The sequence below is a fragment of the Alnus glutinosa genome, chromosome 11 (genome assembly GCF_958979055.1).
Source record: "Alnus glutinosa chromosome 11, dhAlnGlut1.1, whole genome shotgun sequence".
Taxonomy (NCBI): domain Eukaryota; kingdom Viridiplantae; phylum Streptophyta; class Magnoliopsida; order Fagales; family Betulaceae; genus Alnus; species Alnus glutinosa.
The window spans coordinates 15,709,931-15,813,729 of NC_084896.1; the positions used below are offsets into that span (position 1 = coordinate 15,709,931).

Here is a 103,799-nt window from a genome sequence, read left to right on the forward strand (position 1 = left end):
ATTGTAAATATCACTTTATGATCAATAGTTATGTGGAGAGTATGTCCACGTTACTATAAATTGCAATTATTATTTAAAAAATGGCAAAGTACATATATCCCCCTCAAACTACCACTCAATTGTCAATGTATCTCCCAAATTACCAATTGTGTTAATGTCCCCCCCCCCCCCCTCAAACTATCAAAAAATGTCAATGTCCCTCCTAAGACCAACAAAAAGACAAAAATGATCCTAAATTTTTTAAATAAGACAAAAATGTACTTATAAATTCGAAAAAAAAAAAAACTTAAAATACTATTTTTTTTTAAAAAAAACAAATAAATTAAATTAAATAAAAAACAAAAAAAAAATTAAAAAAGAAAAGAACGATTTCTTTTTCTTTTCTTTTTTTTTTTTATAAAAAAGAAATGAAAAAAAAAACTGAAAATTATAAAAAAAAAAAAAAAAAAAAAAAAAATTAAAAAAAAAACTGAAAATTATAAAAACAATTTTTTTAAAAAAGAAAAAAAAAACAGTTTTTAATTTTTTTTTAATTTTATTTTTAAATAAATTTTTGTCATTATGGTGACATTGACATTTTTTAATAGTTTAGGGGAGATATTGACACAATTAGTAGTTTGGGAGGAACATTGTCAATGTAGTGGTAGTTTAAGGGGGTTATGTGTATTTTTCCCTTTAAAAAAAGTGATTACTAGGATCGAGAGTATCATCTGATTGATCGATAGGATCAATAGATCGTCCTCACGATCATGATTGATCAATAGATCATCTGATCGATCGTGATGGATCACGAGGATCATCTTATCGATCATGATGGATCAATATGATCAATAGATTATCATCACGATCATGATGGATCAATAGATCATCCGATCGATCGTGATGAATCATGAGGATCATCCAATCGATTATGATTGATCAATAGGATCATGAGGATCATCCGATCGACCATGATGGATCAATAGATCAACCGATCGATCATGATGGATTAATAGATCATCCGATCGATCATGATTGATCAATAGGATCATGAGGATCATCCGATCGATCATGATGGATCAATGGGATCAATAGATCATCCAATCGATCGTGATGGATCATAAGGATCATCCGATCGATCATGATTGATCAATAGGATTATGAGGATCATCTGATAGATCGTGATGGATCAATAAGATCAATAGATCATCCGATCGATTTCTATTGATCGATCATGATGGATCAATAGGATCGTGAAGATCATCTGATCGATCATGATGGATCAATAGGATCATGAGGACCATCTGATCGATCAATAGGATCAATAGATCATCCAATCGATCGTGATGGATCATGAAGATCATTCAATCGATCATGATTGATCAATAGGATCATGAGGATCATCCGATCGATCATGATTGATCAATAGGATCATGATGGATCAATAGGATCCATCCGATCGATTAAATATTAATTCAGTTAAATATTGTATTAAATAGTAACGTTATATTATTTTATGCGTTACTATGGAGTAAACCTGCATATGAGTGCACATTACTTTTACAAATGACAGTAACGGCCATCTGCACGTTACTATTTTATAAATGTAATAACGCGGTATTGTATTCCGCGTTACTGTTTCAATAACGTGCAATTTGCACGTTATTGAAACATTTTGAGACATGTGCCGCGCAGGCTATCTCCGCGTGGAATTCGGGAACAAATTTCATCTCCCCCTCTCTATGGTCTCCCTCTCTCTGGTCTCCCTCATCTCCCCCTCTCCCTGGTCTCTCTCTCTCTCTTAGTAACGGTCGTCTCCCACACTTCCTCTTAGTCTCTCTGCTCAGTCTCCCCCTCTGCAGGTAACACGTATTGAATATTGTTCATATTGTTGATTTTGTAAATAGTGAATATTTGACAATGGATATTAGATATTGGATATTGTTAATATTGTTGATATTGAATATATTGGATATTGGATATTAGATATTGTTGATATTGTTAATATTGTTGACATTGGATATTTGATAATGGATATTGGATATTGTTAATATTGTTGATATTGGATAATATTGATATTGTTAATATTGGATATTGAATATTCTGAAAAAAGAGTTATATTCATATAATCTATTGAGGCAAATTATTGTGGATATTGAGATAATATAATGTGGATATTGGAATAATATTAAAATTTATATGTCAAACTTTAAACCCTAATCAGATTTTTAACTTAATTTTTTAGAAGCTAATATTGATATATTGATATATTGATATTGAGATAATATTACAATTTATTTGACAATATACCCTAATCAGATTTTTTAACCTAATTAATTAGAGACCAATATTTATATTGATATTATGGTTAATTACAACATGATGAAACCTCCACAGAATGTCTTGATCCACAAGAACCCCTCATGGAGAAAGGAGAACATGAAGAAACCGAATGTCTTGATCCACACATGTTAAGGTCCCTTGGAATCTTCAAGACCTAGTCATGCTGGAAGCTGCGTCAAGGAATCCCATTATGAAGAAAGCATTCCTAATTTCCCGTCAAACATCTCTTGCTGGAGTGCATCACTGGCAGACACGGTTCTGGAGGCAGACTACTGCTTCTGGAGACACATCTACAGGAGGTAATTTCTCGTGTTTATCCACATTTAAGTAGTATGTTTCTCTTGCTCTCTTTTTTTCTTTACAGCAAAAGAAAGGCTTAGGTAGTGGAATTGATAAACATCGAGAAGAAGGGAAAGTGAGCCGGCCCCACCAACCTAGTATAAGAACACCAGCAATTTGACTGGTACAATCTGTCCAAAAACAAAAGGAGACAATGGTGGGCAAGTAAGCAAAAAAGAAAAAACAGCAAGAGAAACATATTATTTGAACGTGGATAAACACGAGAAATTACCTCATGTAGATGTATCTCTAGAAGCAGTAGTCTACCTTCGGAATCGTGTCTGCCAGTGATGCACTCTAACAAGAGATGTTTGACAGGAAATTAGGAATGTTTTCTTCATAATGAGATTCCTTGACTCAACTTCCAGCATGACTAGGTATTGAAGATTCCAAGAGACCTTAACATGTGATGGATCAAGACATTCGATTTCTTCATGTTCTCCTCTCTCCATGAGGGATGCGTTGTGTATTTTGCAGGTTACCCTAACACTTGACAGATATTCCACACTTCGTTTGAATGTTAGATCGTCTGCAGCGGTTCAGGTAATAATTAATTACTTTTCTGTTATATCCTTATTTTTTTAGTATTGATGACGTTTCTTTATATTCCACGTGTTACTTCTTAAGTGTTAGTTTTAATATGATATTATTGTATTTTTGTTTGCTAAGTTTGTTTGTTTTATCATTTATAGGTAATATGGAGCATGTTGTGCATTCGTTAGTAGCTGTTCATGTATTGGCGGTGAGAAATTCTTCTAATGCGCATCCATTAGTAGCTGTTTTATCATTGTGTATTGCGTGTATTCTTTATGTATAATTGTTCATATATGTATGAAAAAAACAAACATTGGTTATATTATTTTCAACGGTTGTAATTTTTGATGATTCATTCTCAATGTATATTGTTGTGCTTGTTATTTAAAATTAAATGTAAAATGTGTGATTGTTGACGAATGGATGGATGGAAACGTACAATTTGTTGTGATTTTAGGAGGATGGATGTAAATGGTCAACTGCTAAAAAAATATTTGGGAGAGCAAAAATCTGTAATTTTTTTTTTCTATTTAAAATACAGTAACGTGATAAATATCACGTTAGGAAAATACTAGTTGTGGGTTACAACATTCACTAACCTAACAATATTTATGTTATAAAACCACAGTAATGTGAGGATGAGTTTTGCATTACAACATTCACTAACGTAACAATATTCACGTTAGAAAATATAGTAACGAGAGGATTAGTTGTGCGTTACAACATTCACTAACCTAATAATATTCACGTTACAAACCACAGTAACGTGGTGATGAGTTATGTGTTACAACATACACTAACCTAACAATCTTCACGTTATAAATTACAGTAACGTGATAATTAATTCTGCGCTACAACATTCACTAACCTAAAAATATTCACATTGCAATAATTCAGTAACCTGAAAGTTAATTCTACGTTACAACACTTCAGTAACCTGCTTTTTGCATGTTACAACAAGTCAGTGACGTGTAGTTTCACATAACTCGATCTCAGTAACCTGAGACATTTGTCGTGTTACTAGACAGTAACGTGATGTCATATTTTCACGTTACAATACACATTTTAGCAACCTAAGGGATACTAACATCGGCTTTGCGTTACTGAGTTCCACTAACGTGAAAAATGCATTTTCACGTTACTGACCTTAGGTTAGTATTCAAGGAGGAGGTTTATACTGCTATTTCTCAAATGTCCCCGTATAAGTCTCCAGGACCAGATGGATTTCCCCCTGCTTCTATCAGCACTATTGGCCATTGATTGGTGGTGAGGTATGTCAATTGTCAAGCTGTACTCTGTTATTTAAATTTAGGCACATCTCTTGGAACCATCAATGATACCAATATTGTGCTCATCCCAAAGAAAAAATTAGGGGCTCAATTATGGATTTTAGACCGATTAGCCTATGTAATGTGATTTATAAAATTGTGTCTAAAATTCTAGCCAACAGATTGAAAAGAATTCTCCCACATATCATCTCCCCTAATCAAAGTGGTTTTGTTGTGGGGCGCCACATTACAAATAATATTATAGCTGCATATGAGACCCTCCATACTATGCATACTCATCTGTCAGGGAAAAAGAGTTTTATGGCTCTCAAATTGGATATGAGCAAAGCGTACGACATAGTGGAATGGAGTTTTCTTGAAGTGGTTATGAGTCGTCTGGGATTCGAGAGCAGGTGGATTCGCATAATTATGAAATGTATTAATTCCTTGTCATACTCAGTCTTGGTAAATGGGGAACCTCATGGTCATATTCTCCCTACATGTGGTATTCAACAAGGTGATCCCTTATCCCCGTATCTGTTTATTATGTGAGGCTCTCAGTGCCATGTTACTGAATGCTGAAAGAGCTGGAGTTCTCACAAGTGTCCCTATTGTGAGGTGACTCTCAAGGAATGGTTCAACTTATAAAAAGGTGCTCACCAATTATGAAAATGCTTTAGGGCAACGACTGAATAAAGAAAAAAAAAACTTCTATATTTTTCAGTAGGAATACGAGGCAGCAATTAAAATTCAGATACTGCTAGATTCTGGAATTCAAGCAACTGACTGTTTTGAAAAATATTTGGGTATGCCTACAATTAGAGTGTAAACGAGTCGATCCTGAGTGGGTATTCGTTGTTTGGGATCGTCTCGTTTATGTTGGTGTGAAGCTCGAGCTCGAGCTTCACACGAGCCTAAATTTGGTATGCAAGCTCGGCTCACTATGGATAAACTACTGATTAAGCTCGAGCTCGAGCTCGATCATTTTGGTCAATCCCGAGCTCGAGTACTCGGCTCGAGCTCGGCCCGAATAAAAAAATTTAAACAAATACAAACACAAAATAAGCAACGAGTAGATCAAACCAAAACCCTCGAAGCAACCAACAAATCCCATACACAAAATCCATAAAAGCAAAGGACATAAAATAGAACCCAGAGTTGTTGAAGAGGCGTGCAATGACCTCCTGGGCGTGCTGCTTGGCGAGCGTCAAGCCGTCTATGGGCGGCAGAATGTTCTTGTAGGATGGAAGCAACACGTGGATTGAGTCAGGCGACTGAGTCACGATCGGCGCAAAGAAGCCGATGGGCTTGCGAGAACTAGTGGATGGGTAGGGTTTGAAGTTGAAGAATGCGTAGGAGAAGATTGACGCAGAAGCAGAACATAACACGCTCGAGTCTTTGTGCTTGGGAGAAGAAACAAAAATTTGCGAAGGGAAAGAATTTTGCAATGCATACTTTGGGAAGGGAAACGAATACTTTGGGATTTGGGAAAGGAAGAGAACGAGTTGTGTCTGGAAAGTCAGTCCCTCGAGCCAAGTGATTTTGAAATGCAATATTGTCATTTCATAAAGCCGTCATGGATAAGGACAACCGACCATCATCTCATAAATGCAATATTTTACCCACTTTTTTTTTGTGTTATTATAATTAAATGTAAGATTTATTATTGATGTTGTATTAACAAATGCATGGAAGCAGCTCAATGGACTCCAATCTCTGTATTAGATTTAGACCATCCTTATCATTTTTGTTTTGTTGTGTTTATGTCGTAGGATTGAAATCTTGTCATTTTTTTTCCCTCTCTCTAGATATGCGCTTTCTAAACAGTCATACGTGGCGAAAGCTAGTAAATTAATACAATTTTAATTGTTAAGATAATCCATTGTCTCAAAAATTTAAACATATAAAAAATATGAATTTAATATATCAACCGTTTATCTTCAAGTTTGAACTTAAAACTTTTACTTTTATATTATTATTATTTTTTTACATGTCCATACAAGAGGATAGATGGAGATTTGAACTAGTTACCTCTGCTTGATGATGCGTGCTTTCATATTATGTTAAACCTTCAATGGTCTCAAAATGTTGAGTAGACAATAAATGATTAAATTAATTATTTAATTAAGATTTTTAACTAAAAAAAAATGTTTTTCAATGTATGAAAATCAATTAGAAAGATTCAACGCAGGGTTACTTTCAATTGACTGAAAAGCATAACCTAAAATCAGAAAATATAAAGTTTAAAAACAAGCAAAATTGATGTTTTGAGTGGTTAAACAAACAAATTTATGAATCATATCATATCACTTGACTTATGAGAATATAATTTATCTATAATAACATTGATAAGTGTAATCATTGTAAGTCATAACTATCATAATTCCTAACTATCTTATAATAATACTAATATCATATGAATCATATGATCGTATGATCTAAGTCTTATTGTACGATCATATGATTCATAGGATCTAACAATTCATATGATTTGAGATCTTGGATTTAATGCATTTTTACCTCAAATTAGCTACCAAAAAAGCACTAGAGATCTTACACTATTTTCTCAACAAAGCAAATAGTCCAGATTTATAATTTAATGCATTTTTAAATCATTACCGTATAGCTGTCGATTGCCAATTTTTAGATACTTATGTAATGATTCATAAGTATCTAATAATAATACTTATAAGTTATAACATTGGATATAGTGAATCAGTGATTACATGTCATATGCCACAATGTTATATTATTATACGATCATATAGTCCTATTATATACATGAATAATATAATATGAATCATATGATTAAGTATCTGAGTTGTTATTATATCATATGATTAAGTAATTAATAATTAAGTATTGATATTATTTACTTTAACTATTTTATATACATATTGATATAAACAAACAATTATAACCAATTAATATTTATTGACAATTTTTATTTGTTACTTAATTTATACTTACATATAGTACTATAGTATATTGTTTATTAATATACTATATTATAAAAATAAGTTATATATATATAAACGAGTCGATCCTTATACGAGCGGGTTCAAGAGCTTTAATCGAGTCGAGCCAAGTTTATACGAGTTTGCATCGTTTAATAATCGAGTTCAATTTCGTGTTCACGAGTAGCTCATTTAATAATCGATTCGAGCACGAATCGAGTTTATTCGAGTCAATCTCGAGTAAGTTCACGAGTAGCTCAGCTCATTTACACCCCTACCTACAATGGTGGGAAGATCTAGGCGATTGGCATTTATTTCTGTCAAAGACCAAATATGGAGCCGGATAACCAATTCAAAAAACGGATTCTTATCTCAATTTGGGAAGGAAATTATATTGAAAGCTGTGGCCCAATCCATTCCTACATACACTATGAGTGTCTTTTTGCTTCCAAAGATGCCATTACATGAGATAAAAGCTATGATGTAGCGTTACTGGTGGGGCCAACAGGAGTAGACATCCAAGATCCACCGGATGCAGTGGGAGAAGACGGGTAAGTCTAAGAGTACAGGGGGTATGGGCTTCTGTGATCTGGAATGTTTCAACAAAGCTTTATTAGCAAAATAAGTATCGCACATCCTTCCAAATCCCGAATCACTACCTGCAAAAATCTTAAAAGCCAAGTACTTTTAGCATGGTTCAATCCTCGAAGCACAATTGGGTCGTCGCCCATCTTATGTATGGAGAAGCATTTGGTCTGCCTGTGAGCTACTCAAGGAGGGGTTACAGTGGCAAGTGGGTAATAAAAGACAAATTCGTATCTGGAAGGACAAGTGGCTACCTCAAGTTATCACAAATCCCGCTAGAATCCTTCGAGGAGGGCTTAGTGAAGAAGCTAAGGTAACAAAGCTTATTAATGGGGATACTAAAAGGTAGAAGATTAATGTAGTATGCAAACTGTTTGGAATGGAAACTGCAAATCATATATACCAAATTCTTATTGGTTCTATTCATAATAGTGATAGACAAATTTGGAGGGCCACAATTAATGGAGAATTTACATTTAGAAGCACCTACCATCTACACAAGGAACTCCTAGCAACTGATCAAGGGAAAAGTTCACATACAAGTTAACATAAAATCCTGTGAAAAACAATATGGAAGATGAATGTTCCGCAAGTTGTGTAAGTGTTTATGTGGAGGGCATGTCATAATGCTTTGGCTACTAAAGCAAATCTTTTTCGACGCAAAACTACGGATGATCCCTTATGCCCTCTATGTAGAGCAGAGGCAGAGACTACGGGGCACGTTTTGTGGGGATGTCCAGCTGCAAAGGCTATATGGAGTATGTGTGGAAGTAAGATCAAAAAACGATGTATTGCAAATGCAGAGTTTGTGTTTATTGTTGAGGAGTTTCAACGATATGTGGATATGGAAGACATGGAGCTCATAGGAGTTGTGGCAAGGAATTTGTGGCTAAGACGGAATGCAGTGGTCTATGGGAAAACAGTTAGTCCTTCATCTTTAGTGGTAAGTAATGCACATGAATCATTGGTGGCTTTTCATGATGCAAATTCTATAAAATCCTCGGACCAAGTGATAGAAACTCCGGAGATTCATTGGAAAGCTCCCTTGCATGGTTTTATCAAGGTCAATTGGGATGCTACGATGGATAGACATAAAATGAAGATGTGTATTGGTGTTATTATTAGAGACAACATGGGTGAGGTACTGGCTACGCTATATGAGCCAAGAGATTACATAATTGCCTCTGATGTTGTTGAAGCCACGACGGCGCTGAGGGCAGCCAAATTTAGCTGTGAATTGGGTTTCTATAAGGTTGTTCTAGAAGGTGATGCTCTCTAAATAGTGTAGGCGCTTAAAAAGGATGGGCGAAATTTGAATACATATGGACATCTCATTGAGGACAATCAAGGGATATTGAATAGCCTACAAAGGTGGCAAGTTAATCACGTTAGTCATAATTTAAATGGTGCGGCTCATCAGCTCACTAGGGAAGCATTATATCTCAGCGATGAGCAATGTTTTCTTGAGGAAACCCCCAATGTATTTTGGATATTATTTATGTTGAGCGCTACACTTAATTGGTTTTATTTATAAAATGTGCTTGATTCCAATAAAAAAAAAATAACAACTTAATTTATTGAGTTATACTATAAGGAGGATTCATGTTTCTAACATTGATGTGCATGGAAGAGCTGAGGAAGAGCTGAGGAACGATGCTTATGATTGTGCTAGGATGTACAAAGCACGGATGAAGAAGGTTCACAACCAGAACATATTGTGGCGATTCTTTGAGCCCGGTCAGAAAGTCCTTCTTTACAATTTACGTCTGCATCTGTTTCCAGGGAAGCTCTGATCTCGATGGACAGGCCCTTTCATAGTTCGATCAGTGTTTTCTTATGGGGCTATTGAGATTGAGGATCCAAAAAATGGCAGCACGTTCAAGGTGAACGGGCAACGACTGAAGCCATTTTTGGAGTTACAGAGCTCGGAGATTGAGACGACCCTTTTAGAGGATCCGAGTTACTCGGAGTAATTGTCGTCAGGATGGAAAGTCTGGCTAAAGACTGAAAACTTAGCGCTTGTGGGAGGCAATCCTCATCATTTTTTCTTATCATTTGATTTTATTTTTTGTGTTTTAGTTGTGATTTTCAGGACAGTATCTGCCATTCAAGTTTGGGGGAGCGCTTCTCTTACAGTGTGCCTAGCTTGCATCACCATTTCGGTATTGTATCTCTAGCCACATTGGGGACAATGTGTCATTCTAGTTTGAGGGTGGGGTAGACATTTCTGTCTGTTTTCATTTACTGTTTGCTTTGTTAATACTTGTTAATATATACACCTTATTGTTAGTTGAGCATGGTTACATCTTACTATGGTTTGCATCTCATTGGTTTGTTTAACATGTTGAATTTTGCATATCATTAAAATCTGAGATCTTTTGACTCATCTTTGGATTAGAGAGACTTGACATATTTAAATTGTTTATCACAAGCACATTAACATTGTTTCTGTGGGGTATGAGATTTGAATTAAAAATTATGTGTCTGGATATTTGTAGGATGACTTGTTGATGAAACCTTGGCTTATTGTTACATTCAAAAAAAAAAAAAATTAGAATAATATCACCAATTTGACTTCTCATTGAGTAACCGGGCCCCTTGCCTCATTAAGCATTGGGTGTTCGCATAAAAAAATGAGAATTTCAGCTTGGATGTTTGTTTGGCTAGTTTGATTTCGTAGCCTTTTTGACTTGAGTAATTAAGCCCTTAGGGATGTTTTTACATCTAGTGCCCTAAAACCATCTGGTTTGGGAGTCACTGGCCCAACACTCGTTACATGGGTCAATTAGAAAGCTTCATGGAGTCAAGCATTGCACAGCCGACACAAAAATAATAAATAAATAATAATAAATGTAAGATAAGCCTTGGTTATTTAATGGAAGTCCTGCGAATTTTTGGATATATGTGCTTCGAGGAAAATCGAAACCCCATGACTCTATGTTATTCACACCTTACACTTTTGAACATGTGTTATCTCAATTTTCCATCTATGAGTTGATCGATCTTTGATAACATGATAATATGATATTCATTTTGTTAAATATACTCATGATGTCTGTACCATGTGTTTGAATGATGATTTTTGCTCAATTGATAATTCAGTACTTCAATGTTTGTGGGTATCATTTCTGACAAACCCTCACGAGACTTCACTCGTCCACTAGGGAGTCCTAGGGGTTTAAAAGGCTTGTTGCATATGCTAAATGCAATCGTTTCTCCCACGAAAGAGGACTTATGTTTCATGCTTTGATTTTGTTTTCCATTTTGTTTTTGTTAAGGGACTAGCAAAATGTAGTCTGGGGGTATTTGATGAGTGCCAAATATTGTGTATTTGGACCCCTTGATTTACATTAGTTAGACCTTTAGCCTTGTTATTTTCTGATGCTTTGGTTAGTTTTTGTATTTTTATGTTTTGTAGGTCAATAAGTGAGGAATGGCAAAATTCATGAGGAATTGCTTGGAAAATTCGGAAGTTCTGAAGAAATCGATCGATCGAACTTAAATTCGATCGATCAAATTTTGCCCGAAGTCGATCAATCGAATATTAATCGATCGATCGAAATTTCCCAGAACTTACTTTTGCAGAAGCGCGCCAGAACACCCAATCAGGAGCTTCTCCATGACAAAAAGCAGTTCTCCCTCTGATTTTCGCAGCAGAACACGCTGGTTTCGTGTTCTTGGTTGTCTCTAGCAAGAAAGGAACCCTAGAGGGGGCTAGAGGAGTCATTTTACATGGGTTTCTAGCCCTAATTTCCTTCTATAAAAGCCATAGCCATGCCTCCTTGTTGGAAAGTTCAGAGAACAGTAGCTAGGTTTAATTTCGTTCATTTCATAGTGTATTTCAATAGCTTTTGTTCTTAGACACTTTCTCTTTGTAAAGCTTTTCTTTTATTTCCATGTTTGTTCTTCATTTTTTTGTGGTGTTCTTAGTCATGGAAGGCTAGTAACCTCAACTAAGGTTGATGATGAAACCTTTCCATTGATGACACTCACACTCTTGTTATAATACTTGCACATTTGATGATATATCATATTTGTTATTAAAGTTCCATTCATTTAAATGCTTTATCTTTTGCAATGAATATGGTTGTTGGTAGATATAGGACATTTAATGTGTTTCAACCGATGGATACATTGTTTTATCGATTTGAATGATGATATCCATTGTGATTTGTTCATTGAATGGATACATTGGATGATTTGATTTCAAATGGGTACTCTTTGTGATTTATCTTTAAGTTAGATTCATTTAATGATTCTAGAGTATGTGGTTGAGAAACTTGAATGACACCCTAAGCTTAATGTTCTTTGGGTGTTCAAGTGGAAACCAAGAGTGTGAGTTGTTGGATTTGGTTTGGTAGATTCATTAGCCTTAGTTCCTTTTAATTTGCATATTTCATTTCATCTCTTTTATTTAGTCTTTTGTTCTTGAATCAATTCTCAAACCTTTGGAACTAGGTTAAAATGAGGTTGATTAAACAAGACACCAATATTTGACCATTTCCCTGTGGATTCAACCTCGCACTTGCACACACTATATTGCAAACGATTCGTGCGCTTGAGAGTACTCATTAAAACACACATCAGTTGCCTCCCACAAGCGCTAAGTTTTCAGTCTTCAGCCAGACTTTCCATCCTGACGACAATCACTCCGAGTAACTCGGATCCTCTAAAAGGGTCGTCTCAACCTCCAAGTTCTGTAACTCCAAAAATGGCTTCAGTCGTTGCCCGTTCACCTTGAACGTGCTGCCATTTTTTGGATCCTCAATCTCAATAGCCCCATAAGAAAACACTGATCGAACTATGAAAGGGCCTGTCCATCGAGATCGGAGCTTCCCTGGAAACAGATGCAGACGTGAATTGTAAAGAATGACTTTTTGACAGGGCTCAAAGAATCGTCTCAATATGTTCTGGTCGTGAACCTTCTTCATCCGTGCTTTGTACATCCTAGCACAATCATAAGCATCATTCCTCAGCTCTTCCAATTCATTGAGTTGGAGCTTCCTCTGTGAGCCAGCCTTTGTGAGATCGAAATTCAGCTGCTTAATGGCCCAGTTGGCTCTGTGCTCCAACTCCACAGGCAGATGGCATGCTTTCCCGTACACTATACGGTAAGGTGACATGCCAATCGGTGTCTTGAAAGTTGTCCGGTACGCCCATAATGCATCGTTCAACCGGAGAGACCAATCTTTCCTTGATGGGTTCACCGTATTCTCTAAAATCCTCTTGATCTTTGATGAGTGCCAAAAAGTGTATATTTGGACCCCTTAATTTACATTAGTTAAACCTTTAGCTTTGTTATTTTCTAATGCTTTGGTTAGTTTTAGTGTTTTTATATTTTGTAGGACAATAAGAGAGAAATGATATAATTCAAGCAAAATACAAGGAAATTCGGATGCAGCAGACCACTACATTTAGACTGATCATAACAGGACCAAACGATATCTGTTTTGGGAGTTTCTTAGGTCTAAATTGAAGTTCAAGATGTCAGCTTTCCAACGCAACAAGTTTCAGCCAATTTGGAGATGCGTGGAAAAAGATATGGCTGTTTGAATTTCAGTCGTCGAATCATCCCGAAAATCCGGAACCATCTCTCTTATTATTTTTCTTTTGCTTCATCCCTTGTCTCCCCAAAGCTAGAGCCAATACACGTTTTTCTCCACATTCTCAGCCACTTAATCACTTTTTTTTCCACTCAACATCATTCCATAAAACACTCACCACTCATTCCATAAAACACTCACCACTCATTCCATAAAACACTCATCACTCATCTCTCCACTCATACACCCACTCACCCATTCCACACAAACCACTTGGCTATAAAAGGAGACCAAGGCTGAAAATCAAAGGGGGGAGGAGAGGCATGAGCCTCTTTGTACATAACTTCTTGCTTCTCTTCTTCTTGTAGCTTATTTCTTTCCTTTTGCAACTCTTTGATTTTTTTATGCTTTTAATTTAATGTTTTAAGTTGTAGTTATTTTATCATGTGTAGCTAATATTTTCGTTTGGGGTTGAGGATGAAACCTCACCATTGAAGAGAAACCGAGTTTCTTGCTTGTTCATGCTATTTGAGTTTATGGGTTTGATTTCTCATTGTTCTACTTCGATTTTTATGAGATGATGTTTTGATATCTCTTGTGGTTTCCGGATACAAGTGATGATGTGGAATAAGTCTCATTAAAATTGATTGCTTGGTGTTTGATCTATCAAAACATTGGATATTCATTGTGCGTCGTTCGACTAATACATTGTTTTATCGGTTTGAATGATGATATCCATTGTGATTGAATGATACATTGGATGTTTTGATTTCAATTGGTACTCTTTGTGATTTGTGCTATGAACGGAATCATTGAATGTTTCAAATGATTTTTGAAGCAATGTAGAGCATACCTAAGATTTATATGTGACAACCTCAAAATATGTGTGATGAGCATGAGATTAGGTTATTGTGATTTGGTGAGTGTGGATTCCGAAACCCTAGACCCCTTTATCTTCATTATTTTTGTTTATGTTTTCCTTTAGAACAAAACCCTAAATTTGGAACTAGGTTAAAATAGGATTAGTTTGAATAGAGATTAATTTTCGCAACACAATTCCCTGTGGGATCGACCTCGCACTTGCATAACACAATATTGCAAAATGATTCGTGCACTTGCGAGTAACTTATTTTAAAACACATCAATCTCTCTGTTTGAAACCTCCACTTGTCCACTCGTCTGAGGGTGATAGGGAGTGGCAACCTTGTACGTGATGCAATATTTCTTCATCAGCTGCTCGAAGACCCGGTTGCAGAAATGCTTTCCACCATCACTAATAATTGCTCGAGGAGTACCAAAACGAGCAAATATAGTGTCTTTTAAAAACTGAACCACAACTCTGTGGTCATTGGTCTTGCAGGCAACCGCCTCCACCCATTTGGACACGTAGTCAACTGCAACCAGAATGTACAAATAGCCGAAAGAGAGTGGGAAATGTCCCATGAAATTGATGCCCCATACATCAAAGATCTCGACAATAAGAATGGGGTTGAAGGGCATCATATTTCGGTGTGAAATACTCCCTAGCTTCTGACAGCGCTCGCATGAAACACAATAAGTGTGAGCGTCTTGAAAGATGGTAGGCCAGTAAAAACCGCACTGCAAAATCTTTGCAGCGGTCTTCTTTGCACTGAAGTGGCCTCCACAAGCATGATCATGACAGAAGGAGATGACACTGGATTGGTCAGGCTCGGGAATGCATCTCCTAATGATCTGATCGGGATAATACTTGAACAAGTAAGGATTGTCCCAGAAAAAATTCTTCACCACGGACATGAATTTGGACTTATCTTGCCGCCCCCAATGCAAAGGCATTTGACCGGTGACAAGATAGTTCACTATGTCGACAAACCATGGTGAGTGAGCATAAGCAATATGCATCAACTGCTCATCGGGGAAGGTCTCAGAAATGGGGACGGCTTCTTCTGTGAAGTCCACGGTAATCCTCGAGAGATAATCAGCCACCACGTTTTCAGAACCCTTCTTGTCCCGAATCTCAATGTCGAACTCTTGTAAGAGTAAAATCCACCGGATGAGGCGAGATTTAGCATCCTTTTTGGAGAAAAGATACTTTAATGCCGCGTGATCCGAGTAGATGATGACTTTCAATCCTAGTAGGTAGGATCGAAACTTATCCAGAGCAAATACGACAGCCAGCAACTCCTTCTCAGTGGTCGAATAATTCAGCTGGGCGTCGTTCAAAGTTCGACTTGCATAATAAATTATGTGGGGAAGTTTGTCAATGCGCTGCCCCAACACAGCTTTAACGGCATAATCGGATGCGTCACACATGATCTCGAAAGGTGTACCCCAGCTCGGGGGCCAAATGATGGGTGTGGATGTCAGAATTGCCTTCAAGGCCCCAAATGCCTTCTTGCAGTCCTCATAAAAAATGAAAGGGGCCTCCTTCACCAACAGTTTGCATAAGGGCCGTGCGATCTTGCTGAAGTCTTGGATGAATCGCCAATAAAATCCTTCATGGCCCAGAAAAGAGCGACCCTCTTTCACCGTCCGTGGGGGCGGAAGGTTGGATATCAGGTCTACCTTTGCCTTGTCTACCTCTATCCCCCGACTAGAGATGACGTGCCCAAGCACAATTCTTTACTGTACCATAAAGTGGCACTTCTCCCAATTGAGTACCAGGTTCTTCTCTTTACACCTCACCAAGACTAACGTGAGGTGGTGCAAACACTCTTCAAAAGATGACCCAAAAACCGAGAAGTCGTCCACAAATACCTCTAGGAAACGCTCCACCATGTCAGAAAAGATGCTGATCATGCACCGCTGAAAAGTAGCGGGTGCATTGCATAAGCCAAAGGGCATGCGTTGGTAGGCGAACGTCCCGAACGGACAAGTGAAGGTCATCTTCTCTTGGTCTTCAGGGTCCACAGGGACCTGGTTATATCCAGAATAACCATCCAAAAAACAGTAATACTCGTGCCCGGCCAACCGCTCCACTATTTGATCAATGAACGGAAGAGGAAAGTGATCTTTCCTGGTGGCGGTGTTCAGCTTGCGGTAGTCGATGCAGACTCTCCATCCAGACTATACTCGAGTTGGGACCAACTCGCCTTCCTTGTTCTGCACGACCATTACTCTAGCTCGCTTGGGCACGACATGAATGGGGCTCACCCATATGCTGTCAGAGATTGGGTAGATGATGCCAGCATCCAACAACTTGATTACTTCTCCTCTGACGACTTCCTGCATGGTCGGGTTGAGCCTTCTCTATGGCTCCCTTGATGGTTTGGTGTCTTCCTCCAGATGTATCTTGTGCATAACCACCGAGGGGCTGATTCCCTTAATATCTTCTATGGTCCAGCCTATAGCTTCCTTATGTTCTCTCAACACATCCAACAATTTCTCCTCCTGAGAAGCATGTAGATCCGAAGCTATGATTACAGGCAAAGTTTCGGCTGGACCTAGGAACTTATTGTAACACCCCAGTCTCATATTGGGAAGAGATGAATAGTTCACAGAATGAGTAGTTTATAAAGATACTCATGGGTGCTAAGTCCCATAATGCCTAGTTACTAGGTGAAACTGGGCTTTATAATGGATTCTAAGGAAGCTTCAAATTGACTAGTCCTTTTGGAGTGATAGCGTAGATGTGGCTAGCGCTTTTCCTTGGGTCGTTACAAATGGTATCAGAGCCACCTAGTAACGCCAGGTCATGTGGTACTGGAGCACTGCATAACATGGCCTTGACGAGGCGTCAGGGGTTTAAGGGGGGAGTTTGTAATACCCCAGTCCCATATTGGGAAGAGATGAATAGTTCACAAAATGAGTAGTTTATAAAGATACTCATGGGTGCTAAGTCCCACAATGCCTAGTTACTAGGTGAAACTGGGCTTTATAATGAATTCTAATGAAGCTTCAAATTGACTAGTCCTTTTGGAGTGATAGCGCAGATGTGGCTAGCGTTTTTCCTTGGGTCGTTACATATCTTCTTTTGAATAGTACTCGAGAAGGGGGTCCTCCTCTGGATCAGCTTCCTCTTCTTCTAGTACCCATACCGGGCCTTCTTCAAAGCTAAAGTTAGAGCAACGTGTACTCCCTTCGTCAATGTCATCATCGCCTAGGATTTTTATTTGCTCTTCCCAACGCAAAGTCTTCATCTCGTCCTTGTCGGTAGGCGGATCATACTGAATGGCCTCAAAGGTAGGGTGCTCCCTACTTAGTATGTTCTTCAACTCCTTAATCAACCGTTCCCATGCCTGACGTGGTCGGGGACTAGGACCGTGCGCTTTGGTTCGTCTGGTGTACGCACTGAGGTCATTATTGCACATGTTAATCGAATAGTTAACAAATAGCCATATTCCATTCCACTAACTACAAAAAGAAGGGGGAGAGAAAAATATCGATAACTCTACGGAATTTATTACATTCAAAATTAGTCTTATCTACCTCAACTTCCTTATTCGGTTACTAGGCAAACAAATGCGGATATTTGTCACGCATAGTCTCTTCCAATTCCCATGAAGCTTCCTCTGTCAATTGGTGGTTACTCCACAATACTTTGACCTTTGGAATTCGTCCCCGGCATAATTCGTTCTCCTTTCTATCAACAATTCATATAGGTATCTCTTCGTATGACAAATTTTGCGCAATGGAATAGAACCAACCTCAAACACTTGTGATAGGTCTGCGACATACTTTCGTAATGCTAACACGTGGAAGACATTGTGCACTCCAGACAAATATGGCGGCAATGCTAAGCGACATGCTAAAGGGCCAACTCGATCCAAGATCTCATAGGGTCCGATGTATCGAGGGTTCAGCTTACCTCTCTTCCCAAAACGGGTCACTCCTTTCATTGGTGCTACCTTCAGAAATACTTTATCTCCATTTGCGAACTCTAAATCTCTTCGTTGGTGATTCGCGTAGCTCTTTTGCCAGTTCTGAGCCTCGGTCAGTCTCTGTTTGATTAGGGTAATCTTCCTTGCAGTTTCTTGGATTAATTTTGGTCCCGTCAATTGTCGTTCTCCAACCTTGTCCCAATAGAGTGGTGATCGGCACCTTCTCCCGTAGAGGGCTTCGTATGGTGCCATCTTGATGCTTGCTTGGTAGCTATTATTGTTGTAGGCAAATTCTATCAAGGAATATATTGAATCCAACTACCCTTAAAGTCCAGGGAACATGCTCTCTTCATGTCTTCAAATGTTTGGATTGTTCTTTCCGATTGTCCGTCAATCTGAGGGGGAACTGCCGTACTAAATTTTAACTTCGTTCCAAATGCGTCCTGCAAACAATGCCAAAATCGAGAGGTAACGCGTGGGTCACGATCTGAGATGATCGACACTGGTACACTGTGCAACCGTACAATCTCCTCCACGTACTCCTTTGCCAAACGACTCATATCATAAGTTGTTTTTAATGGGTAAGAAGCGTGTCGACTTCGAACTCCAATTCTCGTCGGCTCGCATTGATGTAGTTTTTTTTTTTTTTTGGTCATCTCACATTGGTATAGCTCCTCTGACGACTCTGAGTCATTGTCGATTCTTGTTCGTTTATTGACATCTTCTCGTATGTTTCTAGTTCTAGTAGTTTTCGTCCACTTTGCCCCAATATTGTGGCGGCATACACTTCCTTCCGTATGAGGTTCCATATAGCAACATATCGCCGTTGACTGGTACTTCGATCTCCACGAATCTTGGACTTCGCTTCAATGATAGTTTAATTGCATTTTCTATCGGGTAATACTGCCTAATTATATCTAATTATACGGACTCCAAACACAAAAAGGTAACCATGTTGAACTACAACAAAAGACAAAGAATGGGATACCACAATCGCCTAACCGAGTTGTGTGAAGAAATATCAAGAAGAGACAATGTAAGGAAAAAGTATACATAATGAAGAGAAAAGATGAGGAGAATTGAAATATTGCAAGGGAGAGAGGAAGATGGTACTAGGGAAATACATGCCGATGATTACTCTCCCAAGAGCAAGGTTTGTATCCTTGGTGGGCGGTGAAAGAGACGAGAGAAAAAGAGAATGGTGCTAAAGGAAGGCTATCCAAAGCTTTAGGGCTTTGTCTCTTTCGTAGAATTTTGCCATGTAAAGAAGGAAGAAAATGAATGAGAAGTACTCACTAACCAATGAATGTGAGACTGGAAATTAAACTACTATATAGATAGGGTTTTTTTTTGCAATTCGAATGAGCCAAGTTTCATATAAGTTGTTGGAAATAAATCTTTGGATAATGCACAAAACTCTTGTAGAAATAAAATTAAAATCAGTATGGAAATTAACAATTATTTTATTTTTTGGCCTAAAACGAATTCACTTTGAAACATATAAAACACATGCTAAAAATAGGTTGGAAGTCAAAGATGAAGTTATCAAAATGCTTATTGGGAACTTAGTTTATACTGAAAATAACATCATCATTTTATATATATATATATATATTTTTTGGATGGTGCACAAAATTCTTGTAGAACTGAAATAAAGTAAATCTAAAAATTAACGATTAAATAAATAAAATGTAAACAAATAATTGGTTGAAAAATATTATTGTTGATACTGGGCAATATTAATCCAATATCACCAATTGTAAAAACAAAACGTAAAGCAATTGCTTTTATTTACTTATTTATTTAATATCTTTACAAAATGGAAAAACAAGGGTGGACATCAAACCATGCTTTATAAAGCTTACTAAAATACCAACAGTCAAATAAAATCAATGATCAAACGTTTTCCATTCTTTACGGCTCAATCAAAACGTAAGATATATATATGTGTGTGTGTGTGTGTGTGTGTGTGTGTGTGTGTGTGTGTGTGTTTATAAAACTCATGGATTTGACTTAATGTCAAACAGTAATAAAACAATAGGGAATAATAAATATTCTTTGTAATATTACAACAATAATAGTGTGAGCTTTGGAGTTTTGAAACCAAAAGATTTTTGTCAACACCATTTGAAGATAAGAATTTATGGAAAAGGTGTTTAGAAGGAAACTTTTATTGTCTCAAGGTAGGAAATGTCTTGGAATTTGAAGGACACAAAAATCTTACACCACTAACGACTCTTGGTACTTCAGTCTAGTAAGGTAAATGTTGAACATGGTATTTGTGAGTTATAGGCTTACCACGCTTCCGTTACGCCACTCTGATACGATGTCTGCAAGGTATGCACCACTCCTAATAAAGGGGTCAATGATGAGTTTGACTTCTTTACTTGAAGGAAACATAATGAGCTCTTCAAAGGAAAATTCTTGAAAGTCCAACCACTTGGTATCTACGGCATGGCGTTTTCTTTACTCGAGTAGACATCTTCCTCCAAATGACTTGCTCCAAATCATTCTCCTCCTGAGGCTGCTATAAAATTCTAACTCTAGAAATTCTAACCCTAGATCACAGTCTTTTAGTAGAAGATGATGACAACCACAGTAGCACTTCCATCTACTCAAACGAAACTCCTCAGATAAGTCGGAAGCCTACTAGTGTCCCTCTTGCTGGAGGTGTTAGCGTTCGTCAAATTTAAAGTGCCAACTTGAGCTGGTGCGATGTTCCCTCGTCCGTTGTATTGACTTTGACCCGATTGGTGATCAGCAGGTGCTCTGCAAACTCTGACAATGTGGCCCGATCTTTTGCATCTATAGCAATTGCTTGTTCGTGAGAACATTTCCCCAAGGTGTATCCTTCCGCATCCTTTCAATCGACAATACTTTGCTGATGAGGTCCTCCTGCATGTATACCGTTTGTGTTGCTAATAAAACCTCCAGGTTTGGAGCTTGATTCTTTGCAGTCTCAGCTTCATTGTTGACAACATTCCCAATAACTACATCATTGTCGGCCTTGTTGCGTGCAATAGGTGCCATCTAAATTGGAACCACCTGTTTAAAACCAAGCAAGGGAATACTTCCCCAACAATCTAACTTAAGTAAAAGACTGACTCTACTAGGCCGGAATGTGATTTCCCATTACCCCACTAAATCTATCTTGATGATCTGGCTCCTACGAGTCTACAGAACCTTATAACCTTTGCTCTGATACCAAAACTGTAACGCCCCCAAACCGCTAAGGGTTAGGTTCGTCCATTTTCAAAAAAACAAACCGCAAAGATTCATAAGGTCTACTAGGTAACCTAGCTAATATGTTGAATTAAGTAAATTACTAGAAATAAATTTTAAAACTCAGAGCTTCAATAAATGCGGAAACGATTATTTTAAAAAAATTAATAATGTTTAATACAATAATTGAAATGCAAAGGAACTGGATTTATTGTGCAAGTGCACTTATTAAGGTAACAGAAAAATAATATCCTACTGCTAGCCTAGATCCCATCCCGGCCGCCTAGGTCTCTCTGATCATATCCTGAAAACAAAACAAAATAAGGGGTGAGCGAGAAATGCTCAGTAAGGTAACCCTCAACCATAAAACGGTTGAGTTAACTTCATTTTCTTTAAAACAATTATTAAAATACACTTGAAATCTAAATTTCTAGAATACAAATAAAAATTTGGCATTTTACTTAACATATAAAATTATTGGTTGATAAATAAATTTCTCATATGTAGGGCCCATGTACACTATTACGCCCAGTGTACTAGGGTTGCGCGGTCTACTGCGACCTCAGGCAGGTAAACTGTGGCCACAGGCCCTACCCCGTCAGCTAATTAATTGAAGTGCACTTAGCATGACATAGGGATGGATCCGCTTTCTCTAAGTCCTTGAGCGGTTGCGCTTCCATCCAAGCAACGGTACCGAGCTTAAACTCTGTAAATCTCTGTGAATATCTCTGGGGCCAAAATAATAGTCTACTCCACACACGTGCCTCATTTAAAAAAATCTCATTCTCACAAATTATTCGTATTCCTTTGATAACTTTTGAGGCAACGTGTGGGAGGGTTTTTACTCTCCTTTTCTCATTAATTTCAAAAAAACTATAACTTCCCGTCTCGGGAACCAACTACATAATTTACGAATAACTAGAAAATCCTTTATAACCAAAGCTTCTTTTAAAACAGTGATTTCAAGATTAACATTTATACCGACAATTTTCATCTCAAAACTATTTTAAAAACAATCCTTCATGCATCAATATAATTTGAAATATAGAACAAGAACAATTAACTTCAAATATGTTTTAAAAAAAAAGATAAAGTAATATGACATAAAACAATTTGAAAAGGGGTAGAGGATCCCTTACTTCTCTGATTGCAATAAGCCGTTGAACTATCTCGACTGCTAACTAGTCACCTGGTACAGGTTTAAATAAATTAATACCTTAAGCTAGTCGCTAGACTGTACACTGACACTACTAGACTTCGTCTTGCTAACCTACTGAGAATGGATTCTCAAGAGATAATTAAATAGATTTAACTTATCAATATCAACCCCTTTGTGTCTTGTGTACACGTGTCAACATATATTTAATAAAGTATTAAAATGTGGTAGCAACTGTAATTTTTGTAAAAACATAGGTGTTTTAGAGCTATACATATATAAAATGTTCAAAATAAATTATTAAAAGCTCCATGATTTTTTATCAATTTATAAGAGTGTTAAAAAAAAAAAACAATTGACTTAAAAACTGTTTTGTTTCACTGTAAAACAAACTTAAGATAACTAAATAATAGAAGCAGGCCATGGAAAGACTTGTCACGACTACCGTTAAGGTAGAAGAGGAAAAATAGAACAACTTGTAGGCCTTAGTAGAGAGAAAGAAAAGAAGATAAAAACAAAACAAACAAATGGCAATTCTTTTCGGTGGCATTCGGTTGTATTGGCAAAAAGGGAAAAATAATTCTTATGGATACAGACTCAAGACTTGCTATGGATTAGCCAAGAAAAGGACATAACAAACATTAACTCTTATGTGTCTAGTACAGGAAAAGAAAAAAATTCAAACAAAGGACCCTTTGGGATTGACACTCGGCTGTAGCCAAAAAAAGAAAAGGAAAAATGATACAAAATGATAATATCAAGGCAAAAAGCAATTTATGCCTAGAAACCTACTATGGTTGAAAAAAGGCAAAGGAAAAAAAAGAATAGAAAAGAACAACACTAGTCAGGGCTACACAACAAAGTAAATTCTCGGCTGTAGCAAAACTACTACAAGCCGACTGCAATACGAGAGAAAAAGAGAAGCAGAACAACTTCCAAGAACAGGGACTTGCTACCATCAAAGAAAGGATGAGACAAAAGAGACACAAAAATAAATAATGTTTAAATCAATAGAAGTTGAAAGGGTGGTAAAGACTATTCTACCCTCGAAAGGGGGTGGGGTTATTACAATCTCCCCTCCTTATAAGAATTTCGTCCTCGAAATTCGATAGTCAACTACAACGGTGGCTACGAAAAAAGTACCTGAGGTATCCAAGTCGTACTCAGGTCCGCCCACAGCGTCCACTTTGCCCTGTGTTACGTAGACGTACATATCTTGTAATAACCCCGACCCCCTTTCGAGGGTAGAATAGTCTTTACCACCTACGAGAATGGATAACTAGACGGGAATAATAAACACCTGATTTTACATATGAATTTTTATTCCTTGATATTAAATAATCACTCCTATATTTTATTAAAACGTCTGCTTTTAAATTTAATAAATTTATATCAATTTAAGTTCCACTTTTATATTTTATATTTATATTAAAACATGAGGACCAGATTTTTTATTTTTAAATATGAAATGTTCAATTTTATTATTATTAAAAATAACTGTTTGTAATACGTAAAAACCCTAGTAGCCAAAGAGTGAAACCCTAACCCTATAAATAATTGTTTTAGCCGTGACTCCCTCCTCTCGTCTCAGAATTGTATTGCAAGCCGTCGCTTTACTAGGCGTGCAAAGGTATGTACAATTCTTTTCTTTTTCGGCTGCCTCTCTAACGTGTGGGAAATAAGAGTGGTCATACTGTGTGATTTCGACTTCTATTGATTTAAACATTATTTATTTTTGTGTCTCTTTTGTCTCATCCTTTCTTTGATGGTAGCAAGTCCCTGTTCTTGGAAGTTGTTCTCCTTCTCTTTTTCTCTCGTACTGCAGTCGGCTTGTAGTAGTTTTGCTACAGCCAAGAATTTACTTTGTTGTGTAGCCCTGACTAGTGTTGTTCTTTTCTATTCTTTTTTTTCCTTTGCCTTTTTTCAACCATAGCAAGTTTCTAGGCATAAATTGCTTTTTGCCTTGATATTATCATTTTGTATCATTTTTCCTTTTCTATTTTTGGCTACAGCTGAGTGTCATTCCCAAAGGGTCCTTTGTTTGAATTTTTTTCTTTTCCTATACTAGACACATAAGAGTTAATATTTGTTATGTCCTTTTCTTGGCTAATCCATAGCAAGTCTTGAGTCTGTATCCATAAGAATTATTTTTCCCTTTTTGCCAATACAACCGAATGCCACCGAAAAGAATTGCCATTTGTTTGTTTTGTTTTTATCTTCTTTTCTTTCTCTCTACTAAGGCCTACAAGTTGTTCTATTTTTCCTCTTCTACCTTAACGGTAGCCGTGACAAGTCTTTCCATGGCCTGCTTCTATTATTTAGTTATCTTAAGTTTGTTTTACAGTGAAACAAAACAGTTTTTAAGTCAATTGTTTTTTTTTTTAACACTCTTATAAATTGATAAAAATCATGGAGCTTTTAATAATTTATTTTGAACATTTTATATATGTATAGCTCTAAAACACCTATGTTTTTACAAAAATTACAGTTGCTATCACATTTTAATACTTTATTAAATATATGTTGACACGTGTACAAAAGACGCAAAGGGGTTGATATTGATAAGTTAAATCTATTTAATTATCTCTTGAGAATCCATTCTCAGTAGGTTAGCAAGACGAAGTCTAGTAGTGTTAGTGTACAGTCTAGCGACTAGCTTAAGGTATTAATTTATTTAAACCTGTACCAGGTGACTAGTTAGCAGTCGAGATAGTTCAACGACTTATTGCAATCAGAGAGGTAATGGATCCTCTACCCCTTTTCAAATTGTTTTATGTCATATTACTTTATCTTTTTTTTTAAAACATATTTGAAGTTAATTGTTCTTGTTCTATATTTCAAATTATATTGATGCATGAAGGACTGTTTTAAAAATAGTTTTGAGATGAAAATTGTCGGTATAAATGTTAATCTTGAAATCACTGTTTTAAAAGAAGCTTTGGTTATAAAGGATTTTCTAGTTATTCGTAAATTATGTAGTTGGTTCCCGAGACGGGAAGTTATAGTTTTTTTGAAATTAATGAGAAAATGAGAGTAAAAACCCTCCCACACGTTGCCTCAAAAGTTATCAAAGGAATACGAATAATTTGTGAGAATGAGATTTTTATAAATGAGGCACGTGTGTGGAGGAGACTATTATTTTGGCCCCAGAGATATTCACAGAGATTTACAGAGTTTAAGCTCGGTACCGTTGCTTGGATGGAAGCGCAACCGCTCAAGGACTTAGAGAAAGAGGATCCATCCCTATGTCATGCTAAGTGCACTTCAATTAATTAGCTAACGGGGCAGGGCTTGTGGCCACAGTTTACCTGCCTGAGGTCGCAGTAGAACGCGCAACCCTAGTACACAGGGCGTAATAGTGTACATGGGCCTTACATATGAGAAATTTATTTATCAACCAATAATTTTATATGTTAAGTAAAATGCCGAATTTTTATTTGTATTCTAGAAATTTAGATTTTAAGTGTATTTTAATAATTGTTTTAAAGAAAATGAAGTTAACTCAACCGTTTTATGGTTGAGGGTTACCTTATTGAGCATTTCTTGCTCACCCCTTATTTTGTTTTGTTTTCAGGATATGATCAAAGAGACCTAGGCAGCCGGGATGGGATCTAGGCTAGCAGTAGGATATTATTTTTCTGTTACCTTAATAAGTGCACTTGCACAATAAATCCAGTTCCTTTGCATTTCAATTATTGTATTAAACATTATTACTTTTTTTAAAATAATCGTTTCCGCATTTATTGAAGCTCTGAGTTTTAAAATTTATTTCTAGTAATTTACTTAATTCAACATATTAGCTAGGTTACCTAGTAGACCTTATGAATCTTTGCGGTTTGTTTTTTTGAAAATGGACGAACCTAACCCTTAGCGGTTTGGGGGCGTTACACTTATATTTAAGATTGTCCATCAAGGGCTTAAGTTCCTTTTTAGGGGGCTCAGGTGCTGTTGCCTCCTCTACTTCCTTGCTCACCAGAGGAGCAAATTCTAAAATGGCATTTGCTTGCTCAAGTAACTCATCCAAGTCCAGATCCTCTCCGAACTGAGCAAAGCATGCCTCCAGGGGGTCTTTGGTGCTTGATTCTTCCTCTATGATCTCCTCAATCAAGCAGGCACTTCCGATCTCCTCACATTCCCCCGGCCTCTTGCCGATGTCAAAGATGTTCAGCTCCACTGTCATATTGCCGAAGGAGATCTTCATTACCCCCGTCCTACAGTTGATCAAGGCGTTAGCCGTAGCTAAGAATGGTCTCCCGAGGATCACCGGTATTTGAACTCCAACATTCTGTACCGGCTCAGTATCTAGCACTATAAAATCCACTGGGAAATAAAACTTGTCCACCTTAATCAAAACATCTTCCACTATTCCCCGTGGTATCTTAACTGACAGGTCAGCCAGCTGCAGTGTCATGGAGGTGGGCTTCAATTCTCCTAACCCCAATTGCAAGTAAACTGAATAGGGTAGGAGATTGACACTGGCTCCAAGGTCAAGCAGCGCCTTCTCAATGTGGTTGATGCCTATTGTGCAGGAAATAGTAGGACATCCGGGGTCCTTATACTTGATAGGTAGCCTACACTGGAGGATTGAGCTGACTTGCTCGGTCAAACAAACTTTTTTCAGGACATTGGTTTTCCGCTTTACAGTTACCAAATCCTTCAAGAACTTAGCGTAAGACGGCACTTGCTGGATGGCATCCAAGAACGGGATGTTGATCTGCACTTGTTTGAACACCTCCAGAATGTCCTCGAATTTTCCTCCCTTCTTTGCTGCGAGAAGTCTATCAGGGAATGACGCCTTAGGTATGAACGACCTAGGAGGAGTCTCTATGGTCGGAGCTAATGTAGATGGCTCAGCATCTCTCTTCTCTACGCTCCTACTTCCTTGTCCTAGTGCAGTAGGGTTCTCCTCTAGGTGAACCACTTGGTTGGCTACTTGTTTCCCTGACCTCAGTGTGACAACGGCTTGCACATGCTCCAGCCCATGCACTGCATTGGATGAACTTCCCTCATGGAACTGCAACTTTGGATTTGGCACAGGCTGACTAGGGAGCTTTCCCTTCTCTCTCTCCCCCAGGTGACTAGCAATTTGCCCGATCTGGGTCTCCATCTTGGCAATAGCTTGAGTGTTCACCATGGTAGCATTCTTCACGTCATTGATGGATTGGCCTGTAAGCTGGATGAAAGCCTTAAGAGTGTCTTCCAAAGAAGACTGTGAAGAGGCAGGGGCTTGAGTAGGGGCCTAATATGATGGTGCTGGCTGGGATGGACGACTTTGATGGTGAACCGACTGATGAAATTCTGGGGGGTATTGAGTATGAGATTGGTGAGGAACTCCCCCTTGAGTCATAGGCTGGTTCTGCTTCCAAGAAAAGTTAGGGTGGTTCCGCCACCCTGGATTGTATGATTCGGAGAAAGGTCCACTGGATTGTTTCCGATAATCGTTGAAAGCGTTCACTTGCTCCATTGGTGACTCGACAAAAGCCGGTAAAGATGGGCAAGTCTGTGCTAAGTGCATGGGACTAGCACAGATGGAACAGCAGTCAACATGGAATGGATTGGCAGCATTCATGGATTTGCTAACAACTAGGGCTTCGACCTTTTTGGTGAGGGCATCTATCTTTATTTTTAATTCTATATCCTCCTTAACCTTGTAGATGCCTCCCTTCTTCTGAATGCGAGCAGCCTTATCTCGACAGCTTGAAAAATCCCACTATTGGGAATTGTCGGATAACTGATCTAAGGTCCTATACGCCTCCTCTCCCGTCAAACTCAGAAATGTGCCTCCGTTCATCGACTCGATTATGCTACGGTTGGATTGAGTTAATCCTTGATAGAAAAATTGCACGAGTCTCCACTTCTCGTATCCATGTGGAGGGCACTTAATCAGCATATCTTGAAATCTCTCCCAACTCTCAGAAAATTTCTCATCTTCTTCTTGAGTAAATGAGCTTATCTCCTTCCTACACTCATTGACTTTGGACATGGGAAATAATTTGTTGTAAAACTTGTTTAGCAAGTTCTCCTAAGAAGTGATGGAACCAGGCATGTTTGAGTTCAACCACGCCTTGGCTCTATCATGGAGTGAGAAAGGAAATAGTCTAAGATGCACAGATTCTTCAGAAAAATTTTGAAATTTGAAGGTGGCACAGATGTCTTTGAATTTCTTCACATGGCTATAAGGATTTTCAAGGTCCAAGCCATGGAATGGGGGTAGAAGTTGGATGACATGAGGCTTGAGGTCAAAGTGAGTGGCATTGGTTGGGGGTAACACTATACATGAAGGATAATTTGTTGCAACGGGTGCAAACAAATCCCTAAGTGTCCTAGTATGATCAACGTTTTCTCCCCGATTCCTCTCATTCTCATTTGCATGCATGTTATCTCCCATCTCAACAGAATTTGTAAGACTTCTCCTAAGAGTTCTTTCAATTTCGGGATCTAAAGATGTCAAGTCTAGGTTCAATGATCTTCTACCAAGTATACACCAAGCATACACAAATGTTTAACCAAAAGACAAACAAAAATAAAGAAAAGAATTTGCTAATGGGGAACAAAGTTCTCCAAAGTACAATCTAGGCTAGTTCCCAGGTAGGTGAGGGGGTCACATTGGACACACTTAAATCCCAAGACCTTTCCTTGCCAGAATTCACCTTGTCATTGTCCTTAGATAGCTAAGTAGACCCACACTAGCAAAAAAAATGTTTTTTTTTTTTTTTTTTTTTTTTTTTTTTTTTTTTTTTATCAAAAGAAAAATAACACAACTAAGATAAAAAGGTAAAGACTAACAAAAATGCATACAATTTACACAAAGATAGCAGCAAAGGTAAAAATAAGAATACTTACAAATTGGGACCAAAAAGTATTTTTGGTAAAAATTTCTGCTACTGATCTTATCCAGGAGCTGCCTTCTAAGTTGAGGTCGATCAATCGAATATAAAATCGATCGATCGAATCTTTGAAATTGTGCAGGAACAGAAACAGGAATAAAAACAGAACAGAAACTCTCTCTCTTTTTTTTTTTTTTTTTGTTAGAACAAAATAAAACAAATTTAGGGTAATATGAAACACAAACTACACAAAATTTGAACTAAATTATAATGAACTAAAAGAAAATTAAACAAACAGCAAAATACTATTAAACAGAAACAAATTATGAACAAAATGAACAAAATGGACTAAAAGAAGTACTGGAACAGAGATACTCACCTTGTTCCGAGCTGCTGTTTGTGCAGAAAGTTCGTTCGATCGAAGTCTATTTCGATCGATCGCATATATTTTCGATCGATCGATTTTATATTAGGTAGATGCTAACTTGATCGATCGAAACTCGATCGATCGAATTTATTTTCGATCGATCGATTCTTCAGGGCACCCAATGAGTTGTAGAAGCTGCAGAACAGATCCGGGAGAAACAAAGAAAGAACTTAGAATGCAAAACAAAAGCTAAACAGCAGAAAAATGAAACAAAAATTTATCTAACTAGTAGAAAAACAAAATCAATCAAACAAAAACCAATTTTTGAACCGATTTCCCCGGCAACGACGCCAAAAACTTGATGTGTGTTTTAATGAGTACTCGCAAGCATACGAATCGTTTGCAATATAGTGTGTGCAAGTGTGAGGTCGAATCCACAGGGAAATGATCAAATGTTGGTGTCTTGTTTAATCAACCTCATTTTAACCTAGTTCCAAAAGTTTGAGGATTGATTCAAGAGTAAAAGACTAAATTAAAGAGATGAAATGAAATATGTAAATTAAAAGGAACTAAGGCTAAGGAATCTACCAAACCAAATCCAACAACTCACACTCTTGGTTTCCACTTGAACACCCAAAGAACATTAAGCTTAGGGTGTCATTCAAGTTTCTCAACCACATACTCTAGAACCGTTAAATGAATCCAACTCAAAGATAAATCACAAAGAGTACCCATTTGAAATCAAATCATCCAGTGTATCCATTCAATGAACAAATCACAATGGATATCATCATTCAAACCGATAAAACAATGTATCCATCGGTTGAAACACATTAAATGTCCTATATCTACCAACAACCACATTCATTGCAAAAGATAAAGCATTTAAATGAATGAAACTTGAATAACAAATATGATATATCATCAAATGTGCAAGTATTATAACAAGAGTGTGAGTGTCATCAATGGAAAGGTTTCATCCTCAACCTTAGTTGAGGTTACTAGCCTTCCATGACTAAGAACACCACAAGAAAATGAAGAACAACCATAGAAATAAAAGGAAAGCTTTACAAAAAGAAAGTGTCTAAGAACAAAAGCTACTGGAATACACTACAAAATGTACGAAATTAAAACCTATCTACTGTTCTCTGAACTCCCCAACAATGAGGCATGGTTATGGCTTTTATAGAAGGAAATTAGGGCTAAAAACCCATGTAAAATGACTCCTCTAGCCCCCTCTAGGGTTCCTCTCTTGCTAGAGACAACCAAGAACACGAAACCGGTGTGTTCTGTTGCGAAAATCAGAGGGAGAACTGCTTTTTGTCATGGAGAGCTCCTGATTGGGTGTTCTGGCGCGCTTCTATAAAAATAAGTTCTGGAAAATTTCGATCGATCAACTTCGGGCAAAATTTGATCGATCGAATTTAAATTCGATCGATCGAGTTCTTCAGAACTTCTGAATTTTCCAAGCAATTCCACATGAATTTTGCCATTTCTCACTTATTAACCTACAAAACATAAAAAACACAAAAATTAACCAAAGCATCAGAAAATAACAAGGTTAAAGGTCTAACTAATGTAAATCAAGGGGTCCAAATACACAATATTTGGCATTCATCATCAGGCATGATCTCCTCCATGTTGGTGAGGGAGTTATGATCAAGCAGTTTAGGCTTCAGTTCCTGAACGTTTTGTTGGCATTCTGTAACTCCCATTGTATGGGCAGTTGTGGGCTCCGTGATCAGTGGAACCAGAGTATTGCCCCTCGGAGTAGAACCACCACCATCGCTAGACTTAGGACCCTCGTCTACTGAAACCAACCTGGATGGCTGTTTAGCAGGTTCCCTAGGGGGTGGATGCAGAGTCTCCATCACACTTGTGGTCATCCGACCACCAGCCTTCCAGGCCTTTAGCATATCTAGAGAAACTAGTATCCACTAGGTGTGGTACAATATAACTAGGGGTGGGCAAAAACCCGCCCACCCGCCCCGCCTTGCCCCCCAAAGCACGGTTTTTAGGTGTTTTTTGGCCGGTGCGAGTTGGATTTTGCCCAACCCGTGTGGGGCGCGGCGGGAATTGGGGTTTTAAAAAACCTCGGGGACCCACCCCGCCCCGCAAGAAAAAAAAAAGAACGGAAAAAAAGTTAAAAAAAAACCCTATAAGGCGTCGCACACCTCATTTTCATCTTTTCTAGAGTCTTCTTCATCTTTTCTAACCCTAGCGCTGCACAACACCAAAGCTTACCACTATTCTTTGTAATCCAGTTGCACCTCTTGGTCAAATCCCCAGTACCAGTATCATGACATTTGCCAAAGAAATCTTCAGATCTAGTGGGATGGTAGAGTCCGTAGCAGAAGAGTTGATTGAGTTTTGTGACAAAGACAAAGACAAGGTCGGATGATTGGGATAACGATGAACTGCTTCTCTGAAGCCCAATTGGGTAAATTCTCTTGAGGTGTTTAGATAAAATATTGTTGTGCGTTGGCTTCTCTTTTTCTTTCAAGATTTGTTTCTTCTCCATAACATGTCTTCTTACATTTGCTCTAGATCAAAACCCGCACAAACTGCCCCACACCACCCCGCCCCGCATAGATACATCACATTTTGTGCGAGTCACGGATATGATTTCTTGCACCCGTAGGGGTGTGGGGCAGGGGCAAAAAGGGCGGAAATCTACCCTGCCCCGGCTAGTGCAGACCCCTAAGTATAACCGATAGCCTCACCGGAGGGGCTTCCAACTGCACCCCCCGAACAACAATACGATCTGCAACGAGAAAAAAACCTCCAAAGGAGAAAAAACCACAAACAAAGACATAAAACTACATCTCAATCTCAAAAAAAGGACGAGACAAAACTACCTTCTCCTCTAAGGTGACAATGTCGCCCTAAGAGAGAAAATACCCTACCAATTTCTAAAAACAAATACCCAAAACACAATGGGAGAAGGGAAGCTCTCCACCTCAACACAAGAAGCTTTTGTCTCTTCGCTCTCTCTCTTTTTGGAAATTTGGAAATCACTTCGGTAAAAATAGACAAAACCTATCTGAGCTAAGAGTAAGATAACATTACAAGGTTTTGAACTTAAACTTTTGATAGGGTTACTTAAATAGCATAAACAAAATGAGAAGAAATATTATTAAAAAAATATGTACATTTTACCTGTTATTAAAAAAATGTGTAATTTTATATTCCAACATTTTATTTACTTTTTATTCTCTTAAAATTGATTTGACATGGTCTTTAGAAGAAAAAAACAGAAAAGAATTCATCATGATACACCAAATGCCGTGGGGAAAAAATTCATTATTTCTCAGATATTAAAAGATAGATGACATTTTTAAATATGTCCACAAAATCTGTCTTTCTTTATTTTATTTTATTTTATGAAATAGATAATAAATTTGTGCGAGAAATTATATAAGAAAAGGGAAAGGAAGACAAAATGGCAGCCATCGTAATTAAAGTGCCGAATCTCCAACAAATCTCAAATACACAAGCCAGACCACCCAAGGCTCTTCAAGAAAGTTCCTTCCTCAGCCATATTCCCCACCACAAACCCTAACCCAAATCCAAATCCAAATACAAATCCAAGCTTTTCTCGTCTCTCTCTCCCGCTCGCTCTCTCTCTGAGCCAAAAATGTCGCACTTCGGAAGGACAGGCCCTCCGGACATCGCAGACACCTATTCTCTCCTTGTCCTCAACATCACCTTTCGTAAGCCCTCTCTCTCTCTCTCTAGAAGATTCTTCTTATTGGAGGTTGTAGAAAAATCTGTGTTTATTGAGCGTTGTGTTGGATCTTGTCGTTGTTGTTAATGTTTGCCTGTTTGGGTGTGGATTTAGGTACGACTGCAGATGATCTATTCCCGTATTTTGATAAGTACGGCAAGGTCGTGGATATCTTTATCCCCAGGAATCGGAGGTACAGCTGCGCCTTTTCTTTTCTAATGTTCTGTTTGGCTGCGGGGAAAAATGGAGGAAAATAATTTTATTCATTTTTGTAGGTGTATTTTTATTTTTAAATTCGAAGGAAGTAATATTCCTATTGCGAGTAATGAATGTCTCTTATTCTACGTTCAAAAAAAAAAAAAAAAATTATTTTGTTAAATTTGTTTTTTGAAATTTTGTTTAGATGTTGCTAGACTATGGAGAGTTTAGCTTGTTTTTGACCTTTTGGCTTTTTTTTTTTTTTTTTTTTTTTGTGATTTTCTTCCATTTCTTTCGTGGTTTAGGACTGGTGACTCAAGGGGCTTTGCATTTGTGCGGTACAAATACGCTGATGAGGCACAGAAAGCAGTGGAAAGGCTAGATGGTATTCCCCTCTCTCTCAATGTTTATTCTTATGGAAAGCTGTGTTTTTTATATCATATCTCTTCAATATGGTAATTAATTGCTGGCTGCTTTGAACAATTTTGATTTTCACTTTTTCTTTATTAGGAAAAGTTGTTGATGGTCGAGAGATAACAGTTCAGTTTGCCAAATATGGGCCAAATGCAGAGCGGATGTAAGTTATAAAATTCTGCTTGAACCTGGTCTGCATTGTGTTATAATGGTGCAATTTTTGCGGGTGGTGTTTGTCATGGGGTTGATTTTCTAGTTACAAATTACATCATACCAGATATGTCAATGATATCAATATTATCTACCAAACCAACCTTTTGTTTATAGGACTATTATAGTTGCATTTCTAATAATGTTATCTGCTACTACTGATGCTATTTCTATAGAATTCTTAAATGAAGTTATTTTTCTTCAGTTTTGACCAAGTTCCTTAAAATCTTCTGGGGCAATGCCATTCCTTGGCCAAATGGGTGCATATAGGTTGAAGTATCAAGTTTGCATTGGTCATGGATGTTCTCCCTTCCTCCCCTCTGAATGTAGTAGTATTGTGATTAAGCTTATAACTTGTTTTCCTTAATTGAATTGCACACTTTGATTCAATATAACAATCGTTTGATTATTTTCTTGTAGATTATACTTGAATGTTGTTGTTGTTTTTTTTTTTTTTTTTTTTTTTTTTTAAATATTGCTTGTAGTTGTTGCACGTATATATCAGAATCCAGGATTTCTTTGATGTTGGGTCTTCTAATTGTTTGTGTTACAGTCAGAAAGGGAGGATTATTGAATCGTTCCCAAAGTCAAGAAGTCGCAGTCCTCGGAGAAGGTAACTTTTTGTTTCTTGTCTTTTTAGAGTACTTTTTGGTGCATACAGCATAGTTATTTTGGCTTCTGTATTTTTAAATCTCAATCTTCTGATAGCTGTAATGTTTGTAGCGAAGCTTAGTAGTGGTCAAATGACATGTTGGGGAGAAAAAGACAGCGTTTTGTATCTGTATTCTGGACTTATTAGTGTTTTGAGATGCATAGTAAAATGAATATTAATGTGTAAAGAGCATGGACTGTTACATTGTCGTATATTAGAGGCCGCCAATTGGGTGGAATGATCTCTTGAATAGATGATACTAAATGATCTTTTTACTATTTTTTTTTGGTGTGTCTAGCTTATCCAAGACATAAAATTCTGTTAGCGTATAGTAAGTCAGGCTGTATAGAATAACTGGGATTTGATGACCTTTTGTTTCCTTCTGCCAGGGAAAAGGCTGGGGGCTTAGATGCCATTCTGTTAGCGTATAGTAAGTCGGGATTTGTAGAATAACTGGGATTTGATGACATTTTGTTTCCTTCTGCCAGGGAAAAGGCTGGGCTTAGATGCCATTGGTGTTTGCCTGATAGATGTGTCTTTTCCTGGAAATTACCCCTTATAGCCTGACATGAATGTTGAAGATATGGGCTGTTTGAAAATCTATATTGTCTTATTGAGCATGTGAAATATGGATTTTACAGAGCTTAAAAACTCCCAATCATTTTTCTGTTTTTAAATCTGCCTCTCCATCCTTGTCATCACTCTGCTGTTCATTAAAAATCAATTTGTCATACTTATTGTGTACTTGGGTTGCGCTTTTTAATAAATTGCGTATACTTATAAAAAAAACAGTTTTTCTTAGATTTTCTATACTCTCAAGCCATAAATAGCTCCTCAAACCTACTAGATTCAATATTGTTAACCTCAACCAATTACAAGTGCTAATGCTGTGTTTGTTGTGATGTAAAATGATTTCTGAGAGAATATTTAGGGAAAATAACAAAATTTTCTTTGTTTGGTTGAGACCTTTAAGATAATATCAAACAAAATTTCAGTTTGGTTACTACAAAAAATATTTTTGTACTGCAATTGGAAATCAAACGCAAACCATAAAACTTACAAGAACCCATAAATTTGGGGGGGGGGGGGGGGGGGGGGGGGGCGCAAGGCGATGAGGCCAATCATGAAGGTTGGAGGGGATGGTAGGCAATGAGCAGAGGATCTGCCAAGGGAAGGAGGCGGCTGGGTTCTGCTGTTGGGGTTAGGGTTGGGACGGGTAGGAAAATGACAGCCAAGAAAGGGTGGGGGTGGGGGGGGGGGGGGGGGTTTGGCGCCGGGGGGCAGATAGGTTCCTATACAAAGGTGAGTGGTATTGTGGTTTGGGGAGAGGGGGCGGGGAGGAGACAAAGCTTTGAAAAATGTCTTACGCCTCTCAAGAGGCATAAACCATTTTTTTCCTTGTAGACAAATTTGCTGTTGACCTGGAAATCATGTGTTGACCAATGTTTTCCAGCCGCACCATAGATAAATGGAAAAAATGTTTTCCAGAAAACATTTTATTCCGAAACAGACACAGCCTAAGCCTCTTTCTCTACTAATCCAAACCCTAGATTCACTAGTTTGCTGACTGTAAAGCCTGCCATATAATATAATGTAGGCTGGTTTTCCAGATTTGTCCTCTGTCAACCATGGTTGGGAGTATGTGATCTTGTTTGAAATCCATACTGTGTTCATTTTCTTAATTAAATACAGCATATCTAGGTTCACAAAGACTTTGGTTGGCTTTTGATTGGCAGTAATTGATGGTCAACAATGTTTTTTGAAGTCATACTTTGAGACAGTTCCTACAAAATTAATGAGATGCCCAGCATGTTGCTGGAGCTTGGTTGATGAATAAGGCCATGTCTGAATATCGGTTAGCTGTATGACTTTTTCGCTGTTTATCTGCGTTTAAAGCCAATTTAGCACTCATGTTAATCTGTTGTGGTTGACTAGTTTTACATCTCCATTTGTTACTGCTTGCTTTTTAACCCCAAAGATGCTTCTATGGGGACTGGGAGTAGGAGTTGGACATTGGGAGTGGGTTTGGTAGCATTGCCATATATTTTGTTAGAACCCTTTGTTTTGTGGAATCTGTTTTTGCCAATCCGTCGGAATTCAGCTTAATTAGTTACGCTGATTTGTTTTCATCAATGAAATTTGTTTCCATCTTCATTGTGAAATCATCTCCAGCTGTTAGCATTGTGGTGCGTTTTTACCAGACTCTTCTTTTCTGGATGCAAGAAGGTTGATGTTGATTTTTTTAAGCTTATGTGACCTTGTGCTTCACAAGCAATTCTGTAAAAACTGGTTATTAATGTTTCCAGGTCCCGGGATGACTACAGAGATCGTGATTACAGGAGAAGAAGCCGCAGTCGAAGTTTTGATAGGTATGATCGTGACAGGTATGGGAGGGACAGGGATATTCGTCACCGGAGCAGGAGCCGTAGTGTGAGTCCTGATTACCATAAGGCCCGAGGAAGAGGCCGTTATGATGATGAGCGCCAAAGCCGAAGCCGAAGTCGAAGTCGAAGTCGGAGTCGATCAATCAATAGGTATAAACTATTTTTATTAATTCCTTAGTTTTAATTAATTATTGTTATTATTGTGGCGTGTTTTGCTTTCCTATACTATGCTAATATCATCTGTTTATGTCTCAGTGCATCACCTGCTCGGCATAGCCCTAGTCCTCGCAGAAGTCCTTCCCCACGTAGGTCTCGGTCTCTTAGGGATGAAAGTCCTGATAGGCGTAGCCGCGATAGACGGTCCCCAATTCCTCGTAGTGTTTCGCCTAGGGGTCGTCCTGCTGATTCTCGAAGCCAATCCCCTCGGAAGTCGGATGATGTGAGTCATCATTCTAACAGTTTGAAATAAATTATTGAACTTTTTTCAGTTAATGAATTTGGTGATCTAACTCTCTCCTGATTCCTTTTTCATAGGAATGATTGTTGCGGGTTTCATGGAAATTCATGGAGACATCTTGAGTGGTGTACTTGTGGCTGTTAAGCTAATATGAAGACTCTTGACCCCGTGCATGTTCTTATCAGAATGTTAAGTGCTAGTTTTGGTAGGACTGGACTTCTTTGGTGTTTAACTTTTTATCTTGGACCTAATCGTTGGGTGTGTGTAACTTACTATTCAAAAAAAAAAAAATGGACCCTTGTTGTTTGTAGGTTGTAGGTTGGTCATTTTCGTATTTGTGGACTTCATATTCTGTGGGTGGGTATTTCAGTTTCTATAGCGTTGTTTCTTAATATGGTTTGCTCTTTATATCTTTATACTGTTATACATTTGATTTTGTTGTTGCCTTTTTTGTCTGTCAATCCCTCCCATTTTAAGCATGTTTGGTTTGGTTTGTTTGTTTGGTTTTTTTTTTTTTTTTTTTTTTTTTTTTTTTTTTTTTTTTTTTTTTTTTTTTTTTTTTTTTTTTTTTTCTCTAGTTTCTCCTGATTCATCATGAGCTATTTATTGGGTTTTATAGTTATGTTCGGGAACAATGACTGGGGCTTGATAGGCAGATGTTGAATTATGGCCGTTGATGCTGTTCCTAAGTTGTAGATGGATGATCGTGATATTGATGCTGGTTGCAGCAGTATGCTGGTTATAGAAGTATGATTGTTTTAGCAGTATGCGGGTTGCTGGGGGCTATAATGTGTTAACTAATTTTCTCTGGATGATACATCTTTGGTAAGATTTATATAGCTCAGCTCTTTGTTTCTGAAAAGCCATGTATATCCTTCAGGATTTTGATTCTGAACTGATAATATAATCCTCTTTGGTCTTCGTCGCTGATGTTGAAAAAAATTGGTCCTAAAAGAGGTTCTAGTTGCTGTGATGGTTTAAAGACACAAGTTGAAGGTGTATTTACCTGTAGCTGATGCTGCAGATATGAGATGGACCCGTGATTCATTAACCGTGATGGGGATACTGAACATGAACTGCAAATTCTATATGTGAGCCCTTTAGTGCTGGTGTGAATTTTGCAGCCTGAATAATGAGACATGGTAGTAAGTTTATGATTAATAATTTGTTTAGGGTTATTAGAGTTCAACACTGTTTAACCCCAATCCTTTACGATTATAACTTCTGCTGCTTAATGTAGTGAGATGTTTTTAGCACATGGGTCCATGACTGTAGCTGTGAAGTGGTCGCTGATGCCTCTTCTGTTCTATTCTTGGTTCGTGATTTACTTTGAAGTATTAGAATAACCACTGCTACCTGGCTTGGTTTGGGTTGGCAATGATACCAGCCGTTGTGGCACTGCTTATGACTGCCTAGCCGTGTAGCTGGCTTGCGTCAATTCTTAAAGATCTGGTCTAATACAACATGCCTGACATTTCTGCTTTGTGCTGATGGATTTATATTATAGTTTTATGCTATGAAAATTGCCTCTATATTTGGTTTATTGTCTCGATTATTTTTGTTGTTGTTGGAGACTAGATAATTTTAACACAGGTGTTATGATAATGAAAACGATGACCTGTTACTTTCTTTCTCTTCAGGATCTTGATTGTGGTCCTTGTGGTTTTTCTTCATATGGGCCCTGATAATATCAAATGTCCTCTATTTAGGGGGAGCATGGCATTCTCCTCCATCGTTCATGCTAGATGTGTTGGTTCTGCTTGTATTTATCCAACTTTGCTACTTTGGTTGCCCTGCTTGTGCAATGCCGACATCTGATTATTGTTTGTGATTAATTTGAATTTAATTGACATGTGTGATTTGTTTGGCCTGAATATTTGTCATTTTGGAACATTTTATTTTCTTCCTTTTTCTTCACCCGGAAGGTACTTATGAATTAAGATGTTAGAAATATATCTCCCATTCTGTAGGGCACCTTATCTGCCAAGTACAATCGAGCATGCCAGGGATAAGTGGATTATCTTGGTGCAACGAGAATATTCATGCATTCACTGCAATAAACATACATCTACTTCCCAAGTGTTATTTGGTGTCTGGATCGCTATGATTTGAGAAGTGAAAAAGCCAGCTTTAATTTAATGTGTTTTATGTTGCAAGGAAAAGATTGGATATTGGCTAGTGTCCTTTTGTGAGGTGTAAAAGGGATGAGCAACAGATCCAAAACCCTCAACCCCCTTTCCCAAAACACAAGTACAGATTAAGAAATTTAAATATCTTTTGAATATTCATTGAAAAAAATGAAATCCTAATAACTTAAAAGAGGGGACAGGATTTGTGCAAAATGATCTGATTGCAAGTTGCACCTTAGTTATTGTTTAGTAGGGGTATACATGTAGGGTGGTAATTAACTGGAAATAATCACAACCGGATAATCGGGTACTTCGGTTGAGGTTAGGGTTTTAGAAGATTGATAATAGTAATAATCAAGGTTTATATATATTCCTGCAGTTTGAGCCAAATGACCAGACATATTTGTCCCTAATTGACGGGTATGTGAGTGCAGAAAAATAATTTAGTGTTTCGATGCTCTGGATCTGGAATGAGGTTAAACGAAAAGTTCCAACTGATGGATGAAGGGAATCAGATTTGATAACAACTTTGGTTGATGCATTCCTTTATGCTTTGGTTAAGGGAGGCTTCTTTGGTCTAGTGATGCAAGTAGTGGAGAAAACTTAGGAGATGAAGATCTTTGTGGTTAAGTGGAGGTACAAGCAAGCATTTATGGCGACCCATAAAAAGCTCAAAGTGACAAAATTGAGGAGGGACTTTAGAGAAATGGAAGCACTTACTGCTTTTAAGAATTGGGCTGGTCTGAATACATGAACTCTAACGGTGCCAATTGTTTATGTTGTCATTTTGAGCCTTGCTTAGCAACCAATTTTTGTGGAAGTTTAGGCGAGGAACTTGAAAAGTGGGTTGCATCCAAAAACTGGATTTGTTTGCCAAGCAACAGATATTCCTAATAGTATCGGACTAGGATCCTCTATAATTATTTGTTCAAATTTAAGAAGATTCAGGTAGGTAATTGTGAGAGATCACTTATGGGAGTCACCTGACTAAATAAAAATTGGAATCTCCATCCACTTATTCAGTCAGGTGGGTCCTCATAAATAGTCTCTCATAATCACATGCCCGAATTCTCTCAAATTTGGGCGAATAATTGTAGAGGATCCTGATCCTGATCCAATAGTATCAGACCATCTAGTATCTATTATAATGAGCTAAATTATGATTTTTTACTGGTAATTGGTGGTGTAAAGTCCGAAAAAGTTTCAATTTTATTTTCCTCATTTATGTGGATGGTTGCTTTGGGTAAATTTTCCCTTATGTTGACGATTTAGAGAAAGATGAATAATCAGCCCCTTTAATGGTCTTGAAAAGTCTTCATTGAGATCTAAGCTGTTTTCTTGCATTCTTTGATTGAATCGAGACTTATTGGTTGGGTTTTTTAGGGAAGCAGAAAAAACCGTCTAATATATCTTAAGGGATTTAGAAAATGCTGAGATCTATAAACTTTGAAAACTCTATCATGATATTTGGTGTTTTTAATTATTCATATATGGAACATTTTAATTCATTTTCAGCAAGCTTTTCAAGCTCTTCTTGTTGTCACTTTTAGTTTCTCCAGCGGAGGAAGTGACTGACCGTTTTAGGTCTTTAAATTTATCAACGTTGTTGCTGTAGCCGCGCTAAGAATTATCGGCAACATTGACCGAATCAACGGAGCTCCTTTTGGCTATCAAGAAGGGATTTACTTTATGATTTGCTCTAACCCTTTTTCCAATAAATTTGCTTAATGCCCACTTGAATTTGGAGTTGCAACTCATGTATTATTTTGTTGTTGTAGAATACCGTTATTCAACGGTTTCTCAACAGTCAACACTGCCACCGAGTAAGTTTTCATGTGAGTTGTTTATGGCTACAGGAGAAGTACCCGCCTTTTTGCCAGCTTTCACTACTTTTCGGTTGTTTGATTTACGCCTAATTACTATTAAATAAAACAACAGTCACCAATATCAGTTAATCTAATACGTACATATGGTAATTAAGTAGGTTGATGTGTGGTAAATGTTTGCCACCACAAAGCTTTAGGTGTTATTCAATACATTAGGGCATGGAAATTTGTATTATTATTATTATTATTATTATTATTATTATATATAAAGAACTTATAAAAAGCGATACGGAGTGATTTGTTAGTTAATTCTTGAATACCATATATAATCTCCTATGGCCTCTGCCACTTGGTCTGTTATAAATTAATGTTAGATTGTAATATTATAAGTATGGTTAAATGGCTTAATTAGTAGTTACACGAGGGCCGGCGTTCGAAACATGTCTTTTGTATTTAAAAGATTTTAAGAGCAAAATGCGATTACGAGCGTAAAGTGATGAAGAGAAACACCATATCCACTAGGCTAACTGCCCCTTTTGGATAGTTTGGAACCGATAAAATATTAATTAATATTGTAAATGTTGTCAGTTACATAAATTGAAAAGTTTTAACTTTTCACATGTGCCTCTTCAATATTTATAAATATAACATTCTTCTACCGATTTTATATTCAATTTTTCATTTCTCAATTTTAGTAGTTCACAAGTGAAATAGTATGAATTTGCCAAAATTGCTATATGTAGACTTTATAAGCTTTGTTGAATCCTGGAAGCGATTTGCTAGCAACCTATTAACGTCGTGTTTCAATCCTAGCCTTTTGTTTCAGGTTTTTTTGTTCTTTCTTATATAATATGTTTTGAGTAATGATTCAATGCCACCTAAAAATACAACTTTTCATCACCTTTCCTATGCGGTAAGGTGATCCTCCACTACTTTTTGAGTTTTTTTATTTGTTAAAAATAAATTAAGGTGGTGAAAAATTGTATATTTAGGTGGTAGTGAATCATTACTCATATGTTTGAAAAGAAAAATCCCTCTTAATCTTCACAAGCATCGAGGACGTATATCTCATTTTTTATTTTTGAGAGAAAGAGATAAGTGATTGATCGGTGCATAGGGTTTGTATAGATTATGTGTTGTTTGAATAAAAGAGGGTTTTTTTTTTTAAATTTTTTTAATAGATGAATGCAAGTGGGTTTGGTATTCTTGTGAAAGTCGGCTTGAAAAAAAAATGAATAGAATGGGAGAGAGAGAGAGAGTTGTAAGTCAATCCTTGGAAACCATAAATATCATGTTCTATGATGGTTGGCTTTAATAATTATATCATGGTTTTTAACTAATCAAGCAAAAGCTTCATGCTTTGAAGAGCCTATTTAATATTGACTAAGATCTAATCTCCTCAGAAAAACCGATTATGGGTCGGATTAGGATCATTCATTAATGCATAACGGTTAAATATTTGAAAAGAATGATAAATACGCATCAACAGAGGAAAAGGCCAATGGAAGAATAAAACAAATATAAATGCTATTTAGTATTCTCACATTCTTTTCCTATTCTTATTTTTTTAAAATTAACAGTCAGATTTGTAGGATCCACATAGGTGAATATGTTGGTCCAACAAATTCAATAATTAATTTTCAAAAGATATGAGAATGAAAAAAAAGGGGAGGAGATAACACTAAATAGCATTACCTTATACCCGTTAAGAGGCCTAAGCCAATTTTCTTTTTATTTTTCAGCCACACCAAACATTGGAAAAAAAAAAAAAAAACAACATTTTATACTAAAACAAACATGACTCATATTGCAACACATGCTTCACAAATTCATAATAAGAAACAATAATAATATAAGCTAAAACAAGCAACAAAATGCTACCCATCCTTGTACTCTTTCAATCGATATTATCAATTAATGGGTCACCAATCACCATAATCATTGTCAAACATCCAAGAGTATTCTCACCTTAGTGGGCCATGTGTTCAGCGGCCCAATGAGGAAGTGGATCAAGGATCCAACATCCCCTATTATAACCTTAGAACACTATTACTTATAAAAAAATAAAATTAAAAATTAAAAATTATATACTTTTCACATGCAGAGTCACATGTCACTATTAAAAGTTGGTTAGTTTGTAAGAATTTTCGATATATAACCTTAGAACACTATTACTTATAAAAAAAAGTATTAAAAAATATATATTTTTCAAATGCAAGAGACACATGTCACTATTAAAAGTTGGTTAGTTTATAAGAATTTTCGATACATAACGTTAGAACACTATTACTTATAAAAAAATACAAAAAAATATGTACTTTTCACATGCAAGAAACACATGTCACTATTAAAAATTAGTTAGTTTCTAAGAATTTTCGATATTTCTATTAAAAAAAAAAAAAAAAAAACCTTGCACTAGTAGTAAATATCCTATAAGTGGTTCCCTTTCCTAAATATTTGAAAAATGTAAGAAAAATTATAAAAAAAAATTACATACAATAGTTTCCTTACAGGTTTCCTAACCATTGGGAAGCACTATAGCATTCCATTATTATAATCATAAACTCGATTTTCTTTCCTCTCACCTCTTTTAAAATGAAAGAAAAAAAAAAGTAAATGTATATAAAAAAAAAAAATTTAATGGTTCAGGAAAAAATTAAGGGAAGTTGTTATAGAGTATTTTTAAATAAGGGAGAAAAAGTAGTTTTGTTTCTTATTTTATTTTTTTTTTAAAAAAAATAATTAATTGAATCTCTCGTGCTAGTGCTTTAGAACACTATTGACTATCTAATAAAACTCAATTGCCCTCCAGGAATTTTTGCAACTATTTGACATCATAGTCAAGTCTAAAGAAAAAGGAGGCGTATATCAGAAAATTAACATGCAAACCATCATTACTAAGAGAGACAAAGGGTCATTAGGGTTTGATTTAAAAAATCAAGATTAAAAAATAAGAATTTTAATACGTGTTAATTAAAAATGTAATTTACTAAAAGTACGCGTTTTTAAAAATGCACCCACTTACATGTGATTTGAAACTACAAATTTAAATTATAATTTTTAAAAATTCATTTTCAAACTATACATTTTACTTTTGAAAATCACCATTAGATCTATGAGGCTCATATGAAAAATCTATTTGAACCCCACAAATTCAATAGTAATTTTTAAAAATAAAAAATAAATAAAATTAAACAAAAAAAAAAAAAAAAAAAAGAGACAGAACGAGAAAATGAATGATTTCTCTAATTATTGTGGGCTGCGGAGCTGTGGTCAAAAGGCAAGCTTCAAAATCAAGAGAAGCTTCTAAGAAACTGCTAATTAAACTTAGTCTTCCCCGTGGTCTCCAAGCATTTGGACTAACTCTCATCTCTAATACACCATTATTAATATAATTAAAATAATAATATGCTCTACTTGGTCTTCTCCTTCCTCTACAAGCCAATCCAACCCTTATATATATATATATATATATATATATATATATATATATATATATATATATCACTATCTTCCTTCATTTTCAATACCTCAACCTCGTTTATCAGCTAATTAAGGGTCTTTGATCACCAAGTCAAAAGGTTTAATTCGTTTCAACAGAAGGATCGAAGAGACATCATGGCTTGTTTCTCAACCATCTTCAGCCGTTTCAAGACGTGCTTCTCGTCGCCTCCGGTCTCCGGTGATATTGTGGGAGGGTCGGATTCCCGCATGAAAGAATGTTCTTCAGAGAAATCTAAATGCAAATCAAAATCTTCAAAAGCTCCGATTGTAGTATCCTACTTCCCAGTTAATTCAAATGTCTCCCGCTTATAGTAATTTGTATATCATGATTCATGACAGAGCTAGCGAGCTCGCCCATGCACTTCTCTCTCATTACATTCTTGTCCCAAATTTTCAGAATTAGGACAAAAAAATTCAGGAGGTTCGGCTAATTTGATGTGGCCACGTTTGCCTAGAAATGTTTGGTAATTTCAGCGATGACGTTGCAATATATATTTATTTGATTTTTGTCAAAAAAGTAATTATGTATTTTGAAGTGGATTAGCGCGCATTCAATAGATATCTTCTTAGGGTGCGTTTGAGATTGCGATGTCATAGACAAAATGTGCGATTTTAAATCAAATCGTAGAAAATGAATCGTTTGGGAATTGTGATTTGAAAATGCAAAATTTTAAATGATAACCTACGATTTTAAAAGTCAAACTGCGATTTTGCCAAACGCTTAACTGCGTTTTTAAAATTCACCTTTTCAAATCAAACATTTTAAAATCGCTCTTTTCAAATCACACTTTTGAAATCGCAAACCTAAACGGATCCTAAGGCTTGCCTATATTTACAATTTTGAGCGTCAAATTAAAAGTGGAGAGAATAGCGTGCACAAAAAAAAAAAAAAAAAAAAAAAAAAAAAAAAAAATTGGAATCCATTTGGAAATAGAGAGCATTCTCTTAAGAGCACTTCCAATGGATTATCTATTTGCAACTTTAAGTTAGAATAGATAACAAAAGTGTTAAAAAGAGACTCCATCGGCTTATGTATTTCAACTCTATAATAGATTTTTCTTAATTCCATAAATAGTGCAACTCTACAAGTAGAATTCACTTATCTTTTTTTTTTCTTTTTTTTTTCTTTTTTTTTTCTTTTTCTTTTTCTTTTTCTTTTTCTTCACCTTTTCCGCTTTTTCTTTTTCCTTTTTCTTTCATGACCCCACGTCCTTCATTTTTTTCTTCTTCCTTTATTGTGTATAAAGTAGTGGAGTAATCAAGCGGGACCCACATAGAAAAAATATACTATAATGAAAAAAATTAATAAAAAATAATATAGAGTTAAGAATAAATAATCGGATGTATAGTACATTTTAAAACTCATTAGCTAAACTAGATAAAATAGATTTTGATTAGTTATTCTAAATTGAGATATACATAAGCTATTGAGAATGCACTTAAAAAACCTGGGCTGAAATATTTTTGATAAATGAATAATAAGAAGTCCAAAGGCTACAATTCCTAATTATAAGGACTCCTATTACAAATAAAACTCCTAAACATTCCTAATGAATTTGTTAGGACAAAAATACTCTTTAAAAATCAAAATCATATTGTTATAATTGCCTATCTAAATGAGTAATGCAACTCTCCGTACCTATTTTATATTGATTGACGTAACATATTTTTAAGTAGTTTCTCATGTCAGTCACTCAATAAAAAAATTAAAAAAATAAAATGTCACTAGAAATTTATCACATCAACCGATGTAAAATGAATGTAAAGAATAATTTTAATCTATTCAAATCGAAAGCAATTCAAACACCACATACAATTAGGAGACTAATTAAGATCCCATGTAATTGAAATGTTCTAATTGCAATGCAATTTAAGCATTCCACATAAAAAGGACTGTGAGTCCACCTACTCCGCACAACATAGGCTGTGAGACCCATTTAATCCAAAAATTACTCTTAGCAGCCTCACTACTATAACAAAAAAATTTGGTGAGTGAACAGTATTAACCAACAATAGTGAGTACTGTTTGTTTACTCATTAAATCATTAAAAAACTATAAAAATTTTGTCATTTCTCTCTATTTGTTTGTTTGTTTGTTTGTTTGTTTTTTTTTTTTTTTTTTTTTTCTCACATAGAGCTATGTTTCGTTCTGCAATATTTTAGGTTAAAAGTGTATTTTTTTTTTTTTTTTTTTTTCTCTTAAACTACAATATTTTCACACTTTAGACATCAATCTAGTGCTGTACAAATTTATTGTTCACATATTCCAACATATTTTGTGGAATTGAAGAGGCATGTTTGGGTAGCATTTTATTTTTGATTACTTTTTAAAAACATGTTTGGATAGATTTTTTAAATTCAAATTGTACCTGAGTTTTATCAAACTTTTTTCAATTTTGTCTTGATTTCTCTAAATCATCTAAACATAATTTTAAAAAACAAATTTTCTTAATATTCACAATTTTAAATATAGTAAAAAATAATATAATAGAATTAAAAAAAAAAAAAAAAAAATTCACACTCCCAAGCCCATGTCTTGCATTCAGTCATCCGCTCTTCCTTCCTGAGTGTACGAAAAGAGTGATTATTTTTTCCCGGCAATAAAAATCTCTAAAGAAAATACCCTCTCGACTTTCTCTCAGCGTTGAGGCCTCCATCTTCGTCCCCCCTCTCCAACGGTTCATCATCCATCATTTTCTGTCTTGAGGGTTTTCATTGATCTGTCCGCGCCATCATTTAACCTCAATATAATTTCTTTAGTTTCTAACAAGTGACAGTAACTTCGGAGAGAGAGAGAGGAGGGAGGAGGGGTAGGAAATGAATAAAGGCGGAGCAGGAGGAGTCGGTGGAGGCGGCGGCTTGGGAAGTGGGGGCGGTGGTGGCGGAAGTGGGCCCACCGCAGCGGCATCCGCAGCTCAGAAGCAGAGAAGATGTTGCTGCAGAGAGTCGAAAACGACATTGGCAGCATCGTGGACAACTTCAGCCACCTCGTCAATGTCTCCCGGGTAATCTTTCCCTGTTTTTTTTTTTATTTTTATTTTTAATTTATATTCGTTCTTGTGGATGCATTTTCCAAAAATTACCTACTTTTTAAAAAAAAAATTAAAAAATTAAAAAATTATTTACCATGATTGTTTGTTGCTAATTCATGTCCGAATGCTTCAATAATTTGATTATTGTCTGACATGAGTGGAGAGATGAATCTTCAAGATCCAAAAAAACTAATGGGCCATCTCATAAACATATTAAACATATCACATGGAGCTGAAATTAGAAACCACAAGCATGTAGGACGACTCTCATATTGAGTTAATTGGAAAGAAAAATACTTTAGGTACAACAACTTTTTGCTACAATCCCTTGTAACAAAATTTGACATGTAAATTTAATTGTTTAGTGATTGACAAGACAGTTTGGATGAGTGCCAATTAGACTACCACGTTAGTTTGTAAGAGATTTGTAGTAAAAGGCTGGGAACAAAGCGAAGGTAATGGAACTTTTGTTTTGGGTGATTTTCACCTACTGCGGTCCCATACTACTCACTATAAACATGTTTTGGATGTCACTACTTGATTGGATTTGTGTTCTTGCCATTCCATTTGTACATGTTGGTTTATGTGAAATTGGCATCCACATGTGTGAAACATTCGAGAGCTGATCACTGGAGATGTTATGCCTTGAGGCATTGGGCTTTATCATCTAGTGCATTGTGCCATTACTATCTTGAGTGAACTTTACAGAAAGGTGAGTGCTCAATGCAAGGCATCTTGTCAAGGTGACACACAACACAAGCATACCCAAAACTGAGATTGTGATTCATCACACATGCTGTGTCGATGAGCGCTTACATATAGGGGCTGCCTAAAGAAACAGATGGGTTTGATCATTCAGGAAAAAATATTTTTTTAATAGCATACTCATTCGCTCATTTTTTAGTTTAATTGAATGATCACAACTAGCTTTATGACCAGCAAAGAATAGAAAAGAAACCTTATCTGGCCAAGCCTAAACATATTCAGCTTTGAATTTTTGTGCCAATGAGTTCATTGCCTTGATTTAATGAAACTGGAATTTTATTGTTGACTATTGATAATGTTTTGCAGTTATTTTGAAACTTGAGTTTTTTTTATATGTTTTGGTTTGCTGCTTATGTTTGGTGACACCTTGTCCTAGGGGGCCAGCAAGGATCTTTTCTATTCTTTTATTTATGAACGAGAAATTTAGATATGTAGAAGGGGAGGGAGCCTTATTCCTAATATTTGCAAAGCGTAAAAGTAGGAAAGGGAGGTCTAGGGCCTCGACACCTTTCCAAATTGTGGGAAATAGCAAACCAGGATCTTAACAGAATGTGGAGATTAAATATATAACAACACGTTCAAAAGCATTGGTCAGGGAGCATTATTCCTAATATTGTCTGAGGTGTAATATTAGGAAAGCAAGGCTGGGATCTGATTGCCTTTCTAAATTGTGGGAAATAGCAGACCTGGCTCTTAATAGAATGTGGAGAGTAAATATATAATAACACGTTCGCTAGTATTGGCCAGTTTAGGTTTGAAACTACCATGTTAGTACTGGTGTATACTGCAAAAAAGAGGTTAGTGATCTTCCAAGGGATTATTTGGATTTTCTTAAGAATATCAGCTATAATTTTGAAATATGTTTTTATAATTTCTGAAAAGTTGTACTCTATATGCTTGGAAGTTCTATGAAATAAGACATGTTTTGATACAACCTTGTATACTGTAGGTGAATGATCCACCAGTCAGAAATTCACAAGAATCTCTCATGATGGAGATGCGTGCAGCTAGAATGGTAAGAGCAGTTGCTGAAATCGCGTTCGTCTATATTTAGATTTGGAACTTGGGAAAGTTGTTATGGAGAAAAGAGAAGGTTTTAATTGCCAAGGAATTTGGAGAGATTTCACTCACCACAAATTTAACCTATATACTGGGCCTAGAGTAAATATGAGCTTGGCAAATTCAGGGGTGTCCATCCTTTGACAATTTATGGATGAGTCATTTTTTGGGTAGGATTCTGAGTTTGTTGCCAAAGTAATGCTGTCAATTGTGGATTGAAAAGATAGAAATGTTAATGGTGCTTAGTTGAAGTCTCTCTGGCCTCATCAATTTGACCCTGAATAAATTTGCAAGCTTTCTAAACCTTTTGTTATTTTAGTTACTAAATGCTTACACGTTCTACTGTAGGTTCAAGCATCTGACTCTCTACTTAAGTTAGTGTCGGAGCTTAAGCAAACAGCAATCTTTTCTGGATTTGCATCCCTTAATGACCATGTGGATCAAAGAACATTTGAGTTTAACCAGCAGGCAGAGAAGACAGACCGCATGTTGGCTAGAATTGGAGAGGAGGCAGCTGCCAGTCTTAAGGAGCTTGAATCGCATTATTACTCTTCCGCGGACAGGACAAGTCAAACCCTGCAGCTGTGAACCTGGGGATTTAAATGAGCAGAAAAAGAGCTGCCGCTGTTCGTTTCTTTGAAGACTACCCACTCCCTTTTACTTATCCCTCTTTTTGGTGCCATTTTGACACTAACTGGGACTTATAGTTTCTTTTATTTATGAAGGACAATGCACTGAAGATTAGATGCTTGTGCCTTTTCTTACAAACTTTTGTGGCCAAATTCTTGAGCCAAAGAAATAAGGTAATAATTCGGTAGTTTATATTTAGCGGCCCCAAGTCATCACGTCGCAATGAGCCTCTTTCATAAATTTTGAGGATAATTACACTATTGGTCTCTGAGATTAGCCTAAAATTACAAATCACTATATGGTTCAAAAAGTTCATAAAGGGTCTTTATGGTAAACTATAATTACAAATTAGTCCCTGAATAGGTTTTCCATTCACCAAGTTAACAGATTTTGTTAGTCAGTCACGTCACACTCAATAGAAAGCGACATGTGTCTATTACAATAAAAAAAATATAAAATCTAATAAAAATATAAATAAATAAAACAAATATATATATATATATATATATATATATATATATATATATATATATATATATATATTTTGAAGGGGTGGCTGCTGGATCGGCAGCCACCCCTTTGGGGTTGGCCTGGTTGCCCCCAGCCAATGGGGTTGGCGTGTGACCACCCCTAGACGTGGTCAAGGGTGGCCAGAATGCCTTTGGTGGTGGCCGTGCGCCACTCCCAGAGGTGATCGGGGGTGGCACGTGGCCACCCCCCGGTAGCTACCCCTTCAATATTTTATTTTTTATTTTTAAAAATATTTTTGGTTTATTTATTTATATTTTTATTAGATTTTATATATTTTTTAGGGTTAAATACTCCTATGGTCCATGAGTTTTAGAAACTTTATTTTTTAGTCCCTGAATTTCAACTTGCATCACAGATGATACATCAGTTTTGGAAAATGACCAAATTAGTACATCGGTTAACTTCTCCGTCCAAAAATTAACGGTCTGCCATTTGTCAACCTCAGAAGTTGACACGTGGCACTATATATAAAAAAAAATCTTTAAAAATTAATTAAAAAACTTTTTAAAAAATTGAAAAAATTAAAAAAAAAAAAGGGGTGGCTTGGTCACCATGGGGGTGGCCGGCCACCCCCATTTTGGCCAAGGAGGTGGCCGGCCGGTTTGGAGTGGCCGAACCACCACCATGGGGGTGGTTCGGCCCTTGGGGGTGGTTCAGCCACCCCCAGATCGGCCGATCTGGGGGTGGCCGAACCACCCCCAAAGGCCAAGGGCCAAACCCTCCAAATTTTAGGGTTTATTTTTCCCGTTTTGCCCTTGGGGTGGCCGAACCACCCCCATGGCCCTTGGGGGTGGTTCGGCCACCCCCAAGGGCAAAACCGATCTTCTTGAATTTTTTTTTTCCCTGTCCAGGGAGTGGCCAAACCACCCCATGGGGTTGGTTCAGCCACCCCAGACCAGCCGGCCACCTCCTTGGCCAAAATGGGGGTGGTCGGCCACCCCCATGGTGGCCAAGGGGGTGGCTTAGCCACCTTTTTTTAAAAAAAAAATTTTTTAAAATTTTTAAAATTAATTTTTAAAGATTTTGTAATTTTAATTTTTTTATATAGTACCACGTGTCAACTTCTGAGGTTGACACGTGGCAGACCGTTAGTTTTTGGACGGAGAAGTTAACCGAGGTACTAATTTGGTCATTTTACAAAACTGATGTATCATCTGTGATGCAAATTGAAACTCAAGGACTAAAAAAATAAAGTTTCTAAAACTCAGGGACCATATGAGTATTTAACCTTATTTTTTATTATAATGAACATGTGTCAGCTTCTTATTAGGTGTGATGTAACTGACTAACGAAATTTGTTAACTTGGTGGATGAAAAACGTGTTCAATGACTGATTTGTAATTATAGTACCACAAGGAATCTTCACGAACTTTTTGAATCACAAGGATTGATTTATAATTTAGGCCAACCCAAGAACCATTGGTGCAACTATCCCTAAATTTTGGACCTCTCAATTACGCGGTAGAAAGGTTATATTGTAGTTTTGACTTTAAATTCTCACTTTCAATATATAGAATAATAAATAAATAAATAAAATCTCCAAATTGGTTGATTTTTATTTATTTATCTATTTTTTTAAATAGTCTATTAAAATTACTATTATCCTTACAGCAAGTGTTTCCCAGGTTAACTTTTAATAGGATTAACATAGATGTCCGCCAATAAGATTAATAATGCAATTCTCAAATGTATTTTTTTAAAAAAATAAAAAAATATAGTATTTTAAGAGTAAAAGTTAATTTAATAGATGGAGCTTGGAAGGGAATACTCTTATTTTTGGAGAGAAGGGATCACTTTTATTTCCATTGCCCCACACCTATGGCCTAAGGGACCTGATGGTTAAGGCCCGTTTAGTAATCCTCCTCCCCTCCCCTTCTCTTTCCTTGTGGAATAATTTATTTTTTTGAGTGAAAGTAAAAGGCGATTGTTGTGATATAAAGTAGAAATAATTTATATGGAAAAGTAGAAAAATTTTGTATTGTAGTGGATTTTTTATTTAAATAATAATAAAAAATTGTTGATGTGATATAAAAAGTAAAAAAGGTTAAGAATGTTTTGAGTTGATGTTTTTTTGAAAAAGGTAAAAATAAAGAGAAGGAGGAGGGGAGGGAGTTATTAAACGGGGCCTAATCTTATTCCCATTGGCCTACACGTGGCCTAGGAAAATGAAGTACTGCTGGAATAGAGAGACTCAACCCCTAAGGGCCTAGGCCTAGACCTGATGATTTCCCGCCTCCCCCTAACTCAGCGACCCTTGAACTTGTAGCAACTTGGCCAAACATAGCACCCCCAAAGCCCCAAAACCCAAAGTAGCCCAAGAACTAGATGTGCTGGCTACGACCAAATCAAATCCCGCCAAAGGTTGCACCACGTTGTAATATCGGGCTTGTTTGGCAAAGACATGTACAGAACAGAAAAGAGTAGTGGGTTGTTAGTTTTGGAATTAGTAAAAAGTGATGATGTGATATAATATAAAAAGAATTTGTATAAAAAAGTGAAAAAAATTTGTATTGTAGTGAATTTTTTTATTTGAATAGTAATAAAAAATTATTGATGTGATATAAAAAGTGAAAAAAGTGGGAATATTTTGATGTTGATTGGTGGTAGAAAATATAAAAAAATAATAAAAAAAATGTACGTGAACAATAACAGCATTATGCTGCTCTATTCTGAAGCTTGTCAAACAAGCCCATCGTCCCAGAAAAAGGAATAATCTCAGAATGAAAATCAAGAAGATTATAATGTCAGAAAATTAAATTACTTAGTCCCAACGCAGGGTCGGATTAATAGATTTTGAGGCTCAAGGCAACAAATTTAAGTGAGACATTTTTTATATTTAAATAATAATTAAATTTATTTTAAATGTTTATATTATATTTTTTATTTAATATGTAAATTAGAGCACTTTCTTCTATTCGTAAAATGTATTTTATTTATTTATTTATTTTTATTTTTTTATAGGGAAAACTTCAATTTACCTCCATGAAGTTGTTACCAATTTGCAATTCTATCACCAATATTTCAATTTTGTTAATTGCACCCCATTAAGTTTCAGAAATTTTCAATTTAGAGAATTCGTCCAAATCAATCGTCTAACTTAATGAATTTCGCCTCACATGTCGCGCACGTGCCCTTTTTGACAAAATTGTCCTATTTAAAATGGCACCTTTTTGGACATATGGAAACCAAAATTATGTTATGCAAAACGGTGCCGTTTTGTAAGTCTTTTCCAAGCTTCAAAACGACATTGTTTTGAAGACAAGTCCTAAAACATCGTTCGGCCTCGTCAGGGAAGACGGCCTCGATCGTCTTCTAGACCCACTTTGATTTCGGCCGAGAGGAACTACTGGTATTTGGTTCGTCGATTTCGGACAATAGGAATTGGTGGTATTTTTTTCGTTGATTTCGGCCAACAGGAACTGCCAGTATTTGTTTCGTCGGCCTCCAGTGACAAGGCCGTGTAGTTGAACGACTCGGTTGAAATTGACGAAACAAAGTACTGTCGATTTCGGCTTATGCTAGGAGGCCTTCGCGCTGGCATCCGCTGCGCAATCCATTTCCTTCAAGGACGACCCACTCACTGCCTCCCGACGAGGCCTTCTTCCCCGATTGTTGTTTTAGGGCGACGACGTTTTGTATCAAAATGATGTCATTTTGTAGAGGGAAATTTTGGTTTTAGTGTTTCACAAAACGGCACCGTTTTGTAGAGGGTATTCTTGTCCATTTTCATCACTAACAGGCATGTGAGGCGAAATTTGTAAGTCAGATGGATGATTTGGACGGAATCTCTAAATTGAAATTTTTTGAAACTTAATGAGGTGCAATTAACAAAATCGAAACATTTGTAGTAGAATCGCAAATCGGTGACAACTTCATGAGGGTAAATTGAAGTTTTCCCTTTTTTATAACTTATTAGATATAGAATGACTTATCACTTGATTCAAATACCTGAAATAATAAGATTAAAAGAAAAAATAAAGAGAAAAATGAAAATAAGTTATATAAAGAGTAATTTGTAATGAAATTTAATGTGACAAAAATGTTGGACATTGTAGACTCTCCGATGGTATAATTTTATCTATTATGCATAACGCAATCGGTGATAATTTATGCACTTTCAAGACTTTTCATATTCTTCTAAACACTTGATTCAAATAAATGTTGGAAAAAAAATTATGCTCTTTATATTTTCATGAATATAAAAATGGGGTTTTTAGAAAGAGTAAATAAGTGAAATTTATTAAAAATTGATAGACGTTGAGATTTTCTGTGAAGATGAATAATGAAACTTTTAATTTGAAATTACTTTTTTCATAATTTAGGGTCTTAATTATAAATTGTTTATTAAATTTTTACCTCATTAGAGTTTTAGTATATATATAAATTTTTATTGTATAATTATTAATTAGGGGCTGAGAATATTTATTGTGTTTAAAACTTAAAAAATATGATAAATAATAATATAATGGGATCGATTAAGGTTTGACAGAAAAGAAGTTTGGGCTACAAAAGGGAGTGCCCACAAAAAGCTGTTAAGGTACCAAGGCACACGTCCCTATGACAAGATGACATCATCTCTTCCTTGTGGTGGTCTACGTTGTAGTCCCAATGAGCCTCTACTTCTTCTTCTTCTTCTTCTTTTTTTTTTTTTTTTTTTTTTTTTGGTTGAACGACCAATGAGCCTATCCTAACTTTGTTGAATTGGGTGTGTGATCGATGATTTTGATAAAATTGTGATTTTAAAAATTATTTTATTTTTTGATGAACATTTAATATACATATAGCATTACTCGTAATATCCATCCATTCAAACTAGCCACAACTTTTTAATCGATCATTATCTCTTACAATAAAATAAATGACATTGTGGACCACCTCTCTAATAAACGAGATCTTCTTGAAAAAAAGAAAAAAAAAGAAAAAACATATTAAATAATTTTTGTAAAATGACATGTTTCAAATTTCTAAATTTAAGTAAATTTTGAACAATATTAATGGTTTGCTGAAGGGTCACATTCAAATCTTAAAGGGCAACTAAAGAATTTTGGAAACGAGATGGAATCAATAGATGAAGGGTGAAGGAAAATTTATTACTCAAAAAAAAAAAAAAAAAAATTGTATCTCTTAGATAGCATAGATGTTAAATGCAATATACAGAAATTTCGGGAGATTATATCATTATAAAAAGAAAGAAAAAAAGTCATAATTAATGACTTTGAGAGTTTTGTTCCTTGGAAGGGGGAGGTTCCACGCCTCCCTCCCCCGGTGGTGTTTTTTACCCCTCCCCCTTGCCCTTTTCGGCTGGGGATGGTCTTTTGTACCTACTTGGCTCGTGCTAATGGAGTGTTTGTTTTCTTCCAGCCATTAGGTTTTTAGAGTTTTTGTTCTCCTGGGTTAGATCCGGTTGTAGTTGTTGTTCCCCGACAGAAGACTAAATGGGATTTGGGTTGTGAAGCGATTATCTAGTGTGTTTTTCTGGTGGAGTGTTTGATCGAGATTTCTTTGTTTGGGTTTCATTCTTTAGTGTAAGATCTACTCTCTTCGGCGGCTTCTTCCAAGACATGCGCCTCACCACAGTGGTCGTCGGCTTCTTCCGGTCCAGCAGCCTCCAGCCACGGTCGTGTCGGTCCTTCACGCTCCGCACGTGGCCTACACGCACTAGGGAAGTCTCTCCCTGGACCGGCGCTTGTGGGTCACAGCTTGTCTTCCAAGGCGAGATTGAGGGTTTTACGGTGGATCCGAGGTCTTCCGGCGGATTTCTGCTGTTAAGGAGGTCTTTAGTGGCGGCTCGTGTGATACACGCGCCGTCGCTGGCGATGGTGCCACCCGACGCCGATCCCGATTTGTGCTTCTGGTTTAGGGTGTTTTATTTTTTAAGTGTTTTTTTTTCACAGTTTGCCTTTATGATGCTGAAAAGTTTCTGGACTATTTTTTAGCCTAGGTGCTAGATCTGCCCTCTTCTATTGGTGAGTTGTGCTGTAAATGTAAAGAGTGGCTCATTGTTGTCCCTGTAACGATTTTGTATTGTTCAGGTTGTTGTATCAAGTCAGATTTATTTGGCTTAGGGTATTAGGGGTCTTGAACCTTTTGTTTTGTCCTTGCCCTGTGACTTTATTTCGTAATATATGATGGCATGTGCCATTTGTTCAAAAAAAAAAAAAAAAAAAAAACAAAAACAAAAGAAAGATAGACCAAGTAAGAAATTTCTCCTGAAATTTCTGTATATTTTAAAATATATTATCTCTTTTCTCAAAACAGAAATGATTCTTCTACATCTTTTGTACACTTTTCCTACATCTCATCAATTCTATGTGCGTCACTTTTTCATTTTATATCTATATTACTAAAAGTTGATTGTTAAAAAAAAATGGTTAAATATCATCCCTCAAGCTAGAAAGGCTTGAATATGTTCTCATTTCCTTTATTTCATTAATAAGAGAGCCAGATAACAAAATATAGAATCATTTGATAACTAGACAACAAGGCTCCCTAACCCCTCTTCTAGTTTCTAGCTCCAGCCAGAGACGATAGTGCTTAAACAAATCCCTTTAAGAAATGAATGAAAAATAACTTGTTGACTAGTCAGCAAAAAACATCTCCCTCTCCTAATTATAAATAGAGACCATAACACTAACTCAGAAATACAAACTCAAAGTCAATTCTATCCCTAGCTAGCCTTGTTCTTGATTGCCAACTCAGTACAATCCACCCATGGCACAAAACTTTCTACCAAAAAGAGTCACCAGTTTATTCTTAGTATTGGTTGTAGCCACCGCCATATATTTAGCAAAAGCTGCCGACCTTTGTTAGGGATAAAATCAACCCTAGAGACACGTGGATCCAATGACATCTCGGAGTTATGTCTCGGCTACTTGTTCCGCATGGTTCTATCCAGCAAAGGGAAGGACGTTTAGGTCCGAAGACATCTCGGAGATATGACGATGTCTCGGTCTTAAAATTCCAGGTTACGGTGTGTAAAATATCCCGAGATCTCCCAGCCAAGATGGAGTGAACGTATCTCGGATATTTGTGCCTCGGAGTAATAACACCTCGGTACGATATCGAGTCGGTGCGGTATCTTCTCGGGGTGATATCCATTGGATGAGTCAACATCTCAGAGTATAAACATCTCGGACTTACACAACCCTGTTATGGTGCGGATATATCCCGAGATCTCCAGGTAAAAGCAGAAACGTCTCGGATATCATCACCTCGGAGGTCAGCTGAAATGTGCTACAGTCTCTTAGGAAGGTGCCATGCGCCACACCCGTCTCAGAATTCGATAAGGATAGAATCCCAGGAGATCAGGGATAAACTACAGATCCATGATTTATGGGATAAGATGATTATTGACATGGAATCGAATTTAAAGAAGTACAAACGCAATCAACTGCGGATTCAACACTCCTATTCAAATTCCCAGAAGATATGATGAAAATTCAAACCGGGCTAGGACTCCTCAAACTCCTAATCCAACTCAATGTCAAGAAGGTCCGGCCTATAAATAAAGATCGTCACACCAGGTATAAGATACGAATTCTCTAAGCTCTTGAGATTAAGATTAAGGATTCTATACAGAAAACCTTTTAGACTGACTTAGGCATCGGAGTGGGCGTGGTCGGCACCCCCGACGAGTTGTTTGTTCCTTTTTGCAGGGTTGAAGTGTTCGGTAAAAAGTCAGGCAGCGAATCCTTAGGCGACACGTCACCATACCGAAAACTGTACCAACAGTTTGGCGCCGTCTGTGGGAACGATCAATTGTTCTTACGAAAAACAAATCCGCAATGGTGACGACGAGACGTTCCAAATCGATCTTAAACGAAGTGCCGCCAACCAGCCGAGACGATGCTCGTGGAGAAGCAGAATCTGCGGATCCAGAGGCTCGAATAACCCAACTGAGTCAACAGTTAGCCCAGGCGCAGAAGAATGTGGAGGATTTGTTGGCTCAGAACGCTGTGCTCCTAGCCGCACGAACTCCGCCGCCCAATCATGATGTAGCCGATGGGACAAACCACGAAGGTTCAGGAGAGAGAAACGGGCGGAACGAGAATCATGACGGGCAGAACGAGAACCATGAAGAGAGAGCCGGGCGGAACGAAAATTGTGGAGAGCCCATCAATCCGGTTCCACCCACGGAGGCAGAAAGGAGGTTGCAGAAGATGGTCCAGGATCTGGGCGCGAAATATGATATGCTGTCAAAGACGATTGACCAGAGGCGTGATGGGAAGGAGTCCCTTGTTGACAACCTCTTCCAGCACAAGGAATCCATATTCACCGAAGAAGTGTCCAACTGCGACTTACCCGGAAGATTCAAGGTACCTAACATTCCTGTCTTCTCTGGCAGCGAAGATCCAGTGGAGCATCTGGACAATTTCAGGTCCCATGTCTCCCTGCACAAGACACCAGATGCTGTGGCATGCCGAGCTTTTCCTCTCACCCTGTCAGGAAAAGCCCGAGATTGGCTCAGGAATCTCGCACCAAGGTCGATTGATTGCTTCGACACCCTTGGACGAAAATTCCTGGCCCAGTTCGTATCCGGGAGAGCTAGAAGGAAACCCCGAGGGTACTTACTCTCTGTGCAGCAGGGACCAAATGAGACTCTAAAAGACTATCTGTGGAGGTTCAACCAGGAGAAGCTGAACACAGAGAGTGCACCAGACGACTTCATTTACGGTGCAATCTTTCAAGGCTTGAAAAAAGATGGACCTCTGATGGCGGAATTGGCGTTGAAACCGCCGAAAGATCTTCAAACCTTTATGGTGAAGATGGACAGGTACATCAACCAGGAAGAAACGCTCCGAGCTCTCCTCAGTAATTCCCAGCAACAACAGCAGCCGTCCACTGAGAAGCCTAAGAAAAAGAAGAATCCTGAGCCAGTACAGGATGCTGGTCCCGCAGAATATAAGAAGGTGAAGAAAAATTTCGGAGATTATAAGTGGACACCGTTGAACACCTCCATCACCGAGGTGCTCATGGAACTCAAGAAAGATCCGAATTACCAGAAACCGAGACCCATTCAAGGAAATCCCCCTCCATACTTGGCTCACAAGTACTGCGCCTTCCACGATTCACACGGTCATCTGACCGAGCAGTGTGTTTCATTGAGGCAGTTGATCGAGAAATTCATTGAGAATGGGAAGCTAGTCCGATTCCTCGCCAATGAGAGGAATCGACAGGAGCGAGATCACTATCCGAGGCCTAGGAGGGAAGAAGATCGGGATAATAGAAGAAACTATCAACCGAGACAAGATGAAAGAAGAGAAAGAAGCCGAGAGCCAGCACCTCGGCCTCGGAGGGATGAAAGAAGGGAGAGAAGTAGAAGCAGGCCTCGGGGGGCACAGCAGGGCAATATCCCTATCATCCACACCATCTCGGGAGGATTCGGAGGAGGAGGCGAGTCCAACTCAGCTCGGAAAGCATACGCCAGGCAGCTCGATGATTTCGAAGTTTACTCGGTCCAGAGGCCCCCAAAATCTCGGAAGTATAACCCTCTGGTTATAGGGTTTTCTGATGATGATTATGCTGGAGTCTCGCTTCCGCACACAGACGCCCTCGTGGTCACCTTGACCATAGCAAACTATCAGACCCGGCGGATCCTCATTGACACTGGGAGCTCGGCTGATATTCTGTTTAAATCAGCTTTCGATCACATGGGTGTTCCATTGGAAAAGTTGGTTCCGGTCTCGTGCCAGCTACAGGGTTTTGCCGGAGAGAAGGTGTTGCCTCTCGGTTCTATCGATTTACCTGTGACAGCCGGGACTTATCCAAGGCAAAAAGTCATTATGGTAAAATTCCTAATAGTTGATAAGGTCTCGGCCTACAATGCAATTATAGGACGTACGGCTCTCAACGATTTCAAAGCGGTGACTTCAACACCACATCTCAGCATGAAGTTTCCAACAGAAGAAGGAGTTGGAGAGGTAAAAGGAGACCAGAAGGAGGCTAGGAGATGCTACAATCTGTCCTTGAAAGATACCCCGAGGCAGCACGGTCGGGGGGAGAGAACTAAGGAGGATGGAAAATAGCAATCACCGTTGGGGGAGCCTGTGGAAGCCTTGGAGGAGTTCGAGATAGGCGACTCGGGAAACAAAATTCATATAGGCTCACAACTCCCTCAACCCCTGAAGGAAGATCTGGTGGCGTTCTTGAGGCGCAACAAAGATGTATTTGCCTGGAGCCATGAAGACATGCCGGGGATTGATCCCTCGGTTATAGTCCATAAGCTGAATGTGGACCCAAATTATCGCCCTGTGAAGCAGAGAAGAAGAGCTTTTGCCGCCGAACGAAACACGGCAGTTGCTGAAGAAGTAGAGAAGTTGCTGAAAGCTGGATTCATCCGAGAGGTAGATTATCCCGAATGGCTGGCCAATGTAGTGCTGGTAAAGAAGTCCAACGGGAAGTGGAGGATGTGTGTAGACTTCACCGACCTGAATAAAGCATGTCCGAAGGATAGCTTTCCCCTGCCTCGGATTGATTTATTGGTGGATTCGACGGCCGGGCATGAGCTCTTGAGCTTTATGGATGCCTTCTCGGGGTACAATCAGATCTGCATGGAAGAAACAGACCAGGAGAAAACTGCTTTCATCACAGACCGAGGACTTTACTGCTATAAGATGATGCCCTTCGGATTGAAGAATGCTGGAGCCACATATCAACGACTGGTGAACCGGATGTTTCAAAGTCAAATTGGCCGAAACGTTGAGGCATACGTAGATGACATACTGGTTAAGAGTGTTCGGGCAAACAAACACATAGAAGACCTCCGAGAAACTTTTCGGACTCTAAGAAAATACAACATGAAGCTCAACCCCGCAAAGTGCGCTTTCGGAGTTTCTTCAGGCAAGTTCCTGGGGTTTATGGTGTCACAAAGGGGCATTGAAGCTAATCCAGAGAAGGTCAGAGCTGTCCTCGAGATGGAGGCCCCGAGAACAACAAAACAACTTCAACGACTGACAGGGAGAATTGCAGCCTTGAACCGTTTCATATCACGGTCGACAGATAAGTGCCTTCCCTTCTTTAAAATTTTACGAAAAGCATTTATATGGAGTGAGGAGTGTGAGGAAGCTTTCGAAAAATTGAAGGAATATCTGGCCAACCCACCACTGTTGAGCTGCCCAACCGAAGGGGAGATTCTTTATCTCTATCTGGCAGTCTCTCCCTCAGCAGTAAGCTCGGTGCTAGTCCGAGAAGATTCAGGGGTTCAGAAACCGGTCTACTTTACAAGCAAAGCACTTCATGGTGCAGAGGGGAGGTACCCTCGGATCGAGAAGTTAGCGTTCGCTTTAATCATTTCAGCTAGAAGATTGAGGCCATACTTTCAAGCTCACGCTATCCGAGTTTTGACCGAGTATCCAATGAAGAAGGTGTTGCAAAAGCCTGACCTCTCGGGAAGGTTAGTCAACTGGGCGGTGGAGCTCGGACAGTTTGATATCGAGTTTCATCCTCGGACGGCTATCAAAGGACAGGCTTTAGCAGATTTCCTGGTAGAATTCTGTAACATTCCTGAAGCAGAAGAACTTCCTAAGGAGTCAACCTGGGTTGTGTTTGTAGATGGCTCCTCTACACAGAGCAGAAGCGGAGTAGGAGTCCTCCTCAGGAATCCCGAAGGGCAAGAATTCGGTTTTGCTGTGAAACTGGACTTCGTTACAACAAACAATGAAGCTGAGTACGAAGCGGTGATAGCAGGTTTGGCATTATCCCGAGAGATGGGGGCAACCAATGTCGAAATCCGAAGTGACTCTCAGGTGGTCGTAGGCCAAGTCCAAGGGCAATTCGAAGCACAAGAAGATAGAATGGCCAGGTATTTGGAAGAAGTACGGAGATTCCAGTCCTATTTTGAAAGGTTTGTCATCACAAAAATACCTCGGGAGGAAAACATTCGAGCTGATGAATTCTCAAAGATCGCGTCGGGAACAGAGGAAGAGATGGAAGCGTCGAGAAGGCAAATTATTGTTCTGACCGAGCCTTCGATAGCCCCGAGGACCAAGGTTATGGAAGTAGACTCAGCACCGGAGGAGCCAGAGTGGGCTAGGGACATTATCCAGTTCCTTAGACATGGGTTGTTGCCCGAAGATAAGGTTGCAGCTCGGAAGGTGAAGATACAAGTAGCACGGTTTTGCCTCCTCGGGGATACACTGTACAAAAGAGGATATTCCGAACCCCTTCTCAAATGCCTCTCCAAGGCCGAGTCGAATTATGTCCTCAGGGAAATTCATGAAGGAGTGTGCGGAGACCACTCAGGAGGAAGGATGCTGGCGCAAAAAACCATCCGAGCAGGTTACTATTGGCCCACGATCAAAAAAGACTCAGCTCTTCTTGTCAAAGCCTGTGATAAATGCCAGAGATTCGCAAGAATCATGAAAGCAAGTCCCGAGAAGCTCATCCCCCTCACTTCTCCATGGCCATTTGCAAAATGGGGGGTGGATATAGTTGGTCCGATGCCGGTAGGAAAAGGTGGACGAAAGTTCTTGATTGTAGCTGTAGACTACTTTACTAAATGGGCGGAAGCAGAAGCATTAGCAGCTATAACTACTGCGAATGCCATAACTTTCCTCTGGAAGTCAGTGGTGTGCCGGTTCGGGATTCCCCATGCTTTCGTCACAGATAATGGGAAGCAGTTTGACTGTGAACCGTTTCGGAAGTGGTGTTCGGAGCTCCGTATCCGAAACCATTATGCTTCGGTACAATACCCGAAGGCAAATGGTCAAGTAGAGGCGACAAACAAGACCTTGGTAAAGATCCTGAAGAAAAAGCTTGATAAAAAGAAAGGAGCATGGGTTGATTACGTTCCAGAGGTGCTATGGTCGTACCGAACCACCAGAAGAACTCCAACTGGCGAGACACCATTCTCACTTACATACGGAACCGAGGCGGTGATTCCCGTGGAAGTAGGATCTCCAAGCTTCCGGGTGGCTCACTACAATCCAGGACTCAACGACGAGAATGCTAAGGTACACCTGGACCTGTTGCAGGAGAAAAGAGACGACGCTCATGTCACATGGGCGGCATATCAGAATCGAACGGCTCGGTACTTTAACAAACAGGTGGTGCCCAGAAAGTTCCAAATCGGAGATTGGGTACTCAGGAAGGTGAGCTTGATGACGAAAGATCCAACGGAAGGCAAAATGGGACCTGGATGGGAAGGCCCCTACAAGGTAATAGGATGCCATCAGAAGGGAGCTTATCGCTTGATGACCGAGACCGGAAAGATACTTCCAAGATCATGGAATGCCGAGCACCTGAAAAAATATTTTATGTAGTTCATTGTTCTCTTTTTTTCAGTTTTTTACAAACAATTTCATATTCAATAAAGAATGTCTATTCCCAGTATCTACTGACAATCGCAGAAATCCAAGAATCAATCCGATTTACATACTTAGGAAAAGTCTCTCGGTCACTCAGTACCGAGAGCAGGAAAAGCCTCTCGGTTTGCCCAAAACCGAGAGCAAGAAAAGTCTCTTGGTCATTCAACACCAAGAGCAGGAAAAGTCTCTCGGTCACTCAGTACCGAGAGCAGGAAAAGCCTCTCGGTTTGCCCAAAACCGAGAGCAAGAAAAGTCTCTTGGTCATTCAACACCAAGAGCAGGAAAAGTCTCTCGGTCACTCAGTACCGAGAGCAGGAAAAGCCTCTCGGTTTGTTCAGTACCGAGAGCAGGAAAAGCCTCTCGGTTTGTCCAAAACCGAGAGCAGGAAAAGTCTCTCGGTCACTCAGTACCGAGAGCAGGAAAAGCCTCTCGGTTCATTCAACACCAAGAGCAGGAAAAGTCTCTCGGTCACTCAGTACCGAGAGCAGGAAAAGCCTCTCGGTTTGTTCAAAACCGAGAGCAAGAAAAGTCTCTTGGTCATTCAGTACCGAGAGCAGGAAAAGCCTCTCGGTTTGTCCAAAACCGAGAGCAAGAAAAGTCTCTTGGTCATTCAACACCAAGAGCAGGAAAAGTCTCTCGGTCACTCAGTACCGAGAGCAGGAAAAGCCTCTCGGTTTGTTCAAAACCGAGAGCAAGAAAAGTCTCTTGGTCATTCAGTACCGAGAGCAGGAAAAGCCTCTCGGTTTGTCCAAAACCGAGAGCAAGAAAAGTCTCTTGGTCATTCAACACCAAGAGCAGGAAAAGTCTCTCGGTCACTCAGTACCGAGAGCAGGAAAAGCCTCTCGGTTTGTTCAAAACCGAGAGCAAGAAAAGTCTCTTGGTCATTCAGTACCGAGAGCAGGAAAAGCCTCTCGGTTTGTTCAAAACCGAGAGCAAGAAAAGTCTCTTGGTCATTCAACACCAAGAGCAGGAAAAGTCTCTCGGTCACTCAGTACCGAGAGCAGGAAAAGCCTCTCGGTTTGTTCAAAACTGAGAGCAAGAAAAGTCTCTTGGTCATTCAACACCAAGAGCAGGAAAAGTCTCTCGGTCACTCAGTACCGAGAGCAGGAAAAGCCTCTCGGTTTGTTCAGTACCGAGAGCAGGAAAAGCCTCTCGGTTTGTCCAAAACCGAGAGCAGGAAAAGTCTCTCGGTCACTCAGTACCGAGAGTAGGAAAAGCCTCTCGGTTCATTCAACACCAAGAGCAGGAAAAGTCTCTCGGTCACTCAGTACCGAGAGCAGGACAAGTCTCTCGGTTTGTTCGACACCAAGAACAGGAAAAGTCTCTCGGTCTTTCCAAAACCGAGAGCAAGAAAAACCTAAAGGTCAGTCCAATAAAGGCTATCAATGCCAGTCCAATAAAGGCTATCAATGCCAGTCCAATAAAGGCTATCAATGCCAGTCCAATAAAGGCTATCAATGCCAGTCCAATAAAGGCTATCAATGCAGGATTGCAGGTTTTCGGAAGGACAAGAGCATCCAGGAAAGAATCTGCCCACGTCCTTTCCTTAGACAACCCGAAGTGGTCATGAAAAGAACACTAAGACAAGAAAACCTCTCGGTTAGAGGTCTCCAAATGTTGAAAGATTGAAGCCTTCAAAGATAAAGAAATTAAAAGAAAGGTAAAGCTCAACAATCTAACTACCCACCTCAAACGACTTAGCCTGCGGTCGCAGACTAAGATTGTGGGGGGTAACTCATTAAGGTAAGCAGGAAAGTCTGTCAAACACCGAGAGCAGAAAAGGTTTTTCGGTTTATCCGACACCGAAAACAGAAAAGAAAATGCCTAAGCAGAAGGTAGAAATTTCATTCAAAAGATATCTTATTCTAAGTTTTATACAAAGAAAAATGTACAGGTAAAGAAAAGAGAAGATAAAAATTCAAGAAAACAGCTTCTAGCTAGCAGGATCGTCAAGAGGGTCTTCTTCGGGAACTGGCGCGTCAAGACCCCAATTCGGAACGTCGGGCATGAAGTCCTTACCAAACTCCTCCATCTCATCAATGGCTTCTTCTGGAAAACCTACCAACATCGGATCAACCGTCTCGGGATCAAATTTATATTGAGGATTTGTCACCAAAGTTCGAAAATTTTCGAAACCCCAATGACAACCCCGACCCCAACTCTGATCCCGAAGATAAGGCGCATAGCTCAATTGCTTCTGATAACGTTTAAGCTTTGCCCGATCGGAGTCATATCTAGCCCTGAGACGAATCAAGAGACTCTCCGAGTGATCCTGCGCCTTGAGAGCTTTATCCCTCTCGGCTGTAAGTCTTTCAACCTCATCTTTGAGTTTGTCCTTTTCAGCCTCGGCACTCAACGCATTCTTGCACGCCTCGGAGCATTCATTCTGCACAGCCGACAAACGAATAGACAATTGGTCCGCACGATCCAGCTCGGAAGAAAGACTTTCAATAGAGCGAGCGTATCGACCGTTGGCCTCCGCCACTTCGTTACTCAAACGAGCGTTAGCAGAACGCATCTCGGATATAATTGATTCCCGGGACGCGAGTTCCTCGTCCTTGGACTGAAGAAGAGACTTCAGCGCCGCAACTTCATCCTCTAAACCCGAGATGCGGGCTTGAACTTCGGGGGAAGGAGTGGGCGGAGGCGCAGGACAATTTTCGCACTTCTGCCAGAGGGCAGTCATCTTCACAAGAAGCTGTCAAGAAAAAAGTAAGCAAAGTCAGAATCGGGATGCAAACAGAATAAAAAGTCCTAGCTCCAGAAACTTACCTGATAATGAGAGATGAGAATGCCTTGGGCGATCTTCTCGGGAGAAGACGCCCCTGCATTCCCCAGATATCCCTCGGGGATTAAGTTCTTTATGGCCTCCATCGGATGACCCAGAAGACCCCTGCCCAAAATCTCGAAGCCGGCCGAGACCCTGGAGGAAGAGCTAGGACCCATTTGAGGTACAGCCCCGGTGCTTGGGCTGGCCTCAGCACGAGACTCGCTCCTAGTAGAAGTCTCGGGGAGCACGCCAGCTTCAGGAGTAACGTTCTCGGATTCGATCCGAGACTCCTCAGCCACTCCAACATGGGGAGTTATTTCGGGTTGATCGGGACTTTGAGTTCCAGGAGCAGATCCCGGCACCCCCTGATCAATCACTTCCCGAGAGGGGCAAGGCTCTTCAACGTCCTCAGCCTCGGACAGTCCAGTAGGAGTCTCGGTTTGTATAGGCGCAGAACATGAAACTCGGGGGGTGGAGTACCCCGTTTCAAGATTTTCTTCAGGGGGTGGTGGTGTTTCTGGACGTTCCGAAGAAGGAGTTCGGGGAGTACCTTCTACTTCAGATTCTTCAGCCAAAGGCTCGTCTAGGGGGGTGCCGACTTCTTCATCCATCTCTTCGAGAAAGTCACCACTTGAAGCGACAGGCTCTTGACGCACTTCCTCTTTGTCGGAAGGTATTATAACCGCTTTACCCCACAATCGCCCGGCGTCCGCAAGTCTTTGAGCCATTCGGTCCTGGCCTGTAAGCTTCCGTTTCCTGGCCGGATGCTTTACCCTACGCGCAACTGGGACATCTCGGGCCTCAGGTACATTTCCTTCTCCTTCTCCAGACCTCTCAGGTACCGCACATTGTTCACCATGGAACGAAGCCTCGGAGCCAGACTCATCCCGTGAAACAAAGGAAGGAGCAGGACTAGCCTCGGGAATGAAACCCCGAAAGCTGGCAGACCCCTCTTCAACGCTTACCCTAGGTGATGGAGCCGAAGGAGGAGTTCTCCTCGCACCCGAGGCGGCCAAAGGAATCTTCTGTTTCTTTTGTGCAGGAACATCCCCGAGAACTTCCTCAGGTGACCTCTTCTTAGTCATAGGTCTCGGGGATGGAGGGGCTTCATTCCTCTTCTTGACAGCTCCCCTCTTGGTGATTAACTGTTTGTCTCTCGGAATGTCATATCCGAGAAACTGCCTCATATTCTCCTCGGTGACGAGATTGTCAAAATCGACTTCTTCAAACTTGTCGGCCTTGACTCTGGCAGCGGACCACCCACTTATCTCCTTAACATCCTCCAGTTCGGATACAGTGAGCGAAGGGGGGTCACTTCGGTCAGGTCGCAACAACTGCCAAGTCCGAGGCATCATACGATCTTCAGGAAGGAGAGTACCTTCGGGGCATTCCCACTCCCCGGAAACTCTGAAAAACTGCATCTCCCAGAACTTGTTGTTCGTCAGCCCACTCTTGAGCTTGATGAAAACAGGCGGGTGACGGCTGCAGAGTTCAATCATTCCCTCTGCAGTCTGCCTCGGCCTATAGATGTGGAAGAATTGCAGGATGTTCATCTCCTTCTTTAACACAAGCCTCCATAGGATGTAAGAGGCAAACAGGTACCGCCAAGCATTTGGCATTATCTGACTGGGCGCGATCATCAGAAAAAGAACGAAGTCTCGAGCAATCTCCGGAAACGGTAATCGAAGCCCAGCAAGAAACATCCTCTCATAAAGGGTAATATCGCCGCCATTAATGAACCGAGCTCCAGGCGCCTGATAGAACATCTTCACAGTTGGAGAAATTTCATAGTTCGAGCGAAGGACACCCTCATGCTTCGCGAAGATGATGGAATCGACCCTGCTCTCCAAAGGAGAAAGATCCACAGAGCCGTCGGGTCTCTTTGTCCGAACCCGAGACGAGGCTGAGACAGCTTTCTTGGGAGCCATGGAAGAAAGAAGAAAGGCAGAAACAGAAAAATACAGAGAAAGGAAAAGTTTGGGGAGGAAGACGACAATGGAGTATCGAGAAAAAGAAGTATCAGTGAGTGAACAGTACAATATCCCAACTTTAAACGCCTCCACTACCACGTGTCCGAAATGCCAAAGGGCGCTGTCGATTCAAAATTTCCGAAGAGGAAAAGGCGCGCCTTCCGTAAATTCAGCATTAAATACGCTGCCTCGACGATACCATTTAATGATGACAAAAAGGCGGCTGTGCAGAGATGACGTCGACGTTGGGAAAAGAAGCGGTCAAATTCAAAATTTGAACTGTTGAAAAGACGCGCCCTGCGCAAACATCAGATACAGACTGGCAGCTGGAAAGTAATTCTCTTATTTCCGTTTATTTCTGAAATTAGAGAATTAGGGGGGTAACTGTTAGGGATAAAATCAACCCTAGAGACACGTGGATCCAATGACATCTCGGAGTTATGTCTCGGCTACTTGTTCCGCATGGTTCTATCCAGCAAAGGGAAGGACGTTTAGGTCCGAAGACATCTCGGAGATATGACGATGTCTCGGTCTTAAAATTCCAGGTTACGGTGTGTAAAATATCCCGAGATCTCCCAGCCAAGATGGAGTGAACGTATCTCGGATATTTGTGCCTCGGAGTAATAACACCTCGGTACGATATCGAGTCGGTGCGGTATCTTCTCGGGGTGATATCCATTGGATGAGTCAACATCTCAGAGTATAAACATCTCGGACTTACACAACCCTGTTATGGTGCGGATATATCCCGAGATCTCCAGGTAAAAGCAGAAACGTCTCGGATATCATCACCTCGGAGGTCAGCTGAAATGTGCTACAGTCTCTTAGGAAGGTGCCATGCGCCACACCCGTCTCAGAATTCGATAAGGATAGAATCCCAGGAGATCAGGGATAAACTACAGATCCATGATTTATGGGATAAGATGATTATTGACATGGAATCGAATTTAAAGAAGTACAAACGCAATCAACTGCGGATTCAACACTCCTATTCAAATTCCCAGAAGATATGATGAAAATTCAAACCGGGCTAGGACTCCTCAAACTCCTAATCCAACTCAATGTCAAGAAGGTCCGGCCTATAAATAAAGATCGTCACACCAGGTATAAGATACGAATTCTCTAAGCTCTTGAGATTAAGATTAAGGATTCTATACAGAAAACCTTTTAGACTGACTTAGGCATCGGAGTGGGCGTGGTCGGCACCCCCGACGAGTTGTTTGTTCCTTTTTGCAGGGTTGAAGTGTTCGGTAAAAAGTCAGGCAGCGAATCCTTAGGCGACACGTCACCATACCGGAAACTGTACCAACAACCTTAAAGAAACAAATCTATCCTTGTACTTCCAAGACATCTCAGCCTTTAGCGCCGCCAATGCCACGGTCATCCCAGTTGCAGGTATTGCCGGCAAGGCTTGGACATTCACCCAATTTGGAACCGTCTTTGTCACCGATGACTTTATCACCGAAAGCGCAGATCCAAATTCGCCTGAAGTTGGCCGTGCCCAAGGCATGTACGTGACGGCGGGGTTGGACGGGTTGAATTCACTTGTGATGATATCAATAGTGTTCACAAATAAGGAATACAGTGGAAGCACGTTGGAAATACAAGGTGTTAGCAAGCAATTTGAGGCAGTTAGAGAGGTTTCAGTGGTGGGTGGGACAGGGAAATTCCGGTTTGCTAGGGGCTATGTGACTTTTGAGACATATTCGTTCCATGTTCCAACCCACCACGCTGTTATTCGGTGCAACATGACAGTGCAACATTACTAGTTGAATATCGCTTATCCTTTATGTTATATATATATATATATATATATATATATATATATATATATATATATATATATATATATATATATATATATATATAGAACTCTTCTCTGCATCTTACGTTCACTATGTTGTTGTTGATCTAGGATTGTTAACTTCATCTTGATTACCACTTGATCAGTGTTTGCCTTGGACTCTCTGTGTGGCTTGAGATAGGATATCGTTGACAAATCCCAAGGTCTAACCAACCTTTTATTTAAGGGAGAAGGCAGAAAATCATACAAGAGTTAATTATAGATCTAATTAATACCAAACAAAATGCCTAAGAAAACATCGATCAGTAATACACCTCCCTACCTAGGCTTGCCACGAAAAATCCAAGCATTCTTTTCCCTTCCTCATGGATGAGTGGATTATGTATCAACTTCGAGTCGTTGCACAAAAGAACGTGGTTGTATTGGATTCCCATGTTTGAAACTAATCTCTTTGATAAACCTTTCTTCATATCAAAATTTCCAACACTTCATTGAGTGGGAAGTTCCATTTTCATGCATCTTCCTAAAAACCAACATTGTATTTGATTCCCATTTTGTAATGTAACTTGAACGAACAGTTAGTAAATGTTATACAACCGATCACAATCATATTTGATTCCCCTAGTGTGAGATATGCCCCCGACACATGCAGACGATTGGTAAGAAATTCTCTTAAGGAGCCCTTCTTTGATTATTAAGGTGGAAAGAGTGTTCAAAAGCGCATATATATATATATATATATATATATATATATATATATATATATATATATATATATTTTGTACTTGAGCCATACACTTACGATCATAATGCACCAATGTCCACGTAGGCCCACTCTATTGATATTGACTCGATGATGTCAATTTTTATAAGTATTCAACGATATATATATATTTTGTACTTGAGCCATACACTTACGATCATAATGCACCAATGTCCACATAGGCCCACTCTATTGATATTGACTCGATGATGTCAATTTTTATAAGTATTCAACGATTTAATACTATATATACTTATACATAGTTAGTACCAAAACATTGTAATCAACAACCATTCGATCTCGTACTCAATGAACCGCGTCTGAATCCATATTCCATGTGGAACTTGACTTCAATATCAAATGATACAAAATTTAAATAGAACTTACTCTTAAAAATTGGCTTACAATGAAAGAGTACCAATAATTTATATACAGATAATTAAGTAGATTTCACTTAAACTATGTAGAACACTTAAGATCATAACAATACTCTTATGTTTGATTGCAAGTAAAACATTAAAAAATTTGGAGAAAAATATATATGGTACTAGTGATCATATGAATTCAACGACACGCATGTTTAGTAACACATTATTTTTTATTATATTATATTATATTTGAAATATAAATTGTTTTGCTAAATTTGAATTCTACTCAAATTTAATTCAGAATTTTTATTTTTGTCTCAGATTTTTTAAATCATCAAAACATAATTTCAAAAAATAAATTTGTTTGGTATTCATAATTTTAAATATAATAAAATATAATAAAAAAAATCGCAAAGCTAAACGTGCGTCCAAAGATTCTTTAAGATTCTTTAAATGTCGCTGTGGCCAAAGATAAAGCACGCACCAGCTTTAATTATGGCTGCGTTTAACGTTTCCACATAATAAAGACTTAAAAAGGAATATACTTGAGCTAGAGTAGTGATGACTACAAGGACAAACCTTTTATATATATTATGCATATGCACATATGGCTTTGATTATTTGTTTTTTTAATCGACTAAGGAAAGAGTTACAAGGAAAGATCTTTTAGCTCAGAGATGGAATTAGGGGGAACGGTGGGGGCCACCCCTCAATTCCAAAAAAAAAACTAGGTAAAAAAAATTGTGAGGTAAAAAAAAAATTAGCCTATTGATCTAGATCAATAATTTTTTTTGGCGTCTGGTCACTGCCTATAAGAGCTTTTGGCTCTGTCCCTGCCTCAACTTTCAAAACGAAAAAGGAATGAACTCTCAAATAATAATATCAAGATGAAAAACAACAGTACAAAAATATAAACGAAAGTTAAAAAAATAGGTTAAATAAGCGATTTAGTCATCTCAAAAGGCCGCACAAAATGATTATCAGATTATGTATACAAATATAAAATGGATACAAATTAAGACAAACATATCTTAATCCTCTTATAACTTTGAGTTAAAGCTAATTGATGAAGGAATCATGGAAGTATAATCACATAGTGAATTCCACAAATTGCACCATAACCTTTTCCCCTCTTGGCTTGTTTTAAAATCTAACAAAAAGGAAAACACATCGATGCCAGCCATGCATGTACTAATTATGAACATGTACGCTTGCCCTAATTTCAGCTGCTTAATTCATAGCTCACTAGGCTCATCAAAATGAAGAAAAAGAAGAAGAAAAGAGGAGAGAGGGGACAGAGGGTGGGGAAGAAAGAGAAGCGTGAATATTATAAGAAGTTTTCCACAAATTGCACATTTGGATTGCATGTCGCTATATTGTTTTAGAAATAGTAATAAGAAGTAATTCATGGGATATAAAATAAAAATAAGTTTTGATTTTGAATTTTTTATTATTATAAAAAAAAAATTGTTAAAAAGTAATTGATGTGATATAAAAAAGTGAAAAAAATTGTTAAAAAATGATTGATATGTTATATAAAGTGGAATGTTTTGGAATTGATTTTTTCATAAAATAATAACAAAAAAAATGAAGTGGTTTGCCAAACATAGTCCACACATTGCTATTTTTTTTTTTTTTTTTTTTTTCATAGATAGTGATGTGATTTTCAAAGGACCACGAAAATTTGCGTACGTTTCTTGTTGGGTTGATGTATCCATGAAGTGGCAGCAACATTACTAATTGCTTTTGAATTAATGTTAAAAGGAAGATTCATATTTTTTTTTGAGTCTTTATAAAATTGATGTGACTTTTAAAATTACTATTAGATGTATGATTAATCATTATCGAATTTTAATTTAATAGTAATTTTAAAAGTTACATCAATTATAGAAAGACTAAAAAAAGATACGAGTCTTCCTTTTTTTTTAGCATCACTCTACTTTTGGTAATAGATAATGACAATTATATCTATTAACAACTGCTAAAATGTTTGCCGTCCTTTACCCCCATTAACCCATGAGTAATGCTAGCTATATATCATATTTATTTCACAGCTATTCAGTTTTAGTTAATTATTGGATTTTTTTTTTGCAGCCAGTGCCGATGGAATCTGAGTGGATGAAGAGAAGGTGAGACCAATCCCAGAATGGCCTACACCCAAGTCAGTGGGAGAAGTAAGAAGTTTCTACGGGTTAGCCACTTTCTATAGAAAGTTTATTCGGAATTTTAGCAGTATTGTAGCATCAATCAACGAGTGTATAAAGAAAGGAAAATTGAACTGGGGTGACGAAGTCGAGAGAAGTTTCTAGATCATCAAAGAAAAACTATGCACGACACTTGTACTTGCTTTACCTGACTTTGACAAGCTATTTGAAGTTGAGTATGATGCATCAATCGCTAGGATAATATCTATGTTATCTCAAGAAGGGAAGCTTATGGAATTTTTTAGTGAAAAGCTTAGAGAAGTAAGACGGAAGTGGTCAACATATGAGTTGGAGTTTTATGCTGTATTAAGAGCCCTCAAGGTGTTGGAGCACTACCTAATCCAATAAGAGTTTGTCCTCTATACCAACCATCAAGTATTAAAGTTCATTAATCGTCAAAACAATCTAAATCGGATTCATGCTCGGTGGGTTTCTTACATCCAACTGTTCACTTTTTCTCTCAAGCATAAGTCGGGAAAACTGAATCATGTAACTGATGCTTTGAGCCGCTGAGGTACCTTGTTGATCAACATGAAAGCTGAAGTGACTGGATTCAAGTGCCTAAAGGAGTTATATGAGGAAGATGAAGATTTTGGTGAAACCTGGAATCGTTGCAAGGCGGGGCAACCAATTTCTGAGATACATATTCAGGAGAGGTATTTATTTCATGGGAATCGGCTATGCATTCCGAGGAGTTCCTTACGAGAACAAATAATCTAAAAATTACATGTTGGAGGCTTGGGTGGTCATCTTGGACGAGACAAGACTATTTCTTTGGTAGAGGAGCGGTATTACTAGCTGCAATTGAAGAAAGAAGTAGGCAATTTTGTCTGATGCTGCCAAACTTGTCAGGTTTCCAAGGGACAAACCCAAATACAGGATTATACATACTTCTACAAATATCGGAAGCCTCGTGGAAAGATGTATTTATGGATTTTGTATTAGGTCTCCTGAGAACCCAATGAGGAGCAGATTCTATAATGGTCGTTGTGGATAGATTTTCCAAAATGGCTTACTTTGTTGCTAGTAAGAAAACATCTAATGTTGTTCAAGTGGCCAATCTATTTTTTCGAAAGGTGGTTCGATTGCATGGAGTCCCAAAGTCTATTACTTCTGACCAAGACAGCAAGTTCTTGTCTCACTTTTGGCGAACATTATAGAGGCGGTTTGACACAGCATTGAACTTCGGTAGCACGGGTTATCCACAGATGGACGGGCAGACAGAAGTTGTTAATCGAACACTAGGTAATTTACTTCGTTGTATTGCAAGCGACAAACTAAACCAGTGGGACTTGGCTTTAGCTTAGACTGAGTTTGCCTACAACATGGTGAATCAATCTACTGGGAAGGCACCGTTCGAAGTCATCTACGGGAGAGCTCCGAGACTTGCAGTAGATCTTGCAGCTTTACTTAAGTTACCGGGAGCAAGTGTGGCAGTGAAGCATTTAGCAGAATGGGTGAAAGCTACCAAAGAGGGAGTTTCAACATCTAGAAAAATCATATGCTAATTACAAGATGGTAGCAGACAAGGGTTGGTGATCGAAGATTTTTCGAGAAGGAGGTCTTGTGATGGTGTATCTATGCAAGGGGCAACTATTGATTGATGTTTTTGGAAAGATGAGGAATAATAAGTACGGTCCATGAAAAATACTTAAAAAGATTAATGATAATATATATGTTGTTGATCTTCCCGAGGACTTGGCAATATCTTCAACATTCAACGTTGTAGACATTTTTTAATATTTTCCACTGGAAAATTCAGAATGTAACTCGAGGAAGAGTTCTTTTCAAGAAAGGGAGACTGATGCAGGACATACGGTCCTTGCAAAATTAAAAAAAAAAAGGTTTATTTTATAAACTTCTATTTATTTTTTTTTTTTAGGATTCTGTTTACTATTGCTACTATATAGGAATAGGTTTACTATTGCTACAAGTATTTCTCTTCTATAAATAGGTTTACTTATTATGTAAAACTCAATCAATTGAATTATTATCACATTAGAGACTTCTCTCTCAAATACTATACGGAGTTTTATCTTTCTTTTAGCTTGTGAGCTTGTTTTAATCTTTTTGGGTAGAAGATAAAGATGCTTCTCCTTACATAATTAAAGACGCTGCTATTTGATTAGTTACCTTAGTCTTCCACTACGTCACACGCATTAGGGTGTGGGTTCAAATTTTGCAATGGGAATCCTTACACAAGTATGATTAGTGTTAGCCGTTTCAAGTCCTATTGATGTCATGATTGGGATGAGTCAGACTATGACTCAGTTGGACTTGAGGAAGCATCTACGGTTTCCGTTACCGAGGCCACTCCTGTGCGACTCTTGGTGGGTAGGTGCTACTATGGCCACACCCAGATAGAATAACTACAGTTAATTTTATTGGAGTTTATGCCCTAAATCTCATTGTACTGTTGACCTCTAAGTTTATTATGAATAAAGTTGTTATTCGCTAATCTATTTTTGAGTATATGACATATATTAATTTACATGCTTAATATTGTTATTTTTGTATATTTTGCATGTGAAATGCCATTGGATTACATTAAATATGGTCTATGGTGTGATTTAAGAGTTATCACACAAGATCTTAGTCCATAATCTTTGCAGTCTTAAACTTATGGATAGTTCTTAATTGGTAATGGAATTAGGCATTCCATTTGCGAAGACTATTACACATCGAATCTTTGTGATTTACCTTGATCAAGCGAAGTTGAAGTTTTCGGGTTGATGTGTAATGAATGGACCTTGGGAGTTGTTTTTTCATGAAAATACTGTCAAAGGGAAAAACTTATACTCCCAATATTATTTATGATATTGATTCTAAATCTTGAGAGAATTGTGTATTCAGATGTGAACTGTAGATTACTTTGATGAATTTATGGGTGAGATTAAAATGATGGTCAACATACTCGGTGTGTTGGGTGATCACAATTAACATTGTGAGAAAGCGTTTTTCAAGATGGAATCCAAATCCTTTATTAAAAGGATAAGAAATTTCCCCTTGATATTGATTTTATGGATTGAATTATTCTAAGTATTTGGCCGGATCATTTTGGTATGAGATACTGAAATACAAAGTACAGGTGATAAGTTTTTCACGAATACGAGAATAATAGATAAAGTCAGAGGACTTAAGGAAAATGACATAGAGAATTAAATGGCGGTATCTTGGCTTTAATTCTGTTATGGAATCATTGAGGAATCAAAAGTCAAAATTAAGTAAATTTAAATGATTAATTGTTTTAATGAAAAATATAAACTAAAGTACAATTACAATTTTTTAGTTAAATCAATTGTAATTAAATAGTAAAGAATAAGTTGTAAATTTTGAAGAGCAAGTTGAGAGCCCACTCTCTTGGCTATCAACAGTCATTGGTGAGAAGATCTTAAGGTTCATCACATGCTCTTCGTCGAGGAATAAGGAGCTTAATCTTGCCCATATAGCCAAGGGTTGAAGAGTTTGACCTGTTTATTTATATGGATTGTGTTCGGGTCACAAATGCTATACACATCTCTATACAACCATATTATATATGTTTTTTTTCCAATGATCCAGTCATATTCTCAATACAATTTTTTAATGAATATATGTTAGGATATTTTTTCATATATGTCTTTAATGTGAATCAATTAGTAATAAAATACATAAAAAGATTGCTTCAGTGCTGTACTTTTAAAGTACAGCACAAGTGCTGTAATTTGATAAAGGGTTAGGATTGCTTTAGAATTTTATTAGCCTAAACGGTGACGTTTTGAACTCCAAAAAAAATTAAACCAAAACTTGCTATTTGACGCCGTTAAGAGGACTGACCCAGTGGGGAGCGTCACTTTCCAATGTCCTTCATTTGGTGCGAAGAAACATCATCATTTCTCTACTGTTCTTCACCTGGGTTTTGATTGGAGTCTTTTGGGACTTGGGAATTTGGGCTTACTTGGGTGTTCTTGCTTTGGTTTTCTCTCTATTTCTGGCACTTTCTTTTGGGTCTTTTTATCTTATGAGTCTGGAACTTTCGTTTTGGAGTTTTGGTTTTGTTTTTATGGTTTGGCTGATTGGGAATGCTATTCTTAAAGCACAAAAGCCGGATCCAAATGTCTGAGTGTTGTAGGGGAGGATAGGGAACAAAGCTTCAGCATTTGGTCTCTGAGATACTCAGCAAACACCATAACATCCACTTTTTTTCGTTCCCTTCTTTCGCTTCTCCCTTGTCAGCCGGCGACCCCACTCCCATTTTCCGACGATATCTCCGGATTCTCTTTTCTCGCTCAAACTCTAGAGGCAGTTTCTTTTTGGTTGCTTCTTTGAGCTGATCTGAGCTCATAAGCCTAGAAGTCAAAGTCTTGTCTGCCTTTTCAAGCTTTGATTTTCGTTTATCTAAGCTTGACTGAGAAGAGAGAGATATTCAGAGCTTGAATTTTTTTTTTTTTGCAAAATGAAGGAGCGTTAAATTATTATTATTTTTTTCCGATTATTTCTTATTTTGAAAAACTCTGCCGGAAAATTGGAAAAGACGCTCCCTGGGTCAGTCCTCTTAACGGCGTCAAATAGCAAGTTTTGGTTTAATTTTTTTTTGAGTTCAAAACGTCACCGTTTAGGCTAATAAAATTCTAAAGCAATCCTAACCCTTCATCAAATTACAGCACCTGTGCTGTACTTTTAAAGTACAGCACAGAAGCCGGATCCTAAAAAGATATATAAGGCACCGTCTAGATAAGGGTCATAAACAGATAACTTTTATTAGACTCCTACTCCCTCTCAACATGAGAGTTTTATGTACTTGTGCTCTCAAATTGAGAGCTCATTTATTCTTCTGCTATTACTATTACTATCCTGATAAGGTTTAATAATCCAAGATTTATGATTGAGATATGATATGTTTATAATTTTTATATAATTTCTATACAATTCTAACAACTATTTTGTCAAATTAACTATTGGATTTGTTTTTTTATATGGGGGTATTACATATCCAATTATTTATTTTAGAAAAAGTTGTTAGAATTATACAAAAATTGTAAATGTATCATATATCTTTATGGTTACATCCATCTTACAATTTTTTAACATACCTCATCCATCATATTTTTACTATAAATAAAATCATGTAATCGAATCGTATAATCAAAGCCAATAAGAGCATGATATAGTCCTATGGACTTTGCCAATTGCTATATATGTTCGTTTGTAAAATATTTGTAGGATTTTTTTTGGTACGTAGCATTACTCTTATTCAAATTTATGTATCATGTTTTAGTTGGGTATTTTATTTCTCATTTATGAAACCAAAAAATAAAAAAATAGTTTTTCATCTTATTCTGCTATTATTTATAGACCCCTACCAAACACAACCTCTCACAATATTGGAAGAATCTGGAACAACAACCGTGACTATGACATGCAAACATATACCACCCCCCCTCCTCTTCTTTTTTTTTTTTTTTTTTTTTTTTTTTTTTTTTAGGGCTGATATGAGCTAGTCATATGACACGTGTGACTATGCATCACTACCATGAGTTGGAAGTGAGAATTTTTTTTTAAAAAAAAAAAAAAAAATTGGAAAATATATATATACTTTTCTTTAACAAAATGAACTTCAACAAAAGAAACAAAATAAAAAAATAGAACTATTTCAACGATGATTCGTAGGAGAATAAAACAAAATTATAGAATTGTTAATGGAATATTATTAGGCCTGAGTTGTCATTGTATCATTGACATTAATACCCACAATCTCATTTTAGTTGGCACCATAAGGGGAAACTAATGGAGGGAAGGAGTCAAAATGCACAAACGACGTTCATCATGTGATATGATTATTTTAGTAGACTTTATAATCGTGATTTTGGGGGGGGGGGGGGGCATCTTCTTGGCCGGGTTTTGAAAAAAACCTGATTTCAAAACCTGAAAGATATCCCTAAATAGTTTGTGATAATAATTGAAATAATAATTATTTATTATAAAATTTTTTTTTTTAATTTAAATAATTATTATTTAGGAAGAGCTACGCGTTTTTTTTTGTTCTTTTGAAAACCGGCTTTAAGCGTGGAGTGGGACTCATGCGTAAAACCGTTTTTCTCTTGAGTTTTGCTTGAATTCTAGTGTTTTTTTTTTTTGGGTCGAAATTGGGTTGAACCTGGGTGGTCGGGTTTTGAAAAAAACTTGAAAGGTCTTGATTCATTTCGGACTTTCGGTTCCCAAACAGTTCATTAGGGAGTGACATATATATATATATATATATATATATATATATATATATATATATATATATATATATATATATATATATATATATATATATATATATTTGGGAAAGTTCTCAATTAAGTAATTAAATACATTAATTTCACTAGTTTAAATCAAGGGTTAAATAACTCTAAGGTCCCTGAGTTTTGGCAACTTTATTTTTTAGTCTCTGAGTTTCAATTCGCATCACAGATAATACATCAATTTTGAAAAATGACCAAATTAGTACATCGGTTAACTTCTCCGTCCAAAAATTAACGGTCCACCACATGTCAACCTCAGAAGTTGACACGTGACACTATATAAAAAAATAAAAAATAAAAAATCTTTAAAAATTAATTAAAAAATTAAAAAAAAACTGAAAAAACTAAAAAAAAAAAAAAGGGGGTGGTTGAGCCACCCCCTTGGCCACCATGGGGGTGGCCGGCCACCCCCATTTTGGCCAGGGAGGTGGCTAGCAGGTCTGGGGTGGCCGAACCACCCCCATGTGGTGGTTCAGCCACCCCCTGGACAGAAAAAAAAAAAAATTGGGTTTAGGGTTTTACCCTTGGGGGTGGCCGAACCACCCCCAAGAGGCACGGGGGTGGTTCGGCCACCCCCAAGGGCAAAACCCTAAATCCGATTTTTTTTTTTTTTTTTTTTTTTTTTCTGTCAAGGGGGGTGGTTCGGCCACCTCAGACCGGTCGGCCACCTCCTTGGCCAAAATGGGATGGCCGGCCACCCCCATGGTGGCCTGAGCCACCCCCTTTTTTTTTTTTTTAAGTTTTTTCAAATTTTTTTTTAATTTTTTAATTAATTTTTGAAGATTTTTTATTTTTTATTTTTTTTTAATTTTTTTATATAGTTCCACGTGTCAACTTCTGCAGACTGTTAATTTTTGGACGGAGAAGTTAACCGAGGTACTAATTTGGTCATTTCTCAAAATTGATGTATCATCATCTGTGATATGAATTGAAACTCAAGGACAAAAAAATAAAGTTGTCAAAATTCAAGGACTAAAAATGTGTTTAACCTTTAAATCAATTAATTTAAGACCAATGGTGGACCCATCATGCATCGATCTAGCTGTAAATAGTTCAAAACAATTCATGATTCTTGACGCACAAAGTCCCAAAAAGGCTAGCCGAGTCAACCTTTCTCCTATTACACTTTTGAAGACAATTTTTTCGAGCATCCGATAATTCATTCTTTTTATCCGCACCAAATCCCTACATAAGCTAGCAACCAGTACGTGCAAGAAACAAGCACTAAAATCTTCCATCCAAATGGATGATCAGACACAATCTCAACCCCAAATCGAGATCACCATTGATCATGCACCGACGACAGACACCGCGCAACCACATTGCGAACCTTTGACCATCATCATCAGACGATCCTCATCACTCATCTTAACTAAATTTCATGCCGGCCACTTCAGGATTAGCCTGTCTCTCTGCAGCCAGGCCTTACTGTGGAAAACCCTCGGAGAGCCGACCAACGACGCACATGCTTTCCGGCGGGTGCTTTCAATGCTACCCTCCACGGCTTTCCATCTCTTATGGTCACTGGCTCTATTTACCCTACTTTTCCAATCCCTTGTTTATATTCTAAGATGTTTGTTTCGCTTCGAAATGGTTAAGAACGAGTTTTTCAACCATGTGGGAGTGAATTACTTGTTTGCTCCATCAATTTCATGGCTCCTTTTGCTCCAATCATCGCGCTTCATTGTTCCGAGCACTATCTACTATAAAATATTTTGGTGCGCGTCTGTTGTCCCGATAGTGGTGCTAGATGTTAAGATCTACGGCCAGTGGTTTACGAAAGGGCCGTGGCTGTTATCGACTATGGCTAATCCGGCCAGTCAATTGTCGGTGATCGGGAACTTCGTGGCGGCGGGGGCGGCGGCGCCAATGGGGTGGAGAGAGTGTGCGCTGTGCATGTTTTCGTTGGGCATCACACATTATTTGGTGCTGTTTGTCACGCTATATCAGAGGCTATCTGGGAGCAGCGACCTGCCGGTAATGCTCAGGCCAGTGTTCTTTTTGTTCATTGCGACTCCAAGCATCGCAAGTTTGGCGTGGGAGTCCATTTCTGGGAACTTCGATGTCTCATCCAAGATGCTCTTCTTTCTCTCTCTCTTCCTATTCATGTCCTTGGTAATCTACTTCTCTGCAGAATCCTTCCTGACATGTTCAAGGCCCAACTTGTTTGCGAGTAAAATATATTTGAAAATGGTTTTATTATTTTTGAGTATTTAGAGAGGCCTAAAATATTGGACGACCTCAAAATATTTTCAATTAACCAACAAAAATAATCTTTATTAGGCATGTATAAAATGATTTAGGCTTCTCATTTACTTAAACTTTTTTCTACTGCTCATTTACTTCTCATTTACTTAAACATTTTTGAACAGAAAAGTACACTTTACGCCAAAACAGACAGGACAAAAAAAGGTACAATAAAAGCATTAAAAAAGAAAGGGATATAATATCAGCAGGAGGAAAGAAGCTAGCTCACTCTTGCTAATTAGTTTTATAGGAAATTATTGGCTAATTATGATGCTCTACAATTAATGTTGTGGAAGCAGGTTTGTAGGCCAGCCCTATTCAAAAGATCAATGAGGAAGTTCAACGTAGCCTGGTGGGCTTACCCGTTCCCTTTGACGGTGCTGGCAGTGGCTTCAACCAAATACGCGCAGGAGGTGAGGGGTGCCAGAACAAATGGCTTGATGCTTCTACTCTCACTGCTCTCAGTTTTGGTGTCTTTGGCCTTACTTATTATCACTGCACTCACTTCTCACAAATTAGCTAGCAGTCCGGTTTGTTCAAACTCCCAATCCTAGCCTCCTGCAATCACCCCCGTTAATGGAAAGCTGAGATCTTTTTCTCTCCTTGAAAAAATGTCTACAGGTTAGATCCAATCCAATTTGTTTATATTTTAGGAATTAAACTCTCATTTCAACTTCAATACGTATAATATTTATTTAATTGAGAAGAGAAGGAAATGACGGATAAAAATAAACAAAATAAATAATTATTTAATTTATATTCTAACCGTTCTTGTCCCAACTAATTAACCGAAAATTCTAGCTTGGTGAACTCCTCTTGACTTTGCATAGATGTTAAAATTTGAATCGCCTTTATTGGCTTGATGATGATGGTAACTCTATTTATTACCACCCCATACCAAGGCAAAGGTGATGATTTTTTCAGTTAATTTTCTGATGTGTACGAGTTGCAGCCAATTTGGAATATATACAGGGCTCACTTGTCTCTACGTACGTAGGATTGTCAAAACTAAAAGAAATGTTTTATTCTTCGGACTCTTATTCATCTCTTATTGAAATTTATTATTAGACATTTTTACAAATTTTATGATAATTTATTTTATTTTTATTATTATTATTTTTTTAAATATCAATTGAATTGAACGAAAGTTGCACGGCAAAATGAAAACCAACATTTCTCTAAATTCCGAGTCATAGAGTTCCGTCAGACAAACAGGCTCAAAACTATGGAAACGGATCCTCTTCATTTCAAATGAAATGGAGAGGATCCGTCGTTTGCCAAAACTACAAGCTAAGCCTCATGTGCCAGGTTAATCAATGAACCAACGGTTTATTAAATGAGGAAATATGCGTCGTAGAAGATAATTAACCACTATGCGCGCCACTCCATCCTAATTATCATGATATTTCTAGCAAGAAATCAGTCAGCGCCCTCAATACGACTAAATAACCCGTAGCAGTGTAGGCTATAGCACTACATTTGCAAAGCTAGAGATGTTAATCTGGTCATGGTCCTACCCTATTATTGGACTAAATGCAAGGGGAGGAAAGTAGGAAACATTCATTATGAACACCCTACTCTCCTTGCATTTTTTTTTTTTTTGTCTCTCTCCTTAAATCTCTTATTAACTAGTACTAGATGGTTCTAGTAGCCACCTGGCGGCAACCATGTGGCTGATAGACGGATCTATCAACCATATCTGGGCAGGGCTAGTACTAGCTAGACACTGCGTTTTGACTGTCATCATAAGTCAGGCGGCCACCACGTTGAGCTCCATTTTTTTTTTTTAAAAAAAAAAATTGTAAGGAACAAAATAAGCTCCACACAGGAAAAGATGAGCATAATTAGCTACTTAACAAGTGGTTTGTGTTTTGATTTTTAGGAAGTAATTTTTTAGGGGCGTAAACCGTATTATATGGGCAGGTATTGCCTTTATTTCGCATCCGCACTCAATGGAGGGTGGTGGGAGATTTTTCGGTACTAACCACTTGGGACATTCTCATTGCATTTTGGGCTCCTTTTCGGGATTCTTCATTTTATTTATTTATTTATTTATTATTATTATTATTATTATTATTATTATTTTTAACAATAGTCTTAATTCATATGGGCAGTTTTTTAAAGCTTTTATGAGCTTTTTTAGATTTTCGATCCCATTAGGGCGGTCGCTTCTTTTTTATACTTTTGCTATAAACAAACATTTTTTTTTAATTTTTTTTTAAATTTAATTTAATTTTTTTTTCTTCTTTAATAAATTATTATTCATATATATATATATATATATATATATATATATATAGGGCAATTTATTCAACTGAGAATAATTTTGTAATTTTGGAATAGTTCTTAAGGCTCAAAAACCTCAGTCCTCCCTTCATTATATTCCTCTCGTCTATTTTCATGCCTGTCTTGCATATCTGCCTCTCTCATCTCTCGATCTCCCCCTTCAGAGTCCCAAGCTCCTACTGTCTGGATTGGTATGCACAAAAACTAGTAACTAAGGCCAAAAAATCTCAATATACTATTGCATTTCCTTCATTTCTATAATAAGTGTGAGGAAGATAACAAAATATAGTATCATTTTATGACTAGACAACAAGGGCCTCTAAGCCCCTCTTCCGGAGATGCAAAGATGCTCATTACCACTACAAGAAAACAACTAAAATATAAATGCTAAAAGACTCATATAATATTTATACTAAATAACTCTGTAAGATAATCTATTTCCTTCACCCAACAACTTTTTCAACAATGCCACCTTCATGTGGGACATGCATGGAAAATGCACAAACTGAGACATTTGAAGGATTACTTTGACTGGATTGAGAAGAACCAGGAGGATCTTCTAAAGATCACTAAAGATAATGACGTAAAATCAGTCATTGTAGTAAAGATTTTGTAAAAATGGTTCTATTGGATCCTGTTATGCGAATGGTTCGTAACTTCTTAAACAAGTAATGGGATAGATTATTATATATATTTTGAGAAAACCTAAACCTTTTAGATTATGATGAACCTATACCTTTTATAAATACAGGGTTTGAGATTAATTTTACTTATTTCTTTATTTATGATCACCCTTTAAATAGGAAAATTACGATGACTTGAATTGGAGTAGAAATCTTACACTCACTTGGAGATAAACTCCTCCAAAGATAATTAATGCAATATTTTTTTACTGTAAAATAAATAGAGTTAACTTCACAAAAGGGTATTAAAGTATCGGTCGTTTTGAAAAAAAGGTATTGAACTTCCAAATGTCTCAAACTAAGGTATTCCAGTTTCCAAGCATCTCAATATAGGATAATCTGTTAGGATTTGCTGTTAAATCTTGCAAAAATTTTCAATTTTTATTTTTTTTTTCTTAGGAAAAACAAATCGCTAGGATTTAGGTGTCAGAATTTAACAGAATTTGTAGCAATACCTATGCATGAATACAAGAAAATATATATATATATATATATATATATATATATATATATATATATATATATATATATATATATATATATATATATATTTTTTTTTTTTAAAAAAAAACATACACACATGGGATATTTTAGGAATTTTGACATGATTTAACTGCATATCTTAATGGATTATCTTTTATTGAGACGTTTGGAAACTTGAATACCTTATTTTGAGACGTTTGAAAATTTAATTCATTTTTTTTAAAATGACCAATAATTCAATATTATTTTATGAAGTTACCCAAATAAATAACAAAATATCTACTCTGGAGATGCAAAGATACACGCTACCTCTGGAAGACAACAACCAAATTAAAAGATAAATACTAAACGACGCAAAGATCGATACACACTACACAGTCTACACTACAAGACAACAACTAAAAGATAAACACTAAATGACTCATATAATTAATAATTATATTAAATAACTCCGTAAGATAATCTATTTCCTTCACCCAACAACTTTTTCAGCAATGCCACCTCAATTTTCATAACATTTTTTCTCCCTTGAAAAGGACTTCGATAAGTAGACTAGTAGTAGTAACCAACCAGCCAGTGTTCCTACTACCACCAAAGGAATCTATTTTCATATTTGACTTTTCAATTGTTTAAAAAGCTTTGATATTTGACTTTTCAACGGTTTAAGAAGCTTTGATATTTACCCTTTCCATTCTTTTTCAGCAGCTTGTAAATGAAAATTACAGGCACCATAGTTGAAATTGAAAGCTGTAGCAAGGGCATTCTCTATCTTTGCTGTTATTTCTTTCACGAGCTTATGAAGCATTTTTGATGCATCCAACATCGCTCCCAGCCTTGTGTATGTGACCTGTGTGACGCAGGCTGCAATGATTATTCATGTTGGACACACGTCACTAAATTAGTTTAGTGACGTGTCAGACATCCTCACATGTCACTAAAATTCGATCAGAAAAAACTAATTTTTTGGTAGTGGTACAACCTAGAGTACAATAGGTTGTTTCCAACACATCACTAAATCAGGAACAAAAATTGATATTTTTATTTTCTATTTTCTAGTTTTATTATTTATTTTTTGCTCTCCCAAATATGTTTTTTGAATTTTTCGCAGTTGGCCTGATAGACAATTTACATTTTCCATTAATCTATCGTGGACAATGTCAAAATTTACATTTCCATCGATCATGAACAATTGATGTGGTTGTTTTGTGTACAAAAATATTAATAATAAAAGTATCACTTGAAATAGTACGATTCTTGTAAGATAAAGCTATATTGAGGGTGTCGAACCCCAAGGACTGCGTAGGTGTTGTTATCAAGCTTTTCAAGATTAAATATAACTTAATTTAAAGATGTTTGATTTTTGTTTTCTAAAAATAAATACATAAATGTAAAGAGAGTAGTGATGAGAGAAAGAGTAGTGGGTTGATTTCACCACTCACCGCATAACAATGATCAATCATAAATTAGCAAGTAAAATTCATACTATGCATGATATAAGGTTTGTCTCATAGAGTAGTCAAGAAATTACCTTTAAAGAATAAGTATAATCCATATTTGGTTGGCACAGATTGTCCATTTAACCACTAAGAAGCGGTACAACTCGTCTTCCTTAGGTATGGATTTGCTACGTCTGTTAGTTTTTAGACCGGGAATGTATTTTTAAACCGGTCAAGTAATTTTTTGTCCCAAAATAGCCAAATGAGGAGTTTGTTAGTTTGTGGTTGGCTGCATTATGTTTGACAAAATTACTTGCACGTAATGTTGCTACTTGTTCAGGGATGTTTATATTCAGAGTCTACATGTTGGTTATGTGCTTCAAGAAGATTCTGTGTGGATTTCAAGACAAAGGAGTTGGATCCCTTGCATCCGTCCGAACGGCCTTGTATAACATCCGGACGCTCTTTAGTCAGCAACATCCATCCAGATGATGTGAGAATAACGTTCGGACTCCCATTAATGTCAAGAAGCTTCGAACAGTTCAAGGTTGCATTCATCTGAACCTCTAAGCAACACTTCCGGACGCTCTTCAGAGTTTCAGAAGAATCCAGTGATCAAGTGCATCACTTAATCCGTTCGGACGATATGGCTATACCGTCCGGACGCCTTTTAGTGCTCAACAAGTAAAAAGATTTCCTTTGCAGACATAGATATGGGAATACAGCTATAATTGTCCGGACGACAGGTTTACACTCTTCGAATGCTATCCTTGATAAGTAAGGGTGAAAATACGGTTACGGTTAGCGGTTTTGGCCAATAACCACTAACCGTAACCGCCTAGGCGGTTATGAAAAAACTACTGGTTGGCGGTTATAAACCGGCAACGACAACGACAACCGCAACCGGTTTTATTTTATTTTAATTTTTTTTAGCCTTTTTCTGTTGGTGTCCTACCGCCTACGCCGATCGCTGATCATACAAAAACAACTAGTAGATTCACATCATCAACCACAAAGATTCAGATCTAAGACCTAGAATAACAAATCAAGGCCTAGAATAACAAATCAAGGTACAAATATTCAGATCTAAGAAGCAATATGATCTCGGTGACCTGGTGAAGGTGACCCAATCTCGATGAAGGCGACACGATCGGACCATCGGTGAAGGCAACACAATCTCGGACCATCGGTGACGGCGACACGATCTCGGCGACACAGAGAGAGAGAGAGAGAGAGAGAGAGAGAGAGAGAAAGAGAGAGAGAGAGAGAGAGATGAGAGTGTGAGAGTTGAGAGAGAGGGGGAGATGTGCGGCGCACCGGGAGTGAGAGAGAGATTTTGTTTACAATAGGATGAATCACTGAATTAGGTTTTGTTTTAAAACTGTATACACTAAAACGATGCAATTTTGGTGTAAACACCAAAACTGGGTCGTTTTACATATAAAAATTATAAATATAATAATAATAATGATAATAATAATAATAATAAAGGCAGTTAGCGGTTATAACCGCTAACCACCTTTGTAGGGCGGTTAGCGGTTAACGGTTTTTTAAGGCGGTTTTAATGGTTTTGCGATTTCACCCCTATTGATAAGTTAAGACGTGGAGAAGATTTGCAACCATTCGGACGACAAGTATACACCGTCCAGACGCCAATCCTTATTGGCAGGAACAAACTTGATTTGGCGTATAAATCAATAAAAATGTAGAGGTATGCGTTTGGCAAAGAAAGCAAAGAGACGGATAAAAACTTGTAAGGATCACGTTTGGACGTGATACCAATGAGTCCGGAAGGTCCACCTGTTAGACTAGCAATTGACAAAACCGCATGCGTTTGGATTGTAAGCCGAGTCCGTCCGGACGCTTCACACTAAAAAGCTGAAAACAAAGGAAAATTTGTAGAAATAATAATTTTTCCTAAAGTTAGTTTCAGAACACGCATGTATAAACAACTGATAAGATAGTCAAATAGCAAATCAAAAATAGGCAAAGATATAATTGAGAGTTTAAGTATTCAATTAACACAAATTTCTCTGCAGATAGAAATTTTAAATAGATTACTCAAATTCATGTAATGCATGTATGTGTGAAAGTTTTCTCAATAAAGTATGATATTTCCTAATATAATTTAAAGCAATTGAATTTTCTAAAACAAGATAGAAATTCAATGTTGAATTAGTCAAAAGTCAAATCTTATTTTACAAGAGCCTAACCACCCTCATTTGATACACTCTCCCTAAGCTGCAGCACTTTTCTTTTACTTAATCCTTTAGTGATCGTCTATTTCCGCAATGATTTAGTCACTGACTATTTTGATAGGGACAAGTTTAAGAACAGACTTATAGCACAAAAAACAGTGGATCTTTTTATTTATCCGTATTTTTTGAATTTTAAATGCTTTTTATCACTTGGTGCTGCAACCTAAAAAGAATGCCAGAATTTTTAGGTTCTAAGTTCAACTAGCGAGTTGGTCAATTTGACCATCTTAGCACAAAAAAAATCACTTTTATCAGAATTTTCAAAAGCCAAAAATTAGAGAGTAAAAAATGTACCTTAGGGGAGCTTTTGATAGTACACAATTTTTCATCGCATGAGAAAAGCAACTATCTATCATTAAGATGCAACAAGTAAACTTAACAGATATCAGGTATAAACTTTCAATTACATGTAAGCATATTTAATCAATGCACAATGAACTGAGATGTCAGGCAAAAACACATGCAATATCTGAAAAGCTATCAAAAGAAAAAAATAAAAATTCTGCATCTTCTCCTCCATTTTTTTTTTAATTTTTAATTTTGAAAAAAAAAATAAGAAGAAAAACAACAAAAACATGCTAGATGAAAATAAATGCACAAACACCTCTTAGCATGTATGGTAAGAGCAAACCTGACCTCAGAGAAAGAGATTTGAAAATACCAAGACAGAAAAGCGGCAGCCTCATGTGCTTTTTCTGTCATCCCCAAATAGTATCTGTAGAAGTTTCTCAAGACAACAAGAAAAAATATAGGAGATAAAATAAATGGTTCCTCAAACAAAATGTAAGGCATGAATAAGATAAAACATGATGAATTATGCAATGCAAATATACTTGATATGCATTAGGATTTAGGAACCAAAATCCTAGTCATGGTAAGACTTCACCTTTACTAGGTGAGGCCACTCCTCCTCAAGGGGTGAATGGTCTCATCATTCTTGACCCATACATGCTTGGCCCTTGGAGGTGGTTTACAGGTCTTGTCCATGTTGGCCATTCTCATTAGCATACCTTGCATTAGGCTCAACAACCCCTCATATCCATGGTTGCTGTTGGGCTTCTATGGCTTTCTCTTGTAGCACCTTGATTTGTTCTTCTTTGGTTTGCCACTCTGATTGGTAGGAACAAACTTCTGCTGATGCTGTGGAGCCCGATGTGCTGTCGAAGGTAGAGTGCTTGATGTAGCTTTTGTTGACAACTTCCTCTGAACCTTCGTCTTGTGAGCCTAGAGCTGTGGACACTTGGATCGGATGTGACCGGTGATGCAGTAGTGATGGTAGGTAGGTAGGCTTCTTTTGTTGGAATGCTTTTTGAGAGTCACAAATAATATTGCCCTTACCTTTTATATGTCTCCTATGAGGAGGGACATATTTAGATAAGGAAGAATTTCGACTTTACCTTTTCTCGGAGCATCCTGTTTAAACTAAGGCCTTTAGGATTTCAACAAATAACAATTTGGTCTAATATGACCAATCTTCCCACAATTATGACAAGTAGGAACAAACTTACCTTGTGTTCTTGATTCCTTGGACTTTGGTATCACATAATTATTTAAGCAAGAATTTTCTAAACAAGCTGTATCTACTATCACAGGCTTAATAACAATAGAATATAATTCAGAATCAGAAAGTATGTGAAATAGAAGCACTCAAATCATCAATAATTAAATCAGGCTTGTTAGAAATATCTGTATGAATACAAAGCATGCTTTTCAAATTATCACTAGAGAATATTTCCAATTTATCCTCAAGTGCATTAATAGTGTTAAGCAACATGGTATTCTCAGATTTCAAAGAGTCAATTAAACCATGTGATTCAGATAATTGAACAATCAAAGACTATTTTTCTTGCTTCACCTTTTTAAGCTCTTTATGAGAAACTTTAGAATTTTTAGCAGTCTTCAATTTATCAAACCCAGGATTTCCACTATTTAGAAGACAAAGCTAGTTACAAAGCATTAGCACTCACATATCCCTAATGTAGTGGTCGTACCTTAAACGCTGACGTGTACCTATACACGAACGCCCCCCAACCAAATCTTCTGCTTGAAGGGGTCTTAAATGAAATCATTTACCTTAGGGCTCTTCCTTAAGACTTCAGAGCTGATCAAATTACACAATGGCAACTGCTAGAGAGCTAGCAGATATTTAAATCTCCCTAAATACCCTCTCTAAGCTATAGAGAATTCGATACCGAATTTTATAAATTGTACATACCTAGAGGCCTCTATATATAAGCTAAAGAAGACCAAAATTGATTATGATTCGGATTTCTCTAGGTGGCATCCGGACGCAGGCTGAGGTCATCCGAACGGTTAACTGTGCAATTGGCTATCCAAAAAGCACTGATATTCTTTTCTGAATAGGGCTACGTCTGCATGGTGTTGCCCTAACATCAGGACGGATGCACTTCTGTTGCACGCAATTTCCATAATAGGGATTGGCGTCTGGATGATGTATACCTGTCGTCCAAATGGTTGCAAATCTTCTCCATGTCTTGTCTTATCAAGGATAGCATCCGTACGGTTGAAGCTATCTTCCCATATCCGTGTCTACGAAAGAAATCCTTTTACTCGTCGAACACTAAAAGGCGTCTGGACGGTATAGCCACGTCGTCCGAACGGATTTACTGATGCACTTGATCGTTGGTTTCTTCTGGAACTCTGAAGAAAGTCCAGACGTGTAGCTGAGACGTTCAGATGAATGCAACCTTGAACTATTCGAAGTTTCTCAACATTGATAGGAGTCCGGACAGTATTCTCATGTCATTCGGACGGATGTTGTTAACTAAAGAGCATTCCGACATTATACAAGGCCGTTCGGACGGATGCAAGGGATCGAACTTCTTTGTCTTGAAATCCGCACAGAATTTTCTTGAAGCACATAACCGACATGTAGACTCTAAATATAAATAGTATTCCTGAACAAGTAGCAACATTACATACAAGTGATTTTTTCAAACAGAATGTAGCCAACCACAAACTAACAACATCTTTAAGAGGATACACACAATCAATGGAATAGTATAACCCATCTTCGATTGGTACAAACTGTCTACCTAAATTACACTAAACTAGGGTGTAGTACAATCTGTCTTCTCTAGGCATGGCTTATCTAACCCTCTTGATCATATGTCAATTAAAGCCACTGTATAACAATCATTCAGATAATCACAGAAATATGAAGGATTAAGTTCAATCAATATAAAAGACTTTCTAAGACATGATAAGAAATTCATAATGATTTAATAGAAACATCAAGATCAATTCTCATAGTTATACAACCATCATGCATATAGATTATACCAAATTAAAATATAATTAAACCATTATTACTTGGAAAAGGCTACATCAATACCTTATTACGAATTTAGCCCCTCATCGTGGTACTGGGATGGCCTTTTGCCATGATCTTCTCATCTTCAACTTGTCAAGACTCCAAGAAGAATTTTCTGTCTAAATCTAAGCACACATTTTATTGAAGCTTATGAATCTATTTATAGGGAGCAAACAAACCCTAGAAGCCTTAGGAATTCCAGAAAAATTGTACTTAAGTCTCCTAGTCAAATTAGAAAGCAATCCTAGTACAAATTCGAATAGGATTCGTCCAAATTCGTTGTCATGTATTGCGAGGTGATTTTGGCATAGTAAACGTCTGAATTTGGAAAAACCTATTTTAGACATATTTGTTTTATTTTTATTAACTTTCCAACACCACCATTTGAATTGGAATCAGAGACCTGAGTAGAAAGCAATGATCAAAACACTGAGACACGTGCATAATCCAAATTTGAATCCAATCCGATTTTGACTCTTATTGGAGAAATTCTGATTTAATCATTTCCTTGATTTGATTCAATTTAACCACATCTTCTAGATCTTTTTCTCAAAGTGTGCTTGAAGTCCAAAATCAATGGAATTAATTGCATGTTTATTTAAAACCTGAAAACAATAAAATAACACAAATCATACAAATAACAGTGCTAAGGAATTAACATATGCAAGTTAAGGAGCTTGAATGTACAAAATTTAGCGCCTATCACACGTCCCCCTCAAACTTACATATTGCTAGTCCCTTAGCAATACAAAACAATAAATAAAAATGAAAAAAAAAACAAGATAAATCATTCTTTTGTGAGATGTACGATTGCATTTTGCATATGCAACATGCCTTTTAAAAAGGAGAACGAATCAAAATTACCAATATCAAAATTACGAATCAAAATTACCCTGTCGTGCTTTTCTGTCATCCCTAAATAATACCTACAATATTTTCTCAAGAATAACAAGAGAAATAGGGGAAAAAATAACAATGGTTCCTTGATTGCAAAGCAAACAAAGATATGTCAGGCAGAGAATAAGGCAATGCAATCAAACTTGATGCTTTAGGATCAGGAACCAAATCCTAGGCATATGTACCCTCACCAACTAGGTGAGTCCATTGTCTCTCAAGGGGTGAATGTCTTCCTCATTTCTAACCCATGCCTGCCTTCCCTGTGGTGTGGCAGGACTTCATCTGGTGATCCATCCACCGTATCATACTCTACATCCATTTAGGCAGCTCCCAATATAATTGATCATCCTCAAGCTTTTGCGGCTTCTTCATGTAGTGCTTTGATTTGTTGGTCTTGGTTTTGCCATTCTGATTGGTAGGAATAAATCACTGTTGATACCGCTGATGTTGAGGAGCCTGATGCTGTGGGGCCTGGTACTGTGGAGCCTGATGCCATAGAGCCAGATATTGGGAAGCCCGATGCAGGGCCAGAGGTCTGATGCTGAATGTAGCTTGCTTAGGCAACCCTTTCTTGATATGGGAACTTTGAGCTTTACGAAGTGAGCACTGGGGTTTGATGTGACCATTTAAACCATAGTGGTGGCATATAGGAGGCCGTCAAATGGTAGGGAGCTTCTGAGTGGCTTCTGCTGTAGCTGAAATATCTCCACTAATAACTTCCTTTCGTTTATCCCTGACTGTAGTTAGAGGCTCGAGGACTATGGGCTTGACAAAATTAGTCATAGAAGTAAAGGGAATATCAGAGGAAGAAGTTACACACCCGAGTCTAGTCTTGTCTGTTGTGCTCTTTTGGATTGACATCATATGAGTTAGCTTCTCATCAGTGATCCTTTCCAACTCTAGCTGTGTCTCTAATAGCTTCTCCTCTATGTCCTGTATCTTGAGCAGCAAGGAACTCTTCTTAGTCTGTAAACTGTTCAGCTTATGGATGTGTTGCTTACGAGTCTCCCTCAACTTCTCAAACTCTACATAGACAATTTTATAGACCTCTTTGAGTTCTTCCTTGTCTTCATCACTGTGCTTAGAGCAGTAGGATTGAGAATCCTCTTGGTCTTTATGAGGAGCCACAAAAGCTAGAAATTGATCTTAAAGTAGGAGTTTCTTCTTCTTCTGACTCATCACTAAGAGTCGCATTAAAGGCCTTCCCTTTACCTTGCTTGAGATTCCCACAATTAGCCCATATATGCCCAAAGCCTAAACATTCAAAACATATGGGGCCTTTTGAATCTTTCTTCTTAGCTTCTTCAGGCTCAGATTCTTTGGGGGCCTTCTTCAATCTTTCAGAGAATTTCTTCTTGAATTTATCATTCTTCATTAATCTCTCGAAATTTTTGGCCAGCATTGCCACAATATCTTCTTCAGATGAGATTCTGACCTTTTTCTTGGATGCCTTGAGGCCAATAGTCTTGACCTTCTTGACTGGAGACAGAGAAAGCTCATACGTTTGAAGAGATCCCACCAACACTTCAATCTTCATCTCTTCTAGATCTTGTTTTCTTCAATGGTAGTTACCTTAATTCTGAAATGCTCAAGCAAAGATCTTAAAATTTTTCGGATGAGCTTTACATCGTAGACGGTCTTCACGAGACTCACTATTGAGTTTCTTAGGTCACTCATCTTAGTGTAAAACTCTCTGAATGTCTCATCTTCAAGCATCTTAATCTCTTCAAATCTATAAATTAACATTTGTAGTTTGACAGATTTAACAAGTTTTGTGCCCTCATATATTGTTTCTATGATTTGCCATGCTTTTTGAGAGATTTCACAGTTTGAAATTTTTGCAAATTCAGACAATGAAAGAGCATGACATAGAGCATGGAGGGCTTTATCGTTAGCAAGTCGTGTGTTTCTTCCAGGAATTAGTTTCAGAGTTGTATCCTCTAGCTTAGTCCAACCAGATTCAAAAAATTTCAACAATCTATGGATTTTAAATAGAAACGCGTGCGACCTTTCCAATAGCCATAGTTCATACCATCAAAGGCAAGAACAATATTAAGATTTTGAGACAGAGAAAAATAAAATAGAAGTTAAACAGGAAAACACTCAAGAATTAAATCTAAACAGAGTATACCAAACTCTAATACCAATTGAAAAATAGATGACTTATAATTTAACCGTGTGCCAGTGCAACATGTAACAAAATAATGTAAATGTGGAATTTAAATAACACAATTATTTTGTTAATGTAGTGAAAACTTAATTAAGAGAAAAACCACTCCAAGGCAGCTAAACCCAGGATATCCACTACCAGAAGACAAAGCTAGTACATAGACAGTAACACTCACATACCTGATGCAGCGCTCGTATCTAGCACTCTGATATGTAACCCAATGTGAATGCTTCCCAACCAAGTCTCCTACTTGAAGGGGTCTTCTATGGATTCCTTTACTTTAAGGCTCTTCCCTAAGATAGACTACAATAAATGAGCACAACAACAACATAATGGCAACGACTTGAGAGCTAACCGATCAGCACAATATCTCCCTAAAATATACTCTCTAAGCTCTAAAGGATTCAATACCAAATTCTATAAATAATACATGCCTAGATGCCTTTATTTATAGGCTAAAAAGACCTAAATCGAGTCTGTCTCTAATTTCTCTAGGTGGCGTCCAGATGTAAGCTAAGTCGTCTAGACGGACAACTATGCAACTGGCTTTCACGCAATACCATATCAAGACTGTGTTCGGACGGTGTTGCCCTAGCGTCCAAACGGATGTACTTCTGCTGCATGTAAATTCCATAATAAGGACTGGCGTCCGGACGGTGTTGCCCTGACGTTCGAATGGTTGCAATTCTTCTCCACGTCTTGCCTTATCAAAGACAGCGTCTGGATAGTGTAGACTTGACGTCTGGACAGTGTAAACCTGACGTCTGGACAGTTGTAGCTGTCTTTCCATATTTGTGTCTGTGAAGGAAATCCTTTTACTTGTTGAACATTGATTGGCATTCAAACGGTATTGCCACATCATCTGGACGGATGCACTTGAACTCTGGATTCTTCTCGAACTCTTAAGAGTGTTCGGACGTGTTGCTAACGTCTAGACGGATGCAAGCTTGAACATTTCGATTCTAGACATTGATGGGTGTCCGGACACATGAATGGGTCGTCCGAACGGAAGCTTGAGATCTGACTTTTCTAACTTGGAATTTGCATAGAATTTTCTTTGAACTTTGAGAAGTATATTTTTGAAACGAATAAACGGTATCCCTGATAATTTAGCATCATTACATAAAAGTGATTTTATCAAACAAAATGCAGCCAATCACAAACTAACATGGAGTATGTGTACTTTTCTAAAAAAAAATATATATTAAATAATTTTTGTAAAATGACATGCTTCGAATTTCTAAATTTAAGTAAATTTTGAACAATATTTTAGGTCTTTTTTTTTTTTTTTTTTGTTGATTTTGTCATTGCATAAGAAGAAGAAGACTCTTCTTTGTCAGTGGGTTAGACCCGACCCAAGAAAAAAAAATGAAGAAGAAGAAAAAGAAAAGAGAGAGAGAGAAAGAAGAAAAAAAAAAGAATGAGAAAAATCAGTTGAAAGAAAAGAAAAGTTTTTTTTTTTTTTTAAAAAAAAAAAATCGAAAGATGCCAAGTTGCCCACCTTTTTGGCATTTGAGGTATCACCTAAAACACATGCTTATTTTAGCCCACAGTTAGCTCCTTTTCTTTGGCTCATAGATGGCCCATTATGTGTTTAGCCTTTGAGATATTACCCAAAACCACATTACTCAGGCCCATAGATAGCCCTTTATGTGTTTAGCCTTTGAGGTATTACCCAAAAGTTTGCTACTCAGGCTCATTTAGCCCATAGTTGGCTCATTGTTTTTAGCTTATCCTTAGCCATATTTTGAAGATTCTTGGCCTATAGGCCAAACTCTAGTCACCGCTACTGCCATCTAAAGCAAGTTTCCATTCTTCGCTGCTATTAGTCATCTTAAAAAAATAATAATAAATTCAAACTCAAAATTTCAAAATCTTCCACCTTGAGTTTGTAGGGGATATTAGAAAAATATATTTTCTGTATTAAAAGGAAATATAGAGCCCCTTCTATACGAACCATTTGTAAAACCCCATTTTACGGCCTACATTCAAACTTTGCCACATTAGCTAAAAACACCAGATCGAATATGAACACCCATGGCCGTTCTCAGCCACCGGCGACTGTAGCGGCTGGCTCCACCCTCGCCACGGCCGATGTCACCCTTAACCATGGCTGGTTCTTTCTTCTTTTCCTTGACCCCCGACCCACCACTGATTTGGTCTGATCTGGGCAAGGGCCATTTCCCCAATCTCAAACCCAGAATCTACTAGTCGACAAGGACATGGGGATCCTCAAGATTGCTGATCTGAGCCTCGATCGCACCTTCACCATTCCTTTTAAGAGCTACACCCATAAGATTGTCACTCTCTGGTACATGGCTCCCATGGCACTTCTCGGATCTAAGCATTACTCCATCGGGGTCGACATCTAGTCAATCCAATGCATCTTTGCAGATATGGTCAGACGCCAAGCCCTCTTTCCCAAAGACTCCAAGTTCCAATAGTTGCTTCATTTTTTCAGGTTACTCGGTACTCTCACCGAGAGCTAGTGGCCTGTAGTTTCTTCATTGCGAGATTGATATAAAATACTCTTATTTATAGGAGAATTGAGATAGGTAAGAATGGTAATCAAATTTGATTGATTTGATTACCATCAAATATTTCTTTCTAACCCTAGTGAACCAACCGTCAAACTACCCCACCTCGCCCAACCGAATGCCGCTACCCCACTTTTCCCAACTGAACACCACCGCTGAAATCCATAGAGTACTTTAGATGATTGCTATATACGATTGCTTGGGGTACCCAGATCATGTCTGGTGCTAATTATGCAATCATTTTGCTTTTTATGCATATGTGGATGAATTTTACTATGTGCATTCAACCATACCCTGACTTCTTGGGTATTAGATAAGCAAAGCAGATTGTCAACTTCTACTACAACAAGGAATCCCTACAAAGCAATAAAACAAACCAAGTTAGAAATTTGAAACAACATTTAGTAACATGCCTAAGGTGACACTATGAACCTGTCTCATTGACTGTCCACATACTGTCTTGTGTCATCTTAATGCCATCAAATAATAAAAAGTACAAAAGAAAAATGGTAAAGGCTACTTCGAGAAAGCCGTGATCTCTAATGGTTACTTCGAATGAGACATGTGTTGTAAATTTTAATTGTACTTGCAAGTGCATGAATTGTTTGTAGTTAATGGATTGTAAGTACGAGGTCAATCCCAGAGGGAATTGTGTTTTTGAAAACAAAATTTATATCTAAATTAATCTAATCCTAACCTAGTTCCAAAAAAAGCTTGAGAGATTGTATTTGTGAATAAAATCAAAAGTATAAAGAAAATTAAAGTGAATGTAATCAAGTAAAAAAAAGCACTAAGGAATCATAATTCGCACTCACAAATTCATGCAACATATATTCTCATGATCAATAATATTTCTCAAAGTTTTCACAATAAAGTTTTAAGTATGTTTTACTTTTGTTTCAAATATTTAATCAAAATCATTCCATGTATCAATTCTTTAAACAAATCACTAAAGAAATCCAATTTAAATCAAATCTTCAAGTGTATCCGTAAATTATAGTAAGATATCCAATTTCAATCAAAACATCAATTATATCCGTAGAATAAATCACAAGGGATATCCAATTTTTTAAAACAAAGAAAACCAAGCCAAACAATTTTATGAAGTTATCTTAAATCATCAAATGTATCCTTAAATCACAAAAGATATCAAAGAATCATTCTAGAAAATTGAGTTGAAGTAAAATAATTGGAAAATCAATACTCATTAAAATTGAAAAATATTACATCACATGAGAATAGTGTTGCTAATGATAAATGAGGCTTCATCCTCAACTTTAGTTGAGGGTTTAGCTTCTCATAACTAAAAATAACATGTTAACTTTAATTAAAAACATCAAAATAAAAACTTACAAAAAGAAAACGTTGCAAGAAGAAAATTTGCTCTCTAGCTTTACACCAATTTACAAAAGAAGGACTATATATAGACTCTAAGTAGGGTCTCGGCTACCAGGTTTAATTGGAAAGAATCTCGTGTGCTTGCCTTGAAAAATAATGTCCTTGTCCTGCTTGGAGTAGGACTGACCAGCTAACGAAATTTCACGCAAGGATGCTTCAAAACAAGCTGGAACTTTCCTTGTTGCCCTCTAACATGCTAACAGGTTAACAAATAAAAACGTGTGAATTGAGCTACTCCTTTATGCACTTGGACAGAATTGCCTCGGCTGCAGCTTTTCATGTCTTCAACATTCATGTGGGTTGGTGCAACCATTATTAAGGAGAGAAAAAGATGATATTCGGTGCTTGTAAAACTTGGACAAAATCTTGTCTTATATCACTCACATGCGGCTACTACTCCTTAAAATCCCTTGTATCTTGGTGCTGCAGTCCTGGAAGATCACGTATATGGGAAAACATGTGTCACTCTCTTGTGGAAAGAATTCAAACGTGTATCACTCCTGCCCGTATGTGATTTCTTTGCTGCCAAACATGTCTCTGGTTCAATACATGCTGCCGCCTGCCCGGCCAGTTTAGGAAAGAATAACACAAGTATCTCTTTTCGGTGCTGCATGTGTCTTCTTGGTCGGTGCTCTGCTCTTTAAGGAAAGAAACTTGTATGTGCTGCCTTGGCCACCTTTTGGAGAGAATCACGCGAGTCTTGGTCCTGCGAGGCTTTTGGTAAGACGCGGGTCTGCTGACTTGAGATATGTTACATGCACATCACTTGTACATCTTTTGTACATTACTTTTTTAAATCAACCATTGGATCTGTAGGACCCACGTGTGAATTTTTGTAGGTCCTACAGATTCAATGGTCGATTTAAAAGAGTGATGTACAAAGATGTACAAAAATCATTTCTCGCTAGATTTCTCAAGAGCATGCAATGTGTGTCCTCTCTTGCAAGGAAAAGAATATAATCTGGAAAGACTTTGTGAAGCCCACTCACGTGTCCAAGAGGAAAAAATATCAATACACTCCCACGCAAAGACAAACGTGTTTCTTTATTTGTTGCCAATTTTAGTGCACTGCCAGATCAATTAAAATCTGCACGGAAATAAAATATGCTCCCCGAATGGCGCCTAAATATTTTCTCTATTGTGCCGTTAGACATGCTTCTTTGCGATTCTACATAAAAAACCACAATTTATTTTCAATGACCTGCAAAATACTAAAACACTAAAACTAACCAAAAAAATTAGAAAATAACAAAAATAAAGGCTTAGCAAATGCAAATTAAGGGGTCCACATAAGCAATATTTGGCACTCATCATCATGACCTCCAAAGACACCAAAAGATGTTCTAGGGTTTTTGATAATATTCAACATGATATTTTATTGAATTAGGATTACACTTATATAAAAGATGGCTAGGTCATAAGACATAACTATTAGGTCTAACTGTCGTTACATCATGTAGGAAAATTAACTAGGAAAGAAATAAATTAGTGGAAATACATTCCTTATTTGTTGAAACATATAGGGAAATAATCTTTGGAGAATTATACTCCTTATTCTAGCCGGCTGGGGGCTGCATGGTGGCTACAACATTGCCACCTTAGGAAAATCTGAACATATCATCCCTACCCCCTAACAACTTCCTTATCCCCAAGGAAGAGTTCAAATTTTGCACAATTCACTCCCTGCCCTTCCAACCTTGACTCCATCTCTTCTTCCTTTTTCTTCCTATTTGGTTTCAGTTCTGGTTTTGTAAAAGTCACTCCATTCTCTTCCAACTCGTGCTTCCTCTCTTCTTCTTTCTCCTTCACATTCTGCCCGAGCATCTCCTTCATGTTTTTGGCTGCCTTTGGATAGAGGAATATGAATTCTTTTGACCTACCTGACTTACCCTTAATGCCATGTAATATTATTGGCACCTTGTCCGACACAAACTTCATCTCTAAGGTCTCAAAATTTTAGCGGATGGGCCACAAAATTCGCAACCATTGAGTGCCTAGCACAACTTCATAATCTTCCAATTGCAGAATATAGAAGTCTGGTAAAAGTCATGCCTTGCAATTCTACTAGAACATGAACACACTTACTGGGATTGTGGATCTTTTCCCTTGAGGCGATGGTCATGTCCATCCCTCCCTCCTCTATAGGTTTTGATTTTGACATGTGGGCAAGGGCTAAACTCATGAAATTATAAGTGCTACCCGAATTTATAAGTACTAAAACTTTGACAACCCAATCCTTCCATAAGTCTTCATGGTTTCTGTGGGGTTTTTATTGGTAATGGCATGCAAGGAAATCTCTGTAGTGTCCTCCACCTCTGCTTCTTGTGTTATCCCATCCCAATCTACATCTTCTCTCAAGTATGCCTCAATCATGAACAGCTTCTTGCAGCGATGCCTGGGACCATACTTGTCCTTGCACTTGAAACAAAGACCCTTCTCTTGCCTCTCCTTAAGTTCTTCCGGTGTTAACCTCTTAATGAGAAGTGGTGGCTGGCCCGTGGTGCTCCAAGGGGTTAATGGTGGTCTTCGAGCGTCCAAATGGACGTCTTTTTCCAAGAGCCATGTTATGAGCCTCATAGACACTTGCTAGGCCGATGGCTGCAGTAGTAAGGGGCCGTCTAGTAGTGACATTCGCCTTGATTTCCTCCTTTAGGTGGCTTACAAAATAACCGACCTGTTGGCTTTGTGATAAATTTCCTATTTTTGAGAGTAGGGACTTGAATTGGACTTGGTAATCCTTTATACTTCTTGCTACAGTTTAGTTAGCTCTCCAAAGTGATCATAGAATTGGGTAGGCCTAAAACGAGCAAACACCCCTTCTTTAACTTCTGGCCAGCCTATCTCCCTCCCTTCCCATAGCAGAATTTGGAACCAATGTTGGACCTCTCCCTCTAGAGGGAAAGAAGCCAAAGCCACCTTGTCCTCCTCGTTGGTTCCTTGGAACCTGAAAAATTGCTCGGCTTTGCAAACCTAGCTGGTTGGGTCTTCTTTCCCATTGAACCAAGGGAAATCAAGCTTGACATGGCGGTTACTGAAGGAATGAGGCCTTTCTCCTGTCTAGAAATCTTCTTCATCTCCTGCCCGTGGTCTCCTCTGCAACTTCTCTCCAGCTTCGCGTTGGTCCTAGGCGGCCATCATCTCAAAAGATTTGGTAATTCGGGCCATAAGCTGCTGGTTTTCC

At 37.8% G+C, this 103,799-nt stretch overlaps 4 protein-coding genes and 1 pseudogene across 6 annotated transcripts; all 5 read left to right on the forward strand.

Annotated features, from left to right (window-relative positions):
- The first annotated feature begins 8,112 nt into the window (after positions 1–8,112).
- LOC133881137 (uncharacterized) lies at positions 8,113–9,284 on the forward strand. The gene is made up of 2 exons (XM_062320093.1): positions 8,113–8,318; positions 8,702–9,284. Exons 1-2 carry the CDS (start codon positions 8,113–8,115, stop codon positions 9,282–9,284), a joined length of 789 nt encoding a protein of 262 aa, XP_062176077.1.
- Positions 9,285–33,377: 24,093 nt separating this feature from the next.
- On the forward strand, positions 33,378–39,835 carry LOC133882045 (serine/arginine-rich splicing factor SC35-like). Of its 3 annotated transcripts, XR_009902623.1 has the most exons (10): positions 33,378–33,632; positions 33,761–33,839; positions 34,150–34,229; positions 34,355–34,421; positions 35,022–35,081; positions 37,427–37,654; positions 37,760–37,943; positions 38,039–38,166; positions 38,581–38,786; positions 38,917–39,590. XR_009902623.1 is itself a non-coding variant. In XM_062321137.1 (8 exons), exons 1-8 carry the CDS (start codon positions 33,557–33,559, stop codon positions 38,042–38,044), a joined length of 780 nt encoding a protein of 259 aa, XP_062177121.1. In that variant the 5' UTR covers positions 33,378–33,556; the 3' UTR covers positions 38,045–38,335. The 3 variants fall into 3 exon arrangements, 1 of the variants encoding a protein (XP_062177121.1); XR_009902624.1 differs by lacking the exons at positions 38,581–38,786; positions 38,917–39,590 and adding an exon at positions 39,602–39,835; XM_062321137.1 differs by lacking the exons at positions 38,581–38,786; positions 38,917–39,590 and having other exon boundaries at positions 38,039–38,335.
- Positions 39,836–47,978: 8,143 nt separating this feature from the next.
- On the forward strand, positions 47,979–51,104 carry LOC133882615 (mediator of RNA polymerase II transcription subunit 22b-like; annotated as a pseudogene).
- A 7,044-nt stretch (positions 51,105–58,148) lies between these two features.
- On the forward strand, positions 58,149–71,250 carry LOC133881138 (dirigent protein 1-like). The gene is made up of 2 exons (XM_062320094.1): positions 58,149–58,239; positions 70,790–71,250. The coding sequence occupies exons 1-2, from the start codon at positions 58,149–58,151 to the stop codon at positions 71,248–71,250; spliced, it is 552 nt and encodes a 183-aa protein (XP_062176078.1).
- Positions 71,251–82,005: 10,755 nt separating this feature from the next.
- On the forward strand, positions 82,006–83,852 carry LOC133882343 (S-type anion channel SLAH1-like). Its single transcript, XM_062321487.1, has 2 exons — positions 82,006–83,004; positions 83,436–83,852. The coding sequence occupies exons 1-2, from the start codon at positions 82,132–82,134 to the stop codon at positions 83,688–83,690; spliced, it is 1,128 nt and encodes a 375-aa protein (XP_062177471.1). The 5' UTR covers positions 82,006–82,131; the 3' UTR covers positions 83,691–83,852.
- The last annotated feature ends 19,947 nt before the right edge of the window (positions 83,853–103,799 follow it).

Bases quoted from the DNA above. Each gene is read 5' to 3' on its own strand.
- LOC133881137 (XM_062320093.1), top strand. From the start codon at position 8,113: ATGGTTCAATCCTCGAAGCACAATTGGGTCGTCGCCCATCTTATGTAT. The intron at 8,319-8,701 runs GTAACAAAGCTT...CCCTCTATGTAG, and splicing joins GGCTTAGTGAAGAAGCTAAG to AGCAGAGGCAGAGACTACGG.
- LOC133882045 (XM_062321137.1), top strand. From the start codon at position 33,557: ATGTCGCACTTCGGAAGGACAGGCCCTCCGGACATCGCAGACACCTAT. The intron at 33,633-33,760 runs GTAAGCCCTCTC...GTGTGGATTTAG, and splicing joins TGTCCTCAACATCACCTTTC to GTACGACTGCAGATGATCTA. The intron at 35,082-37,426 runs GTAACTTTTTGT...TAATGTTTCCAG, and splicing joins AGTCGCAGTCCTCGGAGAAG to GTCCCGGGATGACTACAGAG.
- LOC133881138 (XM_062320094.1), top strand. From the start codon at position 58,149: ATGGCACAAAACTTTCTACCAAAAAGAGTCACCAGTTTATTCTTAGTA. The intron at 58,240-70,789 runs TTTGTTAGGGAT...GAAACTGTACCA, and splicing joins TTTAGCAAAAGCTGCCGACC to ACAACCTTAAAGAAACAAAT.
- LOC133882343 (XM_062321487.1), top strand. From the start codon at position 82,132: ATGGATGATCAGACACAATCTCAACCCCAAATCGAGATCACCATTGAT. The intron at 83,005-83,435 runs GTAATCTACTTC...TTGTGGAAGCAG, and splicing joins TCTTCCTATTCATGTCCTTG to GTTTGTAGGCCAGCCCTATT.